Source organism: Myotis nattereri (genome assembly GCF_964212035.1).
Source record: "Myotis nattereri genome assembly, chromosome: Y".
In the NCBI taxonomy this organism is placed as follows: Eukaryota; Metazoa; Chordata; class Mammalia; order Chiroptera; family Vespertilionidae; genus Myotis; species Myotis nattereri.
The window spans coordinates 44192949-44337127 of NC_138094.1; the positions used below are offsets into that span (position 1 = coordinate 44192949).

The following is a 144179-nucleotide window of genomic DNA, read 5'->3' on the forward strand; positions in this document are numbered from 1 at the left end:
GACCAATCTTCCTGTGAGGGAATTACACCTTGCTGTGGGGGGATCATAACTTCCTGTTGGAGAACGGCTCTACCTATATGGGAAACAAACTTCCTTTGAGGAATCCTTCCTTTTTTGGGGGAGATGCACTTTTCTGTATGCGGACCTAATATTCTGAGAATGAATCGCACATTCACGTGGGGAATCAATAATTACTCTAGGGGAAAAATACTTCCTCTCGAGGAAATGTTCCTTCCTGTGTGGACACTTCATAATTTGTGGTACATGCACTTTCCTGTGTGCAGAGCTAATTTCCATTGATGGAAACGCAACTTCCTGGTGGAAACAGAACTAAAGGACGGTGAACACTCCTTCCTGTCGGGGAAATGTCCCTTCCGGTGTAGGGACCCATTTTCCTATGGTGGAGTCTGCCTTTTGTTTTAGAATCCCTTCTTCCTGTGTGGGAAATGCACTTTACTCTGTGGGGATGACTCATCCTGTGAGGGCGTCTCAACTTCCAGTGGGGGAAATGCACTTTCCTATTTGTGGACCTCTCTTGAAGTGAGGGACTCGCACCTTCCTGTGGGGGAATCGAAACGTCTTTTTAGAGAACACCTATTACTGTGGAGGAAAGGAACTTCCTGTGAAGAAACCTTCTTCCTGTAGGGGAACTGCAATTTCCTGTATGCGTACCGATTATGCTCTGAAGGAATTGCTCCTTCATTTGGGGAAACAATACTTCCTCAGAGGGAACCATTCTTCCTCTGGAGGAAATATCCCTTTCTGTGTGTGAACACTTCACACTTTGTGGGACATGCACTTTCCTGTGTGCATATCTATCTTCCTTTGAGCGAATCCCACCTTCCTTTGGTGGTATTGCAACTTCTTTGTGAAAATCCTATTTCTAGTGTGGAACTGCATTATCTTTTGTGTGAAACCATTTTCATGTGAGGGAGGTGCATTTGGTGTGGTGGAAATGAAAATTCCTGTGGAGAAGAACTGTTACTGTGGGGTAATTCACTTGTTGCAAGGAAACCCTTCTTCCCGTGTGTGAAATGCACTTTTCATTGTCCAAACCGAACTTCCTGTGTTGGAATCCATCTTCCTGTGGGGATACTAAACTTACGGTGGGAAAGCCTTTGTCCTTTGGGTGAAATTTTCCTTCTGCTTTTGGCAGCCAACTTACTGTGGGGGAAATGCACTTTCCTGTGTGCAGAGCTTTCGACGTGTAATGGAAACGCAACATCCCGTGTGGAAACCAAACTTCCGAATTGTGAACCCTCCTTCCTGTTGGGAAATGTCCCATCAGAATGGGAACCGATTTTCCTACTGTGGAGTTATCCTTCCATTGTAGGAACCCTTCCTCCTTTAGGGGAAATGCAATTTCCTGTGTGCAGATCTCTCTTTTTGTGAAGAAATGGCACATTTTTTTGCAAGAATCAAAGCTTCTGTTTGGAGAGCACCTCTTCCTGCGGGGAAACTACCTTCCTTTGAGACATGCTTCTTGCTATGTAGGAAATGCACTTTCCAAAAATGGGGACTTATTGTGCTGTGAAGAAAAGTTCCTCCATGTGGGAAAAAAATACTTCCACTGGGGGAACTATTCTTCCTCTGGAGGTAATATCAATTCCGGTGTGTACACACTTCATTCTTTGGGTGACATGCAGGATCCTTTGTGTAGATCTATTTCCACTGATTGAAACCCAACTTCCTGTGGGGGAATCGAAACTTCCTGGTGTAGAACGCCTATTCCTATAGGGGAAACAATCTTCCTTTGAAGAAACCTTATTCTTTTGGGGAAATGCACTGTCCTGTATGCGGACCTATTATGCTGCGAATGAATCACACATTCATGTGGGGAAACAAACTTCCTCTAGGGAAACATTCTTCCCCTCTAGGAAATGTCCCTCCGTGTGTAGACAGGTCATTCTTCGTGGAACGCGCTCGTTCCTGTGTGCAGAACTGTCTTCCATTTATGAAAAATCAACTTGCTTTTGGAAATAAAACTACCACACGGAAACACTCCTTCCTGTGGGGGAAGTGTCCATTCCCGTGTAGGAACATATTTTCCTATGGGGGAGTGTCTTTTTTGTTTTAGAATCTCTTCTTCCTTTTGTGGAAATGCACTTTCCTATGTGCGGATGACTCTTCCTGTCAGGGCGTCTCAGCTTCCTGTGGGGGAAATGCACTTTCCTGTTTGTTGACCTATCTTCCTGTGAGGGAATCGCAACTTCCTGTGAGGGAATGCAAACTTCCTGTGGGAGAACTCCTCTTCCTGGGGGGGAAAAACACTTCCTGTGAGGAACCTTCTTCTTGTAGGGGCATCACACTTTACTGTATGCGGCCCAATTATGATGTGAATGAATTGCTCCTTCATTTAGGAAAACAATACTTCCTCTGAGGGAGCTATTCTTTCTCTGGAGGTAATGGCCCTTCCTGTGTGGACACTTCATTCATTGTGAAACATGCACGTTTTTGTGTGCAGGACTATTTCCACAGATGGAAACTGAACTTCCTGTGTGGAAACCAAACTTGCCGTCATGAACCCTCCTTCCTGTGGGGGAAATGTTTCCTCTGGTGTAGGAACACATATTATATGAGAGAGTGTCCCTTTTCTTTTAGAACTCTACATTCTGTTGCTGAAATGCATTGTCCTGTGGGGGATCTCTTTTCCTATGAAGTCATCGCATTTTGCTGTGGCGGAAATGCACTTTCCTGTTTGTGGCCCAATCTTCCTGTGAGGGAATCGCACCTTGCTGTGGGGGGATCATAACTTCCTGATGGAGAACGCCTCCACCTATATGGGAAACAAACTTCCTTTGAGGAAACCTTCCTCTTTTGGGCGAGATGCACTTTTCTGTATGCGGACCTAATATTCTGAGAATGAATTGCACATTCACGTGGGGAAACAATACTTACTCTAGGGGAAAAATACTTCCTCTCGAGGAAATCTTCCTTGCTGTGTGGACACTTCATAATTTGTGGTACATGCACTTTCCTGTGTGCAGAGCTAATTTCCATTGATGGAAACACAACTTCCTGGTGGAAACAGAACTAAAGGACGGTGAACACTCCTTCCTGTCGGGGAAATGTCCCTTCCTGTGTAGGGACCCATTTTCCTATGGGGGAGTCTGCCTTTTGTTTTAGAATCCCTTCTTCCTGTGTGGGAAATGCACTTTACTGTGTGGGGATGACTCTTCCTGTGAGGGCGTCTCAACTTCCAGTGGGGGAAATGCACTTTCCTATTTGTGGACCTCTCTTGAAGTGAGGGACTCGCACCTTCCTGTGGGGGAATCGAAACGTCTTTTTAGAGAACACCTATTACTGTGGAGGAAAGGAACTTCCTGTGAAGAAACCTTCTTCCTGTAGGGGAACTGCAATTTCCTGTATGCGTACCGATTATGCTCTGAAGGAATTGCTCCTTCATTTGGGGAAACAATACTTCCTCAGAGGGCACCATTCTTCCTCTGGAGGAAATATCCCTTTCTGTGTGTGAACACTTCACACTTTGTGGGACATGCACTTTCCTGTGTGCATATCTATCTTCCTTTGAGTGAATCCCACCTACCTTTGGTGTATTGCAACTTCTTTGCGAAAATCCTATTTCTAGTGTGGAACTGCATTATCTTTTGTGTGAAACTATTTTCATGTGAGGGAGGTGCATTTGGTGTGGTGGAAATGAAAATTCCTGTGGGAGAAGAACTATTCCTGTGGGGTAATTCACTTGTTGCAAGGAAACCCTTCTTCCCGTGTGTGAAATGCACTTTTCATTGTCCAAACCGAACTTCCTGTGTTGGAATACATCTTCCTGTGCAGATACTAAATTTACGGTGGGAAAGCCTTTGTCCTTTGGGTGAAATTTTCCTTCTGCTTTTGGCAGCCAACTTACAGTGGGGGAAATGCACTTTCCTGTGTGCAGAGCTTTCGACCTGTAATGGAAACGCAGCATCCCGTGTGGAAACCAAACTTCCGAATTGTGAACCCTACTTCCAGTTGGGAAATGTCCCAGAGGAATGGGAACCGATTTTCCTACTGGGGGGTTTTCCTTCCATTGTAGGAACCCTTCCTCCTTTAGGGGAAATGCAATTTCCTGTGTGCAGATCTCTCTTCTTGTGAAGAAATGGCACCTTTTTCTGCAAGAATCAAAGCTTCTGTTTGGAGAGCACCTCTTCCTGCGGGGAAACTACCTTCCTTTGAGACATGCTTCCTGCTATGTAGGAAATGCACTTTCCGAAAATGCGGACTTATTATGCTGTGAAGAAAAGTTCCTTCAGGTGGGGAAAAAATACTTCCACTGGGGGAACTATTCTTCCTCTGGAGGTAATATCAATTCCGGTGTGTACACACTTCTTTCTTTGGGGGACATGCAGGATCCTTGGTGTAGAACTATTTCCACTGATTGAAACCCAACTTCCTGTGGGGGAATCGAAACTTCCTGTTGTAGAACGCCTATGCCCATAGGGGAAACAATCTTCCTTTGAAGAAACATTATTCCTTTGGGGGAAATGCACTCTCCTGTATGCGGACCTATTATACTGCGAATGAATCACACATTCATGTGGGGAAACAAACTTCCTCTAGGGAAACATTCTTCCCCTCTAGGAAATGTCCCTCCGTGTGTAGACAGGTCATTCTTCATGGGACTTACTCGTTGCTAGTGCAGACCTATCTTCCATTTATGAAAATCAACTTGCTTTGGGAAATAAAACTACCACACGGAAACACTCCTTCCTGTGGGGGAAGTGTCCCTTCCCGTGTAGGAACACATTTTCCTATGGGGGAGTGTCTTTTTTGTTTTAGAATCCCTTCTTCCTTTTGTGGAAATGCACTTTCCTATGTGCGGATGACTCTTCCTGTCAGGGCGTCTCAGCTTCCTGTGGGGGAAATGCACTTTCCTGTTTGTTGACCTATCTTCCTGTGAGGGAATGCAAACTTCCTGTTGGAGAACGCCTCTTCCTGCGTTGGAAACAAACTTCCTGTGAGGAAACCTTCTTCTTTTAGGGGAATCGCACTTTCCTGTATGCAGACCAATTATGCTGTGAATGAATTGCTCCTTCATTTGGGAAAACAATACTTCCTCTGAGGGAGCTATTCTTCCTCTGGAGGTAATGGCCCTTCCTGTGTGGACACTTCATTCATTGTGAGACATGCACGTATTTGTGTGAAGGACTATTTCCACTGATGGAAACTCAACTTCCTGTGTGGAAACAAAACTTCCCGTGGTGAAACCTCCTTCCTGTGGGGGAAATGACCCCTCTGGTGTAGGAATACATATTATATGAGTGAGTGTCCCTTTTCTTTTAGGAACCCTATATTCTGTTGCTGAAATGCATTGTCCTGTGGGGGATCTCTTTTCCTATGAAGTCATCGCATTTTGCTGTGGCGGAAATGCACTTTCCTGTTTGTGGCCCAATCTTCCTGTGAGGGAATCGCACCTTGCTGTGGGGGGATCATAACTTCCTGATGGAGAACGCCTCTACCTGTATGGGAAACAAACTTCCTTTGAGGAAACCTTTCTCTTTTGGGGGAGATGCACTTTTCTGTATGCGGACCTAATATTCTGAGAATGAATCGCACATTCACGTGGGGAAACAATACTTACTTTAGGGGAAAAATACTTCCAATCGAGGAAATGTTCCTTCCTGAGTGGACACTTCATAATTTGTGGTACATGCACTTTCCTGTGTGCAGAGCTAATTTCCATTGATGGAAACGCAACTTCCTGGTGGAAACAGAACTAAAGGACGGTGAACACTCCTTCCTGTGGGGGAAGTGTCCATTCCCGTGTAGGAACACATTTTCCTATGGGGGAGTGTCTTTTTTCTTTTAGAATCCCTTCTTCCTTTTGTGGAAATGCACTTTCCTATGTGCGGAATACTCTTCCTGTCAGGGCGTCTCAGCTTCCTGTGGGGGAAATGCACTTTCCTGTTTGTTGACCTATCTTCCTGTGAGGGAATGGCAACTTCCTGTGAGGGAATGCAAACTTCCTGTGGGAGAACGCCTCTTCCTGGGGGGGAAACACACTTCCTGTGAGGAAACCTTCTTCTTGTAGGGGAATCGCACTTTCCTGTATGCAGACCAATTATGCTGTGAATGAATTGCTCCTTCATTTGGGAAAACAATACTTCCTCTGAGGGAGCTATTCTTCCTCTGGAGGTAATGGCCCTTCCTGTGTGGACACTTCATTCATTGTGAGACATGCACGTATTTGTGTGAAGGACTATTTCCACTGATGGAAACTCAACTTCCTGTGTGGAAACAAAACTTCCCGTGGTGAAACCTCCTTCCTGTGGGGGAAATGACCCCTCTGGTGTAGAAACACATATTATATGAGAGAGTGTTCCTTTTCTTTTAGAACCCTACATTCTGTTGCTTAAATGTATTGTCGTGTGGGGGATCTCTTTTCCTATGAAGTCATCGCATTTTGCTGTGGCGGAAATGCACTTTCCTGTTTGTGGACCAATCTTCCTGTGAGGGAATCGCACCTTGCTGTGGGGGGATCATAACTTCCTGATGGAGAACGCCTCCACCTATATGGGAAACAAACTTCCTTTGAGGAAACCTTCCTCTTTTGGGGGAGATGCACTTTTCTGTATGCGGACCTAATATTCTGAGAATGAATTGCACATTCACGTGGGGAAACAATACTTACTCTAGGGGAAAAATACTTCCTCTCGAGGAAATGTTCCTTCCTGTGTGGACACTTCATAATTTGTGGTACATGCACTTTCCTGTGTGCAGAGCTAATTTCCATTGATGGAAATGCAACTTCCTGGTGGAAACAGAACTAAAGGACGGTGAACACTCCTTCCTGTCGGGGAAATGACCCCTCTGGTGTAGTAATACATATTATATGAGTGAGTTTCCCTTTTCTTTTAGGAACCCTATATTCTGTTGCTGAAATGCATTGTCCTGTGGGGGATCTCTTTTCCTATGAAATCATCGCATTTTGCCGTGGCGGAAATGCACTTTCCTGTTTGTGGCCCAATCTTCCTGTGAGGGAATCGCACCTTGCTGTGGGGGGATCATAACTTCCTGATGGAGAACGCCTCTACCTATATGGGAAACAAACTTCCTTTGAGGAAACCTTCCTCTTTTGGGGGAGATGCACTTTTCTGTATGCGGACCTAATATTCTGAGAATGAATCGCACATTCACGTGGGGAAACAATACTTACTCTAGGGGAAAAATACTTCCTCTCGAGGAAATGTTCCTTCCTGTGTGGACACTTCATAATTTGTGGTACATGCACTTTCCTGTGTGCAGAGCTAATTTCCATTGATGGAAACGCAACTTGCTGGTGGAAACAGAACTAAAGGACGGTGAACACTCCTTCCTGTCGGGGAAATGTCCCTTCCGGTGTAGGGACCCATTTTCCTATGGGGGAGTCTGCCTTTTGTTTTAGAATCCCTTCTTCCTGTGTGGGAAATGCACTTTACTGTGTGGGGATGACTCTTCCTGTGAGGGCGTCTCAACTTCCAGTGTGGGAAATGCACTTTCCTATTTGTGGACCTCTCTTGAAGTGAGGGACTCGCACCTTCCTGTGGGGGAATCGAAACGTCTTTTTAGAGAACACCTATTACTGTGGAGGAAAGGAACTTCCTGTGAAGAAACCTTCTTCCTGTAGGGGAACTGCAATTTCCTGTATGCGTACCGATTATGCTCTGAAGGAATTGCTCCTTCATTTGGGGAAACAATACTTCCTCAGAGGGAACCATTCTTCCTCTGGAGGAAATATCCCTTTCTGTGTGTGAACACTTCACACTTTGTGGGACATGCACTTTCCTGTGTGCATATCTATCTTCCTTTGAGCGAATCCCACCTTCCTTTGGTGTATTGCAACTTCTTTGCGAAAATCCTATTTCTAGTGTGGAACTGCATTATCTTTTGTGTGAAACTATTTTCATGTGAGGGAGGTGCATTTGGTGTGGTGGAAATGAAAATTCCTGTGGGAGAAGAACTATTCCTGTGGGGTAATTCACTTGTTGCAAGGAAACCCTTCTTCCCGTGTGTGAATTGCACTTTTCATTGTCCAAACCGAACTTCCTGTGTTGGAATACATCTTCCTGTGCAGATACTAAACTTACGGTGGGAATGCCTTTGTCCTTTGGGTGAAATTTTCCTTCTGCTTTTGGCAGCCAACTTACTGTGGGGGAAATGCACTTTCCTGTGTGCAGAGCTTTCGACGTGTAATGGAAACGCAACATCCCGTGTGGAAACCAAACTTCCGAATTGTGAACCCTCCTCCCTGTTGGGAAATGTCCCATCGGAATGGGAACCGATTTTCCTACTGGGGAGTAATCCTTCCCTTGTAGGAACCCTTCCTCCTTTAGGGGAAATGCAATTTCTTGTGTGCAGATCTCTCTTCATGTGAAGAAATGGCACCTTTTGCTGCAAGAATCAAAGCTTCTGTTTGGAGAGCACCTCTTCCTGCGGGGAAACTACCTTCCTTTGAGACATGCTTCCTGCTATGTAGGAAATGCACTTTCCAAAAATGGGGACTTATTGTGCTGTGAAGAAAAGTTCCTCCATGTGGGGAAAAAATACTTCCACTGGGGGAACTATTCTTCCTCTGGAGGTAATATCAATTCCGGTGTGTACACACTTCATTCTTTGGGGGACATGCAGGATCCTTTGTGTAGATCTATTTCCACTGATTGAAACCCAACTTCCTGTGGGGGAATCGAAACTTCCTGGTGTAGAACGCCTATTCCTATAGGGGAAACAATCTTCCTTTGAAGAAACCTTATTCTTTTGGGGAAATGCACTGTCCTGTATGCGGACCTATTATGCTGCGAATGAATCACACATTCATGTGGGGAAACAAACTTCCTCTAGGGAAACATTCTTCCCCTCTAGGAAATGTCCCTCCGTGTGTAGACAGGTCATTCTTCGTGGGACGGGCTCGTTCCTGTGTGCAGAACTGTCTTCCATTTATGAAAAATCAACTTGCTTTTGGAAATAAAACTACCACACGGAAACACTGCTTCCTGTGGGGGAAGTGTCCATTCCCGTGTAGGAACACATTTTCCTATGGGGGAGTGTCTTTTTTGTTTTAGAATCCCTTCTTCCTTTTGAGGAAATGCACTTTCCTATGTGCGGATGACTCTTCCTGTCAGGGCGTCTCAGCTTCCTGTGGGGGAAATGCACTTTCCTGTTTGTTGACCTATCTTCCTGTGAGGGAATGCAAACTTCCTGTTGGAGAACGCCTCTTCCTGCGTTGGAAACAAACTTCCTGTGAGGAAACCTTCTTCTTTTAGGGGAATCGCACTTTCCTGTATGCAGACCAATTATGCTGTGAATGAATTGCTCCTTCATTTGGGAAAACAATACTTCCTCTGAGGGAGCTATTCTTCCTCTGGAGGTAATGGCCCTTCCTGTGTGGACACTTCATTCATTGTGAGACATGCACGTATTTGTGTGAAGGACTATTTCCACTGATGGAAACTCAACTTCCTGTGTGGAAACAAAACTTCCCGTGGTGAAACCTCCTTCCTGTGGGGGAAATGACCCCTCTGGTGTAGGAATACATATTATATGAGTGAGTGTCCCTTTTCTTTTAGGAACCCTATATTCTGTTGCTGAAATGCATTGTCCTGTGGGGGATCTCTTTTCCTATGAAGTCATCGCATTTTGCTGTGGCGGAAATGCACTTTCCTGTTTGTGGCCCAATCTTCCTGTGAGGGAATCGCACCTTGCTGTGGGGGGATCATAACTTCCTGATGGAGAACGCCTCTACCTGTATGGGAAACAAACTTCCTTTGAGGAAACCTTTCTCTTTTGGGGGAGATGCACTTTTCTGTATGCGGACCTAATATTCTGAGAATGAATCGCACATTCACGTGGGGAAACAATACTTACTTTAGGGGAAAAATACTTCCAATCGAGGAAATGTTCCTTCCTGAGTGGACACTTCATAATTTGTGGTACATGCACTTTCCTGTGTGCAGAGCTAATTTCCATTGATGGAAACGCAACTTGCTGGTGGAAACAGAACTAAAGGACGGTGAACACTCCTTCCTGTCGGGGAAATGTCCCTTCCGGTGTAGGGACCCATTTTCCTATGGGGGAGTCTGCCTTTTGTTTTAGAATCCCTTCTTCCTGTGTGGGAAATGCACTTTACTGTGTGGGGATGACTCTTCCTGTGAGGGCGTCTCAACTTCCAGTGGGGGAAATGCACTTTCCTATTTGTGGACCTCTCTTGAAGTGAGGGACTCGCACCTTCCTGTGGGGGAATCGAAACGTCTTTTTAGAGAACACCTATTACTGTGGAGGAAAGGAACTTCCTGTGAAGAAACCTTCTTCCTGTAGGGGAACTGCAATTTCCTGTATGCGTACCGATTATGCTCTGAAGGAATTGCTCCTTCATTTGGGGAAACAATACTTCCTCAGAGGGAACCATTCTTCCTCTGGAGGAAATATCCCTTTCTGTGTGTGAACACTTCATACTTTGTGGGACATGCACTTTCCTGTGTGCATATCTATCTTCCTTTGAGCGAATCCCACCTTCCTTTGGTGGTATTGCAACTTCTTTGTGAAAATCCTATTTCTAGTGTGGAACTGCATTATCTTTTGTGTGAAACTATTTTCATGTGAGGGAGGTGCATTTGGTGTGGTGGAAATGAAAATTCCTGTGGGAGAAGAACTATTCCTGTGGGGTAATTCACTTGTAGCAAGGAAACCCTTCTTCCCGTGTGTGAAATGCACTTTTCATTGTCCAAACCGAACTTCCTGTGTTGGAATCCATCTTCCTGTGGGGATACTAAACTTACGGTGGGAAAGCCTTTGTCCTTTGGGTGAAATTTTCCTTCTGCTTTTGGCAGCCAACTTACTGTGGGGGAAATGCACTTTCCTGTGTGCAGAGCTTTCGACGTGTAATGGAAACGCAACATCCCGTGTGGAAACCAAACTTCCGAATTGTGAACCCTCCTTCCTGTTGGGAAATGTCCCATCGGAATAGGAACCGATTTTCCTACTGGGGAGTTATCCTTCCATTGTAGGAACCCTTCCTCCTTTAGGGGAAATGCAATTTCCTGTGTGCAGATCTCTCTTCTTGTGAAGAAATGGCACCTTTTGCTGCAAGAATCAAAGCTTCTGTTTGGAGAGCACCTCTTCCTGCGGGGAAACTACCTTCCTTTGAGACATGCTTCCTGCTATGTAGGAAATGCACTTTCCAAAAATGGGGACTTATTGTGCTGTGAAGAAAAGTTCCTCCATGTGGGGAAAAAATACTTCCACTGGGGGAACTATTCTTCCTCTGGAGGTAATATCAATTCCGGTGTGTACACACTTCATTCTTTGGGGGACATGCAGGATCCTTTGTGTAGATCTATTTCCACTGATTGAAACCCAACTTCCTGTGGGGGAATCGAAACTTCCTGGTGTAGAACGCCTATTCCTATAGGGGAAACAATCTTCCTTTGAAGAAACCTTATTCTTTTGGGGAAATGCACTGTCCTGTATGCGGACCTATTATGCTGCGAATGAATCACACATTCATGTGGGGAAACAAACTTCCTCTAGGGAAACATTCTTCCCCTCTAGGAAATGTCCCTCCGTGTGTAGACAGGTCATTCTTCGTGGGACGGGCTCGTTCCTGTGTGCAGAACTGTCTTCCATTTATGAAAAATCAACTTGCTTTTGGAAATAAAACTACCACACGGAAACACTGCTTCCTGTGGGGGAAGTGTCCATTCCCGTGTAGGAACACATTTTCCTATGGGGGAGTGTCTTTTTTGTTTTAGAATCCCTTCTTCCTTTTGAGGAAATGCACTTTCCTATGTGCGGATGACTCTTCCTGTCAGGGCGTCTCAGCTTCCTGTGGGGGAAATGCACTTTCCTGTTTGTTGACCTATCTTCCTGTGAGGGAATGCAAACTTCCTGTTGGAGAACGCCTCTTCCTGCGTTGGAAACAAACTTCCTGTGAGGAAACCTTCTTCTTTTAGGGGAATCGCACTTTCCTGTATGCAGACCAATTATGCTGTGAATGAATTGCTCCTTCATTTGGGAAAACAATACTTCCTCTGAGGGAGCTATTCTTCCTCTGGAGGTAATGGCCCTTCCTGTGTGGACACTTCATTCATTGTGAGACATGCACGTATTTGTGTGAAGGACTATTTCCACTGATGGAAACTCAACTTCCTGTGTGGAAACAAAACTTCCCGTGGTGAAACCTCCTTCCTGTGGGGGAAATGACCCCTCTGGTGTAGGAATACATATTATATGAGTGAGTGTCCCTTTTCTTTTAGGAACCCTATATTCTGTTGCTGAAATGCATTGTCCTGTGGGGGATCTCTTTTCCTATGAAGTCATCGCATTTTGCTGTGGCGGAAATGCACTTTCCTGTTTGTGGCCCAATCTTCCTGTGAGGGAATCGCACCTTGCTGTGGGGGGATCATAACTTCCTGATGGAGAACGCCTCTACCTGTATGGGAAACAAACTTCCTTTGAGGAAACCTTTCTCTTTTGGGGGAGATGCACTTTTCTGTATGCGGACCTAATATTCTGAGAATGAATCGCACATTCACGTGGGGAAACAATACTTACTTTAGGGGAAAAATACTTCCAATCGAGGAAATGTTCCTTCCTGAGTGGACACTTCATAATTTGTGGTACATGCACTTTCCTGTGTGCAGAGCTAATTTCCATTGATGGAAACGCAACTTCCTGGTGGAAACAGAACTAAAGGACGGTGAACACTCCTTCCTGTCGGGGAAATGTCCCTTCCGGTGTAGGGACCCATTTTCCTATGGGGGAGTCTGCCTTTTGTTTTAGAATCCCTTCTTCCTGTGTGGGAAATGCACTTTACTGTGTGGGGATGACTCTTCCTGTGAGGGCGTCTCAACTTCCAGTGGGGGAAATGCACTTTCCTATTTGTGGACCTCTCTTGAAGTGAGGGACTCGCACCATCCTGTGGGGGAATCGAAACTTCTTTTTAGAGAACACCTATTACTGTGGAGGAAAGGAACTTCCTGTGAAGAAACCTTCTTCCTGTAGGGGAACTGCAATTTCCTGTATGCGTACCGATTATGCTCTGAAGGAATTGCTCCTTCATTTGGGGAAACAATACTTCCTCAGAGGGAACCATTCTTCCTCTGGAGGAAATATCCCTTTCTGTGTGTGAACACTTCATACTTTGTGGGACATGCACTTTCCTGTGTGCATATCTATCTTCCTTTGAGCGAATCCCACCTTCCTTTGGTGGTATTGCAACTTCTTTGTGAAAATCCTATTTCTAGTGTGGAACTGCATTATCTTTTGTGTGAAACTATTTTCATGTGAGGGAGGTGCATTTGGTGTGGTGGAAATGAAAATTCCTGTGGGAGAAGAACTATTCCTGTGGGGTAATTCACTTGTAGCAAGGAAACCCTTCTTCCCGTGTGTGAAATGCACTTTTCATTGTCCAAACCGAACTTCCTGTGTTGGAATCCATCTTCCTGTGGGGATACTAAACTTACGGTGGGAAAGCCTTTGTCCTTTGGGTGAAATTTTCCTTCTGCTTTTGGCAGCCAACTTACTGTGGGGGAAATGCACTTTCCTGTGTGCAGAGCTTTCGACGTGTAATGGAAACGCAACATCCCGTGTGGAAACCAAACTTCCGAATTGTGAACCCTCCTTCCTGTTGGGAAATGTCCCATCGGAATAGGAACCGATTTTCCTACTGGGGAGTTATCCTTCCATTGTAGGAACCCTTCCTCCTTTAGGGGAAATGCAATTTCCTGTGTGCAGATCTCTCTTCTTGTGAAGAAATGGCACCTTTTGCTGCAAGAATCAAAGCTTCTGTTTGGAGAGCACCTCTTCCTGCGGGGAAACTACCTTCCTTTGAGACATGCTTCCTGCTATGTAGGAAATGCACTTTCCAAAAATGGGGACTTATTGTGCTGTGAAGAAAAGTTCCTCCATGTGGGGAAAAAATACTTCCACTGGGGGAACTATTCTTCCTCTGGAGGTAATATCAATTCCGGTGTGTACACACTTCATTCTTTGGGGGACATGCAGGATCCTTTGTGTAGATCTATTTCCACTGATTGAAACCCAACTTCCTGTGGGGGAATCGAAACTTCCTGGTGTAGAACGCCTATTCCTATAGGGGAAACAATCTCCCTTTGAAGAAACCTTATTCTTTTGGGGAAATGCACTGTCCTGTATGCGGACCTATTATGCTGCGAATGAATCACACATTCATGTGGGGAAACAAACTTCCTCTAGGGAAACATTCTTCCCCTCTAGGAAATGTCCCTCCGTGTGTAGACAGGTCATTCTTCGTGGGACGGGCTCGTTCCTGTGTGCAGACCTGTCTTCCATTTATGAAAAATCAACTTGCTTTTGGAAATAAAACTACCACACGGAAACACTCCTTCCTGTGGGGGAAGTGTCCATTCCCGTGTAGGAACACATTTTCCTATGGGGGAGTGTCTTTTTTCTTTTAGAATCCCTTCTTCCTTTTGTGGAAATGCACTTTCCTATGTGCGGAATACTCTTCCTGTCAGGGCGTCTCAGCTTCCTGTGGGGGAAATGCACTTTCCTGTTTGTTGACCTATCTTCCTGTGAGGGAATGGCAACTTCCTGTGAGGGAATGCAAACTTCCTGTGGGAGAACGCCTCTTCCTGGGGGGGAAACACACTTCCTGTGAGGAAACCTTCTTCTTGTAGGGGAATCGCACTTTCCTGTATGCAGACCAATTATGCTGTGAATGAATTGCTCCTTCATTTGGGAAAACAATACTTCCTCTGAGGGAGCTATTCTTCCTCTGGAGGTAATGGCCCTTCCTGTGTGGACACTTCATTCATTGTGAGACATGCACGTATTTGTGTGAAGGACTATTTCCACTGATGGAAACTCAACTTCCTGTGTGGAAACAAAACTTCCCGTGGTGAAACCTCCTTCCTGTGGGGGAAATGACCCCTCTGGTGTAGAAACACATATTATATGAGAGAGTGTTCCTTTTCTTTTAGAACCCTACATTCTGTTGCTTAAATGTATTGTCGTGTGGGGGATCTCTTTTCCTATGAAGTCATCGCATTTTGCTGTGGCGGAAATGCACTTTCCTGTTTGTGGACCAATCTTCCTGTGAGGGAATCGCACCTTGCTGTGGGGGGATCATAACTTCCTGATGGAGAACGCCTCCACCTATATGGGAAACAAACTTCCTTTGAGGAAACCTTCCTCTTTTGGGGGAGATGCACTTTTCTGTATGCGGACCTAATATTCTGAGAATGAATTGCACATTCACGTGGGGAAACAATACTTACTCTAGGGGAAAAATACTTCCTCTCGAGGAAATGTTCCTTCCTGTGTGGACACTTCATAATTTGTGGTACATGCACTTTCCTGTGTGCAGAGCTAATTTCCATTGATGGAAATGCAACTTCCTGGTGGAAACAGAACTAAAGGACGGTGAACACTCCTTCCTGTCGGGGAAATGACCCCTCTGGTGTAGTAATACATATTATATGAGTGAGTTTCCCTTTTCTTTTAGGAACCCTATATTCTGTTGCTGAAATGCATTGTCCTGTGGGGGATCTCTTTTCCTATGAAATCATCGCATTTTGCCGTGGCGGAAATGCACTTTCCTGTTTGTGGCCCAATCTTCCTGTGAGGGAATCGCACCTTGCTGTGGGGGGATCATAACTTCCTGATGGAGAACGCCTCTACCTATATGGGAAACAAACTTCCTTTGAGGAAACCTGCCTCTTTTGGGGGAGATGCACTTTTCTGTATGCGGACCTAATATTCTGAGAATGAATCGCACATTCACGTGGGGAAACAATACTTACTCTAGGGGAAAAATACTTCCTCTCGAGGAAATGTTCCTTCCTGTGTGGACACTTCATAATTTGTGGTACATGCACTTTCCTGTGTGCAGAGCTAATTTCCATTGATGGAAACGCAACTTGCTGGTGGAAACAGAACTAAAGGACGGTGAACACTCCTTCCTGTCGGGGAAATGTCCCTTCCGGTGTAGGGACCCATTTTCCTATGGGGGAGTCTGCCTTTTGTTTTAGAATCCCTTCTTCCTGTGTGGGAAATGCACTTTACTGTGTGGGGATGACTCTTCCTGTGAGGGCGTCTCAACTTCCAGTGTGGGAAATGCACTTTCCTATTTGTGGACCTCTCTTGAAGTGAGGGACTCGCACCTTCCTGTGGGGGAATCGAAACGTCTTTTTAGAGAACACCTATTACTGTGGAGGAAAGGAACTTCCTGTGAAGAAACCTTCTTCCTGTAGGGGAACTGCAATTTCCTGTATGCGTACCGATTATGCTCTGAAGGAATTGCTCCTTCATTTGGGGAAACAATACTTCCTCAGAGGGAACCATTCTTCCTCTGGAGGAAATATCCCTTTCTGTGTGTGAACACTTCACACTTTGTGGGACATGCACTTTCCTGTGTGCATATCTATCTTCCTTTGAGCGAATCCCACCTTCCTTTGGTGTATTGCAACTTCTTTGCGAAAATCCTATTTCTAGTGTGGAACTGCATTATCTTTTGTGTGAAACTATTTTCATGTGAGGGAGGTGCATTTGGTGTGGTGGAAATGAAAATTCCTGTGGGAGAAGAACTATTCCTGTGGGGTAATTCACTTGTTGCAAGGAAACCCTTCTTCCCGTGTGTGAATTGCACTTTTCATTGTCCAAACCGAACTTCCTGTGTTGGAATACATCTTCCTGTGCAGATACTAAACTTACGGTGGGAATGCCTTTGTCCTTTGGGTGAAATTTTCCTTCTGCTTTTGGCAGCCAACTTACTGTGGGGGAAATGCACTTTCCTGTGTGCAGAGCTTTCGACGTGTAATGGAAACGCAACATCCCGTGTGGAAACCAAACTTCCGAATTGTGAACCCTCCTCCCTGTTGGGAAATGTCCCATCGGAATGGGAACTGATTTTCCTACTGGGGAGTAATCCTTCCCTTGTAGGAACCCTTCCTCCTTTAGGGGAAATGCAATTTCTTGTGTGCAGATCTCTCTTCATGTGAAGAAATGGCACCTTTTGCTGCAAGAATCAAAGCTTCTGTTTGGAGAGCACCTCTTCCTGCGGGGAAACTACCTTCCTTTGAGACATGCTTCCTGCTATGTAGGAAATGCACTTTCCAAAAATGGGGACTTATTGTGCTGTGAAGAAAAGTTCCTCCATGTGGGGAAAAAATACTTCCACTGGGGGAACTATTCTTCCTCTGGAGGTAATATCAATTCCGGTGTGTACACACTTCATTCTTTGGGGGACATGCAGGATCCTTTGTGTAGATCTATTTCCACTGATTGAAACCCAACTTCCTGTGGGGGAATCGAAACTTCCTGGTGTAGAACGCCTATTCCTATAGGGGAAACAATCTTCCTTTGAAGAAACCTTATTCTTTTGGGGAAATGCACTGTCCTGTATGCGGACCTATTATGCTGCGAATGAATCACACATTCATGTGGGGAAACAAACTTCCTCTAGGGAAACATTCTTCCCCTCTAGGAAATGTCCCTCCGTGTGTAGACAGGTCATTCTTCGTGGGACGGGCTCGTTCCTGTGTGCAGAACTGTCTTCCATTTATGAAAAATCAACTTGCTTTTGGAAATAAAACTACCACACGGAAACACTCCTTCCTGTGGGGGAAGTGTCCATTCCCGTGTAGGAACACATTTTCCTATGGGGGAGTGTCTTTTTTCTTTTAGAATCCCTTCTTCCTTTTGTGGAAATGCACTTTCCTATGTGCGGAATACTCTTCCTGTCAGGGCGTCTCAGCTTCCTGTGGGGGAAATGCACTTTCCTGTTTGTTGACCTATCTTCCTGTGAGGGAATGGCTACTTCCTGTGAGGGAATGCAAACTTCCTGTGGGAGAACGCCTCTTCCTGGGGGGGAAACACACTTCCTGTGAGGAAACCTTCTTCTTGTAGGGGAATCGCACTTTCCTGTATGCAGACCAATTATGCTGTGAATGAATTGCTCCTTCATTTGGGAAAACAATACTTCCTCTGAGGGAGCTATTCTTCCTCTGGAGGTAATGGCCCTTCCTGTGTGGACACTTCATTCATTGTGAGACATGCACGTATTTGTGTGAAGGACTATTTCCACTGATGGAAACTCAACTTCCTGTGTGGAAACAAAACTTCCCGTGGTGAAACCTCCTTCCTGTGGGGGAAATGACCCCTCTGGTGTAGAAACACATATTATATGAGAGAGTGTTCCTTTTCTTTTAGAACCCTACATTCTGTTGCTTAAATGTATTGTCGTGTGGGGGATCTCTTTTCCTATGAAGTCATCGCATTTTGCTGTGGCGGAAATGCACTTTCCTGTTTGTGGCCCAATCTTCCTGTGAGGGAATCGCACCTTGCTGTGGGGGGATCATAACTTCCTGATGGAGAACGCCTCCACCTATATGGGAAACAAACTTCCTTTGAGGAAACCTTCCTCTTTTGGGGGAGATGCACTTTTCTGTATGCGGACCTAATATTCTGAGAATGAATTGCACATTCACGTGGGGAAACAATACTTACTCTAGGGGAAAAATACTTCCTCTCGAGGAAATGTTCCTTCCTGTGTGGACACTTCATAATTTGTGGTACATGCACTTTCCTGTGTGCAGAGCTAATTTCCATTGATGGAAACGCAACTTGCTGGTGGAAACAGAACTAAAGGACGGTGAACACTCCTTCCTGTCGGGGAAATGTCCCTTCCGGTGTAGGGACCCATTTTCCTATGGGGGAGTCTGCCTTTTGTTTTAGAATCCCTTCTTCCTGTGTGGGAAATGCACTTTACTGTGTGGGGATGACTCTTCCTGTGAGGGCGTCTCAACTTCCAGTGTGGGAAATGCACTTTCCTATTTGTGGACCTCTCTTGAAGTGAGGGACTCGCACCTTCCTGTGGGGGAATCGAAACGTCTTTTTAGAGAACACCTATTACTGTGGAGGAAAGGAACTTCCTGTGAAGAAACCTTCTTCCTGTAGGGGAACTGCAATTTCCTGTATGCGTACCGATTATGCTCTGAAGGAATTGCCCCTTCATTTGGGGAAACAATACTTCCTCAGAGGGAACCATTCTTCCCCTGGAGGAAATATCCCTTTCTGTGTGTGAACACTTCACACTTTGTGGGACATGCACTTTCCTGTGTGCATATCTATCTTCCTTTGAGCGAATCCCACCTTCCTTTGGTGGTATTGCAACTTCTTTGTGAAAATCCTATTTCTAGTGTGGAACTGCATTATCTTTTGTGTGAAACTATTTTCATGTGAGGGAGGTGCATTTGGTGTGGTGGAAATGAAAATTCCTGTGGGAGAAGAACTATTCCTGTGGGGTAATTCACTTGTTGCAAGGAAACCCTTCTTCCCATGTGTGAAATGCACTTTTCATTGTCCAAACCGAACTTCCTGTGTTGGAATCCATCTTCCTGTGGGGATACTAAACTTACGGTGGGAAAGCCTTTGTCCTTTGGGTGAAATTTTCCTTCTGCTTTTGGCAGCCAACTTACTGTGTTGGAAATGCACTTTCCTGTGTGCAGAGCTTTCGACGTGTAATGGAAACGCAACATCCCGTGTGGAAACCAAACTTCCGAATTGTGAACCCTCCTTCCTGTTGGGAAATGTCCCATCGGAATAGGAACCGATTTTCCTACTGGGGAGTTATCCTTCCATTGTAGGAACCCTTCCTCCTTTAGGGGAAATGCAATTTCCTGTGTGCAGATCTCTCTTCTTGTGAAGAAATGGCACCTTTTGCTGCAAGAATCAAAGCTTCTGTTTGGAGAGCACCTCTTCCTGAGGGGAAACTACCTTCCTTTGAGACATGCTTCCTGCTATGTAGGAAATGCACTTTCCAAAAATGGGGACTTATTGTGCTGTGAAGAAAAGTTCCTCCATGTGGGGAAAAAATACTTCCACTGGGGGAACTATTCTTCCTCTGGAGGTAATATCAATTCCGGTGTGTACACACTTCATTCTTTGGGGGACATGCAGGATCCTTTGTGTAGATCTATTTCCACTGATTGAAACCCAACTTCCTGTGGGGGAATCGAAACTTCCTGGTGTAGAACGCCTATTCCTATAGGGGAAACAATCTTCCTTTGAAGAAACCTTATTCTTTTGGAGAAATGCACTGTCCTGTATGCGGACCTATTATGCTGCGAATGAATCACACATTCATGTGGGGAAACAAACTTCCTCTAGGGAAACATTCTTCCCCTCTAGGAAATGTCCCTCAGTGTGTAGACAGGTCATTCTTCGTGGGACGGGCTCGTTCCTGTGTGCAGAACTGTCTTCCATTTATGAAAAATCAACTAGCTTTTGGAAATAAAACTACCACACGGAAACACTCCTTCCTGTGGGGGAGGTGTCCCTTCCCGTGTAGGAACACATTTTCCTATGGGGGAGTGTCTTTTTTGTTTTAGAATTCCTTCTTCCTTTTGTGGGAATGCACTTTCCTATGTGCGGATGACTCTTCCTGTCAGGGCGTCTCAGCTTCCTGTGGGGGAAATGCACTTTCCTGTTTGTTGACATATCTTCCTGTGAGGGAATCGCAACTTCCTGTGAGGAAATGCAAACTTCCTGTAGTAGAACGCCTCTTCCTGTGTTGGAAACAAACTTCCTTTGAGGAAACCTTCCTCTCTGGGGGAGATGCACTTTTCTGTATGCGGACCAATTATGCTGTGAATGAATTGCTCCTTCATTTGGGAAAACAATACTTCCTCTGAGGGAGCTATTCTTCCTCTGGAGGTAATGGCCCTTCCTGTGTGGACACTTCATTCATTGTGAGACATGCACGTATTTGTGTGAAGGACTATTTCCACTGATGGTAACTCAACTTCCTGTGTGGAAACAAAACTTCCCGTGGTGAAACCTCCTTCCTGTGGGGGAAATGACCCCTCTGGTGTAGGAATACATATTATATGAGTGAGTGTCCCTTTTCTTTTAGGAACCCTATATTCTGTTGCTGAAATGCATTGTCCTGTGGGGGATCTCTTTTCCTATGAAGTCATCGCATTTTGCTGTGTCGGAAATGCACTTTCCTGTTTGTGGCCCAATCTTCCTGTGAGGGAATCGCACCTTGCTGTGGGGGGATCATAACTTCCTGATAGAGAACGCCTCTACCTATATGGGAAACAAACTTCCTTTGAGGAAACCTTCCTCTTTTGGGGGAGATGCACTTTTCTGTATGCGGACCTAATATTCTGAGAATGAATCGCACATTCACGTGGGGAAACAATACTTACTCTAGGGGAAAAATACTTCCTCTCGAGGAAATGTTCCTTCCTGTGTGGACACTTCATAATTTGTGGTACATGCACTTTCCTGTGTGCAGAGCTAATTTCCATTGATGGAAACGCAACTTGCTGGTGGAAACAGAACTAAAGGACGGTGAACACTCCTTCCTGTCGGGGAAATGTCCCTTCCGGTGTAGGGACCCATTTTCCTATGGGGGAGTCTGCCTTTTGTTTTAGAATCCCTTCTTCCTGTGTGGGAAATGCACTTTACTGTGTGGGGATGACTCTTCCTGTGAGGGCGTCTCAACTTCCAGTGTGGGAAATGCACTTTCCTATTTGTGGACCTCTCTTGAAGTGAGGGACTCGCACCTTCCTGTGGGGGAATCGAAACGTCTTTTTAGAGAACACCTATTACTGTGGAGGAAAGGAACTTCCTGTGAAGAAACCTTCTTCCTGTAGGGGAACTGCAATTTCCTGTATGCGTACCGATTATGCTCTGAAGGAATTGCCCCTTCATTTGGGGAAACAATACTTCCTCAGAGGGAACCATTCTTCCCCTGGAGGAAATATCCCTTTCTGTGTGTGAACACTTCACACTTTGTGGGACATGCACTTTCCTGTGTGCATATCTATCTTCCTTTGAGCGAATCCCACCTTCCTTTGGTGGTATTGCAACTTCTTTGTGAAAATCCTATTTCTAGTGTGGAACTGCATTATCTTTTGTGTGAAACTATTTTCATGTGAGGGAGGTGCATTTGGTGTGGTGGAAATGAAAATTCCTGTGGGAGAAGAACTATTCCTGTGGGGTAATTCACTTGTTGCAAGGAAACCCTTCTTCCCATGTGTGAAATGCACTTTTCATTGTCCAAACCGAACTTCCTGTGTTGGAATCCATCTTCCTGTGGGGATACTAAACTTACGGTGGGAAAGCCTTTGTCCTTTGGGTGAAATTTTCCTTCTGCTTTTGGCAGCCAACTTACTGTGGGGGAAATGCACTTTCCTGTGTGCAGAGCTTTCGACGTGTAATGGAAACGCAACATCCCGTGTGGAAACCAAACTTCCGAATTGTGAACCCTCCTTCCTGTTGGGAAATGTCCCATCGGAATAGGAACCGATTTTCCTACTGGGGAGTTATCCTTCCATTGTAGGAACCCTTCCTCCTTTAGGGGAAATGCAATTTCCTGTGTGCAGATCTCTCTTCTTGTGAAGAAATGGCACCTTTTGCTGCAAGAATCAAAGCTTCTGTTTGGAGAGCACCTCTTCCTGAGGGGAAACTACCTTCCTTTGAGACATGCTTCCTGCTATGTAGGAAATGCACTTTCCAAAAATGGGGACTTATTGTGCTGTGAAGAAAAGTTCCTCCATGTGGGGAAAAAATACTTCCACTGGGGGAACTATTCTTCCTCTGGAGGTAATATCAATTCCGGTGTGTACACACTTCATTCTTTGGGGGACATGCAGGATCCTTTGTGTAGATCTATTTCCACTGATTGAAACCCAACTTCCTGTGGGGGAATCGAAACTTCCTGGTGTAGAACGCCTATTCCTATAGGGGAAACAATCTTCCTTTGAAGAAACCTTATTCTTTTGGAGAAATGCACTGTCCTGTATGCGGACCTATTATGCTGCGAATGAATCACACATTCATGTGGGGAAACAAACTTCCTCTAGGGAAACATTCTTCCCCTCTAGGAAATGTCCCTCCGTGTGTAGACAGGTCATTCTTCGTGGGACGGGCTCGTTCCTGTGTGCAGAACTGTCTTCCATTTATGAAAAATCAACTTGCTTTTGGAAATAAAACTACCACACGGAAACACTCCTTCCTGTGGGGGAAGTGTCCCTTCCCGTGTAGAAACACATTTTCCTATGGGGGAGTGTCTTTTTTGTTTTAGAATTCCTTCTTCCTTTTGTGGGAATGCACTTTCCTATGTGCGGATGACTCTTCCTGTCAGGGCGTCTCAGCTTCCTGTGGGGGAAATGCACTTTCCTGTTTGTTGACCTATCTTCCTGTGAGGGAATGGCAACTTCCTGTGAGGAAATGCAAACTTCCTGTGGTAGAACGCCTCTTCCTGTGTTGGAAACAAACTTCCTTTGAGGAAACCTTCCTCTTTTGGGGGAGATGCACTTTTCTGTATGCGGACCAATTATGCTGTGAATGAATTGCTCCTTCATTTGGGAAAACAATACTTCCTCTGAGGGAGCTATTCTTCCTCTGGAGGTAATGGCCCTTCCTGTGTGGACACTTCATTCATTGTGAGACATGCACGTATTTGTGTGAAGGACTATTTCCACTGATGGAAACTCAACTTCCTGTGTGGAAACAAAACTTCCCGTGGTGAAACCTCCTTCCTGTGGGGGAAATGACCCCTCTGGTGTAGGAATACATATTATATGAGTGAGTGTCCCTTTTCTTTTAGGAACCCTATATTCTGTTGCTGAAATGCATTGTCCTGTGGGGGATCTCTTTTCCTATGAAGTCATCGCATTTTGCTGTGGCGGAAAGGCACTTTCCTGTTTGTGGACCAGTCTTCCTGTGAGGGAATCGAACCTTGCTGTGGGGGGATCATAACTTCCTGTTGGAGAACACCTCTACCTACAGGGGAAACAAACATCCTTTGAGGAAAGCTTCATCTTGTGGGGGAAATGCACTTTTCAGTATTTGGACCTAATATTCTGAGACTGAATCGCACATTCACGTTGGGAAACAGTTCTTACTCTAGGGGAAAAATACTTCCTCTCCAGGAAATGTTCCTTCCAGTGTGCACGCTTCATTATTTGTGATACATGCACTTTCCTGTGTGCAGAACAATCTTCCATAGATGGAAATGCAACATCCTGGTGGAAACAAAACAAAAGGAAAGTGAACACTCCATCCTGTGGGCAAAATGTCCCTTCCGGTGTAGGAACCCATTTTCCTATGGGAGAGTCTGCCTTTTGTTTTAGAGTCCCTTCTTCCTTTTGTGGAAATGCACTTTCCTATGTGCGGATCACTCTTCCTGTCAGGGCGTCTCAACATCTTGTGGGTAAAATGCACTTTCCTGTTTCTTGACCTATCTTCCTGTGAGGGAATCGCAACTTCCTGTGAGGGAATGGAAACTTCCTGTGGGAGAACCCCTCTTCCTGTATGGGAAACAAACTTCCTGTGAGGAAACGTTCTTCCTGTAGGGGAATCGCACTTTCCTGTAATGGGGACCAATTATGCTGTGAATGAATTGCTCCTTCATTTCGGGTAACAGCACTTCCTCTGAGGGAGCTATTCTTCCTCTGGTGGAAATGGCCCTTCCTGTGTGGACACTTCATTCATTGTGAGACGTGCACGTTTTTGTGTGAAGGACTATTTCCACTGATGGAAACTCAACTTCCAGTGTGGAAACAAAACTTCCCGTGGTGAACCCTCCTTCCTGTCGGGGAAATGTCCCCTCTGGTGTAGGCACACATATTATATGATAGAGTGTCGCTTTTCTTTTAGAACCCTATATTCTGTTGCTGAAATGCATTGTCCTGTGTGCGGATCTCTTTTCCTATGAAGTCATCGCATTTTGCTGTGGTTGAAGGGCACATTCCTGTTTGTGGACCAGTCTTCCTGTGATGGAATGCACCTTGCTGTGTGGGCATCATAACTTCCTGTTGGAGAACGTCTCTACCTATAGGGGAAACAAACTTCCTTTGAGGAAACCTTCATCTTGTGGGGGAAATGCACTTTTCTGTATGCGGACCTAATATTCTGAGAACGAATCGCACATTCACGTAGGGAAACAATACTTACTCTAAGGGAAAAATACTTCCTCTCGAGGAAATGTTCCTTCCTGTGTGGACACTTCATTATTTGTGGTACATGCACTTTCCTGCGTTCAGAACTTTCTTCCATTGATGGAAACACAACTTCCTGGTGGAAACAAAACTAACGGATGGTGAACACTCCTTCCTGTGGGGGAAATGTCCCTTCTGGTGTAGGAACCCATTTTCCTATGGGAGAGTCTGCCTTTTGTTTTAGAATCCCTTCTTCCTTTTGTGGAAATGCACTTTCCTATGTGTGGATGACTCTTCCTGTGAGGGCGTTTCATCTTCCTGTGTGGGAAATGCACTTTCCTGTTTCTTTACCTATCTTCCTGTGAGGGACTCGCACCTTCCTGTCGGGGAATGGAAACTTCCTGTGGGAGAACGCCTCTTCCTGTGGGGGATACAAACTTCGGGTGAGGAAATCTTCTTCCTGTAGGGGAACTGCAATTTCCTGTATGTGTACCGATTATGCTCTGAATGAATTGCTCCTTCACTTGGGGGAACAATACTTCCTCTGAGGAATCCATTCTTCCTCTGGAGGAAATGTCCCTTTCTGTGTGTGAACACTTCACCCTTTGTGGGACATGCACTTTCCTGTGTGCATATCTATCTTCCTTTGAGCGAATCCCACCTTCCTTTGGTGGCATTGCAACTTCTTTGTGAGAATCTTATTTCTAGTTTGGGAACTGCATTATATTTTGTGTGAAAATATTTTCATGTGAGGGAGGTGCATATTGGTGTGGTGCAAATGAAACTACCTGTCGGAAAAGAACTATTCCTGTTGGGTAAATTCACTTGTTGCAAGGAAACCCTTCTTCCCGTGTGTGAAATGCACTTTTCATTGTCCAAACCGAACTTCCTCTGATGGAATCCATCTTCCTGAGGGGATACAAAACTTATGTTGGGGAAGCTTTTGTCCTTTGGGTGGAATTTACCTTCTGCTCTGCAAAGCCAACTTACTGTGGGGGAAATGCACATTCCTGTGTGCAGAGCTTTATACCTGTAATGGAAAAGCAACATCCCGTGTGGAAACCAAACTTACGAATTGTGAACCCTCCTTCCTGTTGGGAAATGTCCCATCTGAAATGGGAATCGATTTTCCCACTGGGGAGTTATCCTTCCATTGTAGGAACCCTTCCTCCATTAGGGGAAATGCAATTTCCTGTGTGCAGATCTCTCTTCCTGTGAAGAAATGGCACCTTTTTGTGCGAGAATCAAAGCTTCCATTTGGAGAGCACTTCTTCCTTTGGGAAAACTACCTTCCTTTGAGACATGCTTCCTGCTATGTAGGAAATGCACTTTCCGAAAATGCGGACTTATTATGCTGTGAAGAATATTTCCTTTATGTGGGTAAAAAATACTTTCACTGGGGAAACTCTTCTTCCTCTGGAGGTAATATCACTTCGGGTATGTACAAACTTCATTCTTTGGGGGACATGCAGGATCCTGTGTGCAGAACTATTTCCACTGATGGAAACTCAACTTCTTTGGAAACATAACTTCGCGATGGTGAACCCTGCTTCCTGTGGTGGAAATGTCCCATGTAATGTAGGAACCCATATTCTTATGGGGGAGTGTCCCTTTTGTTTTTGGGACCCTAATTCCTGTTGGAGAATTGCACTGAACTTTGTGCGGATCTCTTTTTCTGTGAAAGCTTCCCATTTTTCTGTGGGGGAATAGCACTTTCCTGATGTGGACCTCTCTTCCTGTGGGGGAAACGCAACTTCCTGTAGTGGAATCAAAACTTCCTGTTGGAGAACGCCTATACTTATAGGGGAAACTATCATCCTTTGAAGAAACATTATTTTTTGGGGGGAAATGCACTCTCCTGTATGCGGACCTATTATGCTGCGAATGAATCACACATTCATGTGGGGAAACAAACTTCCTCTAGGGAACTATTCTTCCCCTCTAGGAAATATCCCTCCGTGTGTAGACAGGTCATTCTTTGAGGGACATGCTCGTTCCTGTGTGCAGACCTATCTTGCATTTATGAAAAATCAACTTCCTTTTGGAAATAAAACTACCACAAGGAAACACTCCTTCCTGTGTGGGAAGTGTCCCTTCCCGTGTAGGAACACAATTAACTATAGGGGAGTGTCTCTTTTGTTTTAGAATCCCTTCTTCCTTTTGTGGAAATGAACTTTACTGAGTGTCTATGACTCTTCCAGTGAGGGCGTCTCAGCTTCCTGTGGGGGAAATGCACTTTCCTGTTTCTTGACCTGTCTTCCTGTGAGGGAATCACAACTTCCTGTGAGGGAATCAAAACTTTGGTGGGAGAACGCCTCTTCCTGTGGGGTAAACAAGCTTCCTGTGAGGAAACCTTCTTCCTGTAGGGGAACTGCACTTTCCTGTATGCGGACCACTTATGCTGTGATTGAATTGCTCCTTCATTTGGGAAAACAATACTTCCTCTGAGGGAGCTATTCTTCCTCTGGAGGTAATTAACCTTCCTGTGTGGACACCTCCTTCATTGTGAGAAATGCACGTTTTTGTGTGCAGAACTATTTCCACCGATGGAAAGGCAACTTCCTTTGTGGAAACAAAACTTCCCGGAGTAAATCCTTTTTTCTGTGGGGGAAATGTCCCCTCTGGTGTAGGAACACATACTATATGAGAGAGTTTCACTTTTGTTTTAGGAACCCTACTTTCTGCTGGTGAAATGCATGTTCCTGTGTGCGGATCTCTTTTCCTGTGAAATCATCGCATTTTCCTATGACAGAAATGCACTTTCCTGTTTGTGGACCTATCTTCCTGTGAGGGAATCACACCTTGCTGTGGGGGGATCATAACTTCCTTTTGGAGAACGTCTCTACCTATAGTGGAAACAAACTTCCTTTGAGGAAACCTTCATCTTGTGGGGAAATGCACTTTTCTGTATGCGGACCTAATATTCTGAGAATGAACCGCACATTCACGTGGGGAAACAATACTTACTCTGGGGGAACAATTCTTCCTCTCGAAGAAATGTCCCTTTCTCTGTGTGAACACTTCACCCTTTGTGGGTCATGCACTTTCCTGTGTGCATATCTATCTTCCTTTGAGCGAATCCCACCTTCCTTTGAGGGTATTGCAACTTCTTTGTGAGAATACTATTTCTACTGTGGGAACTGCATTATCTTTTGTGTGAAACTATTTTCATGTGAGGGAGGTGCATATTGGTGTGGTGGAAATGAAACTTCCGGTGGGAGAAGAACTATTCCTGTGTGGGAAATTCATTTGTTGCAAGAAAACCCTTCTTCCCGTGTGTGAAATGCACTTTTCATTATCCAAACCGATCTTCCTGTGTTGGAATCCATCTTCCTGTGGGGATACCAAACTTACTGTGGGAAAGCCTTTGTCCCTTGGGTGAAATTTTCTTTCTGCTTTGGGAAGCCAACGTACTGTGGGAGAAATGAACTTTCCTGTTTGCAGAGATTTCGACCTGTAATGGAAACGCAACATCCCGTATGGAAACCAAACTTCTGAATTGTGAACCCTCCTTCCTGATGGGAAATGTCCCATCCGAAATGGGAACCGATTTTTCTACTGGGGAGTTATCCTACCATTGTAGGAACCCTTCCTCCTTAAGGAGAAATGCAATTTCCTTTGTGCAGATCTCTCTTCCTGTGAAAAAATGACCCCTTTTTGTGCGAGAATCCTTTCCGTTTGGAGAGCACCTCTTCCTGAGGGGAAACTACCTTCCTTTGAGACATGCTTCCTGCTATGTAGGAAATGCACTTTCGAAAAATGCGGACTTATTATGCTGTGAAGAATATTTCCTCATGTGGTGGAAAAATACTTCCACTGGGGGAACTATTCTTCCACTGGAGGTAATATCAATTCTGGTGTGTACACTTCATTCTTTACAGGACATGTAGGATCCTGAGTGCAGAACTATTTCCACTGATGGAAAACCATCTTCTTGTAGAAACAAAATTTTCCGACTGTGAACCCTCCTTCCTGTGGTGGAAATGACCCTTGTAATGTAGGAACCCATATTCTTGTGGGGGAGTGTCCCTTTTGTTTTAGGGACCCTGCTTCCTGTGGGGGAAATGCACTTAACCTTGAGCTGATCTCTTTTCCTGTGATAGCGTCCCATTTTTCTGTGGGGGAAATGCACTTTCCTGTTGTCGATCTCTCTTCCTGTGGGGGAAATGCAACTTCCTGTGCTGGAATCAAAACTTCCTGTTGGAGAACGCCTATACCTATAGGGCAAACTATTTTCCTTTGAAGAAACCTTATTCTTTTGCGGGAAATGCACACTCCTGTATGCGCACCTATTATGCTGCGAATGAATCACACATTCATGTGGGGAAACAAACGTCCTCTGGGGAACCATTCTTCCTCTCTAGGAAATGTACCTCCGTGTGTAGACAGGTCATTCTTTGTGGGACGTACTCGTTCCTGTGTGCTGACCTATCTTACATATATGAAAAATCAACTTCCTTTTGGAAATAAAACTACCAGACGCAAACACTCCTTCCTGTAGGGGAAGTGTCCCTTCCCGTGTAGGAACACATTTTCCTGTGGGGTAGTGTCTCTTTTGTTTTAGAATCCCTTCTTCCTTTTGTGGAAATGCACTTTCCTGTGTGCGGATGACTCTTCCTGTGAGGGTGTGTCAGATTCCTGTGGGCGAAATGCACTTTCCTGTTTGTTGACCTATCTTCCTGTGAGGGAATCACAACTACCTCTGAGGGAATGGAAACTTCCTGTGGGAGAACGCCTCTTCCTGTGGGGGAAACAAACTTCCTGTGAGGAAACGTTCTTCCTGTAGGGGAACTGCACTTTCCTGTATGTGGACCACTTATGTTGTGAATGAATTGCTCCTTCATTTGGGAAAACAATACTTCCTCTGAGGGTGCTATTTTTCCTGCGGAAGTAATGTCAACCTTCCTGGATGTCAACCTCTACAGGCCACTGCGGCCTCGATTATCTGTCTGTCCCTTGGTCTGTGTGTCCCTTGGTAACCGACACCAGCTGAGTCTGCTCGCATCTTCCCATTGTGGGTGACTCTCGCAGAAGCGACACAAGGCAGGAGAGGGAAGCAGGTGCAGGACCCTCCTCTGTCCATTCCCACCTTCTTCACGCCTCGCTTTCCCCTGCTCCTCCCCGCCTTGCCCACCGAGTACCTTGCCCCTATCGTGGTGGCTTGGGAGACCCTGCAAGGACCGCGCTAGAGTGGCCTCCTCGTGTTCTGTCAGGACCGTGCCAGCTGAGGGACAGTCGGACATTTTATTTTTATCTTATAGACACATCGCAAGGAAAAACATCAGCGTAGCTGAATGCTCTGCTCATCATGGTGCCTTTCTTTAGGGGTATGCTGCTTTTTTACAGCCTCCAAATCTTTTCCATTTTGTACTTTTTTCTTCTGTACGTTTTTGTTAATTCTTACCACAGGATATGCTTTTTACAGAGAGAAAGGAAGGGAGGGAGGGAGGGAGGGAGGGATGGAGGGAGGGAGGGAGAGAGGGAGGGAGGGAGGGAGGAATGGAAGGAGGGGAAAGAGAAGAAACAAAAAGCAAAAATGTATATGCAAGAGACACATGGATCTTTGGCTGCCACAGGAGCCCAGACCGGGGCTGGCCATAAAACCTGTGTCCCAGGTATGTGCTCTAGACCAGGAATCCCACCAGAGACCCTTCCCTGGGCATCCAAAGTTCTAACCAGCGAACAACACTGGCCAGGGATATTCCTTACGCTTAGCTGATGAGAACACAAGTCACTCTTTCTTTTTCCAGAAGGCAGCCAATCTAGGGTGATCACTGATCACTGATCTTTCTCTCTGAAATAGTAGAAATGTATCTTTCTAAAAAACCAACTGTGGCCCTGGCCAGTGTGCCTCAGTGGGGAGAATGTCAGCCTGCAAATTGAAGGGTCCCTCGTTCGGTTCCAGGGCAGGGCACATGCCGGGGTTGTGGTCTCAATACCCAGTGGGGATGGGGGGGATACAGGAGGTAGCGGATCCATGATTTTCTCTCATCATTGATGTTTCCATCTCTCTCCCTCTCCCTTCATCTCTGAAATCAATAAAAATATATTTTTTAAAAACACACTGGGTTTCAACACAAAAGTTTAAGTTGAATTTTTTTCTCGTGGTTCTACCATGTTCCCATGATAACCTGCATCTGGAACTGCCATCAACAACAGCCTCCCTGGTACTGACAGCATCAATAATGGCCGCCTACAGGGAAAGGACTGCCTCAGGAATGCCCTACAGAGGCCGCTGAGTCTAGTGGGAATAACACCTTCTCCCGATACCCCTGCACCTCACTGCAAAGACTGGCTGCCTCCATAATGGTGTCATCCAAGGCACTGGCTGCCGCAATCACAATGGCCGTGGCTGACTGGCTGCCTCAGGAAAGGAGACCGGTGTGGTACTGGCTGCCTTGTTAACGGCGGCCTCCCCAGGACTGACTGCTCCAATCATGGCAGCCTCTAGGTTACGGACTGAATTAGTGAACGCACAGCTTCCCCATGTCAGTGAAGCAGCCACGGCCGCCCTTTGCAGGCCTGGGACAGGAAGGGGTGCAAAAGCCAGACCCGTGACCTCAGTCCATCCAGGGAAGGAATAATTGCACCCTGGACAGCTTCGGTGATTTTGTAGGGTTTTCTGTAGGTTTTGTTTTTTGTTTGTTTGTTTGTGGTTTTTTGGGTAGAATTTTTCATCCAATTCACAGGACATTAGCTAACATTTCAGCACCACGGACAGAAGCACCAGGTGTTATTCTTTAAAAGGCCACATGAGGGGAGCAGAGCTTCGTTTTTGCAAAGGAATTGGCTGACAGCTTCCTTTATTTATTTTATTTATTTATTTATTTATTTATTTATTTATTTATTTAGAGTTTTTTTTTTTTATTGCTTAAAGTATTACAAAGGGTATTACATATGTGTCCATTTTATCCCCCCGCCCTAGACAGTCCCCCAGCCTCCCCTATCCCCCAGTGTCTTATGTCCATTGGTTATGCTTATACGCATGCATACAAGGACTTTAGTTGATCTCTTACCCCCCTACCTCCTGCCACCCAACCCTCCCCGGCCTTCCCGCTGCAGTTTGACAATCTGTTTGAGGCAGCTCTGCCTCTGTATCTATTATTGTTCAAAAGTTTATAATGGTCACTGTTATCCATGAATGAGTGAGATCATGTGGTATTTTTTCTTCATTGACTGGCTTATTTCACTTAGCATAATGCTCTCCAGTTCCATCCATGACGTTGCAAATGGTAAGAGTTCCTTCCTTTTTAGAGCAGCATAGTATTCCTTGGTGTAGATGTACCACAGTTTTCTAATCCATTCATCTACTGATGGGCACTTAGGCTGTTTCCAGATCTTAGCTATGGTGAATTGTGCTGCTATGAACATAGGGGTGCATATATCTTTTCTGATTGGTGTTTCTGGTTTCCTGGGATATATTCCTAGAAGTGGGATCACAGGGTCAAATGGGAGTTCCATTTTCAGTTTTTTAAGGAAACTCCATACTGTCGTCAATAGTGGCTGCACCAGTCTGCATTCCCACCAGCAGTGCACAAGTGTTCCTTTTTCTCCACATCCTCTCCAGCACTTGTCGTTTGTGGATTTGTTGATGATAGCCAGTCTGACAGGTGTGAGGTGGTACCTCATTGCGGTTTTGATTTGCATCTCTCGGATGATTAGTGACTTTGAGCATGTTTTCATATGTCTCTTGGCTTTCTGAATGTCCTTTTTTGAAAGGTGTCTATCTAGGTACTTTGCCCATTTTTTGATGGGATTGTTTATCTTCATTTTGTTAAGTTGTATGAGTTCCCTATAGATTTTGGAGATTAGGCCCTTATCAGATATGACATTGGCAAATATGTTTTCCCACACAGTGGGTTTTCTCGTTGTTTTGTTGATGGTTTCTTTTGCTGTGCAGAAGCTTTTTATTTTGATGTAGTCCCATTTGTTCATTTTCTCTTTAGTTTCAAGTGCCCTAGGAGCTGTATCAGTGACGAAATTGCTTCGGCATATGTCTGAGATTTTGTTGCCTTTGGATTCTTCTAGAATTTTTATGGTTTCCTGTCGTACATTCAAGTCCTTTATCCATTTTGAGTTTATTTTTGTGTATGGTGTAAGTTGGTGGTCTAGATTCATTTTCTTGCATATATCTGTCCAATTTTCCCAACACCATTTATTGAAGAGACTATCGTGGCTCCATTGTATGTTCTTGCCTCCTTTGTCAAATATTAATTGAGCATATTGGTTCGGGCCGATTTCTGGGCTCTCTATTCTATTCCATTGATCTATATGCCTATTCTTGTGCCAGTACCAGGCAGTTTTGAGAACAGTGGCTTTGTAATACAACTTGATATCTGGTATTGAGATCCCACCTACTTTGTTCTTTTTCAGGATTGCTGTAGCTATTCGGGGTGTTTTTTTATTCCAGATGAATTTTTGGAGAGTTCGTTCTAGATCTCTGAAGTATGCTGTTGGTATTTTAATGGGAAGTGCATTGAATTTATAGATTGCTTTGGGTAGTATGGACATTTTAATGATGTTGATTCTACCAATCCATGAACACGGTATGTTCTTCCATCTGTTTATGTCTTCCTCTATATCTTTTTTCAACGTCCTGTACTTTTCTGAGTAGAGGTCTTTTACCTCTTTAGTTAAGATTATTCCTAGGTAGCTTAGTTTTTTTGGTGCGATGGTAAACGGGATTGTTTTTATAATCTCTCTTTCTGAAAGTTCAATATTGGTGTATAGAAATGCCTCAGATTTCTTGGGGTTAATTTTGTATCCTGCTACATTGCCAAATTCATGTATTAAGTCTAGTAGCTTTTTGATGGAGTCTCTAGGGTTTTGTATGTATAATATCATGTCGTCTGCAAATAAGGACAGTTTTACTTCCTCTTTTCCAATTTGGATGCCTTTTATTTCTTCTTCTTGCCGAATTGCAATGGCTAACACTTCCAGTACTATGTTGAACAGAAGTGGTGAGAGGGGGCATCCCTGTCTTGTTCCTGTTCTTAGGGGAAATGGTGTAAGTTTTTGTCCATTGAGTATGATGTTGGCTGTGGGCCTGTCATATATGGCTTTTATTATGTTGAGGTATGATCCTTCTACTCCCACCTTGCTGAGAGCTTTTATCAAAAATGGGTGTTGAATTTTGTCAAATGCTTTTTCTGCATCAATTGATATGACCATGTGGTTTTTTTCTTTCAATTTGTTTATGTGATGTATCACGTTCATTGATTTGCGGATATTGTACCATCCTTGCATCACTGGGATAAATCCTACATGGTCATGGTGTATGATCTTTCTGATGTACTGCTGGATCCGATTTGCTAGGATTTTGTTGAGGATTTTGGCATCTATGTTCTTGAGGGATATTGGCCTATAATTCTCTTTCATTGTATTGTCTTTACCTGGTTTTGGTATTAGGGTGATGCTGGCTTCATAGAATGAGCTTGGAAGTGTTCCTTCCTCTTGAATTTTTTGTAGTAGTCTGAGGAGGATAGGTTTTAGTTCTTCCTTGAATGTTTGGTAAAACTCCCCTGTGAAGCCGTCTGGTCCTGGGCTTTTGTTTGCTGGAAGCTTTTGGATGACTGCTTCAATTTCTTCCATAGTTATTGGCCTGTTGAGATTTTTAGATTCTTCCTGATTGAGTTTTGGAATGTTGTATTTTTCTAGGAATTTGTCCATTTCCTCCAGGTTGTCTAGTTTGCTGGAGTAGAGCTGTCCATAGTATTTTTTAACAATCATTTGTATTTCTGTGGGGTCTGTTGTTATTTCGCCTCTTTCATTTCTGATTTTGTTTATTTCGGTCCTCTCTCTTTGCTTCTTGGTGAGTCTGGCTAGAGGTTTGTCAATCTTGTTTATCCTTTCGAAGAACCAGCTCTTGGTTTCATTGATTTTCTGTATTATTTTTTTGGTCTCTATGTCATTTATTTCTGCTCTAATCTTTATTATCTCCTTCCTTCTGCTCACACTGGGGTTTTCTTGTTGCTCTCTTTCTAATTCTTTGAGTTGTAGAGTTAGCTGATTTACTACCATTTTTTCTTGTTTTTTTGAGATAGGCCTGTAGAGCTATAAACTTCCCTCTCAGGACTGCTTTCATTGTGTCCCATAGGTTTTGGATTGTTGTGTTTTCATTGTCATTAGTTTCCAGGATGTTTTGAATTTCTTCTTTGATTTCATTGGTAACCCAATCAATATTTAATAGCATGCTATTAAGCTTCCAGGTGTTTGAGTATTTTGGGTTGTTTTTATTGCAGTTTATTTCTAATATTATGCCATCGTGGTCTGCGAAAACGCTTTTTATGATTTCAATCTTCTTGAATTTGGGGATACTTTGCTTGTGACCCAATATATGGTCTATTTTTGAATATGTGTCATGAGCACTTGAGTAGAATGTATATTCCGTGGCACTGGGGTGAAGTGTTCTGAAGATGTCTGTTAAGTCCATCTGATCTAGTGAGTCATTTAGTATTGCTGTATCTTTGCCGATTGTTTGTCTAGAGGACTTATCCAGTGATGACAGTGGTGTATTAAAGTCCCCTACTATGATTGTATTGTTGTCGATCTCTCCTTTGATATCTTCCAGAAGATTTTTTATGTATTTGGGTGCTCCTGCATTGGGTGCATATATGTTTATCAGGGTTATATCTTCTTGTTGTATTGATCCTTTTAGTATTATGAAGTGGCCTTCCGTATCTCTTGTTATGGCCTTCACTTTGAGGTCTATTTTCTCCGATATAAGTATTGCTACCCCAGCTTTCTTTTCTTTTCCATTAGCCTGAAAGATATTTTTCCATCCCTTCACTTTCAGTCTGTGTGAGTCCTTTCTAATGAGGTGGGTCTCTTGTAGACAGCAAATGTATAGGTCATGATTTTTTATCCATTCAGCCACTCGATATCTTTTGGTTGGAGCATTTAGGCCGTTTACATTTAAAGTTATTATTGAAAGGTACTTGTTTGTAGCCATTTCTTTTTTTGTGTGTGTGGCTGTTTTCTTTCTGGGATTTTTATTTCTTCTTTTTACACCAGTCCCTTTAGCATTTCTTGCATTGCTGGCTTGGTGGTGATAAACTCCCTTAGCCTTTTTTTGTCTGTGAAGCTTCTTATTTCCCCTTCAATTTTGAATGATAGCCTTGCTGGATAGAGTATTCTTGGATTCAGTCCTTTGCTTTGCATCACTTTGTAAATTTCCGTCCATTCTTTTCTGGCCTGATGTGTTTCTGTTGAGAAATCATTTGATAATCTAATGGGAGATCCCTTGTATGTAACTTTCCGTCTCTCTCTTGCAGCCTGTAAGATTCTCTCTTTGTCCTGAACATTTGCCATGGTAATTACGATGTGTCTTGGCATGGGTCTTTTCGGGTTCACCTTGCTTGGGACTCTCTGGGCTTGTGTGACTTTTTTCTTCCCCACCTCAGGGAAGTTTTCTGATATTATTTCTTCCAATAGGTTTTCTAATCCTTGTTCCTCTTTCTGTTGTTCTGGCACCCCTATTATTCGTATGTTGTTTCGTTTCATGTTGTCCCAAAGCTCCCTTAGGCTCTCCTCCCGTCTTTTAATTTTTTTCTCCAACTGAAGTACAGTTTGGGTGTGTTTTGCTTCCCTGTCTTCTAATTCACTAATTCGGTCTTCCGCTTCTCCTAGTCTACTGTTGATACTTTCAATGGTGTTCTTTATTGCAGCTATATCGCACTTCATTTCTTCTTGGGTCTTAGTTAAGTTGTCGATTTTTTCATCTGTTTCTTCTTGCTTCTTGGATAAGTTGTCGATTTTTTCCTCCATCCGGTGTATGCACTCTAGGACCCTTATTCTGAATTCTTTTTCTGTCATGTTGTATGCCTCTGTATCACTTAGCTGCTTTTCTGGTGAGTCCTCCTTTTCTTTCCTTTGGGGATTTCTTTGTCTACCCATGTTTGATCTCACTGACGTATATAGATATTGAGTCGTTCAGTGGCTGCTCCCTAGGTGGCAGTGGCTCCTCGGGCTGTGGTTGCTCCTTGGGCGTTTGTGGTAGCAGCTGCTCCTCTGCTGTTAGCGGGTCTTCTGATGGGTGCTGTTCACAGCTGTTGTGGCTCTTCTGGCTGGTGGAGGGGGGCTTCACCCACAGCAGCTGTTCCTCAGACAGAGCGTGTGGAGATCAGGAGGCCGCTGTTGCTTGGATCTGCTGCGTTGATTTAAAGGCACAAAATACAACACAACAAGGCACAACGTACCAGGCACTGAACACAAATGAATTACGGTATTAATAACCCCAAATAAAGATGGCCACCCGAGCTAAGAGAGTTGGGGGGTAAGGAAGAAAGAAGAGAAAAAGATAGAGAGAAAAACAGAAAAAAGAGAAAAAAAAAGAAGAAAAAGAAAAAAAAAAGAAAAATAGAATGAAGTAGAAGAGGGGAGGAGACTATTCATATGAGGAGAAAACTCCGATAGAACCGCCACTAATCCCAACAAATTCCAGCAACGGATCTCTGGAGTGAATACAAACTACAAACAGCCAATAATATCATGTGAGGCAAGGGAAAGCAGAAGAAAAAAAATAACTGGCCGGCGGTGGGGGGGCGGGGGGGGTGGGGAGGGGGAATGGGAGACAGAAAAAGAAAAAGAAAAAGCAGAACAACCTCACATACAATCCTTAAAGAAAATAAAAGAAAAAAAAAAACACAATATACTCAACAATCGAGCAAGCAACAACAGAACAATAGAGAAAACGAGAGAATAAAAAATTTGGATAGTGAAGAAAGATAAGGGAGAGGTGGATAAGGATTTAGAGTAGGTGATTGGAAAAGGGATATATAAGTAGGGTGAAATTTAGACAGGGCCTATGAAGAATAGGGAAAATCTAAAGCAGGAATAGGGTAAGAGAAACAGGACAGCAAAAGGGGAAAAGTGGGGAAGAGAGTTTTAGCACAGCAGCACAATTGAGGTAGAGGAAAATGATGCTAAAGGAACGATGAAAATAGAATGGAGAACCTTAGTCCCAAAATAAAATAAAGAGAAAATAAAATGACACTTTAAAAAAAAATGGTAAAATGGCAGCAGTAATAATACTGGTTAAAAATAAAAATGTAGTGATTAAAAGGGTAAAATCAGGTGATGAAAAAAGAAAATAAATGGTTTCTTAGTTAAAAGGTGAAACAATAATTAAAAAAAAAAATTTAAAAAAAATGGGCTGTAATGAAGGTGCTTCAGATCTTCTGCTCCTCTTTTTGGCAAACCAGGTATTCAGGAGAATGTTGAATTTTCCTCTGATACACTGTTCCTCTGTGTTGTAAGCCACAGTCCTGATTTTAAGGCAGGCTACATTGGTTTCCCAGACAGCCCTTATCTGTATTTACAGAAGAGTCAGTTCGTGGCTCTGCGTCTGGGTGGCAGTGCATCGGGATTGACCTCCGAGGGTATAGGACCTCTCTGACCAGGTGTTCTCTATTGTACCGGAAGCTGGTTTGGGAATGTCCTCCGCCCAGAGCTGGTTTTCCAGTAGTCACTCCCCGCTCTGTTTCCCAGGCTCCCCCAAAACAGCCTTCCCTTACAAGCTCTGTGACTGACCCCAACTGGGTAGTCCCTTGCAATGGGTTCAACAATCAAACGCACAGATTTAAGAGCCTGGGAAGTTGTGCGAACTCGCAACGCTTCACCTTCCAAATCTGCGCGAAGTCTCTGCATGCGCTCTGGCTCCTGGCACCGAGTAGCCGGCAAACTGGCAAAATCTGAGGCTGCCCGTTTGTGTCCTGTCCAACTGTGGGCTTATTTATAGCGTTCCCTTCTGCCAGCAGCCCTGGGGATGCCCTTCCACACTCGTGGGTCACGCTGGCTCCAACGGCCGCGGTCTTTGTGGGGCGCAGAGCCCTCACCCCCCTGCGCGCGTTCCACTATCCAACCTAAACTGCAAACCGCACCTTTGGGGAAAGTCTAACCTTTCTGTGGGGAGAAGCAAAGTTCCTCTGAGTTCACGTAGTCGCGCTGCTTGAGAGCCGTTGTTGCCGGGTTAGTAGCTGGTCTCTGGATGCCGGCGACAGTCACCCAAGATGGCACGGTCTCCGCGGCTGTGCCAGCGCACCTGGTTTCAGCCTCAGCCTCTAACCGTTCCCTTTATCTAGGATTTCTCTGTCTTTCCTGGCTGCAGACTGTCTCAGCTGAATCTCCTCTGCTTATTCGGGCTGTATGCTACCCGTTTCAGCTGCCCGCCCTTATCTGCGCCGGGACAAGGCACCGACACGTCTGTCTAAACCTCCGCCATTTTCTTCCTCCTACTTATTTATTTTTTAATTTATTGCTTAAAGTATTACAAAGGATATTACATATGTGTCCATTTTATCCCCCCGCCCTAGACAGTCCCCTAGCCTCCCCTATCCCCCAATGTCTTATGTCCACTGGTTATGCTTATATGCATGCATACAAGTCCTTTGGTTGATCTCTTACCCCCCTACCTCCTGCCCCCCAACCTTCCCCGGCCTTCCCGCTGCAGTTTGACAATCTGTTTGAGGCAGCTCTGCCTCTGTATCTATTATTGTTCAAAATTTTATAATGGTCTCTATTATCCATGAATGAGTGAGATCATGTGGTATTTTCCCTTCATCGACTGGCTTATTTCACCTAGCATAATGCTCTCCAGTTCCATCCATGACGTTGCAAATGGTAAGAGTTCCTTCCTTTTTAGAGCAGCATAGTATTCCTTGGTGTAGATGTACCACAGTTTTCTAATCCATTCATCTACTGATGGACACCTAGGCTGTTTCCAGATCTTAGCTATGGTGAATTGTGCTGCTATGAACATAGGGGTGCATATATCCTTTCTGATTGGTGTTTCTGGTTTCTTGGGATATATTCCTAGAAGTGGGATCACAGGGTCAAATGGGAGTTCCATTTTCAGTTTTTTAAGGAAACTCCATACTGTCTTCCATAGTGGCTGCACCAGTCTGCATTCCCACCAGCAGTGCACAAGTGTTCCTTTTTCTCCACATCCTCTCCAGCACTTGTCGTTTGTTGATTTGTTGATGATAGCCAGTCTGACAGGTGTGAGGTGGTACCTCATTGCGGTTTTGATTTGCATCTCTCGGATGATTAGTGACTGTGAGCATGTTTTCATATGTCTCTTGGCTTTCTGAATGTCCTCTTTTGAAAGGTGTCTATTTAGGTCCTTTGCCCGTTTTTTGATGGGATTGTTTATCTTCCTTTTGTTAAGTTGTATGAGTTCCCTATAGATTTTGGAGATTAGGCCCTTATCAGATATGACATTGGCAAATATGTTTTCCCACACAGTGGGTTTTCTCGTTGTTTTGTTGATGGTTTCTTTTGCTGTGCAGAAGCTTTTTATTTTGATGTAGTCCCATCTGTTCATTTTCTCTTTAGTTTCAAGTGCCCTAGGAGCTGTATCAGTGACGAAATTGCTTCGGCATATGTCTGAGATTTTGTTGCCTTTGGATTCTTCTAGAATTTTTATGGTTTCCTGTCGTACATTCAAGTCCTTTATCCATTTTGAGTTTATTTTTTGTGAATGGTGTAAGTTGGTGGTCTAGTTTCATTTTCTTGCATATATCTGTCCAGGTTTCCCACCACCATTTATTGAAGAGACTATCTTGGCTCCATTGTATGTTCTTGCCTCCTTTGTCAAATATTAATTGAGCATATTGTTTCGGGCCGATTTCTGGGCTCTCTATTCTATTCCATTTATCTATATGCCTATTCTTGTGCCAGTACCAGACAGTGGTGAGAACAGTGGCTTTGTAATACAACGTGATATCTGTTATTGAGATCCCACCTACTTTGGTCTTTTTCTGGATTGCTGTAGCTATTCGGGGTCTTTTTTTATTCCAGATGAATTTTTGGAGAGTTCGTTCTAGATCTCTGAAGTATGCCGTTGGTATTTTAATGGGAAGTGCGTTGAATTTATAGATTGCTTTGGGTAGTATGGACATTTTAACGATGTTGATTCTACCGATCCATGAACACGGTATGTTCTTCCATCTGTTTATGTCTTCCTCTATATCTTTTTTCAACGTCCTGTACTTTTCTGAGTAGAGGTCTTTTACCTCTTTAGTTAAGATTATTCCTAGGTAGCTTAATTTTTTTGGTGCGATGGTAAACGGGATTGTTTTTATAATCTCTCTTTCTGAAAGTTCACTATTGGTGTATAGAAATGCCTCAGATTTCTTGGGGTTAATTTTGTATCCTGCTACATTGCCAAATTCATGTATTAAGTCTAGCAGCTTTTTGATGGTGTCTCTAGGGTTTTGTATGTTTAATATCATGTCGTCTGCAAATAAGGACAGTTTTACTTCCTCTTTTCCAATTTGGATGCCTTTTATTTCTTCTTCTTGCCGAATTGCAATGGCTAACACTTCCAGTACTATGTTGAACAGGAGTGGTGAGAGGGGACATCCCTGCCTTGTTCCTGTTCTTAGGGGAAATGGTGTTAGTTTTTGTCCATTGAGTATGATGTTGGCTGAGGGCCTGTCATATATGGCTTTTATTATGTTGAGGTATGATACTACTACTCCCACCTTGCTGAGAGCTTTTATCAAAAATGGGTGTTGAATTTTGTCAAATGCTTTTTCTGCATCAATTGATATGACCATGTGGTTTTTTTCTTTCAATTTGTTTATGTGATGTATCATGTTCATTGATTTGCGGATATTGTACCATCCTTGCATCCCTGGGATAAATCCTACTTGGTCATGGTGTATGATCTTTCTGATGTACTGCTGGATCCGATTTGCTAAGATTTTGTTGAGGATTTTGGCATCTATGTTCATGAGGAATATTGGCCTGTAATTCTCTTTCATTGTGTCGTCTTTACCTGTTTTTGGTGTTAGGGTGATGCTGGCTTCATAGAATGAGCTTGGAAGTGTTCCTTCCTCTTGAATTTTTTGTAGTAGTCTGAGGAGGATAGGTTTTAGTTCTTCCTTGAATGTTTGGTAAAACTCCCCTGTGAAGCCGTCTGGTCCTGGGCTTTTGTTTGCTGGAAGCTTTTGGATGACTGCTTCAATTTCTTCCATAGTTATTGGCCTGTTGAGATTTTTAGATTCTTCCTGATTGAGTTTTGGAATGTTGTATTTTTCTAGGAATTTGTCCATTTCCTCCAGGTTGTCTAGTTTGCTGGAGTAGAGCTGTCCATAGTATTTTTTAACAATCATTTGTATTTCTGTGGGGTCTGTTGTTATTTCGCCTCTTTCATTTCTGATTTTGTTTATTTCGGTCCTCTCTCTTTGCTTCTTGGTGAGTCTGGCTAGAGGTTTGTCAATCTTGTTTATCCTTTCGAAGAACCAGCTCTTGGTTTCATTGATTTTCTGTATTATTTTTTTGGTCTCTATGTCATTTATTTCTGCTCTAATCTTTAATATCTCCTTCCTTCTGCTCACTCTGGGGTTTTCTTGTTGCTCTCTTTCTAATTCTTTGAGTTGTAGAGTTAGCTGATTTACTACCATTTTTTCTTGTTTTTTTGAGATAGGCCTGTAGAGCTATAAACTTCCCTCTCAGGACTGCTTTCATTGTGTCCCATAGGTTTTGGATTGTTGTGTTTTCATTGTCATTAGTTTCCAGGATGTTTCGAATTTCTTCTTTGATTTCATTGGTAACCCAATCAATATTTAATAGGATGCTATTCAGCTTCTAGGTTTTTGAGTATTTTGGTTGTTTTATTGAAGTTTATTTCAAATGTTATGCCATCATGGTCTGCGAAGACGCTTTTTATGATTTCAATCTTCTTGAACTTGGGGATACTTTCCTTGTGACCCAATATATGGTCTATATTTGAATATGTCTTATGAGCATTTGAGTAGAAAGTATACTCCCTGGCTTTGGGGTGAAGTGTTCTGAAGATGTCAATTAAGTCCATCTGATCTAGTGAGTCATTTAGGATTGCTGTATCTTTGCTGATTGTTTGTCTAGAGGGCTTATCCAGTGTTGTCAGTGGTGTATTAAAGTCCGCTACTATGATTGTATTGTTGTCGATCTCTCCTTTGATATCTTCCAGGAGTTTTTTTATGAATTTGGGTGCTCCTGCATTGGGTGCATATATGTTTACCAGAGTTATATCTTCTTGTTGTATTGATCCCTTTAGTATTAGGAAGTGGCCTTCCTTATCTCTTGTTATGGCCTTCACTTTGAGGTCTATTTTGTCCGATATAAGTATTGCTACCCCAGCTTTCTTTTCCTTTCCATTTGCCTGAAAGATATTTTTCCATCCTTTCACTTTCAGTCTGTGTGAGTCCCTTGTAAGGAGGTGGGTTTCTTGTTGACAGCAGATGTATATGTCATGTTTTTTTATCCATTCAGCCAGTCGATGTCTTTTGTTTGGAGCATTTAGTCCGTTTACGTTTAAAGTTATTAATGAAAGGTACTTGTTTGTAGCCATTTCTGTTTTTGTGTGGCTGTTTCCTTTCTGAGCTTTTTATTTCTTATTTTTATACCAGTCCCTTTAGCATTCCTTGCATTGCAAGCTTGGTGGTGATAAACTCCCTTAGCCTTTTTTTTTTGTCTGTGAAGCTTCTTATTTCCACTTCAAGTTTGAATGATAGCCTTGCTGGATAGAGTATTCATGGATTCAGTCCTTTGCTTTGCATCACTTTGTAAATTTCTGTCCATTCTTTTCTGGCCTGATGTGTTTCTGTTGAGAAATCATTTGACAATCTAATGGGAGATCCCTTGTATGTAACTTTCCGTCTCTCTCTTGCAGCCTGTAGGATTCTCTCTTTGTCCTGAACGTTTGCCATGGTAATTATGATGTGTCTTGGTGTGGGTCTTTTTGGGTTCACCTTGTTTGGGACTCTCTGGGCTTGCGTGACCTTTTTCTTCCCCACCTCAGGGAAGTTTTCTGATATTATTTCTTCTAATAGGTTTTCTAATCCTTGTTCATCCTTCTGTTGTTCTGGTACCCCTATTATTCGTATGTTGTTTCGTTTCATGTTGTCCCAAAGCTCCCTTAGGCTCTCCTCCTGTCTTTTCATTTTTTTCTCCAATTGCAGTTCAGTTTGGGTGTGTTTTGCTTCCTTGTCTTCTAATTCACTAATTCGGTCCTCCGCTTCTCCTAGTCTACTGTTGATACTTTCAATGGAGTTTTTCATTGCAGCTATATCACTCTTCATTTCTTCTTGGGTCTTACTTAAGTTGTTGATTTTTTCATCTGTTTCTTCTAGCTTCTCGCAGAGGTTGTCGATTTTTTCCTCCATCCGGTTTGTGCACTCTAGGACCCTTATTCTGAATTCTTTTTCTGTCATGTTGCCTGCCTCTGTATTACTTAGCTGCTTTTCTGGAGAGTCCTCCTTCTCTTTCCTTTGGGGGTTTCTTTGTCTACGCATGTTTGATCTCACTGACATATCTAGACATTGAGTCGTTCAGTGGTTGCTCCCTTGGTGGCAGTGACTCCTTGGTCTGTGGTTGCTCTTCGGGCGGTTGCGGTAGCACCTGCTCTTCAGTTGGCAGCAGCTCCTCTGGTGGGTGCTGTTCACAGCTGTGGTGGCTCTTCGGGCTGGTGGGGCGAGGTTTCACGTACAGCTGCTCTTCCTCAGCAGAGGGTGTTGGTGCTCAGGAGGTTGCTGTTGCTTGGATCTGCTGCATTGATTTAAAGGCACAAAATACAACACAACAAGGCACCACGTACCAGGCACTATACACAATATGTTCACGATATTAATAACCCCAAATAAAGGTGACCACCTGAATTAAGAGAATTAGGGGATAAGGAAGAAGGAAGAGAAAAAGATAAAAGAGGAATAAGAAAAGAAAATTAGGGACCAAAAAAAGGAGTGCAAAAATGAAATTGGGAAAAAGGAGGGGGGAAAATAAAAGCGAGAAAAGAAAAGAAAAGAAAAAGAAAGAGCAAAAAGAGAGAATGAAGTGGAAGAGGGGAGGAGACTTATTTTATATGAGGAGAATACTCCTACAGAACAGCCATTAATCTCAACAAATTCCAGCAACATCTCCCTGGAGATGAATGCAAACTAGAAACAACCAATAATATAACGATGAAAATAGAATGGAGAACACTAATCCCAAAATAAAATAAAGAGAAAATAAAATGGCACTTTAAAAAAAAATGGTAAAATGGTAGCAGTAATAATACTGGTTAAAAATAAGAAGGTAGTAATTAAAAGGGTGAAGTCAGGTGATGGAAAAAAGAAGAAAGAAAAAAAAAGGAAAAAAAGGAAAAAAAAAAAAACAAGGAAAAAAATTGGTTTCGTAGTTAAAAGGTGAAAAAAGAAAAAAAAAAATTGCAGTAGTGAAGGTCCTTCGGTTCTTCTATTCTTCAGTGTGGCTCGCCTTAGACCTGCCAGGTATTCAGGAGAGTGTTGAGTTTCCCTGCAATACACTGTTCCTCTGTGTTGTCAACCACAGTCCTTATTATAAAGCAAGCCGTATTTGTTTCCCAGACTGCCTTATTTTGTGTTTAGCAAAGAGTCAGTTTGTGGGTCAGCCTCTGGGTGGGAGTGTTCTGTGGTTGGCCTCTGAGGCTATAGGGCCTCTCTGTCCAGTGGAGGTTCACTGCCCAGAACTGGCTGCGTAATAGTTAGTTACCGGGGCTGTGTTGTTGCTGGGATTGAAAATCCCTCTATAGGCCAGACCCTGTTAACTCCCAGGGACTGATCAGGTTATTTTAATCCTTGATCTCCTACAGGGTGGAAACTGGGTGTGGCTGTGCTCCTTGCCTGGGGGCTGGGGGAAGAAGTCTCACTCTCCAGAGAGAATGTCTGCCCCAGACCTGGGTTCGGGGGTGTCTCAGCACTCAATTCGCTGCCACCTCTCCCGGCCCCCCTTTTCTCCTCAGTCTCTCCCCAGATTCCACTCCTCCGCACTCTCCCTCTCTTCAGCACAGGTGAGTGTCTGTATCCGAAATGCCCCATGAACAGGATTCAGTAAAAACAAACAAACAAACGCTGGCCGCGGAAACGGGAAAGGCTTGGTTTCTGTAGGCTTCTTCTCTTACCGGGACTCCATGGTCTGGTCAGCTCTCCAGGCTGCCCCCTTTAGGCTCAGTCCTCTGTGATCACAGAACCCAGCTCTCAATTCCCCCGGCGGTTCTCCTTTCCCCTGTCAGGGGCTGTGCCTGTCCCAAGGGACGCGGCTGTCTGCCACGTGGTCTCCCTCCGACTCTCTGGGTTCAGAGGTCTGGCAAACTTTCCTGCCCAAATCCCTGGGTTTTTTACCTTTCCAGGGGAGTTCTGCTCTTCCCGGCTGCAAACCGTCTCACCAGCTGAGCAATTTCGCCAATTCGGGGTGGATGTTACTAGTTTCAGCTGCTCACTCCATTTGCTCCGGGACACGACCTGGGACATGTCTGCCTATACCGCCGCCATCTTGCTCCTCCACTCGACAGCTTCCCTTAAGGCAGTGGTTCTCAACCTTCCTAATGCCGCCACCCTTGAATACAGTTCCTCATGTTGTGCTGACCCCCAACCATGAAATTTTTTCGTTGCTACTTCATCACTGTACTGTTGCTACTGTTATGAATCGTCATGTAAATGTCAGATATGCAGGATGTATTTTCATTGTTACACACTGAACATAATTAAAGCGTAGTGATTCATCGAAAAAACAATATATAATTATACATGTGTTTTCCAATGGTCTTAAGCGACCCCTGTGAGAGGGTCGTTCGACCCCCAAAGGGGTCGCGACCCACAGGTTCAGAACCGCTGGTCTAGTGGGAATCCCTGTTTCCCAGAAGGCAACTCCCCGCCTACCGCCTGGTCCTCTCGCTAAGGAAGCGAACAAATGCGCCTGGAAGACAGTCCGGGACCTAAATACCATCGGGAGGAACAGAGACTCGGTCAGGCGGCAGGAAGGCCGCGTCAGCCGAACACCTACCCCCGCTGGGGCCTCCCGGGTCCGGGGTCCCTCCCATACACAGCGGGAATCCAAGCCCTAAACACCGCCCAGTGGCTGAAGGCTTCTTGACCAACACTCGCAGGACCCAGGGCAGCCAATCACCACGGGGGGTTGGGAGCGTGGGGCGGGCTCTTTCCACAGGATTCTGCCCTTGACTGGCAGGAAGGCTCCACCCCACACCCCGCCCTTTTCGCGTTTCTGACCGCCCATTGGCAGGCCGGGCCCCGTGACCACAGCACTCATTGGCGGCTGGCGCTGACGCTCTGGAGGCAGGAAGCTCCCCCTCGCCCCGCAGCACACCGCCTGAGGGCGGGAGTACGCAGCCAGGAGCGCGGGTTTGAGGGGACCTCGGCGAGGTGCGCAGTGCGGCCTGGAGACGGACAGGAAAACGGGAGCCTCGCGTGGGAACCCCTTTGTCGCCGGCCTTCAAACCCCCAGCCGAATACCCGGGGTGTCCTCCCGAGAGTCTCCCACACTGTCAGCCTCCAGGGACCCTAAGAGCGCTAACCCGGAGGACCCCCGTTCTCAGCGCCCAGTGCAACGCTTAATCCCCCAAAGGTCAGACCCAGCACACCCCGAGCCTGGGCTCCCTAACCATGGCACCCAGGAAGACCAAATCCCCAACTCCGAGACAGAAACCCTGGAGGCTGTCCCTGAGACCCCAAATCTCTTCACAGGAGTCCCAAATCCTCTGACCCGAGCACCCAACTTTCCTGGCCAGAAAGACCCGGATTCTGTCCAGCGGGCCCGTCTCCTCAGCCGGTGACGTCTCTGCCCCTTGAGGGGCCTCCTCCCGCGTGCATTGCTCCGGAATCGCGGTTGCCATTCCCGAACCCGGTTCCTCTCGGCACAGCTCCCCCACCCCCATTGTAAGGGCGCACCACCTCCAACCCCAGGGCCCTCAACGCCCCCACCGCGCCCCTCAGACCCCTCTGACCGCGCCCCTCAGACCCCTCTGAGCACGCCAATCACACCACCCTTACCGCGCCCCTCAGACCCCCTAGACGGCTACTCTCAGTCTGCCAAGACCGCTCCCCTCAGTCCGCCAAGACCGCGCCCCTCAGACCCCCCAGACCGCTCCCCTCAGACACCCCAGACCGCGCCCCTCAGACCCACCAGACCGCTCCCCTCAGACCGCCCACCGTGCCCCTCAGATCCCCCAGAATGCGCCCCTCAGTTCCCCCTGACTGCGCCTCTCAGTCCCTGGAACGCGCCCATCATACACCCCTGACCGGGCCCCTCAGTACCCCCTGGGGCGCCCCAAAGGCGGCGGGAAGGAGGCGCCCCCTAGTGGGTAATAATGGCCGCGGCCCAGGTCTGTCCGGGGGTGGGGGAGGTGGGGGGGGGTCGACCTGCCATGTGGGAGCGGGTCCCCTCAGCGCCTATTCCTCCCACAGGCACCGCGTCCTCGTGAAGGGACTCCGCTGGCGGCACCATGGACCCGGACAGGGACCTGCAGGAGCGCCCCGTGGAGGAGGCGGGGAGAGCGGGGCATAGGCCCAAGGTGAGGGGATGCGAGCGGGTGGAGGTGGGGATGAGAGGTGGGGACGGGATGGAGGCGGGGCGCCCACGCTCGGGCGTGTCGGACAGACGAAAGGACGAATGGTCTCTCCCCCAGCCCAGGGCCGCCTGCAGGGACGTGTCCATCTACTTCTCCCGGGAGGTGTGGGCGCAGATGGGCGCCTGGGAGCGAGCGCGGCACCGCAACGTGAAGAGCAACTACGAGGCGCTGCTCAGCATGGGTGACCGAGGGGGGACGGGGCCGCGGGGTGGGGGGGGGGGGGTGCTCCGTCCAGGGCCCCGAGCTCTGCCCCCGCCCAGCGCTGGCTCTGCTGTTTGTCCCTCAGGTCTTCGCCTGCAGGACAGACTCTTTCTTTCTCTCCTTCCAGGTCTCAGGGCCCCTCAACCCGCGTTCATGTGTCGCCGCGGGAGGACGGCCAGGCCCCGGGCGGAGGACTCCGAGGACTCGGATGACGAGTGGACCCCGAGGCCACGAGGTGCGGGCGGAGGGCGCGCAGCTGCCTGACCCTGACCTGGTGTAGGTCGGGCGGCCTCTCGGGAGTTACCGGGGAGGAGGAAGCGGCAGAGCAGTTACACAGCCAGGGGCTGTTCACATACACCCCTTTTTATGAATAATTTATTTTACAAAGAGAGAGAGAGAGGGAGAGAGAGAGAGAGAGAGAGAGAGAGAGAGAGAGAGAGAGAAACAGGTGAGTGAGAAACCTCCATTGCTGCCTCCTGCCTGCCCCCCACCTCACGGTTCATAGGTAGAGGCTCAACCACTGGGCCACACTGGCCAGGGTCATAAAACCTCTTTCAATGTGTAACAATAATTATATACAGATTTAATGTTGACACTATCACAGAGGTCTCCCATTTCTCCTCCTGTTCTCACCTTCACCCAGACCCACCCCCCAAATCTACAATAATGAAACCATAATATGCAAATCCAGGGCGGACCAGCTGAAGGACCCACCAGATGACCAGGCTATGACACCCACTGGCGCCAGGCCAGCCAAGGCCTGTGAAACGCAATTGGTACGGCCCCACCATCCCCGATGATGCCCTGCAGAGAGAGGCCAAGGCCACTAGCCACTGGGTCATCAATGGGGGCTCCCCATCACCCAAAAGAGGGAGGCCCAGGCCACCAATGCAGAGCTGGGGCTACTGAACGGGACCTCCTTCTGCAGGCGATGGATCGCAGGACTTCCAGACTGTCAGAGGCAAGGAGTGCACAGGCCGGGCTCAAGAATTCCGCCCCCCCCCCCACCACCACCGCCATTCCCCCGGTGCATAAATTTATAAATTTCGTGCAATGGTGCTCTAATATATATATATATATATATATATATATATATATATATATATATATATATTTTAAGCTGTTCTCTCTCTGGGAACACACACACCCCTCACCCTTTCCCATCTCCTCCCCCCACCCTCCACTAGGTGTGCATCTCCTAAACTAAGGGACCCAGGAGACTTGCACCAGGGAGTACGGGCAGGGGCAGCTCATTCAGGCTAACCCCCTGAACCTGGTTCCAAGGTCCCTTTTCTATGACTTTCCAATGAGCCAAAGCCGCCCGCCTAGGCTGAACTCTTTCCTTTAACCTTTCTAGAGAAACACAGCAGCCCAGCCTAAGCTCTCTCCTGCTGCTGCTTCTATCCTTGTTTCACTGTCCCTAGTTTTAATAAACATTCTCTCAAAATAAAAATAAATGAATAGCCATGGCTCGGTAGCTCAGTTGGTTGGAGCATCCTCCCATACACCAAAAAGGTTTCGTGATCCATCCCCTGTCGGGGTGTGTATGGGATACAACTCATCGATGTTTCTCTCTCACATCCATGTTTCCCTCTCTTTCTTCCTCTTCTTCTCTCTCTAAAATCAATAAGCATATATTCTCAGGTGAGGATGAAAAAATAATAATACAGGAGTATAAATGGTGGTGGAAAAAATAAAATAGAATAATAATATAATTGTATAGTTATAGAACATTAACAAGTAAGTATACAAAAATATAACAGTGAGTAAAAAATAACTAATTCAGAAGAGTTGTGATCACATAGAAGGAGGAAGTTTTGACAGGTGAGCAGTGCTCTAAGACCTGCATGGGGACATATGCGAAAATTATTACTCATGTTAGTTAGGGGGTTGGGTTGTGCGCCAGGGTAGGAAGTAGTTCATCATTGTACCAGGTTCCATGGCAGCCATGGCATCATCTGCCAGGTTTCATGAAAGTCTGACTGGTAGGGTCTGTAGTTCCATGGGTCTGAGGTTGAAACATAGCTGAAGTCACGACGTTATGTCCAGCTTGCCCGAAACTCTGTTTATGTGGTGACTAGACCTGAGTCTTTGTCCCTAAGACTGTGTGATGCTGATCAGAATCTAGTGATTAGAGAAGGTGGTCACAATCCAAATGTGCAAAGGAGGAAGGATAAGAAAGAAAGGAGCCAAGGTGGTCCTGGTGCCTTGTCCAAGGTGGACTGGACAAGGCCAGTGTGAAGACAGAAGACAGAGAGGAGAAAGCGCTGGGTTACAGAGTAGAGATTCTTTGCAGTTACATGACCTTTATTATACTTGTGTCATGAAAGGCCAATTTTTTATTTTTGCTTTTTAGTGCAATTTTATTTTTTAAATCCTCACCCAAGGATATTCATTGAATTTAGAGAGAGGAAGGGAGGGAGACAGAAAGGGAGACAGAAACATCAATGTGAGAGAGGAACATCCATCAGTTGCCTCCTGTGTAGGCCCCAATAAGGATCAAACCGGAAACCTTTTGGTTTAAAACATGGTACTCCAACCAACTGAGATGGCCAGCCAGGAATAGGCCACTCTACACAAATAAAAGAGAAACATGCAAATTGGTGTCACTCTGCCAGGCCCGCCAGCCAATCAGGATACACATGCAAATTAACCCAACAAAGATGGCAGTTAATTTGCCTAACCAGGGCAGCCGCTGAGAGAAGACTGAAGGCTCTGGCTGGAGTGAAGACTGAAGACGGAAGAGGCTTGGCTTCTCCTCAGTGGCTGGAGCAAAGGCCTGGGACCCCGGTGCCAGAGGAAATTTAGTGCCGGCAGTCAGGGGAAGGAAGGCCTATTGCGTGAATCTTTGTGCAACGGGCTTCTACTTTAAATATATATATTGAACAGAGGATGAAGTACAGATGGGGTTTTGTCTATTTTTTTAAAATATATTTATTGATTTCAGAGAGGAATTCAGAGAGATCAAAAGATCAATGATGAGAGAGAGCCATCGATTGGCTGCCTCCTGCACACCTGTGGGATGAGCCCGCAACCCAGGCATGCACCCTTGGCTGGAAAAGAACCCAGGACCATTCCATCCGCAGGTTGACACTCTATCCACTGAGCCAAGCTGGCTAGGGCTATTTTTTAAAATTTTAAGAAAATTAGCTGATGCTCCCAATAAAAGCATAAGCGTAATGAATCCTCACGAGACATTTTCCAATCATCCTTGGTCTGTCCTGGGATTACTCTATAATTCAGAATTCTGAAAGATAAAAATCTTCAGATTTTGAAACAATTACCAACCAAAACTGATTTCTCATCCGGCAGGCGTGGCTCAGAGATTAAGCGTCGACCTATGAACCAGGAGGTCACAGTTCAATTCCCTGTAGGGGACACGCCCAGTTTGATCCCTGGTGTGGAGTGTTCAGGAAGGCAGCTAATCCATGATTCTCTATCATCATTGATGTCTCTCTCTCTCTCTCCCTCGCCCTCTCCCTTCCTCTCTGAAATTATATATATTATTGATTTCTCGCCATCTTTTAGCTAAACCTTCTTGGGTGGCCCTCAGAGTGGAACAGAATAAACATCAGAAGGTGAGTATTTCCCAAATCCTGTGGAAAAGAAAATCTTCCTCCTGTATGCAAATGCAGGGAAGAGGAGGAAAAATCAGAGTGCACCCTAGGAACTGCCACCTTCCTTTCCTGACCTCTTCAACAAAATGCCCAATATCATCTTAGTCGTTAATAACATCAGCAACAATAGTAGCTACCACGGGTCTTATCTTCACAATGCTTCAGACTCTAAGAATTCTACGTGCATAAACTCACTTAAACCTTACCACAACCCTATGAGTTAGGTACTATAAGTATCACCATTTCTGATGAGGAAACTGAGGTTTCAGACATATACAAGTGTTTGATTGTATGTCTGAAATCACAGTATCGGTGGTCGTGCAATCTAATCCATAGCTTCATCTCTAAACCACTTACAAGCTCATTTAAATTTCCATAGTTTTATGCGCTTTCCACTGTCTCATCCATACATGATTACATCTTTCACTGACTGATGATTCCAAACGCAGTTCTTCTCTGCTATGCTGCAGTGAGAAATGCACTAAGACTTCCGACTTGCAGAAGCTCACTGATATATAGGCAGTTTGCACGGTGCATGGTCCCAGATGAAGATGGATATAGCAACCCCAGCATCAGAGCCTCCCAGTCAAATAAAAGAAAGCCTCTCAACTCTGGGGAGCTTCAGGTTTGACGATTCAGAAACAATAAACAATAAATAAAGTGACTTAAGAACTTCATAGAGATGACACACTATTCAATAGAAGCTCATCTGGAACTGGTTTTGAATGATCATTCCAGTCAGAAGAAGTATGGCTTCTTTCTCTGAGCTCTAATTAGGCCAGTGTCATCTTGTTTGAATCATTGGCTCCGCCTGCCTACCTCTGCATTGTGAGCTCTTTGGTTCACACCAGATTCTTCTCAGAAGTCCCAGGCCCAGCTCAGGGTCCCTGAGGGCCCCCTGAATGTTTGCTGAAAGAGTGCTTTCAAATTTACAAATTAAACTAGAGTAAGGTCAAAGAATAATGAAGATAAATTCCATGTGATTTCAAATATAGAGATGGCTGAGAGGTACATTGATAGCAGGACTGTAATCTCAGATTCATACTGTATCAAAGTGATCACAGAACACTTTGGTGAACATCATTATATTTCATGTTCATTATAACATTAAGAATTAGCATGTTATAGGTCAGGAAAATGAAGAGAACAGGCTAGTAGCACAACCTTATTCAAACAAAATTGGTGGGAACCAACTAATCTAATTACATCTGTTCTTTCCATGATATAGTAAATTGCACATTTTAGCATAATTTCCTTTATTGTCATGGTAGGTTTCTGCCAGCCATTTCTTTTTAAAAAATATGTTTTTACCGATTTGAGAGAGAGAGGAAGGGAGAGAAGCATCAGTGAGAGAGAAAAACATGGATCAATAACCCGTAACTGGGCCATGTGCTTTGACCGGGAATGGAACCGGCAATCCTTCAGTTCAACCAACTGAGCTACACCAGCCAGGGCTCTGCCAACTATTTCTTTCTTTCTTTTTTTCTTAATCCTCACCCTAGGATATTTTCTCATTGATTTTTAGGGGGAATAGAAAAAAAGAGGGAGAGAAAGAGAGAAATATCAATGTGAGAGACACACATAATGACTGGTGGCCTCCTGCATAAGCCCAGACCAAGGTCCAGGCCAGGGAGGAGGATCCTGCAACCAAGGAACTCGCGCTTGACGAGAATTGAACTCAGGACCCTTCAGTCTGCAGGCCGACACTCTATCAACTGAACTACACTGGTTAGGGCCCAACTATGTCGTATTCTCTTCCCAGTATCCTTCATTCTCAATGTGCTATAAAAGAAAGGGCCTTAAGGCATGGGTTCTAGTCTTCGATTCAAAACCCACATTGGCCATTTCTTTTTCCTCTAATTTTCATACTTCCCAGGTATTTCCAAGAGTTGTTGAAGTGTTCATTAAAGTCATGTATATCATAAACCCTACATAATTAAATAAATGTATGTTACATTTTAATATGTGAGTTTCACAGTGAAGGCAAAGTCCAGGGCGCCATTAAGTAATGAGTCCAGTTTGAAGGAATTGTCAGGAACCGCAAATTTGTTGACCACAAGTGGCTCAGAGCAGACCCAGAAACCAGTCCCCCCTCCTGGAGAAGCAAGTACCTCCGGACAGCACCCTAGATCAAAATTGGGTAAGTTCAACAATTTGGAGATTTCAGTTCCACTAATTCCTATAGAAAGGCTGGTCAGTATAGCCTAGGTATGTGGGGTGGACTTTCAACAGGCCTGGATTTGAAACTGGAGTTAGCACTGAAGCTTTGAGCTAATCTTCCAAACTCTCTGAGCTCCTGAATGCTAATGTATACAGTGAACATAAGGAAACATGGGACACATATAGTTTGAAAGCATTAAATTAAATCTCAAACAATTGACACATGCAAGTTGTTCAATAAATCCATCTGTGATAATTGCAACCATATTCTCTTGGTGTTGTGTGCCCAGATCTTTACTCAGTGCTTAACACATAACGTGCCCTCAATACATACTTTATGAATGACCAAAGCTTGGAAGGTTGAACCTGATAATAGGATCATCTAGAAACTAAAATTGAATCAGCCATCGGTAGTCAGTGTGGCGTACTAGTCTTTTAGTTAATGGAGGAAAATACCAGATACTATAAAGAACAGGTGATCATTTGATGGGAAGACATTGTGTGTTTTCTGACAAGACAGGGACTCATGTTCCAGACCCACTTCGTTCACCAGCTCTTCTCTCATGTAGACCTCAGGAGAAAGGAGATCGAAGTGAAGATGTATAGCCTACGAGAGAGAAAGGGCCATGTCTACGAAGAGATCAGCGAGCCCCAGGACGATGACTACCTGTGTAAGCTCACCCTAACCAAGGAGCATGTTATGTCCTTGATGCAATGATTTCACCTGGTCTTTGGGTGCCGAAATCATTCCCTTCCTCTCGTGACCGGGAATATAGGATTGAGGCTCACTGATGGGAGCTCTTTCTGAAGCTCTTCGTGTGCAGGAACATGCACTGCACCCTGACTAATCCCTGTTGCTCTTGCCTCCAGATTGTGAGAATGTCAGAACTTCTTCATTGACAGCTGTGTTGTGCACGGGCCTCCTAGGTTTGTAAAATACAGTGCCTTGGACAAGGGGCATGCCAACCTCTCAGCCCTCACTCTGCCCCCTGGGTTGAGAATCGGACCATCAGGCATCCCTGAGGCTGGGCTTGGAGTGTGGAATGAGGAATGTGATCTGCCGGTGGGCCTGCACTTTGGCCCTTATGAGGGTCAGATCACAGAAGATGAAGCCACAGCCAACAGCGGCTACTCCTGGCTGGTGAGAACTTTACCTCTTCCCTGTCCTCTGGCTTCCCGGCCCTCCTGTGGCTTGGTTGGCCCCACCTTCTACATGCTAGGACATGGATGGGGACCATATGGTTAGTTAGCTCTGTGTACTGGGCGGACTTTGCATGAACATGGAGCTCCTCTCTAAGGATCAGAGGGTAAATGGGAGCAAAGTGGTACAGACTCCTCCCTTGTGGGGCTCCTGCTTAGTGGACAAATTGACTCAGACGTGTAGATGATGAGTAAGAAAAATATCCTGTGATCACCATTGGCAGTTGAATCACCATGCAGGCTGAAAGAGATTTGATGACACTAGAATAAAGTAATTATTCTATTGTATACTCACAACCACACACACACACACACACACACACACACACACACACACACAGCCTTTAACTTCTTTTCCTGAAATGCAGATCACCAAAGGGAGAAACTGCTATGAGTATGTGGATGGAAAGGATACATCTCAGGCCAACTGGATGAGGTAAGGTCACTAGGCTTCTGGGTGCCGGAGAGGACACTCATGCCTCACAACCCACATGTCTGTCCTTCCCATCATGCCTCCCTAATGGTCTCCCTCAGTCCTCTGTTCCCCCTTTTTCTCCATAAAGTGATCTTTAACATCTAGAGACATTTAGGAAAAAAGGAGGTAACAGTATAGCATAGGTCCTCAAAAGAGAAGAATCTAGTTTGGGCAATGGGAAAAACCTTGAGTAGCCTGGATTACTCTGTGATTTGTCTAACTGACATTAGTTAAACACTTACTATATTCCAGTTTAGAGGAAGGAATTCATTACTTACACAGATCACACAATCCATGTCCCTAGGGAGGACTTACTGCAGACGGACATGAAACATTTTATTTCATAAACATTTAACTCTAATTTTCCTATTTTTCAAGAAGTTCCCAGTGCCCAGATAGCCTTGAACCAAGGATAGTCTAAACCTGTGAGGGCAGCACATCATCCCAGTCTCAGTTCTAACTAGAACTGGATGTTGGAGCCTGCAGAGTCATAGTGCTCATGGCCCTTTCCTGAGGGGCTCTCTTGTGTCAGGGGAGACAGATTATGAATAAACTACTATTGTTCTGTGTTATTTTTCTAAGACAGAGAGACCTCCACATTTCTGTGGGTACCTGGGGTAGGCAACCTAATGATGCCTTCAATAAAGTGTGGGGAGACTCGACAAAGGCCTCTGAAGAGAAGGTAGACTTGGACTGAGTGTTGAATGATGTGAGTCCTAGAGCAAGCCCCGAGTCCTGGGGTGTAACACAGAACCTGACTTACAGCTTAGAGAAGCTAGAGGCCACCGGGTTTGATGGGGAAGTCTGGAATGAGGCTTTGGAAATGGCATTAGGCAGGATGAGACCTGTGAGCAGGACTTAGAGACAGGAATTCACATGACCTTGTGACAGAGGCTTGGACATTGAACAGAAGTTTCCCCAGGAGCATGGGGGTGGGTGCCATCAGTGCTGAGGGCCTTACGCGTCAGTGAGGATCTGGACACGATATGACAGGTAGTGGAAGCTCATCGCCTGTGGTTTTCTTTCCTTTCATCTGCCTCAACGCCAGGTACGTGAACTGCGCCCGGGATGAGGAAGAACAGAACCTGGTGGCCTTTCAATATCACAGGCAGATTTTCTACCGAACCTGCCGGGTCGTGAGGACGGGCTGTGAGCTGCTGGTCTGGTATGGAGAAGAGTATGGCCAAAAGCTGGGCATCAAGTGGGGCAGCAAGTGGAAGACAGAGCTTGTGGCCTGGAGAGGTGGGCACCACTCTTCTTTCAACATGGAAAGAAAGAATTCTTAGAAGTTTTCATGCTCCAACTCTCAAGTAGAGTAAAATCCACTCTACAGTCAGCAAAGCTTCAAATCAGATGCTTCAGAAATTGATGGCTCATCACATAGGTCTTTGATTCTTAAGAATAATTTTAATATTTTTATTTTTGTTCTAATTCTTAAAAATATGCTTTTATTGGTTTTAGAGAAAGAGATGAAGGGAGAGGGAGAGAAATATCAATCTGCTGCCTCCTGCATTCTCTCTACTGGGGATCAAGTCCACCAACCTGACATGTGCCCTGACCAGGAATCAAACTGGCTACCTCTGGGTGAATGGGACAAGGCTCAACCAACTGAGCCACACTGGCCAGGGCCAATTTGTGTTCCATTTTTAAAAATACTTCATGCACAAAATGCACAGCATCATATATTGTTGAAAGGATTAGAGGCAAAAAAAAAAAAAAAGGTCTCAGGCACTTAATCAGCTCTAACATCAAGGTGGTTGTTTTTGGGTTGTTTTTTTTAACACTTTAGCTGTTTCTTCTTCATTTACTGCATATTTCTAAATGAAATGTGTGTGTTAACATGCATTCATTCATTATTTTGTGACTTGTCATGTGAATTCCTACTCGGTGCCACACAGGGTTCTGGGAGCTGGAAATACAGATTAACACGATGATCAGAATCACGGCTCCTGAGCAGCTGGTTGGTGAAGGAGGGAAGCCCCGGCAGACATATGTGCATGTGCTTAATATCACACAGTGGTTAGCGCTTTGTAGAAAACGGGCCCAGGACAAGTGCCTAGGGATCAGTGTGAGGGGAAGGTGGGTGTGTCGGATTGCAAAGGTCAAGGGAAAGCTTTCTCAGGAGACAACATTTACAACAGTTGTGTCACAAGGTCCCAGGCAGAGGGAGTGGCTGGTGCAGGGAAGGAAAGAGGTGGGGTGTTGAGCTGGCTGAGGGCTACTCCCGTCTCAGTCTCAGTACAGAGGGCAAGAACAGAGGTTGGACAGATGCCTAGCAGCCGGGAAATACAGTGCCTATGATCCAAGCTGAGATACTGGGGACTTTCTTGAGTGAGACGGGACAACTGAGCAGTTTTCAGCTGCAGAGTGGCATGTTCTAAAACTATGCTGTGTTAATTTTTTGGGGAAATAAACTTCAGTGGGGAATCCCCTCTGAGATTATTTCAACTCCAAGTGAGAGAGGAAGGCGGACTGGCTGGAGAGGGACGGGAGACTGGAGTGTAAGAAGCAGGTTGGGGAAATATTTTTGTTGTTGTTGTTAATCCTCACCCAGGGATATTTTTTCACTGATTATTTTTTGAGAGAGAGTAGAAGAGGGAGAGACAGAGAGAGAAACATCAATAGCTTGTCTCCCACAGACACCCCAACCAGGGCTGGGGATTGAGCTTGCAACCCAGGTATGTGCCCTTGACTAGAATCAAACCCAGGACCCTGGAGTCCCCAAGGCGAAGCTCTATCTACTGATCCAAACTGGCTAGGGGATGGTTGGAAAGATATTCTGAAACAGGACTTTGTAGTGTATTTGAAGTAGGCTAACACTGAAAGAAATCAAGTAGGAATACTGTGTGAGGAAGGACATATTTCCATTTTGTGATTTGTGGAAAACTGAGAGAGAAGCAATTGCTAGTTGGGGCCTATGGTTTCTCTATTTTTAAATATTTTTAGTGATTTGAGAGAGAGAGGAAGGGAAATGAAGAGAGGGATAGAAATATCAACATGGATCAGCTGCCTCCTGCTGGGATCGAGCACAGAATCTGGGCATGTGCCCTGAACAGGAATCAAACTGGTGACGTCCTCGTTCATGGGTTGATGCTAAACCACTGAGCTACCTGGCCAGGCCTGTGGTTTTTCTCTTTAACATGACTTAGAAGATACATGTATATGGAAAGGTCACAATAGTCCAACCCATATAAGGAGTGAAATGCCTTCTGATGGTCCTTGATCTGTAAGACCTTTTTTCTTTTCAATCCTCATCCCAGGATATTTTTCCATTGATTTTTAGAGAGAATGGAAGAGGGAGGGAAAGACAAAGAGAAATGTCGATGTGAGAGAAACACATTGACTGGCTGCCTCCTGCACACGCCCAGACCAGGGCCCAGGCTGGGGAGAAGCCTGCAACCAAGGCACATGCTCTTGATGGGAATCAAACCCAGGACCATTCTGTCCACAGGTTGAGGCTCTATCCACTGATCCACACTGGCCAGGGCTGTAGAAAAGACTTTTGATATGGGGGTCTCTGGATTTCTGAAGAAGAGTAGTGCAGACAAAGAAAAAGAAAAGTAGACAGTGAAGGAACACTTTGTGGGAGGCAGAGCTTGCACTGTCAACACAGCTAGAATGATTCCGGGGACGGGTCTTACCAGGAGACAGAGCGTACAGCACAGGCAGGCTTGCCCATACCTGCCCTGACCAAAACTTTCTTCTCCAGCAGAACCAAAGCCAGAGATCCACCCATGTCCCTCCTGCTCTGTGGCCTTCTCCAGTCGGACATTCCTCAGCCAACATGTGAAACGCAATCACCCCTCTGAGATTCTGCCAGGAGCATCTGCAGGAAAACACGTCCAGGCGGAGGAAGCTGGCCCAGAGCGTCAGAATCAACTGCAGCAGCAACAGACTGGTCCACATGGCTTAAATTACAAAGTTGAAGGTCAAGAGGTCAAATGGAGGTACAAACCTTTGCTTAAAAGGATCAGGCAAAGGGGAACTTCAAGGGCCTCTTTCAAGCCTCCCAACGGACAAACAGGGAGCTCCAGTGACCATGAGAGAATAATGGAGGAAGAGCCCAGCACAGGCCAGAATGTTAATGCAAAGAACACAGGCAAATTATTTGTGGAAGTAAGAATGTCAAAAATTGTAACAATCAAGCATGGAGGGTGTGGGCAAGGCTTCAATGATAAGTCACATATCGACACACACCAGAGGACACACTCAGGGGAGAAGCCCTATGTGTGCAGGGAGTGTGGGCGAGGCTTTACAAAGAAGTCACATCTCATCAGACACCAGAGGGCACACTCAGGGGAGAAGCCCTATGTGTGTAGGGAGTGTGGGCGAGGCTTTACAGATAAGTCAAATCTCATCAGACACCAGAGGACACACTCAGGAGAGAAGCCTTATGTGTGTAGGGAGTGTGGGCGAGGCTTTACAGATAAGTCATCTCTCATCAGACACCAGAGGACACACTCAGGAGAGAAGTCCTATGTGTGCAGTGAGTGTGGGCGAGGCTTTACAGATAAGTCATCTCTCATCAGACACCAGAGGACACATTCAGGAGAGAAGCCCTATGTTTGCAGTGAGTGTGGGGGAGTCTTTAGAGATAAGTCATCTCTCATCAGACACCAGAGGACACACTCAGGAGAGAAGCCCTATGTTTGTAGGGAGTGTGGGCGAGGCTTTAGAGATAAGTCATCTCTCATCAGACACCAGAGGACACACTCAGGAGAGAAGACCTATCTGTGTAGGGAGTGTGGGCGAGGATTTACAGATAAGTCATCTCTCATCAGACACCAGAGGACACACTCAGGAGAGAAGCCCTATGTGTGCAGTGAGTGTGGGGGAGGCTTTACAGATAAGTCATCTCTCATCAGACACCAGAGGACACACTCAGGAGAGAAGCCGTATGTGTGCAGTTAGTGTGGGCGAGGCTTTACAGATAAGTCATCTCTCATCAGACACCAGAGGACACACTCAGGGGAGGAGCCCTATGTGTGCAGTGAGTGTGGGGGAGGCTTTACAAATAAGTCATCTCTCATCAGACACCAGAGTACACACTCAGGGGAGAAGTCCTATGTTTGCAGTGAGTGTGGGGGAGTCTTTAGAGATAAGTCATCTCTCATCAGACACCAGAGGACACATTCAGGAGAGAAGCCCTATGTTTGTAGGGAGTGTGGGCGAGGCTTTAGAGATAAGTCATCTCTCATCAGACACCAGAGGACACACTCAGGGGAGAAGCCCGGTGTTTGCAGGGAGGATGCATCATGAGCCCTAAATTGCACCTCAGCAGCCACAGGGCAACTGTAGGCACCACATACCTCATACCCCAGCTCTGAGGGGGCTTCAGAGGAAGCCTGCAGGCTCCTTCCCTTCCCCAAGACTGTACTTAGTACAGAAGTAACTGGTCAAACATCCTCCACTTTCAAGAGGAGAGGCAATAGACAAACAGTTCCTTAAGTGCTATGGGGATGTCAACATCAATGTCCCTCATGGTGTTTTTGGCCTCGTTTTAATAAATTTTGGGTCCAGACAAACCTGAAGCCGACATGCCTCATCCCCCTCATCACTGAAAGCAGAGTTCCAGGAGGGCCTCAGAGAACACTCAGCCACAGACCTGAACCTGGGAAGGTAGGAATCTGTCATCAGTCCAGTGAGGTTCCTGCCAGGGAGAGGGATTGAGACAGACTCACCAGGAACATGAGTAGGACCCAACAACCCCTTGGCTTCTCCTGGCTCCGCCCCTGATTCCTCAGACCTCTGTAGCCTCAGAGGTGAAAGCCAGAGAGGGTGTGTACAGGTGTGTGTGTACGTGTGTGTGTGTGTGTGTGTGTGTGTGTGTGTTTGTGTGTGTGCCTGTGCACACAACTGTGCTGCCTCAGTCTGGGCACTGGTCGCCCTCTTCTTGCGGCCTCTGTAGCATCGGCATCTCACCTGGGGCACAGCATGAGGGCGCCAGGTCTGCCCACAAGGGTTTGAGTCTCAGCTCTGCCCTCACAAGTGTGTGTCCTAAGGCAAGACCCCCAAAGTCTCTGTGCCCCTTTCCAAGCTATAAAGCGGGAGGGTGACCCAGGCTTTGGAGTGTCATTCAGAGTGGGGTCAGCACCGGCGCCTCTGGCTCAGGTGGCTAAAACGTGCGTCTCTCGGTGAACAGCGTCTGCCCGGCCTTGAGGTGGACAAGGGAGGCAGAGGGCGTGGGGCCAGGGAGCCAGTTTAGAGCTCGCGCAGCCCCACTGTTCTGCGTGGACTCGGCTGCCTGAGCAGGAGGCGTGGGGTCAGGCATGGACCTCCCCCCAATGCCACCCCCTCCCACGGAGCCTGGGCAGGCGGCACTGCGAGTGACCAGGACACAGGCCCTCGCCACCCTGCTGAGGGCTGCTAGGTGCACCTCACCTCACAGTGTGTGCGAAGCCCACCTCGCAGCAGCTCCTGGTGCTGGCCTTGTACCTGGGTCCGCGGGTCTAACCCTCCCCTGACCCGTCTGAAATCCTTCACTGCACGTTTCTTATGGGGAGTCTGATGGGCCATGGACCCGCGTGAGCAGAGCAGGCAGGCCGTGTCGGTCATTCCTGGCCACCGGTTCACAGGTAATGTCCAGCGAGGCCTGGAGCACTGATGCTCATGGGACCATGGGTGGGAGTCCAGCGAGGCTCCAGGGAACAGGTAGCCTCTGCTTGGGGAGGCGACGGGGCCACAGCAACCAGAGGCCCCTCTTTTCTTACAACAGAGCAGACGGACATCAATGCAAGGAGCAGGCACACACGGTGAGGGCCCGTCACCCCTCAGCCTGAGGGACCTAGCACAGCACTTGTTCCTGGAGGAGAGCTCCTGAAGGGGTCACCAAACCCACGACCTGGGACCATGACGTTTCCTCTTCTGCCCGGCTGGTGTGGCTCAGTGCTTGATCATCGACCTATGAACCAGGAGGTCAGGGTTCAATTCCTGGTCAGGGAACATGCTCGGGTTGTGGGCTTGATGCCCAGTGTGGGGCCTGCAAGAGGCAGCGGATCCATGATCCTCTGTCATCATGGATCTCTCTCTCTCTCTCTCTCTCTCTCTCTCTCTCTCTCTCTCTCTCTCTCTCTCTCGTCTCCCCCCACTTCCTCTCGTTTCTATCTGAAATCAATAAAAAATATATTTTAAAAAATGATGGCATTTCTATGTGAAGAATTGAAACCTCATTCCCTACAATGACTGAGGGCTTAGTGGGTGACCTGAAACTCTCAGAAGCAACCTTTGTGCCACACCTTCATACTTGTGTTTTCCCTCATTAACCCAATCCTGAAACACCTCAGGACCAGGAGAAATCTGCCAGTTGGGAGATTGTTTTCTGTGGGTCTCAGCGGACTCAGGAGGAGCCAGCCCACAGTCATGGAGCTGTTGACACCCAAGCAGGGACCCTGTGCACATTGGAAGGTGGGCTCTCTCACTCAGGCCAGGAGGGGCAAACCCCCACCCCCAGCCTCACATTGAAACAGCACACATTTCCAAGTGGCTCAGCAACTCTGCTGAGTATCTCTCAGGGGGTGAAGGAAAGCTTTGCACAATCAAGTCCTCATTCACATTAAAAATGTTGGTGACCCCGAGCCCAAACCTTCATGTACAGGAAGGTTCTGGTTTGACTATTCATGCTGTGATTTGTTGAGTACATCATTCCCAGGTTGCAATGATTAGCCTTGATCTCCATGCCCAGCTTTTCCTACCATTTGTTTCCATTTCCAGTGTGAGACATCTCACTTCCTTTGGAAGGAAATGGAAAATTCTCCAGGATGCGATGCTCCGCTGTTTGAGTGTAGATGTGCACACACGTTTGAAACTGAGATGCTCTGAACATTCATGAACTGGAATTCTCACGATGACTACGGAAGACAAGTGGTGGGCGTTTTCAGTAAAATCTGATACCTTTTGGGAGGAGGATAGGAGCAGATTGGACAGTTTCCAGTTTTATTATTAATCTGTTGTTCTTGATCTGAGACACAGAGGGACAGGGAGACAAAGAGAAACAATCAGGTGTTGGGGGTGCCCTTACCAGGAACCAAGGGGACTTCTTGGTTCATAGGTCTACGCTAAGTCATTGAGCTTCGCTTGCTGGTGTTCTCATGATGCTTGGAGCATCAGGCCTGTTTCCGTCATCACAGCAGGTGGGAGCTGTGGCATCAGTACAAGCCTAATTCTACCTTCTGCCTATAGGTTCATAACAGAATGAAGGGAAAAACATGAAGGTTGTCTCAACAAGGGGACCAGTCATTGAGCAAACATTCTGCTTTGGTGACAACACATGACCCCCAACATTTCCTTGGGCAGCGATACACAGTAATACTTACCAAGTTTCTCAGCATTTGCCAAGTAAAACATTCACTCTTACAAAGTTTTTAACATGCTCACTTAATTACACTTAGGAAGGCAACTTTGAATGAGAAATGTCATTTTCTAAACTAAAATGTATGTATGATACAAATGTATAATACATCAAACAGATGACTGCTTGGCTCTGATTTATTTTTCATACATGCAATAACTATATAGAATAAGTTTGAGATCACTTTCCAAACAACTGATGTGTGAATGGTTGTCCAGAGAGGTCTTGGGTCTTGGGCAGAGTCACCATGAAGTAGGTGCTGTCTGTGGAACTGGAATCCAGGGTTCTGGAGTCAAAAACCTCTGAGAAGGTACATCTGGGAAGATAAAAGGAACCAGCACAGTGGTCACAGGTTCCCGGATGTCACCTCTCCAGGCCACTGCGGCCTCAATTATCTGTGTGTCCCTCGGTTTCTGTGTCCCTCGGTCTATGTGTCCCTCAGTCTGTGTGTCCCTCAGCCTGTATGTCCCTCGATCACTGACACCGGCTGAGTCTGCTCCCATCTTCTCAGTGGGGGGGACTCTGGGAGCAGCGACACAACGCAGCAGAGGGGAGCACGTGCAGGACCCTGCTCTGTCCATTCCCTGCCTCCTTCACGCCTCGCTTTCCTCTGCTCTTCCTGGACTCGCCCCCCGCCGCAGAGCCTCGCCCCAACATGGTGGCTTGGGAGACCCTGCAAGGACCACGCTAGAATGGCCTCGTCCTGTTGTGTCAGGATCTGGCCAGCTGAGAGACACTCAGACATTTTATTTTTATCTTATAGACACATTCCGTGGAAAAACATCAGCTGAGCTGCATGCTCTGCTCATCATGGTGCCTTTCTTTAGGGGTATGCTGCTTTTTCACACCCTCCAAATCTTTTCGTTCTTTGTACATTTTTCTTGTTTATGTTTTGGTTAATTCTTACCAGAGGATATGTTTTTTACAGACAGAGGGAGGGAGGGAGGGAGGGGAAAGAGAAGAAACAAAAAGCAAACATGAATATGCAAGAGACACATGGATCTTTGGCTCCCACAGGAGCCCAGACCGGGGCAGGCAATGAAGCCTGAATCCCAGGTATGTGCTCTGCACCAGGAATCCCATCAGCGACCCTTCTCTGGGTATCGAAGGTCTAACAAGTGAACAACACTGGCCAGGGCCTATTCCTTCTGCTTAGCAGATGAGAACACATGCCACTCTTTCTTCTGGCAGAAGGCAGCCAATCATTGATGATCACTCATCATTGAATTTTCTCTATTCCTTTCTGAAATAGTAGAAATGAATATTTCTAGAAAAAAAAAATAAACACTGTGGCCCTGGCCAGTGTGCCTCAGTGGGGAAAGTGTCAACCTGTGTATTGAAGGGTCCCTGGTTTGATTCCCGGTCAGGGCACATGCCCGCGTTGCCAGCTGGATCCCCAGTGGGGAGGGGGTGATACAGGAGGCAGTTGATCCATGATTCTCTCTCATCATTTGACGGGGTCCAACCCCAGCAGGTCCAGGGGTTCCCAAAAGCGTCGACAGAGTCGGCGAAGAATGAAGGACACGGAGACAGTGTTCAGTTGATCAGCAGCCTAGCCAGGATCTCCAGCCAGGATCTCCAGCCAAGTTCTGGTCTGAATCTCCAGAGAGGTTCTGCTCAGGATCTCCAGCGATGTTCTGGTTAGGATCTCCAGCCAGGTTCTGTGTCCATGTTCTCTTGCTAGGTTCTCCGGGTTCTCCAGCAAGGTTCTGTAGCCATGTTCCCTCACTAGGTTCTCCAGCCAGGTTCTGTCCAGGTTCTCCAGCCAGGTTCAGTCACCAGGTTCTAGTCAGGTTCTCTTGCCATGTTCTATCCAGGTTGTGTAGCCAGGTTCTGTCTCTAGGTTCTTCAGCCAGGTTCTCACACTTGGTTCTGTCTCTACATTCTGTGGCCATGTTCTCTCCAGCGAAGTTCCTCTGTCTCTAGGTTCCGTGTAGGTTCTGTGTCTCTTGGTTCTGTCTTCTAAGGTCTGTCTCTTGTTGTCTTGTTACATCTGTATTTATACCAGTTGATTCCAATCCTATCAGTCTCTATTCCAAAGGTTAGGGCATTTCTGATCTCCATTCCAGGGAGTAAAGATTATGTAGCTTAAGCATGATTGTTCATAGTTAAAGTGACTAATTACCCACCTGGCACTTAGTTAAGGGGGTTTATTCCCTCCCTAACTTCAGGGGAAAATCCCTACCTGGGGAAACAACCTTTCTCAAAGAGGTGACCTTGGTTAAAGCACATAGTGCCTAGAAGGTGAGCAAACATATTAAGAACAGTATGCCATATATGTCAGGTCCCTTGAAACAGCAAGGATGGACCGGCTCCTGGCAAATTCCCCCTTTTTTATTTTTTAAAAGCAGGCATTAAAAAGAAAAACCCCAAATGCTCTCTTGTATCCATTTTAAGAGTAGGATCGGCGCTTTCCGCTATTACCTGAGTCCTGATCTATCACCCCAGGGAGAGCTTGCCAATCCTGCACTTTCCTGCGGTGGAAAGACTGCAGTGGGGTTAAGGATAAGGCTCCTTGTGCCTACCTCCTCCCATGCCTTTACATTTACCTTTCCTTCCTCAGAAAAGCATGGACATACTTTTGTATAAAATGTTCTGTCTGACTGGGAGTAACCTTAATTCCTCTGGTAGCAAGCATATGTGTTAAAAGATCAATACAGAGTCTTCTTTCTTTGGACGCAGTATGGCACATCTTCCTAATCTAAAGATCAATACAGAGTCTTCTTTCTTTGGACTCAGTATGGCACATCTTCTCAATCTAAGTTCTGTACTATCCACCTTCTTACCCTACTTATCCTCTATAGGGGGGTCTGCAGTACCCTGGTGGAGTCCTATCAGTCCCGAATGTGGGCGTTCTCAATGGGGGGGGGGGTCTTACCCAGGGGAATCCTGTTCCAGGGGTTCCCAAAGGTGTGGATGGAGTCAGCGAAGAATATCCACCCTCTTCCTACGGTAGAGTCCTATCAATCTCGAGAGTGGGGGTTACCTAGGGGTCCCTGTTCTGGCGCCAGATGCTGGGGTCCAACCCCAGCAGGTCCAGGGGTCCCCAAAGTTGTGGACGGAGGCAGCGAAGAAGGAATGACACGGAGACATCGTTCAGTTGATCAGCAGCCTAGCCAGGATCTCCAGCCAAGTTCTGTTCAGGATCTCCAGACAAGTTCTGTTCAGGATCTCCAGGGAAGTTTTGGTTAGGATATCCAGCCAGGTTCTGTGTTCATGTTCTCTTTCTAGGTTCTCCAGCCAGGTTCAGTCACCAGGTTCTAGTCAGGTGACTAGAAATAGGAAGGTGCGAGGATTCCTTGCCAATTTCTGTACTCAGGTTCAGTAAAGGATCTTTTGCCATATTCTCTCCAGCGAAGTTCTTCTGTCTCTAGGTTCTGTGTAGGTTCTGTGTCTAGGTTCTGTGTAGGTTCTGTATCTAGGTTCTGTGGCCAGTTTCTGTCCAGGATCATTTGACAAGTTCTCTCCAGGTAAGTTCTTCTGTCCCTAGGTTCTGTGTAGGTTCTGTGTCTAGGTTTTGTGTCTTTTGGTTCTGTCTTCTAAGTTCTGTCTCTTGTTGTCTTGTTACATCTGTATTTATAGCAGTTGATTCCAATCCTATCAATCTCTATTCCAAAGGTTAGGGCGTTTCTTATCTCCATTCCAGGGAGTAAATATTATGTAGCTTAAGCATGATTGTTCGTAGTTAATGTTATTAATTACCCACATTGAACTTAGTTAAGGCGGTGAATTCCCTCCATAACTTCAGGGGAAAAAACCTACCTGGGGAAACAACCTTTCTCAAAGAGGTGACCTTGGTTAAAGCACATAGTGCCAAGAGGGTGAGCAAACATATTAAGAACAGTATGCCATATATGCCAGGTCCCTTGAAACAGCAAGGATAGACCGACTACCGGCAAATATTGATGTTTCCATCTCTATCCCTTTCCCATGGTGAACACTCCTTCCTGTGGGGGAAATGTCCGCTGGGTGTAGGAACACATATTATATGAGAGAGTGTCCCTATTGTTTTAGGAACCCTACTTTCTGTTGCTGAAATGCATGTTCCTGTGTGCGGATCTCTTTTCCTGTGAAAACGTCCCATTTTTGTGTGTAGGAAATGCACTTTCCTGTTGTGGAGGTATCTTCCTGTGAGGGATTCACACCTTGCTGTGGGGGAATCATAACTTCCTGTTGGAGAACACCTCTACCTATAGGGGAAACAAACTTCCTTTGAGGAAACCTTCTTCATGTGGGGGAAATGCACTTTACTGTGTGGGGATGACTCTTCCTGTGAGGGCTTCTCAACTTCCAGTGGGGGAAATGCACTTTCCTCTTTGTGAGCCTTTCTTGCAGTGAGGGACTCGCACCTTCCTCTGGGGGAATGGAAACTTCCTGTTAGAGAACACCTATTCCTGTGGGGGAAACGAACTTCCTGTGTGGAACCCTTCTTCCTGTAGGGGAACTGCAATTTCCTGTATGCGTACCGATTATGCTCTGAATGAATTGCTCCTTCACTTGGGGAAACAATACTTCCTCTGAGGGATCCATTCTTCCTCTGGAGGAAATGTCCGTTTCTGTGTGTGAACACTTCACCCTTTGTGGGACATGCACTTTCCTGTGTGCATATCTATCTTCCTTTGAGCGAATCCCACCTTCCTTTGGGGTTATTGCAACTTCTTTGTGAGAATCCTATTTCTAGTGTGGGAACTGCATTATCTTTTGTGTGAAACTATTTTCATGTGAGGGAGGTGCATATTGGTGTGGTGGAAATGAAACTTCCTGTGCGAGAAGAACTATTCCTGTGGGGGAAATTCACTTGTTCCAAGGAAACCCTTCTTTCCGTGTGTGAAATGCACTTTTCATTGTCCAAACCGAACTTCCTGTGATGGAATCGATCTTCCTGTGGGGATACCAAACTTACGGTGGGAAAGCTTTTGTCCTTTGGGTGAAATTTTCCTTCTGCTTTTGGAAGCCAACTTACTGTCGGGGAAATGCAGTTTCCTGTGTGCAGAGCTTTCCACCTGTAATGGAAACGCAACATCCCATGTGGAAACCAAACTTCCGAATTGTGAACCCTCCTTCCTGTTGGGAAATGTCCCATCGGAAAGGGAACCGATTTTCCTACTGGGGAGTTATCCTTCCATTGTAGGAACCCTTCCTCCTTTAGGGGAAATGCAATTTCCTGTGTGCAGATCTCTCTTCCTGTAAAGAAATGGCACCTTTTTGTGCGAGAATCAAAGCTCCTGTTTGGAGAGCACCTCTTCCTGCGGGGAAAATACCTTCCTTTGAGACATGCTTCCTGCTATGTAGGAAATGCACTTTCCGAAAATGCGGACTTATTATGCTGTGAAGAATAGTTCCTTTATGTGGGTAAAAAATACTTCCACTGGGGAAACTCTTCTTCCTCTGGAGGTAATATCGCTTCTGGTATGTACACACTTTATTCTTTGGGGGACATGCAGGATCCTGTGTGCAGAACTATTTCCACTGTTGGACACCCAACTTCCTGTGAAAACAAAACTTCGCGATGGTGAACCCTCCTTCCTGTGGTGGAAATGTCCCTTGTAATGTAGGAACCCATATTCTCATGGGGGAGTGTCCGTTTTGTTTTTGGGACCCTACTTCCTGTTGAGGAATTGCACTTGACTTTGTGCGGATCTCTTTTCCTGTGAAAGCGTCCCATTTTTCTGTGGGGGAAATGCCCTTTCCTGATGTGGGCCTCTCTTCCTTTGGGGGAAACACAACTTCCTGTAGGGGAATCAAAAAGAAATGGCCCCTTTTTGTGCGAGAATCCTTTCCGTTTTAAGAGCACCTCTTCCTGAGGGGAAACTACCTTCCTTTGAGACATGCTTACTGCTATGTAGGAAATGCACTTTCCAAAAATGCGGACTTATTATGCTGTGAAGAATATTTCCTCATGTGGGGGAAAAATACTTCCACTGGGGGAACTATTCTTCCTCTGGAGTTAATATCACTTCCGCTGTGTACACACTTCATTCTTTGGAGGACATGCAGGATCCTGTGTGCAGAACTATTTCCACTGATGGAAAGCCAACTTCTTGTAGAAACAAAATTTCCCGACTGTGAACCCTCCCTCCTGTGGTGGAAATGACCCTTGTAATGTAGGAACCCATATTCTTGTGGGGGAGTGTCCCTTTTGTTTTAGGGACCCTGCTTCCTGTTGGGGAAATGCACTTAACTTTGTGCGGATCTCTTTTCCTGTGATAGCGTCCCATTTTTCTGTGGGGAAATGCACTTTCCTGTTGTCGAGTTCTCTTCCTGTGGGGGAAATGCAACTTCCTGTGCGGGAATCAAAACTTCCTGTTGGAGAATGCCTATACCTATAGGGGAAACAACCTTCCTTTGAAGAAACCTTATTCTTTTGGGGGAAATGCACTCTCCTGTATGCGGACCTATTATCCTGCGAATGAATCACACATTCATCTGGGGAAACAAACTTTCTCTGGGAAACCATTCTCCCTCTCTAGGAAATGTACCTCCATGTGTAGACAGGTCATTCTTTGTGGGACGTACTCGTTCCTGTGTGCTGACCTATCTTACATATATGAAAAATCAACTTCCTTTTGGAAATAAAACTACCAGACGCAAACACTCCTTCCTGTGGGGGAAGTGTCCCTTCCCGTGTAGGAACTCATTTTCCTGTGGGGTAGTGTTTCTTTTGTTTTAGAATCCCTTCTTCCTTTTGTGGAAATGCACTTACCTGTGTGAGGATGACTCTTCCTGTGAGGGTGTCTCAGATTCCTGTGGGGGAAATGCACTTTCCTGTTTGTTGACCTATCTTCCTGTGAGGGAATCGCAACTACCTCTGAGGGAATGGAAACTTCCTGTGGGAGAACGCCTCTTCCTGTGGGGGAAACAAACTTCCTGTGAGGAAACGTTCTTCCTGTAGGGGAACTGCACTTTCCTGTATGTGGACCACTTATGCTGTGAATGAATTGCTCCTTTATTTGGGAAAACACTACTTCCTCTGAGGGAACTATTCTTCCTGTGGAGGTAATGTCCCTTCCCGGATATCAACCTCTACAGGCCACTGCGGCCTCGATTATCTGTCTGTCCCTTGGTCTGTGTGCCCTTGGTCACCGACACCAGCTGAGTCTGCTCGCATCTTCCCATTGTGGGTGACTCTCGCAGAAGCGACTAAAGGCAATACAGGGGAGCACGTGCAGGACCCTCCTCTGTCCATTCCCCACCTCCTTCATGCCTCGCTTTCCCCTGCTCCTCTCCGCCTCGCCCACCGAGATCCTCGCCCCTAACGTGGTGGGTTGGTAGACCCTGCAAGGACCACGCTAGTGTGGGCCCCTCGTGTTCTGTCAGGACCATGCCAGCTGAGGGACACTCGGACAATTTATTTTTATCTTATAGACACATCGCAAGGAAAAACATCAGCGTAGCTGAATGCTCTGCTCATCATGGTGCCTTACTTTAGGGGTATGCTGCTTTTTCACAGCCTCCAAATCTTTTCCACTTTGTACTTTTTTCTTGTGTACATTTTTGTTAATTCTTACCACAGGATATGCTTTTTACAGAGAGGGAGGGAGGAAGGGAGGGAGGAATGGAAGGAGGGGAAAGAGAAGAAACAAAAAGCAAACATGAATATGCAAGAGACACATGGATCTTTGGCTCCCACAGGAGCCCAGACCGGGGCTGGCCATAAAATCTGCGTCCCAGGTATGTGCTCTGGACCAGGAATCCCACCAGAGACCCTTCCCTGGGCATCCGAAGGTCTAACCAGCGAACAACACTGGCCAGGGATATTCCTTACGCTTAGCTGATGAGAACACATGTCACTCTTTCTTCTGGCAGAAGGCAGACAATCTAGGATGAAAACTGATCACTGATCTTTCTCTCTGAAATAGTAGAAATGTATCTTTCTAAAAAACCAACTGTGGCCCTGGCCAGTGTGCCTCAGTGGGGAGAATGTCAGCCTGCAAATTGAAGGGTCCCTGGTTCGGTTCCAGGGCAGGGTAATGCCGGGGTTGTGGTCTCAATACCCAGTGGGGATGGGGGGGATACAGGAGGTAGCGGACCCATGATTCTCTCTCATCATTGATGTTTCCATCTCTCTCCCTCTCCCTTCATCTCTGAAATCAATAAAAATATATTTTTTAAAAACACACTGGGTTTCAACACAAAAGTTTAAGTTGAATTTTTTTCTCGTGGTTCTACCATGTTCCCATGATAACCTGCATCTGGAACTGCCATCAACAACAGCCTCCCTGGTACTGACAGCATCAATAATGGCCGCCTACAGGGAAAGGACTGCCTCAGGAATGCCCTACAAAGGCCGCTGAGTCTAGTGGGAATAACACCTTCTCCCGATACCCCTGCACCTCACTGCACAGACTGGCTGCCTCCATAATGGTGTCATCCAAGGCACTGGCTGACGCAATCACAATGGCCGCGGCTGACTGGCTGCCTCAGGAAAGGAGACCGGTGCGGTACTGGCTGCCTTGTTAACGGCGGCCTCCCCAGGACTGACTGCTCCAATCATGGCAGCCTCTAGGTTACGGACTGAATTAGTGAACGCACAGCTTCCCCATGTCAGTGAAGCAGCCAAGGCCTCCCTTTGCAGGCCTGGGACAGGAAGGGGTGCAAAAGCCAGACCCGTGACCTCAGTCCATCCAGGGAAGGAATAATTGCACCCTGGACAGCCTCGGTGATTTTGTAGGGTTTTCTGTAGGTTTTGTTTTTTGTTTGTTTGTTTGTGGTTTTTTGGGTAGAATTTTTCATCCAATTCACAGGACATTAGCTAACATTTCAGCACCACGGACAGAAGCACAAGGTGTTATTCTTTAAAAGGCCACATAAGGGGAGCAGAGGATCGTTTTTGCAAAGGAATTGGCTGACAGCTTCCTTTATTTATTTTTTATTTATTTATTTATTTTTTTAAAATTTATTGCTTAAAGTATTACAAAGGGTATTACATATGTGTCCATTTTATCCCCCCGCCCTAGACAGTCCCCTAGCCTCCCCTATCCCCCAATGTCTTATGTCCACTGGTTATGCTTATATGCATGCATACAAGTCCTTTGGTTGATCTCTTACCCCCCTACCTCCTGCCCCCCAACCCTCCCCGGCCTTCCCGCTGCAGTTTGACAATCTGTTTGAGGCAGCTCTGCCTCTATATCTATTATTGTTCAAAATTTTATAATGGTCTCTATTATCCATGAATGAGTGAGATCATGTGGTATGTTTCCTTCATTGACTGGCTTATTTCACTAAGCATAGTGCTCTCCAGTTCCATCCATGACGTTGCAAATGGTAAGAGTTCCTTCCTTTTCACAGCAGCATAGTATTCCATCGTGTAGATGTACCACTGTTTTCTAATCCATTCATCTACTGATGGACACTTAGGCTGCTTCCAGAAATTAGCTATGGTGAATTTTGCTGCTATGAACATAGGGGTGCATATATCTTTTCTGATTCGTGTTTCTGGTTTCTTGGGATATATTCCTAGAAGTGGGATCACAGGGTCAAATGGGAGTTCCATTTTCAGTTTTTTAAGGAAACTCCATACTGTCTTCCATAGTGGCTGCACCAGTCTGCATTCCCTCCAGCAGTGCACAAGTGTTCTTTTTTCTCCACATCCTCTCCAGCACTTGTCGTTTGTTGATTTGTTGATGATAGCCAGTCTGACAGGTGTGAGGTGGTACCTCATTGCTGTTTTGATTTGCATCTCTCGGATGATTAGTGACTTTGAGCATGTTTTCATATGTCTCTTGGCTTTCTGAATGTCCTCTTTTGAAAGGTGTCTATTTAGGTCCTTTGCCCGTTTTTTGATGGGATTGTTTATCTTCCTTTTGTTAAGTTGTATGAGTTCCCTATAGATTTTGGAGATTAGGCCCTTATCAGATATGACATTGGCAAATATGTTTTCCCACACAGTGGGTTTTCTCGTTGTTTTGTTGATGGTTTCTTTTGCTGTGCAAAAGCTTTTTTATTTTGATGTAGTCCCATTTGTTCATTTTCTCTTTAGTTTCAAGTGCCCTAGGAGCAGTATCAGTGACGAAATTGCTTCGGCATATGTCTGAGATTTTGTTGCCTTTGGATTCTTCTAGAATTTTTATGGTTTCCTGTCGTACATTCAAGACCTTTATCCATTTTGAGTTTATTTTTTGTGAATGGTGTAAGTTGGTGGTCTAGTTTCATTTTCTTGCATATATCTGTCCAATTTTCCCACCACCATTTATTGAAGAGACTATCTTGGCTCCATTGTATGTTCTTGCCTCCTTTGTCAAATATTAATTGAGCATATTGGTTCGGGCCGATTTCTGGGCTCTCTATTCTATTCCATTGATATATATGGCTATTCTTGTGCCAGTACCAGGCAGTTTTGAGAACAGTGGCTTTGTAATACAACTTGATATCTGGTATTGTGATCCCACCTACTTTGGTCTTTTTCAGGATTGCTGCAGTATTCGGGGTCTTTTTTTATTCCAGATGAATTTTTGGAGAGTTCGTTCTAGATCTCTGAAGTATGCCGTTGGTATTTTAATGGGAAGTGCGTTGAATTTATAGATTGCTTTGGGTAGTATGGACATTTTTATGATGTTGATTCTACCGATCCATGAACACGGTATGTTCTTCCATCTGTTTATGTCTTCCTCTATATCTTTTTTAAACGTCCTGTAGTTTTCTGAGTAGAGGTCTTTTACATCTTTAGTTAAGTTTATTCCTAGGTAGCTTAATTTTTTTGGTGCGGTGGTAAACGGGATTGTTTTTATAATCTCTCTTTCTGAAAGTTCACTATTGGTGTATAGAAATGCCTCAGATTTCTTGGGGTTAATTTTGTATCCTGCTACATTGCCAAATTCATGTATTAAGTCTAGTAGGCTTTTGATGGAGTCTCTAGGGTTTTGTATGTATAATATCATGTCGTCTGCAAATAAGGACAGCTTTACTTCCTCTTTTCAAATTTGGATGCCTTTTATTTCTTCTTCTTGCCGAATTGCAATGGCTAACACTTCCAGTACTATGTTGAACAGGAGTGGTGAGAGGGGGCATCCCTGTCTTGTTCCTGTTCTTAGGGGAAATGGTGTTAGTTTTTGTCCATTGAGTATGATGTTGGCTGTGGGCCTGTCATATATGGCTATTATTATGTTGAGGTATGATCCTTCTACTCCGACCTTGCCGAGAGCTTTTATCAAAAATGGGTGTTGAATTTTGTCAAATGCTTTTTCTGCATCAATTGATATGACCATGTGGTTTTTTTCTTTCAATTTGTTTATGTGATGTATCACGTTTATTGATTTGCGGATATTGTACCATCCTTGCATCCCTGGGATAAATCCTACATGGTCATGGTGTATGATCTTTCTGTTGTAATGCTGGATCCGATTTGTTAAGATTTTTTGATGATTTTGGTATCTAGGTTCATGCGGGATATTGGCCTGTAATACTCTTTCATTGTGTTGTCTTTACCTGGTTTTGGTATTAGGGTGATGCTGGCTTCATAGAATGAGCTTGGAAGTGTTCCTTCCTCTTGAATTTTTTGTAGTAGTCTGAGGAGGATAGGTTTTAGTTCTTCCTTGAACGTTTGGTAAAACTCCCCTGTGAAGCCGTCTAGTTCTGGGCTTTTGTTTGCTGGAAGCTTTTTGATGACTGCTTCAATTTCTTCCTTAGTTATTGGCCTGTTGAGATTTTTAGATTCTTCCTGATTGAGTTTTGGAATGTTGTATTTTTCTAGGAATTTGTCCATTTCCTCCAGGTTGTCTAGTTTGTTGGAGTAGAGCTGTCCATAGTATTTTTTAACAATCATTTGTATTTCTGTGGGGTCTGTTGTTATTTCGCCTCTATCGTTTCTGATTTTGTTTATTTGGGTCCTCTCCCTTTGCTTCTTGGTGAGTCTGGCTAGAGGTTTGTCAATCTTGTTTATCCTTTCAAAGAACCAGCTCTTGGTTTCATTGATTTTCTGTATTGTTTTTTTGGTCTCTATGTCATTTATTTCTGCTCTAATCTTTATTATCTCCTTCCTTCTGCTCACTCTGGGTTTTTTCTTGTGGCTCTCTTTCTAATTCTTTGAGTTGTAGAGTTATATGATTTACTACCATTTTTTCTTGTTTTTTGAGATAGGGCTGTAGAGCTATAAACTTTCCTCTCAGGACTGCTTTCATTGTGTCCCATAGGTTTTGGATTGTTGTGTTTTCATTGTCATTAGTTTCCAGGATGTTTTGAATTTCTTCTTTGATTTCATTGGTAACTCAATCAATATTTAATAGCATGCTATTCAGCTTCTAGGTGTTTGAGTATTTTGGGTTGTTTTATTGAAGTTTATTTCTAATATTATGCCATCATGGTCTGCGAAGACGCTTTTTATGATTTCAATCTTCTTGAACTTGGGGATACTTTGCTTGTGACCCAATATATGGTCTATTTTTGAATATGTCTTATGAGCATTTGAGTAGAATGTATATTACCTGGCTTTGGGGTGAAGTGTTCTGAAGATGTCTATTAAGTCCATCTGATCTAGTGAGTCATTTAGAATTGCTGTATCTTTGCTGATTGTTTGTCTAGAGGGCTTATCCAGTGTTGTCAGTGGTGTAATAAAGTCCCCTACTATGATTGTATTGTTGTCGATCTCTCCTTTGATATCTTCCAGGAGTTTTTTTATGAATTTGGGTGCTCCTGCATTGGGTGCATATATGTTTACCAGAGTTATATCTATTTTGTCCGATATAAGTATTGCTACCCCAGCTTTCTATTCCTTTCTATTTGCCTGAAAGATATTTTTCCATCCTTTCACTTTCAGTCTGTGTGAGTCCCTTGTAAGGAGGTGGGTTTCTTGTAGACAGCAGATGTATGGGTCATGTTTTTTTATCCATTCAGCCACTCGATGTCTTTTGTTTGGAGCATTTAGTCCGTTTATGTTTAAAGTTATTATTGAAAGGTACTTGTTTGTAGCCATTTCTGTTCTTGTGTGGCTGTTTCCTTTCTGAGCTTTTTATTTCTTATTTTTATACCAGTCCCTTTAGCATTCCTTGCATTGCAAGCTTGGTGGTGATAAACTCCCTTAGCCTTTTTTTTTTGTCTGTGAAGCTTCTTATTTCCCCTTCAACTTTGAATGATAGCCTTGCTGGATAGAGTATTCTTGGATTCAGTCCTTTGCTTTGCATCACTTTGTAAATTTCTGTCCATTCTTTTCTGGCCTGATGTGTTTCTGTTGAGAAATCATTTGACAATCTAATGGGAGATCCCTTGTATGTAACTTTCCGTCTCTCTCTTGCAGCCTGTATGATTCTCTCTTTCTCCTGAACGTTTGCCATGGTAATTATGATGTGTCTTGGTGTGGGTCTTTTTGGGTTCACCTTGTTTGGGACTCTCTGGGCTTGCGTGACTTTTTTCTTCCCCACCTCAGGGAAATTTTCTGATATTATTTCTTCTAATAGGTTTTCTAATCCTTGTTCATCCTTCTGTTGTTCTGGTACCCCTATTATTCATATGTTGTTTCGTTTCATGTTGTCCCAAAGCTCCCTTAGGCTCTCCTCCTGTCTTTTCATTTTTTTCTCCAATTGCATTTCAGTTTGGGTGTGTTTTGCTTCCTTGTCTTCTAATTCACTAATTCGGTCCTCCGCTTCTCCTAGTCTACTGTTGATACTTTCAATGGAGTTTTTCATTTCAGCTATATCACTCTTCATTTCTTCTTGGGTCTTACTTAAGTTGTTGATTTTTTCATCTGTTTCTTCTAGCTTCTTGCAGAGGTTGTCGATTTTTTCCTCCATCCGGTTTGTGCACTCTAGGACCCTTATTCTGAATTCTTTTTTCTGTCATGTTGCCTGCCTCTGTATTACTTAGCTGCTTTTCTGGAGAGTCCTCCTTCTCTTTCCTTTGGGGGTTTCTTTGTCTACGCATGTTTGATCTCACTGACATATCTAGACATTGAGTCGTTCAGTGGTTGCTCCCTTGGTGGCAGTGACTCCTTGGTCTGTGGTTGCTCTTCGGGCGGTTGCGGTAGCAGCTGCTCTTCAGTTGGCAGCAGCTCCTCTGGTGGGTGCTGTTCACAGCTGTGGTGGCTCTTCGGGCTGGTGGGGCGAGGTTTCACGTACAGCTGCTCTTCCTCAGCAGAGGGTGTTGGTGCTCAGGAGGTTGCTGTTGCTTGGATCTGCTGCGTTGATTTAAAGGCACAAAATACAACACAACAAGGCACCACGTACCAGGCACTATACACAAATATGTTCACGATATTAATAACCCCAAATAAAGGTGACCACCTGAATTAAGAGAATTAGGGGATAAGGAAGAAGGAAGAGAAAAAGATAAAAGAGGAAAAAGAAAAGAAAAGTAGGGACCACAAAAAGGAGTGCAAAAATGAAATTGGGAAAAAGGAGGGGGGAAAATAAAAGCGAGAAAAGAAAAGAATAGAAAAAGAAAGAGCGAAAAGAGAGAATGAAGTGGAAGAGGGGAGGAGACTTATTTTATATGAGGAGAATACTCCTACAGAACAGCCATTAATCTCAACAAATTCCAGCAACATCTCCCTGGAGATGAATGCAAACTAGAAACAACCAATAATATAACGATGAAAATAGAATGGAGAACACTAATCCAAAAATAAAATAAAGAGAAAATAAAATGGCACTTTAAAAAAAATGGTAAAATGGTAGCAGTAATGATACTGGTTAAAAATAAGAAGGTAGTAATTAAAAGGGTAAAGTCAGGTGATGGAAAAAAGAAGAAAGAAAAAAAAGAAAAACAAGGAAAAAAAAACAAGGAACAAAATTGGTTTCGTAGTTAAAAGGTGAAAAAAGAAAAAAAAATTGCAGTAGTGAAGGTCCTTCGGTTCTTCTATTCTTCAGTGTGGCTCGCCTTAGACCTGCCAGGAATTCAGGAGAGTGTTGAGTTTCCCTGCGATACACTGTTCCTCTGTGTTGTCAACCACAGTCCTTATTTTAAAGCAAGCCGTATTTGTTTCCCAGACTGCCTTATTTTGTGTTTAGCAAAGGGTCAGTTTGTGGGTCAGCCTCTGGGTGGGAGTGTTCTGGGGTTTGCCTCTGAGGCTATAGGGCCTCTCTGTCCAGTGGAGGTTCACTGCCCAGAGCTGGCTGCGTAATAGTTAGTTACCGGGGCTGTGTTGTTGCTGGGATTGAAAATCCCTCTATAGGCCAGACCCTGTTAACTCCCAGGGACTGATCAGGTTATTTTAATCCTTGATCTCCTACAGGGTGGAATCTGGGTGTGGCTGTGCTCCTTGCCTGGGGGCTGGGGGGAGGAGTCTCACTCTCCAGAGAGAATGTCTGCCCCAGACCTGGGCTCCGGGGTGTCTCAGCACTCAATTCGCTGCCACCTCTCCCGGCCCCCCTTCTCTCCTCAGTCTCTCCACAGATTCCACTCCTCCCCACACTCTCCCTCTCTTCAGCACAGGTGAGTGTCTGTATCCGAAATGCCCCATGAACAGGACTCAGTAAAAACAAACAAACAAATGCTGGCCGCAGAAACGTGAAAGGCTTGGTTTCTGTAGGCTTCTTCTCTTACTGGGACTGCATGGTCTGGTCAGCTCTTCAGGCTGCCCCCTTTAGGCTCAGTCCTCTGTGATCACAGAACCCAGCTCTCAGTTCCCCTGGCGGTTCTCCTTTCCCCTGTCAGGGGCTGTGCCTGTCCCAAGGGACGCGGCTGTCTGCCACGCGGTCTCCCCCCGACTCTCTGGGTTCAGAGGTCTGGCAAATTTTCCTGCCCAAATCCTTGGGTTTTTTAACTTTCCAGGGGAGTTCTGCTCTTCCCGGCTGCAAACCGTCTCACCAGCTGAGCAATTTTGCTAATTCGGGGTGGTTGTTACTAGTTTCAGCTGCTCACTCCATTTGCTCCAGGATACGACCTGGGACACATCTGCCTATACCGCCGCCATCTTGCTCCTCCACTCGACAGCTTCCTTTCAGGCAGTGGTTTTCAACCTTCCTAATGCCGCCACCCTTGAATACAGTTCCTCATGTTGTGCTGACCCCCAACCATGAAATTTTTTCGTTGCTACTTCATCACTGTACTGTTGCAACTGTTATGAATCGTCATGTAAATTTCTGATATGCAGGATGTATTTTCATTGTTACACACTGAACATAATTAAAGCGTAGTGATTCATCACAAAAACAATATATAATTATACATGTGTTTTCCAATGGTCTTAAGCGACCCCTGTGAGAGGGTCGTTCGACCCCCAAAGGGGTCGCGACCCACAGGTTCAGAACCGCTTGTCTAGTGGGAATCCCTGTTTCCCAGAAGGCAACTCCCCGCCTACCGCCTGGTCCTCTCGCTAAGGAAGCGAACAAATGCGCCTGGAAGACAGTCCAGGACCTAAATACCGTCGGGTGGAAGAGAGACTCGGTCAGGCGGCAGGAAGGCCACGTCAGCCCAACACCTGCCCTGCTGGGGCCTCCCGGGTCCCGGGGTCCCTCCCATATGCAGCGGGAATCCAAGCCCTAAACACCGCCCAGTGGCTGAAGGCTTCTTGACCAACACTCGCAGGACCCAGGGCAGCCAATCACCACGGGGGGTTGGGAGCGCCGGGCGGGCTCTTTTCACAGGATTCTGCCCTTGACTGGCAGGATGGCTCCACCCCACGCCCCGCCCTTTTCGCGTTTCTGACCGCCCATTGGCAGGCCGGGCCCCGTGACCACAGCACTCATTGGCGGCTGGCGCTGACGCTCTGGAGGCAGGAAGCTCCCCCTCGCCCCGCAGCACACCGCCTGAGGGCGGGAGCACGCGGCCAGGAGCGCGGTTTTGAGGGGACCTCGGCCAGGTGCGCAGTGCGGCCTGGAGACAGACAGGAAAACGGGAGCCTCCCGTGGGAACCCCTTTGCCGCCGGCCTTCAAACCCCCAGCCGAAGACCCGGGGTGTCCTCCTGAGAGGCTCCCACTCTGTCAGCCTCCAGGGACCCCAAGTGCGCTAACCCGGAGGACCCCCGGTCTCAGCGCCTAGTGCAACGCTCAATCCCCCAAAGGTCAGACCCAGCACACCCCGAGCCTGGGCTCCCTTACCACGACACCCAGGAAGACCAAATCCCCAACTCCGAGACAGAAACCTTGGGGGCTGTCCCTGAGACCCCAAATCTCTTCACAGGAGTCCCAAATCCTCTGACCCAAGCACCCAACTTTCCTGGCCAGAAAGACCCGGATTCTGTCCAGCGGGCCCGTCTCCTCAGCCGGCGACCTCTCTGCCCCTTGAGGGGCCTCCTCCCGCCTGCATTGCTCCCGAATCGCGGGTGCCATTCACGAACCCGGTTCCTCTCTGCACAGCCCCCCCACCCCCATTGTAAGGGCGCACCACCTCCAACCCCAGGGCCCTCAACGGGCCCACCGTGCACCTCAGACCCCTCTGACCGCGCCCCTCAGACCCCGTAGACCGCTCCCCTCAGTCCGCCAAGACCGCTCCCCTCAGTCCGCCAAGACCGCGCCCCTCAGACCCCCCAGACCGCTCCCCTCAGACCCACTACCGTACCCCTCAGACCCCCCAGAACGCGCCCCTCAGTTCCCCCTGACTGCGCCTCTCAGTCCCTGGAACGCGCCCATCGTACACCCCTGACCGGGCCCCTCAGTACGCCCTGGGACGCCCCAACCGCGGCGGGAAGTAGGCGCCCCCTAGTGGGTCATAATGGCCGTGGCCTGGTCTGTCCAGGGGTGGGGGAGGTGGCGGGGGTCGCCCTGCTATGTGGGAGCGGGTCCCCTCAGCGCCTCCTCCTCCCACAGGCACCGTGTCCTCGGGAAGGGACTCCGCTGGCGGCACCATGGATTCGGACAGGGACCTGCAGGAGCGCCCCGTGGAGGAGGCGGGGAGAGCGGGGCATAGGCCCAAGGTGAGGGGGTCCAAGCGGGTGGAGGTGGGGACGAGAGGTGGGGACAGGATGGAGGCGGGGCGCCCACCCTCGGGCCTGGCGGACGGACGAACGGACGGACGGTCTCTCCCCCAGCCCAGGGCCGCCTGCAGGGACGTGTCAATCTACTTCTCCCGAGAGGAGTGGGCGCAGATGGGCGCCTGGGAGCGAGCGCGGCACCACAACGTGAAGAGCAACTACGAGGCGCTGCTCAGAATGGGTGACCGAGGGGGGACGGGGCCGCGGGGAGGGGGGGGCGGGGGTGCTCCGTCCAGGGCCCCGGGCTCTGCCCCCGCCCAGCGCTGGCTCTGCTGTTTGTCCATCAGCTCTTCGCCTGCAGGACAGACCCTTTCTTTCTCTCCTTCCAGGTCTCAGGGCCCCTCGACCCGCGTTCATGTGTCGCCGAGGGAGGACGGCCAGGCCCCGGGCGGAGGACTCCGAGGACTCAGATGACGAGTGGACCCCGAGGCCACCAGGTGCGGGCAGAGGGCGCGCAGCTGCCTGACCCTGACCTGGTGTAGGTCGGGCGGCCTCTCGGGAGTTACCGGGCAGGAGCAAGAGGCAGAGCAGTTACACAGCCAGGGGCTGTTCACATAAACCCCTTTCTATGAATAATTTATTTTACAGAGAGAGAGAGAGAGAGAGAGAGAGAGAGAGAGAGAGAGAGAGAGAAACAGGTGAGAGAGAAACCTCCATGGCTGCCTCCTGCCGGCCCCCCACCTCACGGTTCATAGGTCGAGGCTCAACCACTGGGCCACACTGGCCAGGGTCATAAAACCTCTTTCAATGTGTAACAATAATTATATACAGATTTAGTGTTGACACTATCACAGAGGTCCCCCATTTCTCCCCCTTTTCTCACCTTCACCCAGACCCACCCCCCAAATCTACAATAATGAAACCATAATATGCAAATCCAGGGCGGACCAGCTGAAGGACCCACCAGATGACCAGGCTATGACACCCACTGGCGCCAGGCCAGCCAAGGCCTGTGAAACGCAATTGGTCCGGCCCCACCATCCCCGATGATGCCCTGCAGAGAGAGGCCAAGGCCACTAGCCACTGGGTCATCAATGGGGGCTCCCCATCACCCCAAAGAGGGAGGCCCAGGCCACCAATGCAGAGCTGGGGCTACTGAATGGGACCTCCCTCTGCAGGCGATGGATCGCAGGACTCCCAGACTGTCAGAGGCACAGAGGGCACAGGCCGGGCTCAGGAAATCCCCCCCCCCCCCACAACCACCGCCATTCCCACGGTGCAGAAATTTATAAATTTCGTGCAATGGTGTATATATATATATATATATATATATATATATATATATATATATATTAGGCTGTTCTCTCTCCGGGAGCACACACACCCCTCACCCTTTCCCCTCTCCTCCCCCCAACCCCCACTAGGTGTGCATCTCCTAAACTAAGGGACCCAGGAGACTTGCACCAGGGAGTACGGCCAGGGGCAGCTCATTCAAGCTAACCCCCTGAACCTGGCTCCAAGGCCCCTTTTCTATGATTTTCCAATGAGCCAAAGCCGCCCGCCTAGGTTGAACTCTTTCCTTTAACCTTTCTAGAGCAACACAGCAGCCCAGCCTAAGCTCTCTCCTGCTGCTGCTTCTATCCTTGTTTCACTGTCCCTAGTTTTAATAAACATTCTCTCAAAATCAAAATAAATGAATCTCAATGGCTCGGTAGCTCAGTTGGTTGGAGCATCCTCCCATACACCAAAAAGGTTTCGTGATCCATCCCCAGTCGGGGTGTGTATGGGATACAACTCATCGATGTTTCTCTCTCACATCCATGTTTCCCTCTCTTTCTTCCTCTTCTTTTCTCTCTAAAATCAATAAGCATATATTCTCAGGTGAGGATGAAAAAATAATAATACAGGAGTATAAATGGTGGTGGAAAAAATAAAATAGAATAATAATATAATTGTATAGTTATAGAACATTAACAAGTAAGTATACAAAAATATAACAGTGAGTAAAAAATAACTAATTCAGAAGAGTTGTGATCACATAGAAGGAGGAAGTTTTGACAGGTGAGCAGTGCTCTAAGACCTGCATGGGGACATATGGGAAAATTATTACTCATGGTAGTTAGGGGGTTGGGTTGTGGGCCAGGGTAGGAAGTAGTTCATCATTGTATCAGGTTCCATGGCAGCCATGGCATCATCTGCCAGGTTTCATGAAAGTCTGACTGGTAGGGTCTGTAGTTCCATGGGTCTGAGGTTGAAACATAGCTGAAGTCACGACGTTATGTCCAGCTTGCCCGAAACTCTGTTTATGTGGTGACTAGACCTGAGTCTTTGTCCCTAAGACTGTGTGATGCTGATCAGAATCTAGTGATTAGAGAAGGTGGTCACAATCCAAATGTGCAAAGGAGGAAGGATAAGAAAGAAAGGAGCCAAGGTGGTCCTGGTTCCTTGTCCAAGGTGGACTGGCCAAGGTCAGTGTGAAGACAGAAGACAGAGAGGAGAAAGCGCTGGGTTACAGAGTAGAGATTCTTTGCACTTACATGACCTTTATTATACTTGTGTCATGAAAGGCCAATTTTTTATTTTTGCTTTTTAGGGCAATTTTATTTTTTAAATCCTCACCCAAGGATATTCATTGAATTTAGAGAGAGGAAGGGAGGGAGACAGAAAGGGAGACAGAAACATCAATGTGAGAGAGGAACATCCATCAGTTGCCTCCTGTGTAGGCCCCAATAAGGATCAAACCGGAAACCTTTTGGTGTAAAACATGGTACTCCAACCAACTGAGATGGCCAGCCAGGGATAGGCCACTCTACACAAATAAAAGAGAAACATGCAAATTGGTGTCACTCTGCCAGGCCCGCCAGCCAATCAGGATACACATGCAAATTAACCCAACAAAGATGGCAGTTAATTTGCCTAACCAGGGCAGCCGCTGAGAGAAGACTGAAGGCTCTGGCTGGAGTGAAGACTGAAGACGGAAGAGGCTTGGCTTCTCCTCAGTGGCTGGAGCAAAGGCCTGGGACCCCGGTGCCAGAGGAAATCTAGTGCAGGCAGCCAGGGGAAGGAAGGCCTATTGCGTGAATCTTTGTGCAACGGGCTTCTACTTTAAATATATATATTGAACAGAGGATGAAGTACAGATGGGGTTTTGTCTATTTTTTTAAAATATATTTATTGATTTCAGAGAGGAATTCAGAGAGATCAAAACATCAATGATGAGAGAGAGCCATCGATTGGCTGCCTCCTGCACACCTGTGATGAGCCCGCAACCCAGGCATGCACCCTTGGCTGGAATAGAACCCAGGACCATTCCATCCGCAGGTTGACGCTCTATCCACTGAGCCAAGCTGGCTAGGGCTATTTTTTAACATTTTAAGAAAATTAGCTGATGCTCCCAATAAAAGCATAAGCCTAATGAAACCTCAGGAAACATTTTCCAATCATCCTTGGTCTGTCCTGGGATTACTCTATAATTCAGAATTCTGAAAGATAAAAATCTCCAGATTTTGAAACAATTACCAACCAAAACTGATTTCTCACACGGCAGGCGTGGCTCAGAGATTAAGTGTCGACCTATGAACCAGGAGGTCACAGTTCAATTCCCGGTCAGGGCACACGGCCAGTTTGATCCCTGGTGTGGGGTATTCAGGAGGCAGCTAATCCATGATTCTCTATCATCATTGATGTTTCTCTCTCTCTCTCCCTCGCCCTCTCCCTTCCTCTCTGAAATTATATATATTATTGATTTCTCACCATCTTTTAGCTAAACCTTCTTGGGTGGCCCTCAGAGTGGAACAGAATAAACATCAGAAGGTGAGTATTTCCCAAATCCTGTGGAAAAGAAAATCTTCCTCCTGTATGCAAATGCAGGGAAGAGGAGGAAAAATCAGAGTGCACCCTAGGAACTGCCACCTTCCTTTCCTGACCTCTTCAACAAAATGCCCAATATCATCTTAGTCGTTAATAACATCAGCAACAATATTAGCTACCACGGGTCTTATCTTCACAATGCTTCAGACTCTAAGAATTCTACGTGCATAAACTCACTTAAACCTTACCACAACCCTATGAGGTAGATACTATAAGTATCACCATTTCTGATGAGGAAACTGAGGTTTCAGACATATACAAGTGTTTGATTGTATGTCTGAAATCACAGTATCGGTGGTCGTGCAATCTAATCCATAGCTTCATCTCTAAACCACTTACAAGCTCATTTAAATTTCCATAGTTTTATGCGCTTTCCACTTTCTCATCCATACATGATTACATCTTTCACTGACTGATGATTCCAAACGCAGTTCTGCTCTGCTATGCTCCAGTGAGAAATGCACTAAGACTTCCGACTTGCAGAAGCTCACTGATATATAGGCAGTTTGCACGGTGCATGGTCCCAGATGAAGATGGATATAGCAACCCCAGCATCAGAGCCTCCCAGTCAAATAAAAGAAAGCCTCTCAACTCTGGGGAGCTTCAGGTTTGACGATTCAGAAACAATAAACAATAAATAAAGTGACTTAAGAACTTCATAGAGATGACAAACTATTCAGTAGAAGCTCATCTGGAACTAGTTTTGAATGCTCATTCCAGTCAGAAGAAGTATGGCTTCTTTCTCTGAGCTCTAATTAGGCCAGTGTCATCTTGTTTGAATCATTGGCTCCGCCTGCCTACCTCTGCATTGTGAGCTCTTTGGTTCACACCAGATTCTTCTCAGAAGTCCCAGGCCCAGCTCAGGGTCCCTGAGGGCCCCCTAAATGTTTGCTGAAAGAGTGCTTTCAAATTTACAAATTAAACTAGAGTAGGGTCAAAGAATAATGAAGATAAATTACACGTGATTTCAAATATAGAGATGGCTGAGAGGTACATTGATAGCAGGACTGTAATCTCACATTCATACTGTATCAAAGTGCTCACAGAACACTTTGGTGAACATCATAATATTTCATGTTCATTATAACATTAAGAATTAGCATGTTATAGGTCAGGAAAATGAAGAGAACAGGCTAGAAGCACAACCTTATTCAAACAAAATTGGTGGGAACCAACTAATCTAATTACATCTGTTCTTTCCATGATATAGTAAATTGCACATTTTAGCATAATTTCCTTTATTGTCATGGTAGGTTTCTGCCAGCCATTTCTTTTTAAAAAATATGTTTTTACTGATTTGAGAGAGAGAGGAAGGGAGAGAAGCATCAGTGAGAGAGAAAAACATGGATCAATAACCCGTAACTGGGGCGTGTGCCCTGACCGGGAATGGAACCGGCAACCCTTCAGTTCAACCAACTGAGCTACACCAGCCAGGGCTCTGCCAACTATTTCTTTCTTTCTTTTTTTCTTAATCCTCACCCAAGGATATTTTCTCATTGATTTTTAGGGGGAATAGAAAAAAGAGGGAGAGAAAGAGAGAAATGTCAATGTGAGAGACACACATAATGACTGGTGGCCTCCTGCATAAGCCCAGACCAAGGTCCAGGCCAGGGAGGAGGGTCCTGCAACCAAGGAACTCGCGCTTGACGAGAATTGAACTCAGGACCCTTCAGTCTGCAGGCCGACACTCTATCAACTGAACGACACTGGTTAGGGCCCAACTATGTCTTATTCTCTTCCCAGTATCCTTCATTCTCAATGTGCTATAAAAGAAAGAGCCTTAAGGCATGGGTTCTAGTCTTCGATTCAAAACCCACATTGGCCATTTCTTTTTCGTCTAATTTTCATATTTCCCAGGTATTTCCAAGAGTTGTTGAAGTGTTCATTAAAGTCATGTATATCATAAACCCTACATAATTAAATAAATGTACGTTACATTTATTTCCCTTTGCCTTTCACACTGAAGGCAAAGTCCAGGGCGCCATTAAGTAATGAGTCCAGTTTGAAGGAATTGTCAGGAACAGCAAATTTGTTGACCACAAGTGGCTCAGAGCAGACCCAGAAACCAGTGCCCCCTCCTGGAGAAGCAAGTACCTCCGGAAAGCACCCTAGATCAAAATTGGGTAAGTTCAACAATTTGGAGATTTCAGTTCCACTAATTCCTCTAGAAAGGCTGGTCAGTATAGCCTAGGTATGTGGGGTGGACTTTCAACAGGCCTGGATTTGAAACTGGAGTTAGCACTGAAGCTTTGAGCTAATCTTCCAAACTCTCTGAGCTCCTGAATGCTAATGTATACAGTGAACATAAGGAAACATGGGACACATATAGTTTGAAAGTATTAAATTAAATCTCAAACAATTGGCACATGCAAGTTGTCCAATAAATCCATCTGTGATAATAGCAACCATATTGTCTTGGTGTTGTGTGCCCAGATCTTTATTCAGTGCCTAACACATAACGTGCCCGCAATACATACTTTATGAATGACCAAAGCTTGGAAGGTTGAACCTGATAATGGGATCATCTAGAAACTAAAATTGAATCAGCCATCGGTAGTCAGTGTGGCGTACTAGTCTTTTAGTTAATGGAGAAAAATACCAGATACTATAAAGAACAGGTGATCATTTGATGGGAAGACATTGTGTGTTTTCTGACAAGTCAGGGACTCATGTTCCAGACCCACTTCGTTCACCAGCTCTTCTCTCATGTAGACCTCAGGAGAAAGGAGATCGAAGTGAAGATGTATAGCCTACGAGAGAGAAAGGGCCATGTCTACCAAGAGATCAGCGAGCCCCAGGACGATGACTACCTGTGTAAGCTCACCCTAACCAAGGAGCATGTTATGTCCTTGATGCAATAATTTCACTGGTCTTTGGGTGCCCAAATCATTCCCTTCCTCTCGTGACCGGGAATATAGGATTGAGGCTCACTGATGGGAGCTCTTTCTGAAACTCTTCAAGTGCAGGGACATGCACTGCACCCTGACTAATCCCTGTTGCTCTTGCCTCCAGATTGTGAGAAGTGTCAGAACTTCTTCATTGACAGCTGTGCTGTGCACGGGCCTCCTACGTTTGTAAAAGACAGTGCCGTGGACAAGGGGCATGCCAACCGCTCAGCCCTCACTGTGCCCCCTGGGTTGAGAATCGGACCATCAGGCATCCCTGAGGCTGGGCTTGGAGTGTGGAATGAGGAATGTGATCTGCCGGTGGGCCTGCACTTTGGCCCTTATGAGGGTCAGATCACAGAAGATGAAGCCACAGCCAACAGCGGCTACTCCTGGCTGGTGAGAACTTTACCTCTTCCCTGTCCTCTGGCTTCCCGGCCCTCCTGTGGCTTGGATTGCCCCACCTTCTACATGCTAGGACATGGATGGGGACCATATGGTTAGTTAGCTCTGTGTACTGGGCGGACTTTGCATGAACATGGAGCTCCTCTCTAAGGATCAGAGGGTAAATGGGAGCAAAGTGGTACAGACTCCTCCCTTGTGGGGCTCCTGCTTAGTGGACAAATTGACTCAGGCGTGTAGATGATGAGTAAGAAAAATGTCCTGTGATCACCATTGGCAGTTGAATCACCATGCAGGCTGAAAGAGATTTGATGACACTAGAATAAAGTAATTATTCTATTATATACACACAAACTCACACACACACACACACACACACACACACACACACACACACACAGCCTTTAACTTCTCTTCCTGAAATGCAGATCACCAAAGGGAGAAACTGCTATGAGTATGTGGATGGAAAGGATACATCTCAGGCCAACTGGATGAGGTAAGGTCACTAGGCTTCTGGGTGCCGGAGAGGACACTCATGCCTCACAAACCACATGTCTGTCCTTCCCATCATGCCTCCTTAATGGTCTCCCTCAGTACTCTGTTCCCCCTTTTTCTCCATACAGTGATCTTTAACATCTAGTGACATTTAGGAAAAAAAGGAGGTAAAAGTATAGCATATGTCCTCAAAATAGAAGTCTCTACTTTGGGCACTGGGAAAAACCTTGAGGACCCTGGATTACTCTGTGATTTATCTAACTGACATTAGTTAAACACTTACTATATTCCAGTTTAGAGGAAGGAATTCATTACTTACACAGATCACACAATCCATGTCCCTAGGGAGGACTTACTGCAGACGGACATGAAACATTTTATTTCATAAACATTTAACTCTAATTTTCCTATTTTTCAACAAGTGCCTAGTGCCCACATAGCCTTGAACCAAGGATAATCTAAACCTGTGAGGGCAGCACATCATCCCAGACTCAGTTCTAACTAGAACTGGATGTTGGAGCCTGCAGAGTCATAGTGCTCATGGCCCTTTCCTGAGGGGCTCTCTTGTGTCAGGGGAGACAGATTATGAATAAACTACTATTGTTCTGTGTTATTTTTCTAAGAAAGAGAGACCTCGACATTTCTGTGGGAACCTGGGGGAGGCAACTGAATGATGCCTTCAATAAAGTGTGGGGAGACTCGACAAAGGCCTCTGAAGAGAAGGGAGACTTGGACTGAATGTTGAATGGTGTGAGTCCTAGAGCAAGCCCCGAGTCCTGGGGTGTAACACAGAACCTGACTTACAGCTTAGAGAAGCTAGAGGCCACCGGGTTTGATGGGGAAGTCTGGAATGAGGCTTTGGAAATGGCATTAGGCAGGATGAGACCTGTGAGCAGGACATAGAGACAGGAATTCACATGACCTTGTGACAGAGGCTTGGACATTGAACAGAAGTTTCCCCAGGAGCATGGGGGTGGGTGCCATCAGTGCTGAGGGCCTTACGCGTCAGTGAGGAGCTGGACACGATATGACAGGTAGTGGAAGCTCATCGCCTGTGGTTTTCTTTCCTTTCATCTGCCTCAACGCCAGGTACGTGAACTGCGCCCGGGATGAGGAAGAACAGAACCTGGTGGCCTTTCAATATCACAGGCAGATTTTCTACCGAACCTGCCGGGTCGTGAGGACGGGCTGTGAGCTGCTGGTCTGGTATGGAGAAGAGTATGGCCAAAAGCTGGGCATCAAGTGGGGCAGCAAGTGGAAGACAGAGCTTGTGGCCGGGAGAGGTGGGCACCACTCTTCTTCAACATGGAAAGAAAGAATTCTTAGAAGTTTTCATGCTCCAACTCTCAAGTAGAGTAAAATCCACTCTAGAGTCAGCAAAGCTTCAAATCAGATGCTTCAGAAATTGATGGCTCATCACATAGGTTTTTGATTCTTAAGAATAATTTTAATATTTTTATTTTTGTTCTAATTCTTAAAAATATGCTTTTATTGGTTTTAGAGACAGAGATGAAGGGAGAGGGAGAGAAATATCAATCTGCTGCCTCCTGCATTCTCCTTACTGGGGATCAAGTCCACCACCCTGACATGTGCCCTGACCAGGAATCAAACTGGCTACCTCTGGGTGAATGGGACAATGCTCAAACAACTGAGCCACAATGGCCAGGGCCAATTTGTGTTACATTTTTAAAAATACTTCATGCACAAAATGCACGGCATCATATAGTGCTGAAAAAATCAGAGCCAAAAAAAAAAAAAATGTTTCAGGTACTTAACCAGCTCTCTCATCAAGGTGGTTGTTTTTGGGTTGTTGTTTTTTTTAACACTTTAGCTGTTTCTTCTTCATTTACTGCATATTTCTAAATGAAATGTGTGTGTTAACATGCATTCATTCATTATTTTGTGACTTGTCATGTGAATTCCTACTCGGTGCCACACAGGGTTCTGGGAGCTGGAAATACCGATTAACACGATGATCAGAATCACGGCTCCTGAGCAGCTGGTTGGTGAAGGATGGAATCCCCGGCAGACATATGTGCATGTGCTTAATATCACACAGTGGTTAGCGCTTTGTAGAAAACGGGCCCAGGACAAGTGCCTAGGGATCAGTGTGAGGGGAATTTGGGTGTGTCGGATTGCAAAGGTCAAGGGAAGGCTTTCTCAGGAGACAACATTTACAACAGTTGTGTCACAAGGTCCCAGGCAGAGGGATTGGCTGGTGCAGGGAAGGAAAGACGTGGGGTGTTGAGCTGGCTGAGGGCTACTCCCGTCTCAGTCTCAGTACAGAGGGCAAGAACAGAGGTTGGACAGATGCCTAGCAGCCGGGAAATACAGTGCCTATGATCCAAGCTGAGATACTGGGGACTTTCTTGAGTGAGACGGGACAACTGAGCAGTTTTCCGCTGCAGAGTGGCATGTTCTAAAACTATGCTTTGTTAATTTTTTGGGGAAATAAACTTCAGTGGGGAATCCCCTCCGAGATTATTTCAACTCCCAGTGAGAGAGGAAGGCGGACTGGCTGGAGAGAGATGGGAGTCAGGAATTTAAGAAGCAGGTTGGGGAAATATTTTTGTTGTTGTTGTTAATCCTCACCCAGGGATATTTTTCCACTGATTATTTTTTGAGAGAGAGTAGAAGGGGGAGAGACAGAGGAGAAACATCAATAGCTTGTCTCCCACAGACACCCCAACCAGGGCTGGGGATTGAGCTTGCAACCCAGGTATGTGCCCTTGACTAGAATCAAACCCAGGACCCTGGAGTCCCCAAGGCGAAGCTCTATCTACTGATCCAAACTGGCTAGGGGATGGTTGGAAAGATATCCTGAAACAGGACTTTGTAGTGTATTTGAAGTAGGCTAACACTGAAAGAAATCAAGTAGGAATACTGTGTGAGGAAGGACATATTTCCATTTTGTGATTTGTGGAAAACTGAGAGAGAAGCAATTGCTAGTTGGGGCCTATGGTTTCTCTATTTTTAAATATTTTTAGTGATTTGAGAGAGAGAGGAAGGGAAATGAAGAGAGGGATAGAAATATCAACATGGATCAGCTGCCTCCTGCTGGGATCGAGCACAGAACCTGGGCATGTGCCCTGACCAGGAATCAAACTGGTGACGTCCTGGTTCATGGGTTGATGCTCAACCACTGAGCTACCTGGCCAGGCCTGTGGTTTTTCTCTTTAACATGACTTAGAAGATACATGTATATGGAAAGGTCACAATAGTCCAACCCATATAAGGAGTGAAATGTCTTCTGATGGTCCTTGATCTGTAAGACCTTTTTTCTTTTCAATCCTCATCCCAGGATATAATTCCATTGATTTTTAGAGAGAGTGGAAGAGGGAGGGAAAGACAAAGAGAAATGTCGATGTGAGAGAAACACATTGACTGGCTGCCTCCTGCACACGCCCAGACCAGGGCCCAGGCTGGGGAGAAGCCTGCAACCAAGGCACATGCTCTTGATGGGAATCAAACCCAGGACCTTTCTGTCCACAGGCTGAGGCTCTATCCACTGATCCACACTGGCCAGGGCTGTAGAAAAGACTTTTGATATGGGGTCTCTGGATTTCTGAAGAAGAGTAGTGCAGACAAAGAAAAAGAAAAGTAGACAGTGAAGGAACACTTTGTGGGAGGCAGAGCTTGCACTGTCAACACAGCTAGAATGATTCCGGGGACGGGTCTTACCAGGAGACAGAGCGTACGGCACAGGCAGGCTTGCCCACACCTGCCCTGACCAAAACTTTCTTCTCCAGCAGAACCAAAGCCAGAGATCCACCCATGTCCCTCCTGCTCTGTGGCCTTCTCCAGTCGGACATTCCTCAGCCAACATGTGAAACGCAATCACCCCTCTGAGATTCTGTGAGGAGCATCTGCAGGAAAGCACGTCCAGTCGGAGGAAGCTGGCCCAGAGCGTCAGAATCAACAGCAGCAGCAACAGACTGGTCCACATGGCTTGAATGACAAAGTTGAAGGTCAAGAGGTCAAATGGAGGTCCAAACCTTTGCTTAAAAGGATCAGGCACAGGGGAACTTCAAGGGCCTCTTTCAAGCCTCCCAACGGACAAACAGGGAGCTCCAGTGAACCTGAGAGAATAATGGAGGAAGAGCCCAGCACAGGCCAGAATGTTAACGCAAAGAACACAGGCAAATTATTTGTGGAAGTAAGAATGTCAAAAATTGTAACAATCAAGCATGGAGGGTGTGGGCAAGGCTTCAGTGATAAGTCACATATCGACACACACCAGAGGACACACTCAGGGGAGAAGCCATATGTGTTCAGGGAGTGTGGGCGAGGCTTTACAAAGAAGTCACATCTCATCAGACACCAGAGGGCACACTCAGGGGAGAAGCCCATGTTTGCAGGGAGTTGTGGGGAGGCTTTAGAGATAAGTCAACTCTAATCATACACAAGAGGACACACTCAGGAGAGAAGCCCTATGTGTGTAGTGAGTGTGGGCGAGGCTTTACAGATAAGTCACCTCTCATCAGACACCAGAGGACACACTCAGGGGAGAAGCCCTATGTTTGCAGGGAGTGTGGGCAAGGCTTTACACAGAAGTCACATCACATCAGACACCAGAGGGCACACTCAGGGGAGAAGCCATATGTGTGCAGGGAGTGTGGGCGAGGCTTTACAGTGAAGTCTAATCTCATTAGACACCAGAGGGCACACACAGGGGAGAGGCCATATGTGTGCAGGGAGTGTGGGCGAGGCTTTACACAGAAGTCTGATCTCATCAATCACCAGAGGACACACTCAGGGGAGAAGCCATATGTGTGCAGGGAGTGTGGGCGAGGCTTTACACTTAAGTCCAATCTCATCAAACACCAGAGGACACACTCTGGGGAAAAGCCATATGTGTGCAGGGAGTGTGGGCGAGTCTTTACACTTCAGAACAATCTCATCCGACACCAGAGGACACACTCAGGGAAGAAGCCCGGTGTTTGCAGGGAGGATGCATCATGAGCCCTAAATTGCACCTCAGCAGCCACAGGGCAAGTGTAGGCACCACATACCTCATATCCCAGCTCTGACGGGGCTTCAGAGGAAGCCTGCTGGCTCCTTTCTTTCCCCAAGAGTGTACTTAGTACAGAAGAAACTGGTCAAACATCCTCCACTTTCAAGAGGAGAGGCAATAGACAAACAGTTCCTTAAGTGCTATGGGGATGTCAACACCAATGTCCCTCATGGTGCTTTTGGCCTCGTTTTAATAAATTTTGTGTCCAGACAAACCTGAAGCCGACATGCCTCATCCCCCTCATCACTGAAAGCAGAGTTCCAGGAGGGCCTCAGAGAACGCTCAGCCACAGACCTGAACCCGGGAAGGTAGGAATTTGGCATCAGTCCAGTGAGGTTCCTGCCAGGGAGAGGGATTGAGACAGACTCACCAGGAACATGAATAGGACCCCAACAACCCCTTGGCTTCTCCTGGCTCCGCCCCTGATTCCTCAGACCTCTGTAGCCTCAGAGGTGAAAGCCAGAGAGGGTGTGTACAGGTGGGTGTGTGTGTGTGCATGTGTGTGTGTGAGTGCCCGTGTGCCTGTGAACACACCTGTGCTGCCTCAGTCTGGGCACTGGTCGCCCTCACCCTTCTTGCTGCCTCAGTAGCATCGGCATCTCACCTGGGGCACAGCATGTGGGCGCCAGGTCTGCCCACAAGGGTTTGAGTCTCAGCTCTGCCCTCACAACTGTGTGTCCTAAGGAAAGACCCCCAAAGTCTCTGTGCCCCTTTCCAAGCTATAAAGCGGGAGGGTGACCCAGGCTTTGGAGTGTCATTCAGAGTGGGGTCAGCACCGGCGCCTCTGGCTCAGGTGGCTAAAACGTGCGTCTCTCGGTGAACAGCGTCTGCCCGGCCTTGAGGTGGACAAGGGAGGCAGAGGGCTTGGGGCCCGGGAGCCAGTTTAGAGCTCGCGCAGCCCCACTGTTCTGCATGGACTCGGCTGCCTGAGCAGGAGGCGTGGGGTCAGGCATGCTCCTCCCCGCGGCCACACCCTCCCACTGAGCCTGGGCAGGCGGCACTGCGAGTGGCCAGGACACAGGCCCTCGCCACCCTGCTGAGGGCTGCTAGGTGCACCTCACCTCACAGTGTGTGCGAAGCCCACCTCGCAGCAGCTCCTGGTGCTGGCCTTGTACCTGGGTCCGCGGGTCTAACCCTCCCCTGACCCGTCTGAAATTCTTCACTGCACGTTTCTTATGGGGAGTCTGATGGGACATGGACCCGCGTGAGCGGAGCAGGCAGGCCATGTCGGTCATTCCTGGCCACCGGTTCACAGGTAATGTCCAGTGAGGCCTGGAGCACTGATGCTCATGGGACCATGGGTGGGAGTCCAGCGAGGCTCCAGGGAACAGGAAGCCTCTGCTTTGGGAGGCGACGGGGCCACAGCAACCAGAGGCCCCTCTTTTCTTACAACAGAGCAGACGGACATCAATGCAGGGAGCAGGCCCACGCGGTGAGGGCCCGTCACCCCTCAGCCTGAGGGACCTAGCACTGCACCTGTTCCTGGAGGAGAGCTCCTGAAGGGGTCACCAAACCCAGGAACTGGGACCATGACCTTCCCTCACCTGCCCGGCTGGTGTGGCTCAGTGCTTGATCATCGACCTATGAACCAGGAGGTCAGGGTTCAATTCCTGGTCAGGGCACATGCTCGGGTTGTGGGCTTGATGCCCAGTGTGGGGCCTGCAAGAGGCAGCGGATCCATGATTCTCTGTCATCATGGATGTTTCTCTCTCTCTCTCTCTCTCTCTCTCTCTCTCTCTCTCTCTCTCTCTCGTCTCCCCCCGCTTCCTCTCCCTTTCTATCTGAGATCAATAAAAAATATATTTTAAAAAATGATGGCATTTCTATATGAAGAATTGAAACCTCATTCCCTCCAATGACTGAGGGCTTGGGTGGGTGACCTGAAACTCTCAGAAGCAACCTTTGAGCCACACCTTCATACTTGTGTTTTCCCTCATTAACCCAATCCTGAAACACCTCAGGACCAGGAGAAATCTGCCAGTTGGGATATTGTTTTCTGTGGGTCTCAGCGGACTCGGGAGGAGCCAGCCCACAGCCATGGAGCTGTTGACACCCAAGCAGGGGCCCTGTGCACATTGGAAGGTGGGCTCTCTCGCTCAGGCCAGGAGGGGCAAACCCCCACCCCCAGCATCGCATTGAAACAGCACACATTTCCAAGTGGCTCAGCACCTCTGCTGAGTATCTCTCAGGGGGTGAAGGAAAGCTTTGCACAATCAAGTCCTCATTCACATTAAAAATGTTGGTGTCCCCGTGCCCAAACCTCCACGTACAGGAATGTTCTGGTTTGACTATTCATGCTGTGATTTGTTGAGTACATCATTCCCAGTTTGCAATGATTAGCCTTGATCTCCATGCCCAGCTTTTCCTACCATTTGTTTCCATTTCCAGTGTGAGACATCTCACTTCCTTTGGAAGGAAATGGAAAATTCTCCAGGATGCGATGCTCCACTGTTTGGGTGTAGTTGTGCACACACGTTTGAAACTGAGATGCTCTGAACATTCATGAACTGGAATTCTCACGATGACTACGGAAGACAAGTGGTGGGCGTTTTCAGTAAAATCTGATACCTTTTGGGAGGAGGATAGGAGCAGATTGGACAGTTTCCAGTTTTATTATTAATCTGTTGTTCTTGATCTGAGACACAGAGGGACAGGGAGACAAAGAGAAACAATCAGGTGATGGGGGTGCCCTTACCAGGAATCAAGGGGACTTCTTGGTTCATAGGTCAACGCTCAGTCATTGAGCTTCGCTTGCTGGTGTTCTCATGATGCTTGGAGCATCAGGCCTGTTTCCATCATCACAGCAGGTGGGAGCTGTGGCATCAGTACAAGCCTAATTCTACCTTCTGCCTATAGGTTCATAACAGAATGAAGGGAAAACCATGAAGGTTGTCTCAACAAGGGGACCAGTCATTGAGCAAACATTCTGCTTTGGTGACAACACATGACCCCCAACAGTTCCTTGGGCAGCGATACACAGTAATACTTACCAAGTTTCTAAACATTTGCCAAGTAAAACATTCACTCTTACAAAGTTTTTAACATGCTCACTTAATTACACTTAGGAAGGCAACTTTGAATGAGAAATGTCATTTTCTAAACTAAAATGTATGTATGATACAAATGTATAATACATCAGACAGATGACTGCTTGGCTCTGATTTATTTTTCATACATGCAATAACTATATAGAATAAGTTTGAGATCACTTTCCAAACAACTGATGTGTGAATGGTTGTCCAGAGAGGTCTTGGGTCTTGGGCAGAGTCACCATGAAGTAGGTGCTGTCTGTGGAACTGGAATCCAGGGTTCTGGAGTCAAAAACCTCTGAGAAGGTACATCTGGGAGGATAAACGAACCAACACAGTGGTCACAGGTTCCCGGATGTCACCTCTCCAGGCCACTGCGGCCTCAATTATCTGTGTGTCCCTCGGTCTCTGTGTCCCTCGGTCTATGTGTCCCTCAGTCTGTGTGTCCCTCAGCCTGTATGTCCCTCGGTCACTGACACCGGATGAGTCTGCTCCCATCTTCTCAGTGGGGGGGACTCTGGGAGCAGCGAAACAACGCAGTAGAGGGGAGCACGTGCAGTACCCTCCTCTGTCCATTCCCCACCTCCTTCACGCCTCGCTTTCCTCTGCTCCTCCTGGCCTCGCCCCCCGCCGCAGAGCCTCGCCCCAACGTGGTGGCTTGGGAGACCCTGCAAGGACCACGCTAGAATGGCCTCGTCCTGTTGTGTCAGGATCTGGCCAGCTGAGAGACACTCAGACATTTTATTTTTATCTTATAGACACATTCCGTGGAAAAACATCAGCGGAGCCGAATGCTCCGCTCATCATGGTGCCTTTCTTTAGGGGTATGCTGCTTTTTCACACCCTCCAAATCTTTTCCTTCTTTGTACGTTTTTCTTGTTTATGTTTTGGTTAATTCTTACCAGAGGATATGTTTTTTACAGACAGAGGGAGGGAGGGAGGGTGGGGATAGAGAAGAAACAAAAAAGCAAACATGAATATGCAAGAGACACATGGATCTTTGGCTCCCACAGGAGCCCAGACCGTGGCAGGCAATGAAACCTGCATCCCAGGTATGTGCTCTGGACCTGGAATCCCACCAGCGACCCTTCCCTGGGCATCCGAAGGTCTAACCAGTGAACAACACTGGCCAGGGCCTATTCCTTCTGCTGAGCAGATGAGAACACATGCCTCTCTTTCTTCTGGCAGAAGGCAGCCAATCTAGGATGATCACTCATCATTGATCTTTCTTCTTTTCTGAAATAGTAGAAATGTATATTTCTAAGAAAAAACCACTGTGGCCCTGGCCAGTGTGCCTCAGCGGGGAGAGTGTCAACCTGTGTATTGAAGGGTCCCTGGTTTGATTCCCAGTCAGGGCACATGCCCTCGTTGCGGGCTGGATCCCCAGTGGGGAGGGGGTGATACAGGAGGCAGCTGATCCATGATTCTCTCTCATCATTTGCCGGGGTCCAACCCCAGCAGGTCCAGGGGTTCCCAAAAGCGTCGACAGAGTCGGCGAAGAAGGAAGGACACGGAGACAGTGTTCAGTTGATCAGCAGCCTAGCCAGGATCTCCAGCCAAGTTCTGGTCTGGATCTCCAGAGAGGTTCTGCTCAGGATCTCCAGCGATGTTCTGGTTAGGATATCCAGCCAGGTTCTGTGTCCATGTTCTCTTGCTAGGTTCTCCGGGTTCTCCAGCAAGGTTCTGTAGCCATGTTCCCTCACTAGGTTCTCCAGCCAGGTTCTGTCCAGGTTCTCCAGCCAGGTTCAGTCACCAGGTTCTAGACAGGTTCTCTTGCCATGTTCTATCCAGGTTCTGTAGCCAGGCTCTGTTTCTAGGTTCTTCAGCCAGGTTCTCTCACTAGGTTCTGTCTCTACGTTCTGTGGCCATGTTCTCTCCAGCGAAGTTCTTCTGTCTCTAGGGTCTCTGTAGGTTCTGTGTCTCTTGGTTCTGTCTTCTAATTTATGTCTCTTGTTGTCTTGTTACATCTGTATTTATACCAGTTGATTCCAATCCTATCAATCTCTATTCCAAAGGTTAGGGCGTTTCTTATCTCCATTCCAGGGAGTAAAGATTATGTAGCTTAAGCATGATTGTTCATAGTTAAAGTGACTAATTACCCACCTGGCACTTAGTTAAGGGGGTTTATTCCCTCCCTAACTTCAGGGGAAAATCCCTACCTGGGGAAACAACCTTTCTCAAAGAGGTGACCTTGGTTAAAGCACATAGTGCCAAAAAGGTGAGCAAACATATTAAGAACAGTTTGCCATATATGCCAAGTCCCTTGAAACAGCAAGGATGGACCGGCTCCCGGCATATTCCCCCTTTTTTATTTTTTAAAAGCAGGCATTAAAAAGAAAAACCCCAAATGCTCTCTTGTATCCATTTTAAGAGTGAAATCGGCGCTTTCCGTTATTACCTGAGTCCTGATCTATCACCCCAGGGAGAGCTTGCCAATCCTGCACTTTCCTGCGGTGGAAAGACTGCAGTGGGGTTAAGGATAAGGCTCCTTGGGCCTACCTCCTCCCATGCCTTTCCATTTACCTTTCCTTCCTCAGAAAAGCATGGACATACTTCTTGTATAAAACGTTCTGTCTGACTGGGAGTAACCTTAATTCCTCTGCTAGCAAGCATATGTGTTAAAAGAACAATACAGAGTCTTATTTCTTTAGAATCAGTATGGCACATCTTCCTTATCTAAAGATCTGTACAGAGTCTTCTTTCTTTGGACTCAGTATGGCATATCTTCTCAATCTAAGAATCAATACAGACTCTTCTTTCTTTGGTCTCAGTATGGCACATCTTCTCAATCTAAAAATCAATACAGAGTCTTCTTTCTTTGGACACAGTATGGCGCATCTTCCCAATCTAAATTCTGTACTATTCACCTTCTTACCCTACTTATCCTCTATAGGGGGGGTCTGCAGTACCCTGGTGGAGTCCTATCAGTCCTGAATGTGGGGGTTCTCAATGGGGGGGGGGTCTTACCTAGGGGATTCCTGTTCCAGGGTTTCCCAAAGGTGTGGATGGAGTCGGCGAAGACTATCCACCCTCTTCCTACGGTAGAGACCTATCCATCCCGAGAGTGAGGCTTACCTAGGGGTCCCTGTTCTGGCGCCAGATGCTGGGGTCCAACCCCAGCAGGTCCAGGGGTGCCCAAAGTTGTGGATGGAGTCAGCGAAGAAGGAATGACACAGAGACAGCGTTCAGTTGATCAGCAGCCTAGCCAGGATCTCTAGCCAGGATCTCCAGCCAAGTTCTGTTCAGGATCTCCAGCGAAGTTTTGGTTAGGATATCCAGCCAGGTTCTGTGTTCATGTTCTCTTGCTAGGATCTCCAGCCAGGTTCAGTCACCAGGTTCTAGTCAGGTGACTAGAAATAGGAAGGTGCGAGGATTCCTTGCCAATTTCTGTACTCAGGTTCAGTCCAGGATCTTTTGCCATATTCTCTCCAGCGAAGTTCTTCTGTCCCTAGGTTCTGTGTAGGTTCTCTGTATAGGTTCTGTGTAGATTCTGTATCTAGGTTCTGTGGCCAGTTTCAGTCCAGGATCTTTTGCCATGTTCTCTCACTAGGTTCTGTCTCTAGGGTGTTTGGCCAGTTTCTGTCCAGGATCATTTGACATGTTCTCTCCAGCTAAGTTCTTCTGTCCCTAGGTTCTATGTAGGTTCTGTGTCTAGGTTCTGTGTCTTTTGGTTCTGTCTTCTACGTTCTGTCTCTTATTGTCTTGTTACATCTGTATTTATAGCAGTTGATTCCAATCCTATCAATCTCTATTCCAAAGGTTAGGGCGTTTCTTATCTCCATTCCAGGGAGTAAAGATTATGTAGCTTAAGTATGATTGTTCGTAGTTAATGTGACTAATTACCCACATGGCACTTAGTTAAGGGGGTTAATTCCCTCCCTAACTTCAGGGGATAAAACCTACCTGGGGAAACAACCTTTCTCAAAGAGGTGACCTTGGTTATAGCACATAGTGCCAAAAAGGTGAGCAAACATATTAAGAACAGTATGCCATATATGCCAGGTCCCTTGAAACAGCAGGATGGACCGGCTCCCGGCAAGTATTTATGTTTCCATCTCTATCCGTTTCCCATGGTGAACACTCCTTCGTGTGGGGGAAATGTCCACTGGGTGTAGGAACACATATTATATGAAAGAGTGTCCCTATTGTTTTAGGAACCCTACTTTCTGTTGCTGAAATGCATGTTCCTGTGTGCGGATCTCTTTTCCTGTGAAAGCGTCCCATTTTTCCGTTAGGGAAATGCACTTTCCTGTTGTGGACCTGTCCTCCTGTGAGGGAATCGCACATTGCTGTGGGGGAATCATAACTTCCTGTTGGAGAACGCCTCTACCTATAGGGGAAACAAACTTCCTTTGAGGGAACCTTCTACATGTGGGAGAAAGGCACTTTACTGTGTGTGGATGACTCTTCCTGTGAGGGCGTCTCAACTTCCAGTGTGGGAAATGCACTTTCCTGTTTGTGGACCTATCTTGCAGTGAGGGACTCCACCTTCCTGTTGGGGAATTGAAACTTCCTGTTAGAGAACACCTATTCCTGTGGGGGAAACGAACACCCTGTGAGGAAACCTTCTTCCTGTAGGGGAACTGCAATATCCAGTATGCTTACCGATTATGCTCTGAATGAATGGCTCCTTCACTTGGGGAAACAATACTTCCTCTGAGGAATCCATTCTTCCTCTGGGGGAAATGTCCCTTTCTGTGTGTGAACACTTCACCCTTTGTGGGACCTGCACTTTCCTGTGTGCATATCTATCTTCCTTTGAGCGAATCCCACCTTCCTTTGGGGGTCTTGCAAATTCTTTGTGAGAATCCTATTTCTAGTGTGGGAACTGCATTATCTTTTGTGTGAAACTATTTTCATGTGAGGGAGGTGCATATTGGTGTGGTGGAAATGAAACTTCCTGTGGGAGAAGAACTATTCCTGTGGGGGAAATTCACTTGTTGCAAGGAAACCCTTCTTCCCGTGTGTGCAATGCACTTTTCAATGTCCAAACCGAACTTCCTGTGATGGAATCCATCTTCCTGAGGGGATACCAAACTTACGGTGTGGAAGCTTTTGTCCTTTGGGTGAAATTTACCTTCTGCTTTGCGAAGCCAACTTACTGAGGAGGAAATGCACATTCCTGTGTGCAGAGCTTTCGTCCTGTAATGGAAACGCAAAATCCCATGTGGAAAACAAACTCTCGTTTTGTGAACCCTCCTTCTTGTTCGGAAATGTCCCATCCGAAATGGGAACCGATTTTCCTACTGGGCAGTTATCCTTCCATTGTAGGAACCCTTCCTCCTTTAGGGGAAATGCAATTTCCTGTGTGCAGATCTCATTCCTGTGAAGAAATGGCCCCTTTTTGTTCGAGAATCGAAGCTTCTATTTGGAGAGCACCTCTTCCTGCGGGGAAACTACCTTCCTTTGAGACATGCTTCCTGCTATGTAGGAAACGCACTTTCCAAAAATGCGGACTTATTATGCTCTGAAGAATAGTTCCTTTATGTGGGCAAAAAATACTTCCACTGGGGAAACTCTTCTTCCTCTGGAGGTAATATCACTTCGGGTATGTACACACTTCATTCTTTCGGGGACATGCAGGATCCTGTGTGCAGAACTATTTCCACTGATGGAAAGCCAACTTCCTTTAGAAACAAAACTTCGCGATGTTGAACCCTCCTTCCTGTGGTGGAAATGTCCCTTGTAATGTAGGAACCCATATTCTTATGGGGGTTTGTCCCTTTTGTTTTTGGGACCCTAATTCCTGTTGGGGAATTGCACTTGACTTTGTGCGGATCTCTTTTCCTGTGAAAGCGTCCCATTTTTCTGTGGGGGAAATGCACCTTCCTGATGGGGACCTCTCTTCCTGTGGTGGAAACGCAACTTCCTGTAGGGGAATCAAAACTTCCTGGTGTAGAACGCCTATACCTATAGGGCAAACAATCATCCTTTGAAGAAACCTTATTTTTGGGGGGGAAATGCACTCTCCTGTATGCGGACCTATTATGCTGCGAATGAATCAAACATTCATGTGGGGAAACAAACTTCCTCTAGGGAAACATTCTTCCCCTCTAGGAAATGTCCCTCCGTGTGTAGACAGGTCATTCTTCGTGGGACGGGCTCGTTCCTGTGTGCAGAACTGTCTTCCATTTATGAAAAATCAACTTGCTTTTGGAAATAAAACTACCACACGGAAACACTCCTTCCTGTGGGGGAAGTGTCCATTCCCGTGTAGGAACACATTTTGCTATGGGGAGTGTCTCTTTTCTTTTAGAAACCCTTCTTCCTTTTGTGGATATGCACTTTCCTATGTGCGGATGACTCTTCCTGTCAGGGTGTCTCAGCTTCCTGTGGTGGAAATGCATTTTCCTGTTTGTTGACCTATCTTCCTGTGAGGGAATCGCAACTTCCTGTGAGGGAATGCAAACTTCCTGTGGGAGAATGCCTCTTCCTGTGTTGTAAACAAACTTCCTGTGAGGAAACCTTCTTCTTGTAGGGGAATCGCACTTTTCTGTATGCGGACTAATTAAGCTGTGAATGAATTGCTCCTTCATTTGGGAAAACAATACTTCCTCTGAGGGAGCTATTCTTCCTCTGGAGGTAATGGCCTTTCCTGAGTGGACACTTCATTCATTGTGAGACATGCACGTTTTTGTGTGCAGGACTATTTCCACTGATGGAAACTCAACTTCCTGTGTGGAAACCAAACTTCCCGTCATGAACCCTCCTTCCTGTGGGGGAAATGTCACCTCTGGTGTAGAAACACATATAATATGAGAGAGTGTTCCTTTTCTTTTAGGAACCCTACATTCTGTTGCTGAAATGCATTGTCCTGTGCGCAGATCTCTTTTCCTCTGAAGTCATCGCATTTTGCTGAAGCGGAAAAGCACTTTCCTGTTTGTGGCCCAATCTTCCTGTGAGGGAATCGCACCTTGCTGTGGGGGGAGCATAACTTCCTGTTGGAGAACGCCTCTACCTACAGGTGAAAGAAACACCCTTTGAGGAAACCTTCATCCTGTGGGGGAAATGCACTTTTCTGTATGCGGACTAATATTCTGAGAATGAATTGCACATTCACGTGGGGAAACAATACTTACTCTAGGGGAAAAATACTTCCTCTCGAGGAAATGTTCCTTCCTGTGTGGACACTTCATTATTTGTGGTACATGCACTTTCCTGTTGTTATGGGTTGGCTCAACGAGATAGACCACTGACTCAGAATTTAAATTTAAGAGCCTTTTATTAAGCTGGCCAGCTGACCACAGCACCTATCTCCCCCTCTGGGAGATTCGGAGCATTTCGCAGAGATCAAGGGTGCAGTATGATCCTTTATAGCAAAACAGTGTTAGAAAAAAATACAAAGCATTCCATTAGCTGTTCCTTAGAAGTTCACAGTAAGTTATAAGCACAAAGGGGGGGTAAACAGAGTCACACCTGGCTGGAGCATGTCATAACACATTGTTTTTCTAAGACAATCTAGTAATTTTTCTTCTATGGTTCCTAACCCTGACACAATCCTCCATACGTCAGTCCCCCCTCCCAGCACATTCAATTTCTCATGTCCCATTTCCTCCCCTTAGCACATTCTGTAACATTCTGTAACCCTTCCATGGCTCAGTCCCTCACCCTAGCACATTCCCTACTGGTCTTATGCCCGAATCAAATCTTTGATTCAGTGCCCTCCTCTATGATATGAAATTGAGGAGGCATTTGGCAATGTAGGGTCGAGCCACCGGGGAAGCGTCTGGCATTTGATGGTGAAGAATTGGCTCGGCCGCTGACATAGAGTCTTAGTTCCCATGTCTTTCTTCTTCCCATTGGTCAGTTCACCAGGTGAGAGGCATGAGGAGGATGGGGTTACAATTTCCAGTGCCTCTTTCCTGCGACTTTGATGGCGGTTGGAGTGCTCAGCACCACCTGGTAGGGTCCATCCCATCTAGGTTCCAGGCTGTGAGGGTCGTGGCGCTGCACCCAGACGAGATCACCCAGAGAGAAGGCAGGCTGTGTTGGACTGGATCTCAGCACGTCCTCCTCCCGTATGGCTCTCACCACCCGTTGTGCTGACGTGGTGCTGCTCTGCAAAGCCTGTAAGGACTTAAGCAAATTTTGGGTAGGCAGCCGGGCAATTTTTTCCTCCCTTAGGTGGGGAAGAAGAGGTGGCAGCCTGCCAAACATAATTTCAAAAGGGGTGAGTCCTTTTATATACGGAGTACACCTAGCTCTGAGGAGGGCAAAAGGAAGGAGACTTACCCAGTTTTCGCCAGTCTCTAATTTTAACTTAGTTAATGTTTTCTTTAAGATCCAATTTATCCTCTCTACCTGTCCAGAACTCTGTGGTCTATAAACACAATGCAATTTCTAAGTAACTTGCAGGGCCTTAACTATGGATTGTAACTTTGGCGATAAACGCCGGGCCATCGTCGGACCCCATATATAGTGGTAGGCTAAACCGGGGGACAATTTTAGTGAGGAGTTTTCTAACTACTACCTGTGCTGTCTCTGCCTTGGTTGGGTATGCTTCAGGCCAGCCAGAGAAGGTATTAATGAAAACCAGCAAGTATTTATACCCTCTTTGTCCTCCTGGTATCTCGGTGAAGTCCACCTCCCAGTGTTCTCCGGGGTTCTGACCTCAGAATCGCTGTCTCAGTGCGGCCACAACAGGGGGCCCTTGATTCACCCGGGAACACACTTGACACCTTCTAGCCAAGTCTTGGGATATTTTCTGGAGCCCTGGGATGTAAAATTCTCTTCCTTGTAGTTCTGATAGCTTCGTTCCCCCCAGGTGGGTGCTTTGGTGGGTCTGGGAAACGATGGTCCACCCCAGGGCTTCTGTCACTATAGGCCTCCCGTCTGGCAGAATTAGCCATCCAGCCTCTCCTTCCCGGGCCCTTAGTTTCTCAGCTAGCCTCTGCTCCCCTATCACATAAGTAGACTTCTCTGGGAGCCTTTGTGCTGGCAGGGCTACGAGAACTTCTAGGGGCCCTACTGGTCTTTTAGCCACTTCCTTGGCCTCCTGTAAGGGCATTGTGAGGAGATATATCCTTGCAGTCCCTGGTAGGTCTGACAGAGCCAGTGCCAGGGTGCTCACCAGGGCTTCTTAGATCTCCCCTGGCTCCTCCTCATGTCACTACTGCCGCCCCCGCATACCGGGTACCTTCCTCTACGAAGCTGCTCCCGTCTGTGTAGAGGGTCTCATCTGGATTCTGCAGGGGCTGGTCCACAAGGTCCTCGCGGAGGGAAGTGAGGGTAGTCAGTGTCTCCTCGCAGTCATACAAAGGGACCTCTGCCTTCTCGTCAGGGAGGAGTGTGGCAGGGTTCAAGGCAGCTGTTTTCAGGAAGCTACTTTTTTTTTTCCTTTGCCCATCAGAGGGCCTGAGTGAGTGCTATGAGTTCCACAAGGAAGTCCACCTTTTGGCCCCCCACTGTCAGGGTCATTCTGGGCTCCTGGGGGCCAACTGAGCCCCGACAACTCCAATCCACCTCCTCCACCAGCATGGGAGGGAGTTGGTTCCCCTGTATGTTCAGGGCACTCCCTTTTCCAATGTCCTTCCTTTCTGCAAAATGCACACTGATTTTCCCCAAGCTTGGGTTGGACTCCTTTCCTTCCGCGAGGCTTTTCTTTGCCCTTGTTGTCTCTCCGGCCCCTTGGGCCTCCCTCCTCGCTCAGGGCCAGGAGGACCTTGGCCATCCGGGTGTTTAAACCTGCCATCGGGTCCTTCTGATTGTCAAAAACCTTCTGGGCCACCTCAACCAACTTAGAGATTGATTTCCCCTCAAAGCCTTCTAACTTCTGTCATTTTTTCTAATATTTGGGGCCGACTGGGAAACAAATGCAACATTGACAGCCCTCCGACTTTCCGGGGCATCAGGATTAGGCCCCTGGACTGTCTCTGTCACCTTAGAGAGGTTTGTGGGTCTCCAAGCAGCAGCTCGGATGCCCTCTAATAGAGTCTGGCGATACCGATCGAGAGCCTCCTTTCCCCTGTCACTATAGGAGTTCCAGTTGGGTTGCCTGGAGGGAAACACAGCCTTTAATCTGTACTAAAGGAGCTTTATTTCCTTATAGGGTCTTACATGTCACAGGACCTCACAGGGTCTGTAATTCCTGTAACAGAGGGCTAGTATTCATCACTTTATTAACCCCCTCTGTTCTAGACAGGCCTTTCCCAGTTTCCTACAGTTGAGGTTTTGTGCCACCCCTGACATGGGCATGGTCGCACAGGCCTGTAAGACAGTATACAGGTTGCTAACTGTCAACTGTCTCTCAATAGAGACCAAAATTTAATGGGTATTCTTTGCCCACCTGGGCAACTGCCCTCTCGGCAGCTAGACACCTTTTACCTTTTGGGTTCACCCTACATAGCCTTCTTCCAGGACAGTTTACACATAGGCCAGTTCTTCTTTCTAGCCACAAATACAGTTTGTCCAATTTCCTTAAGATGTATTCTGGCACAGGAGAAAGTTGTTTTGCTGTACATAGGTAGCTTAACCCCTATACAACTGGGCTCGGAACTCTGCCTAGCATATTGCAGTCTATAAGTTCAATATGCAGTCTCCGGTCCTCCTAACCCAATGAGGTTTCGGCCAGTCTCTGAGTCAGACTTCTCCTCTCTTGGAGAATTTCAAAGTCCTGATGGCTCCCAGGTCCAGGGAGAGTGCCCTTTTCTTAACTCTGTTATTAGTTACAGGGCCCTGCTTTCCTTGTCTTCCCACCAGTCCCCTTTATGGCAGAGCAGCGACCAGGCCTCTTTGAAGGGAGTGCACTGGAAGGGGATATCAGCCCCTCCTCTTCCAGCAGCAACAGGTACTAAACCCTTTCAGTACACTTGCAAGCAGGGAGCTTTTACTTGCAGTTTTCATAGATCTCAGGCTTGCTACTCTATTTCTGGGGCTGTAGGAAGGCTAGTACCAGTCACTGGCTTATGGCTTAACTGCTGTAGCCTGCAAGCCAAAGGCCCAAGTACTTTCTCGCTGTTGCTGCTGCTTCTCTTTTTAGGGCCACTGCAGGCAGCTCAGGCATCCAGCCCCCCTTCTTTGATCATTTACTCCCCAATTTGGTCTGGAGCTGGGAATAGGGCCTCGGTCTGCCTTGCTTCCCCAGAGGGCTGCCTGTCTAGCCCCAGATCTAGAGGGCTGGCCTGCCGTAGTGGCCACATAGGAACTGCAGGACTGGCGGATGTTGCAAGGTCCTGCAGGTTCTCCCTCTCTCTCCCTGAAGGACCGGGGGAGCCTTTCCCTTCTGGGGCCCAGCCAAAAGAATTGTCTGTCTCTATCCCAATTTGCTCCTCGGGAGGCAAGCCCTCATCCACCGGGGTTTCTTGGACAATATGTCAACCCAAACCTGAATATAAGGAATTTGATTAGGGTGCCCTGGGCGGCCGTATATGACATAATGGACCCGGTAGGCAGCGGTCAGATCAAAAGACCCTGCATCCGGCCACCCCTCCTGGAAAGTGGGCCACTCCCATTCACAGAATCGCTGTAAATCAAAAGCATTAACATTATAACTTTTAAATCTACCCCAGAACTTCAGTTTAATACAGTAAATTACAACCCAGGTAAGAGCAACTGATTGACAGAAATCTTTATTAACTAAGTAGGCTGATTCCCCTTTAACAGTGAGCAAAAGACTCTGAGAAAAAAATAATTCTCGCAGCTGCAAGAGGCTTTGAAGACTCTTAAAGGGGCCAGCCCAAACGTTCAGCCAAGCGTATCAACAGAAAGCAGAATAAATCAAAGTAGCTTTTACTTTACACAGACCAGTAATGATTTACACTTTCTTAGTAGACCAGCCCAGGCTGGAGCTGTATCTAGTCCTTCTTCTCTGTAGTAATTTAGCTAGTCCCACACAAACAAACTTTGTCCCGACCCCATGATGATCGGTGGCGAGAGACAGACAAGGGAGGGGGTGACCTGTTTTCACAGATCCTCACGCAGATGCCCGCCTGGCCGCGTCCCTTGGGAGCTTAGATTCGTCATAGCTAAGGTGCACCCGTATAAACCCCGGGCCTGGTCACCTCCGCATGGGGGTGAGTCACCGTTATGCCATATGACGAATCGCGGAACCGCAGGTTGGGGCCCACTCGGACTCCGTAACCGAAGTCGTGGAGCCACACAAAGGAGAGGAGAGGGCAGGCCCCCTCCCTCCACACTCACACACTTTCACCAGACATTCACTCAGAGTTTAAACAATCCACCCAATTCCTAACAATTTCCCAATTCCTGAGGGAGCTCTATAGCTTCCCGGGAGGTGATCAAGCTCCCCTTCCACTCACCCGGAGTGGGCCTGACTGATAGGGGGTCGATGAAGATGACTGACCCTATCCCATTTGACAAAGACAAAGACAACAAAGAACAAAGACAAAATAAATCAGCCAAATGCTACCTAAGGTTGCCCGGAACCTGCAGCTTGCTCCCTGAAGTCCTGAAAATTTTCAAAAAACATTGCAGCAGGGTGTACACAGAAGCAGACAACTTTTTGACAATAAACACCAAGACGAACAAATACCAGACAGACAAACCCAGTGCAGCCTACAGCCGCACAAACCAGGGACCCCGGCCACCTTCGTGGCCGTGGGTCAGGACCAGGAGTACCGCTGCGTCCTGCCCTCCATATAGGTCCTTCCGTGGGACGTCCCAATTCCTGTTTAACGACCGGTCTCTTACCTTTCTCGAGAGTCCAGGTGGCTCAGTTTCCAAATTGAAAGTTTTTGGGTGGACTGGAGGCCTCCTTGGTAGTCGTTCTCCACAGGTGTGGGGTATCTCGCTGAGTGCCTGGCGACAAGTGGGGGAGAGCCTCCTGCCTTGAATAGGGGGTCCCTCTCACCACTGCTGGGGGAGAGCCTCCTGCCCTAATCAAGGGGTCCCTCTCACCCCTGTTGGGGGAGAGCCTCCTGCCTTGAATAGGGGGTCCCTCTCCTCCCCGCCAGGGGAGAGCCTCCAGCCCTAAACAAGGGGTCCCTCTCCTCCCTGCCGGGTATCTCGCTGGGGCCTCCAAATGTTATGGGTTGGCTCAACGAGATAGACCACTGACTCAGAATTTAAATTTAAGAGCCTTTTATTAAGCTGGCCAGCTAACCACAGCACCTATCTCCCCCTCTGGGAGATTCGGAGCATGTGGCAGAGATCAAGGGTGCAGTATGATCCTTTATAGCAAAACAGTGTTAGAAAAAAATACAAAGCATTCCATTAGCTGTTCCTTAGAAGTTCACAGAAAGTTCATAAGCACAAAGGGGGGGTAAACAGAGTCACACCTGACTGGAGCATGTCATAACGCATTGTTTTTCTAAGAAAATCTAGCAATTTTTCTTCTATGGTTCCTAACCCTGACACAATCCTCCATACGTCAGTCCCCCCTCCCAGCACATTCAATTTCTCATGTCCCATTACCTCCCCTTAGCACATTCTGTAACATTATGTAACCCTTCCGTGGCTCAATCCCTCACCCTAGCACACTGTGTGCAGTACTATCTTCCATAGTTGGAAATGCAACTTCTTTTTGGAAACAAAACTAAAGGACGGTGAACACTCCATCCTGTGGGGAAGATGTCCCTACCGGTGTAGGAACCCATTTTCCTTTGGGGGAGTGTCTTTTTTGTTTTAGAATCCCTTCTTCCTTTTGTGGAAATGCACTTTCCGATGTGCGGATGACTCTTCCTGTCAGGACATCTCAGCTTCCTTTGGTAAAATGCACTTTCCTGTTTGTTGACCTATATTCCTATGAGGGAATCTCAACTTCCTCTGAGGGAGTCGAAACTTCCTGTGCGAGAACGGCTCTTCCTGTGGGGGAAACAAATTTCCTCTGAGTAAACCTTCTTCTTGTAGGGGAGTCGCACTTTCCTGTATGCGGACCAATTATGCTGTGAATGAATTGCTCCTTCATTTGGGAAAACATTACTTCCTCTGAGGGAGCTATTCTTCCTCTGGAGGTAATGGCCCTTCCTGTGTGGACACTTCATTCATTGTGAGACATGCACGTTTTTGTGTACAGGACTATTTCCACTGATGGAAACTCAACTTCCTGTGTCGAAACAATACTTCCCTTGGTGAACCCTCCTTCCTGTGGGGGAAATGTCCCCTGTGGTGTAGGAACACATATTATATGAGAGAGTGTCCCTTTTCTTTTAGGAACCCTACATTCAGTTGCTGAAATGCATTGTCCTGTTACCGATCTCTTTTCCTATGAAATCATCGCATTTTGCTGTGGCAGAAAAGCACTTTTCTGTTTGTGGACAAATCTTCCTGTGAGGGAATCGCACCTTGCTGTGGGGGGATCATAACTTCCTGATGTAGAACGCATCTACCTACAGGGGAAACAAACACACTTTGAGGAAACCTTCATCTTGTGGGGGAGATGCACTTTTCTGTATGCGGACCTAATTTTCTGGGAATGAATCGCACCTTCACGTGGAGAAACAATACTTACTCTAGGGGAAATATACTTCCTCTAGAGGAAATGTTCCTTCCTGTGTGCACACTTCATTTTTTGTGGTACCTGCACTTTCCTGTGTGCAGACCTATCTTCCATTGATGGAAACGCAACTTCCTGGTGGAAACAAATCTTAAGGACGGTGAACACTTCTTCCTGTGGGGGAAATGTCCCTTCCGGTGTAGGAACCCATTTTCCTGTGGGGGAGTCTGCCTTTTGTTTTAGAATCACTTCTTCCTGTGAGGGAAATGCACTTTACTGTGTGGGAATGACTCTTCCTGTGAGGGCGTCTCAAATTCCAGTGGGGGAAATGCACTTTCCTGTTTGTGGACCTATCTTGCAGTGAGGGATTTGTACCTTCCTGTGGGGGAATCAAAACTTCTTTTTAGAGAACACCTATTCCTGTGGAGGAAACCAACTTCCTGTGAGGAAACCTTCTTACTGTAGGTTAACTGCAATTTCCTGTATGCGTACCGATTATGCTCTGAAGGAATTGCTCCTTCATTTGGGGAAACAACACTTCCTCAGAGGGAACCATTCTTCCTCAAGGGGTAATGTCCCTTTCTATGTGTGAACAATTCACACTTTGTGGGACATGCACTTTCCTGTGTGCATATCTATCTTCCTTTGAGCGAATCCCACCTTCTTTTGGGGGGATTGCACCTTCTTTCTGGGAATCCTATTTCTAGTGTGGAACTGCATTATCTTTTGTGTGAAACTATTTTCATGTGAGGGAGATGCATATTGGTGTGGTGGAAATGAAACTTCCTGTGGGATAAGAACTATTCCTGTGGGGGAAATTCACTTGTTGCAAGGAAACCCTTCTTCGCCTGCGTGAAATGCACTTTTCATTGTCCAAACCGAACTTCCTGTGATGGAATCCATCTTCCTGTGAGGATACCAAACTTACGATGGGAAAGCCTTTGACCCTTGGGTGAAATTTTCCTTCTGCTTTTGGAAGCCAACTTACTGTGGGGGAAATGCAGTTTCCTGTGTGCAGAGCTTTCAACCCGTAATGGAAACGCAACATCCCATGTGGAAACCAAACTTCCGAATTGTGAACCCTCCTTCCTGTTGGGAAATGTCCCATCGGAATGGGAACCGATTTTCCTACTGGGGAGTTATCCTTCCATTGTAGGAACCCTTCCTCCTTTAGGGGAAATGCAATTTCCTGTGTGCAGATCTCTCTTCCTGTGAAGAAATGGCACCTTTTTCTTCAAGAATCAAAGCTTCTGTTTGGAGAGCAGCTCTTCCTGAGGGGAAACTACCTTCCGTTGAGACATGCTTCCTGCTATGTAGGAAATGCACTTTCCGAAAATGTGGACTTATTATGCTGTAAAGAAAAGTTCCTCCATGTGGGGAAAAAATACTTCCACTGGGGGAACTATTCTTCCTCTGGAGGTAATATCAATTCCGGTGTGTAAACACTTCATTCTTTGGGGACATGCAGAATCCTTTGTGTAGATCTATTTCCACTGATTGAAACCCAACTTCCAGAGGGGGAATTGAAACTTTCTGGTGTAGAATGCCTATACCTATAGGGGAAAAAATTTTGCTTTGAAGAAAACTTATTCTTTTGGGGGAAATGCACTCTCCTGTATGCGGACCTATTATGCTGCTAATGAATCACACATTCATGGTGGTAAACAAACTTCCTCTAGGGAAACATTCTTCCCCTCTAGGAAATGTCCCTCCGTGTGTAGACAGGTCATTCTTCGTGGGACGTGCTCGTTCCTGTGTGCAGACCTATCTTCCATTTATGAAAAATCAACTTGCTTTTGGAAAAAAAACTACCACACGGAAACACTCCTTCCTGTGGGGGAAGTGTCCCTTCCCGTGTATGAACACATTTTGCTATGGGGGAGTGTCTCTTTTCTTTTTGAAACCCTTCATCCTTTTGTGGAAATGCACTTTCCTATGTGCGGATGACTCTTCCTGTCAGGGCAACTCAGCTTCCTGTGGTGGAAATGCACTTTCCTGTTTGTTGACCTATCTTCCTGTGAGGGAATCGCAACTTCCTGTGAGGGAATGCAAACTTCCTGTGGGAGAACTCCTCTTCCTGGGGGGGGGGGGGGAAACACACTTCCTGTGAGGAAACTTCTTCTTGAAGGGGCATCACACTTTACTGTATGCGGCCCAATTATGATGTGAATGAATTGCTCCTTCATTTAGGAAAACAATACTTCCTCTGAGGGAGCTATTCTTTCTCTAGAGGTAATGGCCCTTCCTGTGTGGACACTTTATTCATTGTGAGACATGCACGTTTTTGTGTGCAGGACTATTTCCACTGATGGAAACTCAACTTCCTCTGTGGAAACCAAACTTCCCGTCATGAACCCTCCTTCCTGTGGGGGAAATGTTTCCTCTGGTGTAGGAACACATATTATAGGAGAGAGTGTCCCTTTTCTTTTAGAACCCTACATTCTGTTGCTGAAATGCATTGTCCTGTGTGCGGATCTCTTTTCCTATTAAGTCAGCCCATTTTGCTGTGGCGGAAATGCACTTTCCTGTTTCTGGACCAATCTTCCTGTGAGGAAATCGCACCTTGCTGTGGGGGGATCATAAGTGTCCTGATGGAGAATGCCTCTACCTATATGGAAACAAACTTCCTTTGAGGAAACCTTCCTCTTGTGGGGAGATGCACTTTTCTGTATGCGGACCTAATATTCTGAGAATGAATCGCACATTCACTTGGGGAAAAAATACTTACTCTAGGGGAAAAATACTTTCTCTCGAGGAAATCTTCCTTCCTGTGTGGACACTTCATTATTTGAGGTACATGCACTTTCCTGTGTGCAGAGCTATCTTCCATTGATGGAAACACAACTTCCTGGTGGAAACAAAACTAAAGGACGGTGAACACTTCTTCCTGTCAGGGAAATGTCCTTCCGGTGTAGGGATCCAATTTCCTATGGGGGAGTCTGCCTTTAGTTTTAGAATCCTTTCTTCCTGTGTGGGAAATGCACTCTACTGTGTGGGGATGACTCTTCCTGTGAGGGCATCTCAACTTCCAGTAGCGGAAATGCACTTTCCTGTTTGTGGACCTATCTTGCAGTGAGGGACTCGCACCTTAATGTGGGGGAATCAAAACTTCCTGTTAGAGAACACCTATTCCAGTGGTGGAAACGAACTTGCTGTGAGGAAACCTTCTAACTGTAGGGGAACTGCAATTTCCTGTATCCATACCGATTATGCTCTGAAGGAATTGCTCCTTCATTTGGGGAAACAATGCTTCCTCAGAGGGAACCATTCTTCCTCTAGAGGAAATGTCCCTTTCTGTGTGTGAACACTTCACACTTTGTGGGACATGCACTTTCCTGTGTGCATATCTATCTTCCTTTGAGCGAATCCCATCTTCCTTTGGGGGTGTTGCAACTTCTTTGTGAGAATCCTATTTCTAGTGTGGAACTGCATTATCTTTGTGTAAAACTATTTTCATGTGAGGGAGGTGCATATTGGTGTGGTGGAAATGAAACTTCAGGTGGGAGAAGAACTATTCCTGTGGGGGAAATTCACTTGTTGCAATGAAACCCTTCTTCCCGTGTGTGAAATGCACATTTCATTGTGCAAACCGAACTTCCTGTGATGGAATCCATCTTCCTGTGGGGATACCAAACTTACGGTGGGAAAGCCTTTGTTCTTTGGATGAAATTTTCCTTCAGCTTTTGGCAGCCAACTTACTGTGGGGGAAATGCACTTTCCTGTGTGCAGAGCTTTCGACCTGTAATGGAAACGCAGCATCCCTTATGGAAACCAAACTTCCGAATTGTGAACCCTCCTTCCTGTTGGGAAATGTCCCATAGGAATGGGAACCGATTTTCCTACTGGGGGGTTTTCCTTCCATTGTAGGAACCCTTCCTCCTTTAGGGGAAATGTAATTTCCTGTGTGCAGATCTCTCTTCCTGTGAAGAAATGGCACCTTTTTGTGCGAGAATCAAAGCTTCCGTTTGGAGAGCAACTCTTATTACGGGGAAACTACCTTCCGTTGAGACATGCTTCCTGCTATGTATGAAATGCACTTTCCGAAAATGCGGACTTATTATGCTGTGAAGAAAAGTTCCTTCAGGTGGGGAAAAAATACTTCCACTGGGGGAACTAATCTTCCTCTGGAGGTAATATCAATTCCGGTGTGTACACACTTCTTTCTTTGGGGGACATGCAGGATCCTTGGTGTAGAACTATTTCCACTGTTTGAAACCCAACTTATTGTGGGGGAATCGAAACTTCCTGTTGTAGAACGCCTATACCTATAGGGGAAACAATCTTCCTTTGAAGAAACATTATTCCTTTGGGGGAAATGCACTCTCCTGTATGCGGACCTATTATGCTGCGAATGAATCACACATTCATGTGGGGAAACAAACTTCCTATCGGGAAACATTCTTCCCCTCTAGGAAATGTCCCTCCGTGTGTAGACAGGTCATTCTTCATGGGACTTACTCGTTCCTAGTGCAGACCTATCTTCCATTTATGAAAATCAACTTGCTTTTGGAAATAAAACTACCACACGGAAACACTCCTTCCAGTGGGGGAAGTGTCCCTTGCCGTGTAGGAACACATTTTCCTATCGGGGAGTGTCTCTTTTGTTTTAGAATCCCTTCTTGCTTTTGTGGAAATGCACTTTCCTATGTGCGGATGACTCTTCCTGTCAGGGTGTCTCAGCTTCCTGTGGGGGAAATGCACTTTCCTGTTTGTTGACCTATCTTCCTGTGAGGGAATCACAACTTCCTGTGAGGGAATGCAAACTTCCTGTTGGAGCACTCCTCTTCCTGGTGGGAAAAACATTTCCTGTTTGGAACCTTCTTCTTGTAGGGGCATCACACTTTACTGTATACGGCCCAATTATGATGTGAATGAATTGCTCCTTCATTTAGGAAAACAATACTTCCTCTGAGGGAGCTATTCTTTCTCTGGAGGTAATGGCCCTTCCTGTTTGGACACTTCATTCATTGTGAGACATGCACGTTTTTGTGTGCAGGACTATTTCCACTGATGGAAACTCAACTTCCTGTGTGGAAACCAAACTTCCCGTCATGAACCCTCCTTCCTGTGGGGGAAATGTTTCCTCTGGTGTAGGAACACATATAATATGATAGAGTGTCGCTTTTCTTTTAGAACCCTACATTCTGTTGCTGAAATGCATTGCCCTGTGTGCGGATCTCTTTTCCTATGAAGTCATCGCATTTTGCTGTGGTGGAAATGCACTTTCCTGTTTGTGGACCAATCTTCCTGTGAGGGAATCACAACTTCCTGTGAGGGAATGCAAACTTCCTGTGGGAGAGCTCCTCTTCCTGGGGGGGGAAACACACTTCCTGTGAGGAACCTTCTTCTTGTAGGGGCATCACACTTTACTGTATGCGGCCCAATTATGATGTGAATGAATTGCTCCTTCATTTAGGAAAACAATACTTCCTCTGAGTGAGCTATTCTTTCTCTGGAGGAAATGTCCCTTTCTCTTTGTGAAACCTTCTTCCTGTAGGGGAACTGCAATTTCCTGTATGTGTACCGATTATGCTCTGAAGGAATTGCTCCTTCATTTGGGGAAACAATACTTCCTCAGAGGAACCATTCTTCCTCTGGAGGAAATGTCCCTTTATCTTTGTGAACAATTCACACTTTGTGGGACAAGCACTTTCCTGTGTGCATATCTATCTTCCTTTGAGCGAATCCCACCTTCCTTTGGTGGTATTGCAACTTCTTTGTCAAAATACTTCCAATGGGGTAACTATTCTTCCTCTCGAGGTAATATCAATTCCGGTGTGTACACACTTCATACTTTGGGGGACCTGCAGGACCTTGTTGTAGAACTATTTCCACTGATTGAAACCCAACTTCCTGTGGGGGAATCGCAACTTCCTGTGGGGGAATCGAAACTTCCTGGTGTAGAACGCCTATACCTATAGGGGAAACAATCTTCCTTTCCTGTTTGTTGACCTATCTTCCTGTGAGGGAATCGCAACTTCCTGTGAGGGAGTCGAAACTTCCTGTGCGAGAAAGGCTCTTCTTGTGGGGGAAACAAACTTCCTCTGAGTAAACCTTCTTCTGGTAGGGGCATCACACTTTCCTGTATGCAGACCAATTATGCTGTGAATGAATTGCTCCTTCATTTGGGAAAACAATACTTCCTCTGAGGGAGCTATTCTTTCTCTGGAGGAAATGTCCCTTTCTCTTTGTGAAACCTTCTTCCTGTAGGGGAACTGCAATTTCCTGTATGTGTACCGATTATGCTCTGAAGGAATTGCTCCTTCATTTGGGGAAACAATACTTCCTCAGAGGAACCATTCTTCCTCTGGAGGAAATGTCCCATTATCTTTGTGAACAATTCACACTTTGTGGGACAAGCACTTTACTGTGTGCATATCTATCTTCCTTTGAGCGAATCCCACCTTCCTTTGGTGGTATTGCAACTTCTTTGTCAAAATACTTCCAATGGGGTAACTATTCTTCCTCTCGAGGTAATATCAATTCCGGTGTGTACACACTTCATACTTTGGGGGACCTGCAGGACCTTGGTGTAGAACTATTTCCACTGAATGAAACCCAACTTCCTGTGGGGGAATCGAAAATTCCTGGTGTAGAACGCCTATACCTATAGGGGAAACAATCTTCCTTTCCTGTTTGTTGACCTATCTTCCTGTGATGGAGTCGAAACTTCCTGTGGGAGAACGGCTCTTCCTGTGGGGGAAACAAACTTCCTCTGAGTAAACCTTCTTCTTGTAGGGGAATCGCACTTTCCTGTATGCAGACCAATTATGCTGTGAATGAATTGCTCCTTCATTTGGGAAAACAATACTTCCTCTGAGGGAGCTATTCTTCCTCTGGAGGTAATGGCCCTTCCTGTTTGGACACTTCATTCATTGTGAGACATGCACGTATTTGTGTGAAGGACTATTTCCACTGATGGAAACTCAACTTCCTGTGTGGAAACCAAACTTCCCGTGGTGAAACCTCCTTCCTGTGGGGGAAATGTTTCCTCTGGTGTAGGAACACATATAATATGATAGAGTGTCGCTTTTCTTTTAGAACCCTACATTCTGTTGCTGAAATGCATTGCCCTGTGTGCGGATCTCTTTTCCTATGAAGTCATCGCATTTTGCTGTGGCGGAAATGCACTTTCCTGTTTGTGGACCAATCTTCCTGTGAGGGAATCACAACTTCCTGTGAGGGAATGCAAACTTCCTGTGGGAGAGCTCCTCTTCCTGGGGGGGGAAACACACTTCCTGTGAGGAACCTTCTTCTTGTAGGGGCATCACACTTTACTGAATGCGGCCCAATTATGATGTGAATGAATTGCTCCTTCATTTAGGAAAACAATACTTCCTCTGAGTGAGCTATTCTTTCTCTGGAGGAAATGTCCCTTTCTCTTTGTGAAACCTTCTTCCTGTAGGGGAACTGCAATTTCCTGTATGTGTACCGATTATGCTCTGAAGGAATTGCTCCTTCATTTGGGGAAACAATACTTCCTCAGAGGAACCATTCTTCCTCTGGAGGAAATGTCCCTTTATCTTTGTGAACAATTCACACTTTGTGGGACAAGCACTTTCCTGTGTGCATATCTATCTTCCTTTGAGCGAATCCCACCTTCCTTTGGTGGTATTGCAACTTCTTTGTCAAAATACTTCCAATGGGGTAACTATTCTTCCTCTCGAGGTAATATCAATTCCGGTGTGTACACACTTCATACTTTGGGGGACCTGCAGGACCTTGGTGTAGAACTATTTCCACTGAATGAAACCCAACTTCCTGTGGGGGAATCGAAAATTCCTGGTGTAGAACGCCTATACATATAGGGGAAACAATCTTCCTTTCCTGTTTGTTGACCTATCTTCCTGTGAGGGAGTCGAAACTTCCTGTGGGAGAACGGCTCTTCCTGTGGGGGAAACAAACTTCCTCTGAGTAAACCTTCTTCTTGTAGGGGAATCGCACTTTCCTGTATGCAGACCAATTATGCTGTGAATGAATTGCTCCTTCATTTGGGAAAACAATACTTCCTCTGAGGGAGCTATTCTTCCTCTGGAGGTAATGGCCCTTCCTGTGTGGACACTTCATTCATTGTGAGACATGCACGTATTTGTGTGAAGGACTATTTCCACTGATGGAAACTCAACTTCCTGTGTGGAAACAAAACTTCCCGTGGTGAAACCTCCTTCCTGTGGGGGAAATGACCCCTCTGGTGTAGGAATACATATTATATGAGTGAGTGTCCCTTTTCTTTTAGGAACCCTATATTCTGTTGCTGAAATGCATTGTCCTGTGGGGGATCTCTTTTCCTATGATGTCATCGCATTTTGCTGTGGCAGAAATGCACTTTCCTGTTTGTGGACAAATCTTCCTGTGAGGGAATCGCACCTTGCTGTGGGGGCATCATAACTTCCTGTTGGAGAATGCCTCTACCTATATGGGAAACAAAATTCCTTTGAGGAAACCTTCCTCTTTTGGGGGAGATGCACTTTTCTGTATGCGGACCTAATATTCTGAGAATGAATCGCACATTCACGTGGGGAAACAATACTTACTCTAGGGGAAAAATACTTCCTCTCGAGGAAATGTTCCTTCCTGTGTGGACACTTCATAATTTGTGGTACATGCACTTTCCTGTGTGCAGAGCTATCTTCCATTGATGGAAACGCAACTTCCTGGTGGAAACAGAACTAAAGGACGGTGAACACTCCTTCCTGTCGGGGAAATGTACCTTCCGGTGTAGGGACCCATTTTCCTATGGGGGAGTCTGCCTTTAGTTTTAGAATCCTTTCTTCCTGTTTGGGAAATGCACTCTACTGTGTGGGGATGACTCTTCCTGTGAGGGCGTCTCAACTTCCCGTGGCGGAAATGCACTTTCCTGTTTGTGGACCTATCTTGCAGTGAGGGACTCGCACCTTAATGTGGGGGAATCAACACTTCCTGTTAGAGAACACCTATTCCAGTGGGGGAAACGAACTTCCTGTGATGAAACCTTCTAAATGTTGGGGAACTGCAATTTCCTGTATGCGTACCGATTATGCTCTGAAGGAATTGCTCCTTCATTTGGGGAGACAATACTTCCTCAGAGGGAACCATTCTTCCTCTAGAGGAAATGTCCCTTTCTGTGTGTGAACACTTCACACTTTGTGGGACATGCACTTTCCTGTGTGCATATCTATCTTCCTTTGAGCGAATCCCACCTTCCTTTGGGGGTGTTGCAACTTCTTTGTGAGAATCCTATTTCTAGTGTGGAACTGCATTATCTTTTGTGTGAAACTATTTTCATGTGAGGGAGGTGCATATTGGTGTGGTGGAAATGAAACTTCAGGTGGGAGAAGAACTATTCCTGTGGGGGAAATTCACTTGTTGCAATGAAACTCTTCTTCCCGTGTGTGAAATGCACATTTCATTGTGCAAACCGAACTTCCTGTGATGGAATCCATCTTCCTGTGGGGATACCAAACTTACGGTGGGAAAGCCTTTGTTCTTTGGATGAAATTTTCCTTCAGCTTTTGGCAGCCAACTTACTGTGGGGGAAATGCCCTTTCCTGTGTGCAGAGCTTTCGACCTGTAATGGAAACGCAGCATCCCGTATGGAAACCAAACTTCCGAATTGTGAACCCTCCTTCCTGTTGGGAAATGTCCCATAGGAATGGGAACCGATTTTCCTACTGGGGGGTTTTCCTTCCATTGTAGGAACCCTTCCTCCTTTAGGGGAAATGTAATTTCCTGTGTGCAGATCTCTCTTCCTGTGAAGAAATGGCACCTTTTTGTGCGAGAATCAAAGCTTCCGTTTGGAGAGCAACTCTTATTACGGGGAAACTACCTTCCGTTGAGACATGCTTCCTGCTATGTATGAAATGCACTTTCCGAAAATGCGGACTTATTATGCTGTGAAGAAAAGTTCCTTCAGGTGGGGAAAAAATACTTCCACTGGGGGAACTAATCTTCCTCTGGAGGTAATATCAATTCCGGTGTGTACACACTTCTTTCTTTGGGGGACATGCAGGATCCTTGGTGTAGAACTATTTCCACTGTTTGAAACCCAACTTATTGTGGGGGAATCGAAACTTCCTGTTGTAGAACGCCTATACCTATAGGGGAAACAATCTTCCTTTGAAGAAACATTATTCCTTTGGGGGAAATGCACTCTCCTGTATGCGGACCTATTATGCTGCGAATGAATCACACATTCATGTGGGGAAACAAACTTCCTATCGGGAAACATTCTTCCCCTCTAGGAAATGTCCCTCCGTGTGTAGACAGGTCATTCTTCATGGGACTTACTCGTTCCTAGTGAGGACCTATCTTCCATTTATGAAAATCAACTTGCTTTTGGAAATAAAACTACCACACGGAAACACTCCTTCCAGTGGGGGAAGTGTCCCTTGCCGTGTAGGAACACATTTTCCTATCGGGGAGTGTCTCTTTTGTTTTAGAATCCCTTCTTGCTTTTGTGGAAATGCACTTTCCTATGTGCGGATGACTCTTCCTGTCAGGGTGTCTCAGCTTCCTGTGGGGGAAATGCACTTTCCTGTTTGTTGACCTATCTTCCTGTGAGGGAATCACAACTTCCTGTGAGGGAATGCAAACTTCCTGTGGGAGAGCTCCTCTTCCTGGGCGGGGAAACACACTTCCTGTGAGGAAACTTCTTCTTGTAGGGGCATCACACTTTACTGAATGCGGTCCAATTATGATGTGAATGAATTGCTCCTTCATTTAGGAAAACAATACTTCCTCTGAGGGAGCTATTCTTTCTCTGGAGGAAATGTCCCTTTCTCTTTGTGAAACCTTCTTCCTGTAGGGGAACTGCAATTTCCTGTATGTGTACCGATTATGCTCTGAAGGAATTGCTCCTTCATTTGGGGAAACAATACTTCCTCAGAGTAACCATTCTTCCTCTGGAGGAAATGTCCCTTTATCTTTGTGAACAATTCACACTTTGTGGGACAAGCACTTTCCTGTGTGCATATCTATCTTCCATTGAGCGAATCCCACCTTCCTTTGGTGGTATTACAACTTCTTTGTCAAAATACTTCCAATGGGGTAACTATTCTTCCTCTCGAGGTAATATCAATTCCGGTGTGTACACACTTCATACTTTGGGGGACCTGCAGGACCTTGGTGTAGAACTATTTCCTCTGAATGAAACCCAACTTCCTGTGGGGGAATCGAAAATTCCTGGTGTAGAACGCCTATACCTATAGGGGAAACAATCTTCCTTTCCTGTTTGTTGACCTATCTTCCTGTGAGGGAGTCGAAACTTCCTGTGGGAGAACGGCTCTTCCTGTGGGGGAAACAAACTTCCTCTGAGTAAACCTTCTTCTTGTAGGGGAATCGCACTTTCCTGTATGCAGACCAATTATGCTGTGAATGAATTGCTCCTTCATTTGGGAAAACAATACTTCCTCTGAGGGAGCTATTCTTCCTCTGGAGGTAATGGCCCTTCCTGTGTGGACACTTCATTCATTGTGAGACATGCACGTATTTGTGTGAAGGAGTATTTCCATTGATGGAAACTCAACTTCCTGTGTGGAAACAAAACTTCCCGTGGTGAAACCTCCTTCCTGTGGGGGAAATGACCCCTCAGGTGTAGGAATACATATTATATGAGTGAGTGTCCCTTTTCTTTTAGGAACCCTATATTCTGTTGCTGAAATGCATTGTCCTGTGGGGGATCTCGTTTCCTATGATGTCATCGCATTTTGCTGTGGCAGAAATGCACTTTCCTGTTTGTGGACCAATCTTCCTGTGAGGGAATCGCACCTTACTGTGGGGGCATCATAACTTCCTGTTGGAGAATGCCTCTACCTATATGGGAAACAAAATTCCTTTGAGGAAACCTTCCTCTTTTGGGGGAGATGCACTTTTCTGTATGCGGACCTAATACTCTGAGAATGAATCGCACATTCACGTGGGGAAACAATACTTACTCTAGGGGAAAAATACTTCCTCTCGAGGAAATGTTCCTTCCTGTGTGGACACTTCATAATTTGTGGTACATGCACTTTCCTGTGTGCAGAGCTATCTTCCATTGATGGAAACGCAACTTCCTGGTGGAAACAGAACTAAAGGACGGTGAACACTCCTTCCTGTCGGGGAAATGTCCCTTCCGGTGTAGGGACCCATTTTCCTATGGGGGAGTCTGCCTTTAGTTTTAGAATCCTTTCTTCCTGTTTGGGAAATGCACTCTACTGTGTGGGGATGACTCTTCCTGTGAGGGCGTCTCAACTTCCAGTGGCGGAAATGCACTTTCCTGTTTGTGGACCTATCTTGCAGTGAGGGACTCGCACCTTAATGTGGGGGAATCAAAACTTCCTGTTAGAGAACACCTATTCCAGTGGGGGAAACGAACTTGCTGTGAGGAAACCTTCTAACTGTAGGGGAACTGCAATTTCCTGTATGCGTACCGATTATGCTCTGAAGGAATTGCTCCTTCATTTGGGGAAACAATACTTCCTCAGAGGGAACCATTCTTCCTCTAGAGGAAATGTCCCTTTCTGTGTGTGAACACTTCACACTTTGTGGGACATGGACTTTCCTGTGTGCATATCTATCTTCCTTTGAGCGAATCCCATCTTCCTTTGGGGGTGTTGCAACTTCTTTGTGAGAATCCTATTTCTAGTGTGGAACTGCATTACCTTTGTGTAAAACTATTTTCATGTGAGGGAGGTGCATATTGGTGTGGTGGAAATGAAACTTCCGGTGGGAGAAGAACTATTCCTGTGGGGGAAATTCACTTGTTGCAAGGAAACCCTTCTTCCCGTGTGTGAAATGCACTTTTCATTGTCCAAACCGAACTTCCTGTGATGGAATCCATCTTCCTGTGGGGATACCAAACTTACAGTGGGAAAGCCTTTTTCCTTTGGGTGAAATTTTCCTTCAGCTTTTGGCAGCCAACTTACTGTGGGGGAAATGCACTTTCCTGTGTGCAGAGCTTTCGACCTGTAATGGAAACGCAGCATCCCGTGGGGAAACCAAACTTCCGAATTGTGAACCCTCCTTCCAGTTGGGAAATGTCCCATAGGAATGGGAACCGATTTTCCTACTGGGGGGTTTTCAATCCATTGTAGGAACCCTTCCAACTTTAGGGGAAATGCAATTTCCTGTGTGCAGATCTCTCTTCCTGTGAAGAAATGGCACCTTTTTGTGCGAGAATCAAAGCTTCCGTTTGGAGAGCAACTCTTATTCCGGGGAAACTACCTTCCGTTGAGACATGCTTCCTGCTATGTAGGAAATGCACTTTCCGAAAATGCGGACTTATTATGCTGTGAAGAAAAGTTCCTTCAGGTGCGGAAAAAATACTTCCACTGGGGGAACTATTCTTCCTCTGGAGGTAATATCAATTCCGGTGTGTACACACTTCTTTCTTTGGGGGACATGCAGGATCCTTTGTGTAGAACTATTTCCACTGTTTGAAACCCAACTTCCTGTGGGGGAATCGAAACTTCCTGTTGTAGAACGCCTATGCCTATAGGGGAAACAATCTTCCTTTGAAGAAACATTATTCCTTTTGGGGAAATGCACTCTCCTGTATGCGGACCTATTATGCTGCGAATGAATCACACATTCATGTGGGGAAACAAACTTCCTCTAGGGAAACATTCTTCCCCTCTGGAAATGTCCCTCCGTGTGTAGACAGGTCATTCTTCATGTGACTTACTCGTTCCTAGTGCAGACCTATCTTCCATTTATGAAAATCAACTTGCTTTTGGAAATAAAACTACCTCACGGAAACACTCCTAGCTGTGGGGGAAGTGTCCCTTCCCGTGTAGGAACACATTTTTCTATGGGGGAGTGTCTCTTTTGTTTTAGAATCCCTTCTTCCTTTTGTGGAAATGCACTTTCCTATGTGCGGATGACTCTTCCTGTCAGGGTGTCTCAGCTTCCTGTGGGGGAAATGCACTTTCCTGTTTGTTGACCTATCTTCCTGTGAGGGAATCACAACTTCCTGTGAGGGAATGCAAACTTCCTGTTGGAGCACTCCTCTTCCTGGTGGGAAAAACATTTCCTGTTTGGAACCTTCTTCTTGTAGGGGCATCACACTTTACTGTATACGGCCCAATTATGATGTGAATGAATTGCTCCTTCATTTAGGAAAACAATACTTCCTCTGAGGGAGCTATTCTTTCTCTGGAGGTAATGGCCCTTCCTGTTTGGACACTTCATTCATTGTGAGACATGCACGTTTTTGTGTGCAGGACTATTTCCACTGATGGAAACTCAACTTCCTGTGTGGAAACCAAACTTCCCGTCATGAACCCTCCTTCCTGTGGGGGAAATGTTTCCTCTGGTGTAGGAACACATATAATATGATAGAGTGTCGCTTTTCTTTTAGAACCCTACATTCTGTTGCTGAAATGCATTGCCCTGTGTGCGGATCTCTTTTCCTATGAAGTCATCGCATTTTGCTGTGGCGGAAATGCACTTTCCTGTTTGTGGACCAATCTTCCTGTGAGGGAATCACAACTTCCTGTGAGGGAATGCAAACTTCCTGTGGGAGAGCTCCTCTTCCTGGGGGGGGGAAACACACTTCCTGTGAGGAACCTTCTTCTTGTAGGGGCATCACACTTTACTGTATGCGGCCCAATTATGATGTGAATGAATTGCTCCTTCATTTAGGAAAACAATACTTCCTCTGAGTGAGCTATTCTTTCTCTGGAGGAAATGTCCCTTTCTCTTTGTGAAACCTTCTTCCTGTAGGGGAACTGCAATTTCCTGTATGTGTACCGATTATGCTCTGAAGGAATTGCTCCTTCATTTGGGGAAACAATACTTCCTCAGAGGAACCATTCTTCCTCTGGAGGAAATGTCCCTTTATCTTTGTGAACAATTCACACTTTGTGGGACAAGCACTTTCCTGTGTGCATATCTATCTTCCTTTGAGCGAATCCCACCTTCCTTTGGTGGTATTGCAACTTCTTTGTCAAAATACTTCCAATGGGGTAACTATTCTTCCTCTCGAGGTAATATCAATTCCGGTGTGTACACACTTCATACTTTGGGGGACATGCAGGACCTTGTTGTAGAACTATTTCCACTGATTGAAACCCAACTTCCTGTGGGGGAATTGAAACTTCCTGGTGTAGAACGCCTATACCTATAGGGGAAACAATCTTCCTTTCCTGTTTGTTGACCTATCTTCCTGTGACAGAATCGCAACTTCCTGTGAGGGAGTCGAAACTTCCAGTGCGAGAAAGGCTCTTCTTGTGGGGGAAACAAACTTCCTCTGAGTAAACCTTCTTCTGGTAGGGGAATCGCACTTTCCTGTATGCAGACCAATTATGCTGTGAATGAATTGCTCCTTCATTTGGGAAAACAATACTTCCTCTGAGGGAGCTATTCTTTCTCTGGAGGAAATGTCCCTTTCTCTTTGTGAAACCTTCTTCCTGTAGGGGAACTGCAATTTCCTGTATGTGTACCGATTATGCTCTGAAGGAATTGCTCCTTCATTTGGGGAAACAATACTTCCTCAGAGGAACCATTCTTCCTCTGGAGGAAATGTCCCTTTATCTTTGTGAACAATTCACACTTTGTGGGACAAGCACTTTCCTGTGTGCATATCTATCTTCCTTTGAGCGAATCCCACCTTCCTTTGGTGGTATTGCAACTTCTTTGTCAAAATACTTCCAATGGGGTAACTATTCTTCCTCTCGAGGTAATATCAATTCCGGTGTGTACACACTTCATACTTTGGGGGACATGCAGGACCTTGTTGTAGAACTATTTCCACTGATTGAAACCCAACTTCCTGTGGGGGAATCGAAACTTCCTGGTGTAGAACGCCTATACCTATAGGGGAAACAATCTTCCTTTCCTGTTTGTTGACCTATCTTCCTGTGACGGAATCGCAACTTCCTGTGAGGGAGTCGAAACTTCCAGTGCGAGAAAGGCTCTTCTTGTGGGGGAAACAAACTTCCTCTGAGTAAACCTTCTTCTTGTAGGGGAATCGCACTTTCCTGTATGCAGACCAATTATGCTGTGAATGAATTGCTCCTTCATTTGGGAAAACAATACTTCCTCTGAGGGAGCTATTCTTTCTCTGGAGGAAATGTCCCTTTCTCTTTGTGAAACCTTCTTCCTGTAGGGGAACTGCAATTTCCTGTATGTGTACCGATTATGCTCTGAAGGAATTGCTCCTTCATTTGGGGAAACAATACTTCCTCAGAGGAACCATTCTTCCTCTGGAGGAAATGTCCCTTTATCTTTGTGAACAATTCACACTTTGTGGGACAAGCACTTTCCTGTGTGCATATCTATCTTCCTTTGAGCGAATCCCACCTTCCTTTGGTGGTATTGCAACTTCTTTGTCAAAATACTTCCAATGGGGTAACTATTCTTCCTCTCGAGGTAATATCAATTCCGGTGTGTACACACTTCATACTTTGGGGGACATGCAGGACCTTGGTGTAGAACTATTTCCACTGAATGAAACCCAACTTCCTGTGGGGGAATCGAAAATTCCTGGTGTAGAACGCCTATACCTATAGGGGAAACAATCTTCCTTTCCTGTTTGTTGACCTATCTTCCTGTGAAGGAGTCGAAACTTCCTGTGGGAGAACGGCTCTTCCTGTGGGGGAAACAAACTTCCTCTGAGTAAACCTTCTTCTTGTAGGGGAATCGCACTTTCCTGTATGCAGACCAATTATGCTGTGAATGAATTGCTCCTTCATTTGGGAAAAAAATACTTCCTCTGAGGGAGCTATTCTTCCTCTGGAGGTAATGGCCCTTCCTGTGTGGACACTTCATTCATTGTGAGACATGCACGTATTTGTGTGAAGGACTATTTCCACTGATGGAAACTCAACTTCCTGTGTGGAAACAAAACTTCCCGTGGTGAAACCTCCTTCCTGTGGGGGAAATGACCCCTCTGGTGTAGGAATACATATTATATGAGTGAGTGTCCCTTTTCTTTTAGGAACCCTATATTCTGTTGCTGAAATGCATTGTCCTGTGGGGGATCTCGTTTCCTAGGATGTCATCGCATTTTGCTGTGGCATAAATGCACTTTCCTGTTTGTGGACCAATCTTCCTGTGAGGGAATCGCACCTTGCTGTGGGGGCATCATAACTTCCTGTTGGAGAATGCCTCTACCTATATGGGAAACAAACTTCCTTTGAGGAAACCTTCCTCTTTTGGGGGAGATGCACTTTTTTGTATGCGGACCTAATATTCTGAGAATGAATCGCACATTCACGTGGGGAAACAATACTTACTCTAGGGGAAAAATACTTCCTCTCGAGGAAATGTTCCTTCCTGTGTGGACACTTCATAATTTGTGGTACATGCACTTTCCTGTGTGCAGAGCTATCTTCCATTGATGGAAACGCAACTTCCTGGTGGAAACAGAACTAAAGGACGGTGAACACTCCTTCCTGTCGGGGAAATGTCCCTTCCGGTGTAGGGACCCATTTTCCTATGGGGGAGTCTGCCTTTTGTTTTAGAATCCCTTCTTCCTGTGTGGGAAATGCACTTTACTGTGTGGGGATGACTCTTCCTGTGAGGGCGTCTCAACTTCCAGTGGGGGAAATGCACTTTCCTATTTGTGGACCTCTCTTGAAGTGAGGGACTCGCACCATCCTGTGGGGGAATCGAAACTTCTTTTTAGAGAACACCTATTACTGTGGAGGAAACGAACTTCCTGTGAGGAAACCTTCTTCCTGTAGGGGAACTGCAATTTCCTGTATGCGTACCGATTATGCTCTGAAGGAATTGCTCCTTCATTTGGGGAAACAATACTTCCTCAGAGGGAACCATTCTTCCTCTGGAGGAAATATCCCTTTCTGTGTGTGAACACTTCACACTTTGTGGGACATGCACTTTCCTGTGTGCATATCTATCTTCCTTTGAGCGAATCCCACCTTCCTTTGGTGGTAATGCAACTTCTTTTTGAAAATCCTATTTCTAGTGTGGAACTGCATTATCTTTTGTGTGAAACTATTTTCCTGTGAGGGAGGTGCATTTGGTGTGGTGGAAATGAAAATTCCTGTGGGAGAAGAACTATTCCTGTGGGGTAATTCACTTGTTGCAAGGAAACCCTTCTTCCCGTGTGTGAAATGCACTTTTCATTGTCCAAACCGAACTTCCTGTGTTGGAATCCATCTTCCTGTGCGGACACTAAACTTACGGTGGGAAAGCCTTTGTCCTTTGGGTGAAATTTTCCTTCTGCTTTTGGCAGCCAACTTACTGTGGGGGAAATGCACTTTCTTGTGTGCAGAGCTTTCGACCTGTAATGGAAACGCAACATCCCGTGTGGAAACCAAACTTCCGAATTGTGAACCCTCCTTCCTGTTGGGAAATGTCCCATCAGAATGGGAACCGATTTTCCTACTGGGGAGTTATCCTTCCATTGTAGGAACCCTTCTTCCTTTAGGGGAAATGCAATTTCCTGTGTGCAGATCTCTCTTCTTGTGAAGAAATGGCACCTTTTTCTGCAAGAATCAAAGCTTCTGTTTGGAGAGCACCTCTTCCTGCGGGGAAACTACCTTCCTTTGAGACATGCTTCCTGCTATGTAGGAAATGCACTTTCCAAAAATGGGGACTTATTGTGCTGTGAAGAAAAGTTCCTCCATGTGGGGAAAAAATACTTCCACTGGGGGAACTATTCTTCCTCTGGAGGTAATATCAATTCCGGTGTGTACACACTTCATTCTTTGGGGGACATGCAGGATCCTTTGTGTAGATCTATTTCCACTGATTGAAAACCAACTTCCTGTGGGGGATTCGAAACTTCCTGGTGTAGAACGCCTATTCCTATAGGGGAAACAATCTTCCTTTGAAGAAACCTTATTCTTTTGGGGAAATGCACTGTCCTGTATGCGGACTATTATGCTGCGAATGAATCAAACATTCATGTGGGGAAACAAACTTCCTCTAGGGAAACATTCTTCCCCTCTAGGAAATGTCCCTCCGTGTGTAGACAGGTCATTCTTCGTGGGACGGGCTCGTTCCTTTGTGCAGAACTGTCTTCCATTTATGAAAAATCAACTTGCTTTTGGAAATAAAACTACCACACGGAAACACTCCTTCCAGGGGGGGAAGTGTCCCTTCCCGTGTAGGATCACAATTTCCTATGGGGGGGTGTCTTTTTTGTTTTAGAATCCCTTCTTCCTTTTGAGGAAATGCACTTTCCTATGTGCGGATGACTCTTCCTGTCAGGGCGTCTCAGCTTCCTGTGGGGGAAATGCACTTTCCTGTTTCTTGACCTATCTTCCTGTGAGGCAATCGCAACTTCCTGTGAGGGAATGCAAACTTCCTGTGGTAGAACGCCTCTTCCTGTGTTGGAAACAAACTTCCTGTGAGGAAACCTTCTTGTAGGGGAATCGCACTTTCCTGTATGCAGACCAATTATTCTGTGAATGAATTGCTCCTTCATTTGGGAAAACAATACTTCCTCTGAGGGAGCTATTCTTCCTCTGGAGGTAATGGCCCTTCCTGTGTGGACACTTCATTCATTGTGAGACATGCACGTATTTGTGTGAAAGACTATTTCCACTGATGGAAACTCAACTTCCTGTGTGGAAACAAAACTTCCCGTGGTGAAACCTCCTTCCTGTGGGGGAAATGACCACTCTGGTGTAGAAACACATATTATATGAGAGAGTGTTCCTTTTCTTTTAGAACCCTACATTCTGTTGCTGAAATGCATTGTCCTGTGGGGGATCTCTTTTCCTAAAAGTCATCGCATTTTGCTGTGGCGGAAATGCTCTTTCCTGTTTGTGGACCAATCTTCCTGTGAGGGAATCGCACCTTGCTGTGGGGGGATCATAACTTCCTGATGGAGAACGCCTCTACCTATATGGGAAACAAACTTCCTTTGAGGAAACCTTCCTCTTTTGGGGGAGATGCACTTTTCTGGATGCGGACCTAATATTCTGAGAATGAATCGCACATTCACGTGGGGAAACAATACTTACTCTAGGGGAAAAATACTTCCTCTCGAGGAAATGTTCCTTTTTGTGTGGACACTTCATAATTTGTGGTACATGCACTTTCCTGTGTGCAGAACTATCTTCCATTGATGGAAACGCAACTTCCTGGTGGAAACAGAACTAAAGGACGGTGAACACTCCTTCCTGTCGGGGAAATGTCCCTTCCGGTGTAGGGACCCATTTTCCTATGGGGAGTCTGCCTTTTGTTTTAGAATCCCTTCTTCCTGTGTGGGAAATGCACTTTACTGTGTGGGGATGACTCTTCCTGTGAGGGCGTCTCAACTTCCAGTGGGGGAAATGCACTTTCCTATTTGTGGACCTCTCTTGAAGTGAGGGACTCGCACCTTCCTGTGGGGGAATCGAAACTTCTTTTTAGAGAACACCTATTACTGTGGAGGAAACGAACTTCCTGTGAGGAAACCTTCCTGTAGGAGAACTGCAATTTCCTGTATGCGTACCGATTATGCTCTGAAGGAATTGCTCCTTCATTTGGGGAAACAATACTTCCTCAGAGGGAACCATTCTTCCTCTGGAGGAAATATCCCTTTCTGTGTGTGAACACTTCACACTTTGTGGGACATGCACTTTCCTGTGTGCATATCTATCTTCCTTTGAGCGAATCCCATCTTCCTTTGGTGGTATTGCAACTTCTTTGTCAAAATACTTCCAATGGGGTAACTATTCTTCCTCTCGAGGTAATATCAATTCCGGTGTGTACACACTTCATACTTTGGGGGACATGCAGGACCTTGTTGTAGAACTATTTCCACTGATTGAAACCCAACTTCCTGTGGGGGAATCGAAACTTCCTGTGGGGGAATCGAAACTTCCTGGTGTAGAACGCCTATACCTATAGGGGAAACAATCTTCCTTTCCTGTTTGTTGACCTATCTTCCTGTGAGGGAATCGCAACTTCTTGTGAGGGAGTCGAAACTTCCTGTGCGAGAAAGGCTCTTCTTGGGGGGAAACAAACTTCCTCTGAGTAAACCTTCTTCTTGTAGGGGAATCGCACTTTCCTGTATGCAGACCAATTATGCTGTGAATGAATTGCTCCTTCATTTGGGAAAACAATACTTCCTCTGAGGAAGCTATTCTTTCTCTGGAGGAAATGTCCCTTTCTCTTTGTGAAACCTTCTTCCTGTAGGGGAACTGCAATTTCCTGTATGTGTACCGATTATGCTCTGAAGGAATTGCTCCTTCATTTGGGGAAACAATACTTCCTCAGAGGAACCATTCTTCCTCTGGAGGAAATGTCCCTTTATCTTTGTGAACAATTCACACTTTGTGGGACAAGCACTTTCCTGTGTGCATATCTATCTTCCTTTGAGCGAATCCCACCTTCCTTTGGTGGTATTGCAACTTCTTTGTCAAAATACTTCCAATGGGGTAACTATTCTTCCTCTCGAGGTAATATCAATTCCGGTGTGTACACACTTCATACTTTGGGGGACCTGCAGGACCTTGGTGTAGAACTATTTCCACTGAATGAAACCCAACTTCCTGTGGGGGAATCGAAAATTCCTGGTGTAGAACGCCTATACATATAGGGGAAACAATCTTCCTTTCCTGTTTGTTGACCTATCTTCCTGTGAGGGAGTCGAAACTTCCTGTGGGAGAACGGCTCTTCCTGTGGGGGAAACAAACTTCCTCTGAGTAAACCTTCTTCTTGTAGGGGAATCGCACTTTCCTGTATGCAGACCAATTATGCTGTGAATGAATTGCTCCTTCATTTGGGAAAACAATACTTCCTCTGAGGGAGCTATTCTTCCTCTGGAGGTAATGGCCCTTCCTGTGTGGACACTTCATTCATTGTGAGACATGCACGTATTTGTGTGAAGGACTATTTCCACTGATGGAAACTCAACTTCCTGTGTGGAAACAAAACTTCCCGTGGTGAAACCTCCTTCCTGTGGGGGAAATGACCCCTCTGGTGTAGGAATACATATTATATGAGTGAGTGTCCCTTTTCTTTTAGGAACCCTATATTCTGTTGCTGAAATGCATTGTCCTGTGGGGGATCTCTTTTCCTATGATGTCATCGCATTTTGCTGTGGCAGAAATGCACTTTCCTGTTTGTGGACCAATCTTCCTGTGAGGGAATCGAACCTTGCTGTGGGGGCATCATAACTTCCTGTTGCAGAATGCCTCTACCTATATGGGAAACAAACTTCCTTTGAGGAAACCTTCCTCTTTTGGGGGAGATGCACTTTTCTGTATGCGGACCTAATATTCTGAGAATGAATCGCACATTCACGTGGGGAAACAATACTTACTCTAGGGGAAAAATACTTCCTCTCGAGGAAATGTTCCTTCCTGTGTGGACACTTCATAATTTGTGGTACATGCACTTTCCTGTGTGCAGAGCTATCTTCCATTGATGGAAACGCAACTTCCTGGTGGAAACAGAACTAAAGGACGGTGAACACTCCTTCCTGTCGGGGAAATGTCCCTTCCGGTGTAGGGACCCATTTTCCTATGGGGGAGTCTGCCTTTAGTTTTAGAATCCTTTCTTCCTGTTTGGGAAATGCACTCTACTGTGTGGGGATGACTCTTCCTGTGAGGGCGTCTCAACTTCCAGTGGCGGAAATGCACTTTCCTGTTTGTGGACCTATCTTGCAGTGAGGGACTCGCACCTTAATGTGGGGGAATCAAAACTTCCTGTTAGAGAACACCTATTCCAGTGGGGTAAACGAACTTCCTGTGAGGAAACCTTCTAACTGTCGGGGAACTGCAATTTCCTGTATGCGTACCGATTATGCTCTGAAGGAATTGCTCCTTCATTTGGGGAAACAATACTTCCTCAGAGGGAACCATTCTTCCTCTAGAGGAAATGTCCCTTTCTGTGTGTGAACACTTCACACTTTGTGGGACATGGACTTTCCTGTGTGCATATCTATCTTCCTTTGAGCGAATCCCATCTTCCTTTGGGGGTGTTGCAACTTCTTTGTGAGAATCCTATTTCTAGTGTGGAACTGCATTATCTTTGTGTAAAACTATTTTCATGTGAGGGAGGTGCATATTGGTGTGGTGGAAATGAAACTTCCGGTGGGAGAAGAACTATTCCTGTGGGGTAAATTCACTTGTTGCAAGGAAACCCTTCTTCCCGTGTGTGAAATGCACTTTTCATTGTCCAAACCGAACTTCCTGTGATGGAATCCATCTTCCTGTGGGGATACCAAACTTACAGTGGGAAAGCCTTTGTCCTTTGGGTGAAATTTTCCTTCAGCTTTTGGCAGCCAACTTACTGTGGGGGAAATGCACTTTCCTGTGTGCAGAGCTTTCGACCTGTAATGGAAACGCAGCATCCCGTGTGGAAACCAAACTTCCGAATTGTGAACCCTCCTTCCAGTTGGGAAATGTCCCATAGGAATGGGAACCGATTTTCCTACTGGGGGGTTTTCCTTCCATTGTAGGAACCCTTCCTCCTTTAGGGGAAATGCAATTTCCTGTGTGCAGATCTCTCTTCCTGTGAAGAAATGGCACCTTTTTGTGCGCGATTCAAAGCTTCCGTTTGGAGAGCAACTCTTATTCCGTGGAAACTACCTTCCGTTGAGACATGCTTCCTGCTATGTAGGAATTGCACTTTCCGAAAATGCGGACTTATTATGCTGTGAAGAAAAGTTCCTTCAGGTGCGGAAAAAATACTTCCACTGGGGGAACTATTCTTCCTCTGGAGGTAATATCAATTCCGGTGTGTACACACTTCTTTCTTTGGGGGACATGCAGGATCCTTGGTGTAGAACTATTTCCACTGATTGAAACCCAACTTCCTGTGGGGGAATAGAAACTTCCTGTTGTAGAACGCCTATGCCTATAGGGGAAACAATCTTCCTTTGAAGAAACATTATTCCTTTTGGGGAAATGCACTCTCCTGTATGCGGACCTATTATGCTGCGAATGAATCACACATTCATGTGGGGAAACAAACTTCCTCTAGGGAAACATTCTTCCCCTCTAGGAAATGTCCCTCCGTGTGTAGACAGGTCATTCTTCATGTGACTTACTCGTTCCTAGTGCAGACCTATCTTCCATTTATGAAAATCAACTTGCTTTTGGAAATAAAACTACCACACGGAAACACTCTTACCTGTGGGGGAAGTGTCCCTTCCCGTGTAGGAACACATTTTTCTATGGGGGAGTGTCTCTTTTGTTTTAGAATCCCTTCTTCCTTTTGTGGAAATGCACTTTCCTATGTGCGGATGACTCTTCCTGTCAGGGTGTCTCAGCTTCCTGTGGGGGAAATGCACTTTCCTGTTTGTTGACCTATCTTCCTGTGAGGGAATCACAACTTCCTGTGAGGGAATGCAAACTTCCTGTGGGAGAACTCCTCTTCCTGGGGGGAAAAACATTTCCTGTGAGGAACCTTCTTCTTGTAGGAGCATCACACTTTACTGTATGCGGCCCAATTATGATGTGAATGAATTGCTCCTTAATTTAGGAAAACAATACTTCCTCTGAGGGAGCTATTCTTTCTCTGGAGGTAATGACCCGTCCTGTTTGGACACTTCATTCATTGTGAGACATGCACGTTTTTGTGTGCAGGACTATTTCCACTGATGGAAACTCAACTTCCTGTGTGGAAACCAAACTTCCCGTCATGAACCCTCCTTCCTGTGGGGGAAATGTTTCCTCTGGTGTAGGAACACATATAATATGATAGAGTGTCGCTTTTCTTTTAGAACCCTACATTCTGTTGCTGAAATGCATTGCCCTGTGTGCGGATCTCTTTTCCTATGAAGTCATCGCATTTTGCTGTGGCGGAAATGCACTTTCCAGTTTGTGGACCAATCTTCCTGTGAGGGAATCACAACTTCCTGTGAGGGAATGCAAACTTCCTGTGGGAGAGCTCCTCTTCCTGGGGGGGGGGAAACACACTTCCTGTGAGGAACCTTCTTCTTGTAGGGGCATCACACTTTACTGTATGCGGCCCAATTATGATGTGAATGAATTGCTTCTTCATTTAGGAAAACAATACTTCCTCTGAGTGAGCTATTCTTTCTCTGGAGGAAATGTCCCTTTCTCTTTGTGAAACCTTCTTCCTGTAGGGGAACTGCAATTTCCTGTATGTGTACCGATTATGCTCTGAAGGAATTGCTCCTTCATTTGGGGAAACAATACTTCCTCAGAGGAACCATTCTTCCTCTGGAGGAAATGTCCCTTTATCTTTGTGAACAATTCACACTTTGTGGGACAAGCACTTTCCTGTGTGTATATCTATCTTCCTTTGAGCGAATCCCACCTTCCTTTGGTGGTATTGCAACTTCTTTGTCAAAATACTTCCAATGGGGTAACTATTCTTCCTCTCGAGGTAATATCAATTCCGGTGTGTACACACTTCATACTTTGGGGGACATGCAGGACCTTGTTGTAGAACTATTTCCACTGATTGAAACCCAACTTCCTGTGGGGGAATCGAAACTTCCTGTGGGGGAATCGAAACTTCCTGGTGTAGAACGCCTATACCTATAGGGGAAACAATCTTCCTTTCCTGTTTGTTGACCTATCTTCCTGTGAGGGAATCGCAACTTCCTGTGAGGGAGTCGAAACTTCCTGTGCGAGAAAGGCTCTTCTTGTGGGGGAAACAAACTTCCTCTGAGTAAACCTTCTTCTTGTAGGGGAATCGCACTTTCCTGTATGCAGACCAATTATGCTGTGAATGAATTGCTCCTTCATTTGGGAAAACAATACTTCCTCTGAGGGAGCTATTCTTTCTCTGGAGGAAATGTCCCTATCTCTTTGTGAAACCTTCTTCCTGTAGGGGAACTGCAATTTCCTGTATGTGTACCGATTATGCTCTGAAGGAATTGCTCCTTCATTTGGGGAAAAAATACTTCCTCAGAGGAACCATTCTTCCTCTGGAGGAAATGTCCCTTTATCTTTGTGAACAATTCACACTTTGTGGGACAAGCACTTTCCTGTGTGCATATCTATCTTCCTTTGAGCGAATCCCACCTTCCTTTGGTGGTATTGCAACTTCTTTGTCAAAATACTTCCAATGGGGTAACTATTATTCCTCTGGAGGTAATATCAATTCCGGTGTGTACACGCTTCATACTTTGGGGGACATGCAGGACCTTGGTGTAGAACTATTTCCACTGAATGAAACCCAACTTCCTGTGGGGGAATCGAAAATTCCTGGTATAGAACGCCTATACCTATAGGGGAAACAATCTTCCTTTCCTGTTTGTTGACCTATCTTCCTGTGATGGAGTCGAAACTTCCTGTGGGAGAACGGCTCTTCCTGTGGGGGAAACAAACTTCCTCTGAGTAAACCTTCTTCTTGTAGGGGAATCGCACTTTCCTGTATGCAGACCAATTATGCTGTGAATGAATTGCTCCTTCATTTGGGAAAACAATACTTCCTCTGAGGGAGCTATTCTTCCTCTGGAGGTAATGGCCCTTCCTGTGTGGACACTTCATTCATTGTGAGACATGCACGTATTTTTGTGAAGGAGTATTTCCACTGATGGAAACTCAACTTCCTGTGTGGAAACAAAACTTCCCGTGGTGAAACCTCCTTCCTGTGGGGGAAATGACCCCTCTGGTGTAAAAATACATATTATATGAGTGAGTGTCCCTTTTCTTTTAGGAACCCTATATTCTGTTGCTGAAATGCATTGTCCTGTGGGGGATCTCTTTTCCTATGAAGTCATCGAATTTTGCTGTGGCGGAAATGCACTTTCCTGTTTGTGGACCAATCTTCCTGTGAGGGAATCGCACCTTCCAGTGGGGGGATCATAACTTCCTGTTGGAGAACGGCTCTACCTATATGGGAAACAAACTTCCTTTGAGGAAACCTTCCTCTTTTGGGGGAGATGCACTTTTCTGTATGCGGATCTAATATTCTGAGAATGAATCGCACATTCACGTGGGGAAACAATACTTACTCTAGGGGAAAAATACTTCCTCTCGAGGAAATGTTCCTTCCTGTGTGGACACTTCATAATTTGTGGTACATGCACTTTCCTGTGTGCAGAGCTATCTTCCATTGATGGAAACGCAACTTCCTGGTGGAAACAGAACTAAAGGACGGTGAACACTCCTTCCTGTCGGGGAAATGTCCCTTCCGGTGTAGGGACCCATTTTCCTATGGGGGAGTCTGCCTTTTGTTTTAGAATCCCTTCTTCCTGTGTGGGAAATGCACTTTACTGTGTGGGGATGACTCTTCCTGTGAGGGCGTCTCAACTTCCAGTGGGGGAAATGCACTTTCCTATTTGTGGACCTCTCTTGAAGTGAGGGACTCGCACCTTCCTGTGGGGGAATCGAAACTTCTTTTTAGAGAACACCTATTACTGTGGAGGAAACGAACTTCCAGTGAGGAAACCTTCTTCCTGTAGGGGAACTGCAATTTCCTGTATGCGTACCGATTATGCTCTGAAGGAATTGCTCCTTCATTTGGGGAAACAATACTTCCTCAGAGGGAACCATTCTTCCTCTGGAGGAAATATCCCTTTCTGTGTGTGAACACTTCACACTTTGTGGGACATGCACTTTCCTGTGTGCATATCTATCTTCCTTTGAGCGAATCCCACCTTCCTTTGGTGTATTGCAACTTCTTTGTGAAAATCCTATTTCTAGTGTGGAACTGCATTATCTTTTGTGTGAAACTATTTTCATGTGAGGGAGGTGCATTTGGTGTGGTGGAAATGAAAATTCCTGTGGGAGAAGAACTATTCCTGTGGGGTAATTCACTTGTTGCAAGGAAACCCTTCTTCCCGTGTGTGAAATGCACTTTTCATTGTCCAAACCGAACTTCCTGTGTTGGAATCCATCTTCCTGAGGGGATACTAAACTTACGGTGGGAAAGCCTTTGTCCTTTGGGTGAAATTTTCCTTCTGCTTTTGGCAGCCAACTTACTGTGGGGGAAATGCACTTTCCTGTGTGCAGAGCTTTCGACGTGTAATGGAAACGCAACATCCCGTGTGGAAACCAAACTTCCGAATTGTGAACCCTCCTTCCTGTTGGGAAATGTCCCATCGGAATGGGAACCGATTTTCCTACTGGGGAGTTATCCTTCCATTGTAGGAACCCTTCCTCCTTTAGGGGAAATGCAATTTCCTGTGTGCAGATCTCTCTTCTTGTGAAGAAATGGCACCTTTTTCTGCAAGAATCAAAGCTTCTGTTTGGAGAGCACCTCTTCCTGCGGGGAAACTACCTTCCTTTGAGACATGCTTCCTGCTATGTAGGAAATGCACTTTCCAAAAATGGGGACTTATTGTGCTGTGAAGAAAAGTTCCTCCATGTGGGGAAAAAATACTTCCACTGGGGGAACTATTCTTCCTCTGGAGGTAATATCAATTCCGGTGTGTACACACTTCATTCTTTGGGGGACATGCAGGATCCTTTGTGTAGATCTATTTCCACTGATTGAAACCCAACTTCCTGTGGGAGAATCGAAACTTCCTGGTGTAGAACGCGTATTCCTATAGGGGAAACAATCTTCCTTTGAAGAAACCTTATTCTTTTGGGGAAATGCACTGTCCTGTATGCGGACCTATTATGCTGCGAATGAATCAAACATTCATGTGGGGAAACAAACTTCCTCTAGGGAAACATTCTTCCCCTCTAGGAAATGTCCCTGCGTGTGTAGACAGGTCATTCTTCGTGGGACGGGCTCGTTCCTGTGTGCAGACCTGTCTTCCATTTATGAAAAATCAACTTGCTTTTGGAAATAAAACTACACACGGAAACACTTCTTCCTGTGGGGGAAGTGTCCCTTCCCGTGTAGGAACACATTTTCCTATGGGGGAGTGTCTTTTTTGTTTTAGAATCCCCTCTTCCTTTTGTGGAAATGCACTTTCCTATGTGCGGATGACTCTTCCTGTCAGGGCGTCTCAGCTTCCTGTGGGGGAAATGCACTTTCCTGTTTGTAGACCTATCTTCCTGTGAGGGAATCGCAACTTCCTGTGAGGGAATGCAAACTTCCTGTGGTAGAACGCCTCTTCCTGTGTTGGATACAAAATTCCTGTGAGGAAACCTTCTTGTAGGGGAATCGCACTTTCCTGTATGCAGACCAATTATGCTGTGAATGAATTGCTCCTTCATTTGGGAAAACAATACTTCCTCTGAGGGAGCTATTCTTCCTCTGGAGGTAATGGCCCTTCCTGTGTGGACACTTCATTCATTGTGAGACATGCACGTATTTGTGTGAAGGACTATTTCCACTGATGGAAAGTCAACTTCCTGTGTGGAAACAAAACTTCCCGTGGTGAAACCTCCTTCCTGTGGGGGAAATGACCCCTCTTGTGTAGGAATACATATTATATGAGTGAGTGTCGCTTTTCTTTTAGGAACCCTACATTCTGTTGCTGAAATGCATTGTCCTGTGGGGGATCTCTTTTCCTATGAAGTCATCGCATTTTGCTGTGGAGGAAAGGCACTTTCCTGTTTGTGGACCAGTCTTCCTGTGAGGGAATCGAACCTTGCTGTGGGGGGATCATAACTTCCTGTTGGAGAACGCCTCTACCTATATGGGAAACAAACTTCCTTTGAGGAAAGCTTCATCTTGTGGGGGAAATGCACTTTTCTGTATGCGGACCTAATATTCTGAGAATGAATCGCACATTCACGTGGGGAAACAATACTTACTCTAGGGGAAAAATACTTCCTCTCGAGGAAATGTTCCTTCCTGTGTGGACACTTCATAATTTGTGGTACATGCACTTTCCTGTGTGCAGAGCTAATTTCCATTGATGGAAACGCAACTTCCTGGTGGAAACAGAACTAAAGGACGGTGAACACTCCTTCTTGTCGGGGAAATGTCCCTTCCGGTGTAGGGACCCATTTTCCTATGGGGGAGTCTGCCTTTTGTTTTAGAATCCCTTCTTCCTGTGTGGGAAATGCACTTTACTGTGTGGGGATGACTCTTCCTGTGAGGGCGTCTCAACTTCCAGTGGGGCAAATGCACTTTCCTATTTGTGGACCTCTCTTGAAGTGAGGGACTCGCACCTTCCTGTGGGGGAATCGAAACTTCTTTTTAGAGGACACCTATTACTGTGGAGGAAACGAACTTCCTGTGAAGAAACCTTCTTCCTGTAGGGGAACTGCAATTTCCTGTATGCGTACCGATTATGCTCTGAAGGAATTGCTCCTTCATTTGGGGAAACAATACTTCCTCAGAGGGAACCATTCTTCCTCTGGAGGAAATATCCCTTTCTGTGTGTGAACACTTCACACTTTGTGGGACATGCACTTTCCTGTGTGCATATCTATCTTCCTTTGAGCGAATCCCACCTTCCTTTGGTGGTATTGCAACTTCTTTGTGAAAATCCTATTTCTAGTGTGGAACTGCATTATCTTTTGTGTGAAACTATTTTCCTGTGAGGGAGGTGCATTTGGTGTGGTGGAAATGAAAATTCCTGTGGGAGAAGAACTATTCCTGTGGGGTAATTCACTTGTTGCAAGGAAACCCTTCTTCCCGTGTGTGAAATGCACTTTTCATTGTCCAAACCGAACTTCCTGTGTTGGAATCCATCTTCCTGTGGGGATACTAAACTTACGGTGGGAAAGCCTTTGTCCTTTGGGTGAAATTTTCCTTCTGCTTTTGGCAGCCAACTTACTGTGGGGGAAATGCACTTTCCTGTGTGCAGAGCTTTCGACGTGTAATGGAAACGCAACATCCCGTGTGGAAACCAAACTTCCGAATTGTGAACCCTCCTTCCTGTTGGGAAATGTCCCATCGGAATGGGAACCGATTTTCCTACTGGGGAGGTATCCTTCCATTGTAGGAACCCTTCCTCCTTTAGGGGAAATGCAATTTCCTGTGTGCAGATCTCGCTTCCTGTGAAGAAATGGCACCTTTTTCTGCAAGAATCAAAGCTTCTGTTTGGAGAGCACCTCTTCCTGAGGGGAAACTACCTTCCTTTGAGACATGCTTCCTGCTATGTAGGAAATGCACTTTCCAAAAATTGGGACTTATTGTGCTGTGAAGAAAAGTTCCTCCATGTGGGGAAAAAATAGTTCCACTGGGGGAACTATTCTTCCTCTGGAGGTAATATCAATTCCGGTGTGTACACACTTGATTCTTTGGGGGACATGCAGGATCCTTTGTGTAGATCTATTTCCACTGATTGAAACCCAACTTCCTGTGGGGGAATCGAAACTTCCTGGTGTAGAACGCCTATTCCTATAGGGGAAACAATCTTCCTTTGAAGAAACCTTATTCTTTTGGGGAAATGCACTGTCCTGTATGCGGACCTATTATGCTGCGAATGAATCAAACATTCATGTGGGGAAACAAACTTCCTCTAGGGAAACATTCTTCCCCTCTAGGAAATGTCCCTGCGTGTGTAGACAGGTCATTCTTCGTGGGGCGGGCTCGTTCCTGTGTGCAGAACTGTCTTCCATTTATGAAAAATCAACTTGCTTTTGGAAATAAAACTACCACACGGAAACACTTCTTCCTGTGGGGGAAGTGTCCCTTCCCGTGTAGGAACACATTTTCCTATGGGGGAGTGTCTTTTTTGTTTTAGAATCCCCTCTTCCTTTTGTGGAAATGCACTTTCCTATGTGCGGATGACTCTTCCTGTCAGGGCGTCTCAGCTTCCTGTGGGGGAAATGCACTTTCCTGCTTGTAGACCTATCTTCCTGTGAGGGAATCGCAACTTCCTGTGAGGGAATGCAAACTTCCTGTGGTAGAACGCCTCTTCCTGTGTTGGATACAAACTTCCTGTGAGGAAACCTTATTGTAGGGGAATCGCACTTTCCTGTATGCAGACCAATTATGCTGTGAATGAATTGCTCCTTCATTTGGGAAAACAATACTTCCTCTGAGGGAGCTATTCTTCCTCTGGAGGTAATGGCCCTTCCTGTGTGGACACTTCATTCATTGTGAGACATGCACGTATTTGTGTGAAGGACTATTTCCACTGATGGAAAGTCAACTTCCTGTGTGGAAACAAAACTTCCCGTGGTGAAACCTCCTTCCTGTGGGGGAAATGACCCCTCTGGTGTAGGAATACATATTATATGAGTGAGTGTCGCTTTTCTTTTAGGAACCCTACATTCTGTTGCTGAAATGCATTGTCCTGTGGGGGATCTCTTTTCCTATGAAGTCATCGCATTTTGCTGTGGAGGAAAGGCACTTTCCTGTTTGTGGACCAGTCTTCCTGTGAGGGAATCGAACCTTGC

At 46.1% G+C, this 144179-nt stretch overlaps 1 protein-coding gene and 1 pseudogene across 2 annotated transcripts; both read left to right on the forward strand.

The window, feature by feature from the left end:
* Positions 1-48147: 48147 nt before the first annotated feature.
* Positions 48148-81834, forward strand: LOC308512523 (histone-lysine N-methyltransferase PRDM9-like; annotated as a pseudogene). Its single transcript has 8 exons — positions 48148-48216; positions 48331-48454; positions 48602-48709; positions 54821-54922; positions 55122-55392; positions 55820-55887; positions 56975-57168; positions 81755-81834. The product of its transcript is annotated as a histone-lysine N-methyltransferase PRDM9-like (transcript).
* Positions 81835-81987: 153 nt separating this feature from the next.
* On the forward strand, positions 81988-91059 carry LOC308512524 (histone-lysine N-methyltransferase PRDM9-like; the record flags this gene model as incomplete). Its single annotated transcript, XM_081082227.1, has 7 exons — positions 81988-82056; positions 82171-82294; positions 82443-82550; positions 88636-88737; positions 88936-89207; positions 89639-89706; positions 90795-91059. The coding sequence occupies 7 exons, from the start codon at positions 81988-81990 to the stop codon at positions 91057-91059; spliced, it is 1008 nt and encodes a 335-aa protein (XP_080938353.1).
* Between the last annotated feature and the right edge of the window lie 53120 nt (positions 91060-144179).